Source organism: Xyrauchen texanus, chromosome 9 (assembly GCF_025860055.1).
Source record: "Xyrauchen texanus isolate HMW12.3.18 chromosome 9, RBS_HiC_50CHRs, whole genome shotgun sequence".
Classification (NCBI taxonomy): domain Eukaryota; kingdom Metazoa; phylum Chordata; class Actinopteri; order Cypriniformes; family Catostomidae; genus Xyrauchen; species Xyrauchen texanus.
In genome coordinates, this window is record NC_068284.1 from 48,069,145 (window position 1) to 48,186,798 (window position 117,654).

Here is a 117,654-nt window from a genome sequence, read left to right on the forward strand (position 1 = left end):
TGTTTACTCACCCTGGTGTTGTTATAATTCTGTATTACTTTCTTTATATTTCTTAACACAAAAGGAGAAATTGTTAAAAAAAAAATATTGTGCTCAGTGATGTCATACAATGGCAGTGTATGGTGACCACCTCTTAAAGCTTCAAAAGAACACAAAAGTATCATTCAGAAGTCTAATTAGTTATGGTATGCGACTCGTGTCTTGTTATAAGGAATACCATAAAGTTAGGTGAGAAACAAACCCAAATCTAACGTATAATTAAGCAAAACACTTGACTGACGGTTGATCTCCTGTGCGATTTCATGAGTCTGCACACAATCTTTGAAACTCTTTGCACGAGAGCAACATGGTTAACGCTACCGCTCACAAGGTGGGGCGTTCAAGTGAAAATTAGTTTTGTTTCGCTTAAACAGGACCGCCAGCGATATTAACAACAGAAAATGCAAACAGCAGGATTAACAAAACATGTATGAAGAGTTTGTAGTCGGAAAAATAGATGCATTTCTATGCCCAGCCTTATTTGTCCTGAATAACAAATGCTTTCGTCCAAATTTTCCATTTGAATCCAAACTGTATCATTTAGCTCGGTGGTTCTCAACCTTTTACTAGTGAACACCCCCCCTACTTCATTTCCCCATATATAGTTTGTATAAAAAATTAATTATATTCCCTCTCTCCCTTAATGTAGCCTATTACAAATTTAACAGCGCTAAAATAGTGATATGATAATATTTATTATCAATCTATTTCTGCAAGTACAGTTAGTACTTGCTTCATTTTAATTTTTTACTATAAATCTTCAGTTTCACATCTAAAAGTCACACGTGGCATCTGTTTAGTTTTCCTTTCAGATGTGAAAGTGCTGATTTAGAGTAAAAAATGACTTTTATATTAATCTGTTTTTCACCCACACCTATCATATGACTTCTGAACACATGGATTAAACCACTGGGTTACTTTCATGCTGCCCTTATGTGCTTTTTGGAGCTTCAAAGTTCTGGTCACCATTCATTTACAACAGACGAGATATTCTGAACAAAAACAAATAATTTTAGAAGCAGAAGAAAGTCACACGTCTGGGATGAGGGCGAGTAAATGAGAGATTTGTTATTTTTGGGTGAACTATCCTTTTAATAATGCGATGGATGTTAATACATTCATGTGTTGAATGCCTAGTGTATTTAACATTAATTATAAATGTTACTTTACTTTTATCACTACATGCTGTTTATTCAAACATTTGCATAATGAGTTTAAATGTGCATGTATTATTTTCATCCAAAATGTTTACACATTTGTTTATGGTGTGGTTTACTTTACAATATTTTTTTAAGGATAAAACAATCTGAAAATATGAACCACTTAAGAGATCAAATTGCCCCAGCAGCCCTGGGTTTGGGTTGAATAAATACCCCATTTGCTGGGTTAAAATGAACAACCCATCCTGCTGTGTTAGTTTAGCCCAGTGTGTGTTTTGTCCCATTTGTAAACAGCGGGAGAGCCCTCAAAATCACCTCTCAACAGCATAATCTGATAAAGGTTTAGTGTTGTGCAACCATGTGACAGAAGCGGTGACGTTGCCAAAGGATTGCACTATAGTGATAGAGAGAGAGGGGCAAAATGTGTCAACTTGTCAACTTAAACAAAAAATGTGTCAACTTAAGCAAACAACTTGTCAACTTAAACAAAAAATATGTCAACTTAAGCAAAAAATTTGTCAACTTAAACAAAAAATGTGTCAACTTAAACAAAAAATGTGTCAACTTAAACAAAAAATGTGTCAACTTAAGCAAAAAAATTGTCAACTTAAACAAAAAATGTGTCAACTTAAACAAACAACTTGTCAACTTAAACAAAAAATATGTCAACTTAAGCAAAACATTTGTCAACTTAAACAAAAAATGTGTCAACTTAAACAAAAAATGTGTCAACTTAAACAAAAATGTGTCAACTTAAACAAAAAATGTGTCAACTTAAACAAACAACTTGTCAACTTAAACAAAAAATGTGTCAACTTAAACAAACAACTTGTCAACTTAAACAAAAAATGTGTCAACTTAAACAAACAACTTGTCAACTTAAACAAAAAATGTGTCAACTTAAACAAACAACTTGTCAACTTAAACAAAAAATATGTCAACTTAAGCAAAACATTTGTCAACTTAAACAAAAAATGTGTCAACTTAAACAAAAAATGTGTCAACTTAAACAAAAATGTGTCAACTTAAACAAAAAATGTGTCAACTTAAACAAACAACTTGTCAACTTAAACAAAAAATGTGTCAACTTAAACAAAAATGTGTCAACTTAAACAAAAAATGTGTCAACTTAAACAAACAACTTGTCAACTTAAACAAAAAATGTGTCAACTTAAACAAACAACTTGTCAACTTAAGCAAAAAATGTGTCAACTTAAACAAAAAATGTGTCAACTTAAACAAACAACTTGTCAACTTAAACAAAAAATGTGTCAACTTAAACAAAAAATGTGTCAATTTAAACAAAAAATGTGTCAACTTAAACAACTTGTCAACTTAAACAAAAAATGTGTTAACTTAAGCAAACAACTTGTCAACTTAAGCAAAAAATGTGTCAACTTAAACAAAAAATGTGTCAACTTAAACAAACAACTTGTCAACTTAAACAAAAAATGTGTCAACTTAAACAAAAAATGTGTCAATTTAAACAAAAAATGTGTCAACTTAAACAACTTGTCAACTTAAACAAAAAATGTGTTAACTTAAGCAAACAACTTGTCAACTTAAGCAAAAAATGTGTCAACTTAAACAAAAAATGTGTCAACTTAAACAAACAACTTGTCAACTTAAACAAAAAATGTGTCAACTTAAACAAAAAATGTGTCAATTTAAACAAAAAATGTGTCAACTTAAACAACTTGTCAACTTAAACAAAAAATGTGTTAACTTAAACAAAAAATGTGTCAACTTAAACAAACAACTTGTCAACAAAAAATGTGTTAACTTAAACAAAAAATGTGTCAACTTAAACAACTTGTCAACTTAAACAAAAAATGTGTTAACTTAAGCAAAAAAAATGTGTCAACTTAAACAAAAAATGTGTCAACTTAAACAAACAACTTGTCAACAAAAAATGTGTTAACTTAAACAAAAAATGTGTCAACTTAAACAACTTGTCAACTTAAACAAAAAATGTGTCAACTTAAACAAAAAATGTGTCAACTTAAACAACTTGTCAACTTAAACAAAAAATGTGTCAACTTAAACAAAAAATGTGTCAACTTAAACAAACAACTTGTCAACTTAAGCAAAAAATGTCAACTTAAACAAAAAATGTGTCAACTTAAACAAACAACTTACTTAAACAAAAAATGTGTCAACTTAAACAAAAAATGTGTCAACTTAAACAAAAAATGTGTCAACTTAAACAAACAACTTGTCAACTTAAACAAAAAAATGTGTCAACTTAAACAAACAACTTGTCAACTTAAACAAAAAATGTGTCAACTTAAACAAAAAATGTGTCAACTTAAACAAACAACTTGTCAACTTAAGCAAAAAATGTCAACTTAAACAAAAAATGTGTCAACTTAAACAAACAACTTGTCAACTTAAACAAAAAATGTCAACTTAAACAAAAAATGTGTCAACTTAAACAAAAAATGTGTCAACTTAAACAAACAACTTGTCAACTTAAACAAAAAATGTGTCAACTTAAGCAAAAAATGTGTCAACTTAAACAAAAAATGTGTCAATTTAAACAAAAAATGTGTCAACTTAAACAAACAACTTGTCAACTTAAACAAAAAATGTGTCAACTTAAACAAAAAATGTGTCAATTTAAACAAAAAATGTGTCAATTTAAACAAACAACTTGTCAACTTAAACAAAAAATGTGTCAACTTAAACAAAAAATGTGTCAATTTAAACAAACAACTTGTCAACTTAAACAAAAAATGTGTCAATTTAAACAAAAAATGTGTCAACTTAAACAAACAACTTGTCAACTTAAACAAAAAATGTGTCAACTTAAACAAAAAATGTGTCAATTTAAACAAAAAATGTGTCAATTTAAACAAACAACTTGTCAACTTAAACAAAAAATGTGTCAACTTAAACAAAAAATGTGTCAATTTAAACAAAAAATGTGTCAATTTAAACAAAAAATGTGTCAACTTAAACAAACAACTTGTCAACTTAAACAAAAAATGTCAACTTAAGCAAAAAATGTGTCAACTTAAACAAAAAATGTGTCAATTTAAACAAAAAATGTGTCAACTTAAACAAACAACTTGTCAACTTAAACAAAAAATGTGTCAACTTAAACAAAAAATGTGTCAACTTAAACAAACAACTTGTCAACTTAAACAAAAAATGTGTCAACTTAAACAAAAAATGAGTCAATTTAAACAAAAAATGTGTCAACTTAAACAAAAAATGTGTCAACTTAAACAAAAAATTTGTCAACTTAAACAAAAAATGTGTCAACTTAAACAAACAACTTGTCAACTTAAACAAAAAATGTGTCAACTTAAACAAACAACTTGTCAACTTAAACAAACAACTTGTCAACTTAAACAAAAAATGTGTCAACTTAAACAAAAAATGTGTCAACTTAAACAAACAACTTGTCAACTTAAACAAAAAATGTGTCAACTTAAGCAAAAAATGTGTCAACTTAAACAAAAAATGTGTCAATTTAAACAAAAAATGTGTCAACTTAAACAAACAACTTGTCAACTTAAACAAAAAATGTGTCAACTTAAACAAAAAATGTGTCAATTTAAACAAAAAATGTGTCAATTTAAACAAACAACTTGTCAACTTAAACAAAAAATGTGTCAACTTAAACAAAAAATGTGTCAATTTAAACAAACAACTTGTCAACTTAAACAAAAAATGTGTCAATTTAAACAAAAAATGTGTCAACTTAAACAAACAACTTGTCAACTTAAACAAAAAATGTGTCAACTTAAACAAAAAATGTGTCAATTTAAACAAAAAATGTGTCAATTTAAACAAACAACTTGTCAACTTAAACAAAAAATGTGTCAACTTAAACAAAAAATGTGTCAATTTAAACAAAAAATGTGTCAATTTAAACAAAAAATGTGTCAACTTAAACAAACAACTTGTCAACTTAAACAAAAAATGTGTCAACTTAAGCAAAAAATGTGTCAACTTAAACAAAAAATGTGTCAATTTAAACAAAAAATGTGTCAACTTAAACAAACAACTTGTCAACTTAAACAAAAAATGTGTCAACTTAAACAAAAAATGTGTCAACTTAAACAAACAACTTGTCAACTTAAACAAAAAATGTGTCAACTTAAACAAACAACTTGTCAACTTAAACAAAAAATGAGTCAATTTAAACAAAAAATTTGTCAACTTAAACAAAAAATGTGTCAACTTAAACAAAAAATGTGTCAACTTAAACAAAAAATGTGTCAACTTAAACAAAAAATGTGTCAACTTAAACAAAAAATTTGTCAACTTAAACAAAAAATGTGTCAACTTAAACAAAAAATGTGTTAACTTAAGCAAAAAATGTGTCAACTTAAACAAAAAATGTGTCAACTTAAACAAAAAATGTGTTAACTTAAGCAAAAAATTTGTCAACTTAAACAAAAAATGTCAATTTAAACAAAAAATTTGTCAACTTAAACAAACAACTTGTCAACTTAAACAAAAAATGTGTCAACTTGAACAAAAAATGTGGCAACAAGATAATTTTTTGAGAAATGCTCATTTGAATGAAGCACTTCAGAAAAGGGTGCACATGTTTATTTGGTTAATTTAAATGAAAGAGTAAATTTAAATTTAATAGTAAAATCTACTTAATTTCATGACATGTGCCTCATATTGACTGAAGTGAGCGAGTAAATTTAACTTAAACATTTCAGTAACGTTTACTTATAAATCACAACATTAAAATAAACGTTTTAAAATCTAAATCTCCTTGTTATGCCGACAATACCCAACTTTATATTTCTTTGAAACCCAACGAAAATTCAGTGAAATCAATGAAATCCAAGATTGGATGGCCAGAAATGTCCTTCAGCTCAATTCCGACAAAAACAGAGGAAATAATTATTGGACCAAAAACCTCTAAAAATTAGACGTTAAATATAATTTGACTCTTGATGGATGTACGGTTACATGACCTCAAGACACACTGTCAAAAATGTCTGTAATTATGTAATTTTAACGGTAAAAGACTGTAATTAAATTAACGAGTATTAACTGTAAAATATACAGGATAAGCGGTTGACGATGGATGGATGGATGGAACTGTAAAATATACGGTAAAAATGTTAATATATTTTAAAAGACAATAAAGTTGATTTTACAATAAAATGTTGTAAAATATATATTTTTTAGATGTAAAAATTCAGATTTTCGGAATAATTAATAGTAAAAATTGACATTGTTTAACAAGAGCGTACATGTAAATTTTACAGTAAATTATTGTTAAAATTACAGTAATAAAACAATAATCAGCGTTCCCAGAATTCCCTGCGAGAATCACATTTCATTATATTTTATGGGAATAGTTACGTTTCTCATTTGTAACATCAGTTACGTACATCGGTGTTACATTTAATGTAGTTTGGTCGACGTTTACTGTATTATTTAATGTCACACGTGTTACTCTGATGGTGTCTCTACATGTTTATTGATCATTACTCCAGGATGGGTCACTAGTGATGAGCTTCTGTCATCATGTGCTCTTCTGTAATTAAATATAGTGAAATGTCTTGTAACGTGTTCACCCATGTCGCCGATTCCTCGTGTAGTTTGAAAACGCTACGACTTCCGTGACGACTGACAGTTGTGTAATATGAACGGTACCACGATCCGACGTCTATGAAAGTCGTGTAGTGTGTAGGAGGCATTACAGAACATTTCACTATTGACGAATCCCCGACATATGTTGTGCATTTCAGCTGACATCAGTGACGCCTCGGCGCTTCTCTCAACTCGCGTCTTTGATAGTTCATACATTGCGAGCTCCGATTTGCCGATGATTTCTGGCTTTTGTCGGCGATCTCCACAAAACTGTTGGCGAGCGAAAATCAGCTTAAAATCGTGTCGTGTAAACTCAGCTATTATTGGACAGTTATTGAAAAAGTTTTGATTAAATCAGCATGAACAACAAGACTCAAAATAAATAATTATGGGGATCTTCATTAGCTACATAAATTTGAAACATTTTAAAGGGGACCTATTATGCAAAATTCACTTGTACGTGGTGTTTGTGCATAAATGTGAGTCGGCCGTGTGTACACAAACACCCTACAATGATAAAAGTCTTTCTTATATTTCTATTCATCATAAACAGTGTGTCAAAACGAACGCTTTTCATTTCTGCTCTAAAGTGACGTCACGTTAGATCAGGCCACGCCCACGACTGGTGCCGGACTCCACCCTATTATCATAGCTCCTCCCCTGAGTGATGTACACACAGTCCTGGAGCAGATACAGTGAGAAGAATAATGAACAGAAGTGTCTGTTGTTGCTGTAAAAGTGAACATAAGAGTCTTCATGAACTCCCGCACCAGAGCCACTGGAGACGCAGTGGACAAGCTGGACTGGTAATCTGGCATACCGGCCATTTTCCCGGTGGGCCGACGCACTTTGGGGGCGATCAGAGATGGACTGGACATCGGGAGAACCGAGCAGGCCGGTGGGTCAGCCGCAAAACAGGCAGAATGTGCCGCGATGAGCTCAAATTAGCCGCTGCGTTATGCAGAACGGACCACAAAACGGCGGTGCGATATGCCGAAAAGGACAGTGAACAACCCCCGCTCAACTTTTGGGCCAGTTGCTGTGTAAAGGACGATTTCTCTTCCCAGTACTGCCTGAACTCCGGTATTTGCGCTGTCAGTCATATCGGTTCTGATTTGTTGTTGCTGTAGTAACCGAAGCACGAGCTGTAAAGGCACAGCCGTCTTCCGGAAAGGGGGCGGGGAGCAGCAGCTCATTTGCATTTAAAGAGACACACACGAAATCAGCGTGTTTTTGATTCTACCCAAATAGAGGTGTTTATTTCATGATATAATAAATGATCCGTGGGGTATTATGAGCTGAAACCTCAGACACATTCTGGAGACACCTGAGACTTATATTACATCTTGTAACAAGGGGCATAATTGGCCTCCTTTAAAAGTTACATAAATCATAGATAATATTGCCTCAAAATCAATCGTTATACATTACACGCGATGACATCATGGATCGCTGTATAGTGACATACGTGTGTTTGGAAAGTGCTGTGGTCGCTTTTGTTGCTATTGAAGTGCCTTTAACCCACCCCACTGTACTCTCTGGTCGTTATTTGTTTATGTATTATTTATCAGTTACATATAGGCTGATTTTGGCCATTCTGAGATTGTAAACATTGACCAATAACTGCCTGTGCTTGCCCAATAAACACACAAATAAAAGTACTCACCCCACATCTGCCAACAGCCTACGGATGCACAGATTGCACACCTGAAATTATTTTTACAAAAGTTGTCTTGCCGGAGAGTCATTCTATAATCTGTGTGCTGTGTAAACACATAAATGCACCTACATTGAAATATAAATGTAAACACTTATAGTATATAATAATAACAGAAATGAAAACAAAGAACACTCTAATTTATTGAATAGAAATGTTTGCAACAACAGAGGCTTTCTTAAAAATATGACATTTCAATATACAGTATAACACAGATTCCCTGAGTTGCTCTTTGTATGTGCCTTTGAATGCATTAAAGGAATAATACGAGTTCAGATCAATCGACAGCATTTGGGGCATAAAGTTGATTAAACAAAAATGTATTTCGACTCGTCCCTCCTTTAATAAAGCACAAATGTGTGTTCCAGTGAGACACTTCCAATGCAAGTCAATGGGGTTTAATCTGTAAACATTAAAATACTCACTGTTTTAATAGTATAGACACAAGACGTAAACAATACGTGTGTTAACATGATTCAAATGTTATATCCAGTTTTATTAAACGACCGCTAACATTCACATTTCTGGCTTTAAACCCTCTAGAAATAAATGTTTGTGGTTATCAAAATTACATCACAAATGCTGTCGACTGAGCTGAACAGGAATATTCCTTTAATATTTATTACAAACACTACAATGATCACAACATTAAACTGCTACAACCTTAATTGATAAGCTGGCTGAATATGGACAGCTTTGATTTAATAGTTAATACTTATACTTAAAATGAATATTTAAAGGTGCTGTAAGCGATTCACTTCGTTTAGCCACGACCCCTCTTTCCAAAAAGATGTACCCGATACTGTTGAAACCAAGTAGCTCTAAAATACCGGTTGAAACCGCTACAAAGCATGTTCCCACTGTTGTCAAATGCAACAGTAGTGAAATGGCGCCCTCAACTACAAATATAATTATAAATCAGAATATGGCAATGACAACACTATTGGGGCTTTTCCACTGTACGGTACGGCTCGACTCGACTGCTCGCTTTTTGGGGGTTCTCCATTGTGGATAGTACCTGGTACTGTTTTTAGTACCACCTCGGTCCAGCCAAATCAAAACCCTGCTGATCACTGATTGGCCAGCGAGAATCGTCTCTACCAGCATCACTGGATTTGCAACAAGCGATATCAACCCGCTAGTTTTAAAGTTAGCAACAGCGATAGCAGTGTCATTTGTTCACGCGACTTTCGAATTGTGAAAAAAGTACGCCGTGGTCAATAAACGAGGTGCAGACGGGCCTCTCGTTAACGACGAACGAAATGAAAATGTCTTTCAGGAAGTATCTCAGCTGTTGGCTGCACACGGCTACCACCGGACTGACCAACAGTGAAGGGAAAAGTTAAATAAACTTAAGTGACGACAGAACCATCAAGGAAAAGTGGAAGTGGTTCGACCAAATGGACGTTATCTAGACCGGCGAGCAATGGGACGGAGAGTGCCTTGAACTCGGCCACGGCGTTGTTGGGGTCCACGATGGAGGATGGGACGTTTGGTTACGTTAACTCTATATTCTGCTCTATATAAGCTTCACTTTATTTAGTTTAGGGCCAATTTAACTGTTACACTTGTGTAAAATCATCATCAACAACTGCTTTATGCAGCACAGTGAGCTAGCAGCTAACAGCTAGCGGTCGTGCTATTGTTCATTGTTTTTTGTCACGTTTAAGATGATGTCACGGCAGTAGAGGCAGCGTTACTATGACGATCAGCCTATAATCCCACCTACGTTGAGGCGGCACTAAACTGCAGTGGAAAAGCAAGCTCAGAAAAGTAAAGCGAGTCGAGACGAACCGTAACGTGCCGTGGAAAAGTCCCATATGAGAACATGAAAAATGATTGACAGGCGGAAAGCGTTAGAGGCCGCGGCCCACGGACACATTTATATTAGCTTTTTACAAAGTCTAGAGCTGTCACAGAGACTTGTGAGATACCTCATGACTCAAGAAAACTATCCCTTACAGCACCTTTAATTCAAATGACTGTATGACAATTGCAACAGAACAAGCCTGAAAGGTCGGCTACGTTTATTTGAATAAATTTTTTTTATGGATGATAAAATTGGTATTGGTATTGAAAGAAAAGTATATGAATAGGTACATTAGCACTGGCGCCTCACAGCAAGAATGTCCCGGGTTCGAGTCCCGGCTCAACTGGGCCTTTCTGTGTGGAGTTTGTATGTTCTCGTTGGGTTTACTCCGGGTGCTCTGGTTTCCCCCACAAGTCCAAAAACATGCAAGTTAAGTGATCGTGACTGGAGGCTCTAAATTGCCCTATAGGTAAGAGTGATAGTCCCACAGCCACTGGGGGTTGCGTCAGGAAGGGCATCCGGCGTAAAACCTGTGCCAAGTCAAATATGCGGATCACGGATGGTCCGCTGTGGCGACCCCTAACGGGAGCAGCCTAATGAAGAAGTTGATTGCCATTCTTTGGACACATTTGAGCATACATGGTCCCCTAGTCAGTTTTGCTCTCGTCCTCTTTCTCTCGGTTTTTGGATCCGTCTCTTCTGTTCTCTCGTTCCCTCTGAGCTCCTGATAATCTGTCTGTGTTTTCTTTCTCTCTGCTCCTCTTCACTGTGGCTCGAGCGACGGCTTCATCGAAACACATACTGATGGTGCTGTTCCTCTTCACCTCTTTCTCGGTTTCCTTGATGACATCTTTCCCCCAATCTTTCCCACCATCCCAAGTCCCCTGTCTTTCTCTCGGATCCTCCCTTTCTTGCATTGTCCCATCTTCCCGACTCATCCCATCCACATCGGTTTCCTTCAGCTGTTTTTTAACGTTCTCTGTGGTTTCATCGGTTTCCTCCGTCTTCTCATTCTCTCTCTGCTTCTTGTTTTCTATGTGCTGTACGTCTGTTTCATCTGGTTTGGCTGTGTCCACTACCTGGGAATATCTGTGTCTGAGAGTGAACGCAGTGAGCTTGGAGTTTTGTGGTTTGGGTGGGACAATGGGTACGGCCTTCACCCGATATAGCACTTTACATGGAGAATGTTTGGGATCGCTTGTTGCCCGCTCCAGCTCTGGCACGTCAATGTGCTCAACACTATGTGGCAATTCGACGTCTGGGATCATTGCCCCCTCTTCCGTCTCCCTGTCCTCCAGAATCTCGTCTGGTTGATGGATGATTGTGGACTGTTCAAGATCATCACTATATAAAGGACCTTCTTTTACTTCAAAGATCTCTGCTGTTATTCCTTCATGAGAGATATTTCCCTCAACTATGTCTGTAGAACTTAACTCATAACAACTGTCTGTTTTATCGTTGGCGTTCTCCTCAGAACCTCCAACGTTCTTGTCATTGCTCGTCTTTTCTTCATCGTTTTCCTCTATATCGTTGTGTTCTACTTTTTCATCGCTACTTCCTTCTACAGATGCATCTTCCTCTGAGTCTTGAACCATTTCATTGATGTGTACAAACTCTTCCATCTCTTGAGCTTTTGCCTCAGGGTTCTCTTCATTTTCCCACCATTTTTCTTCATGTTCTGTCATTTTTAACTCCTTGGCCTCCAACATATTTTCCCCTTCTTCTGTGGTTTCATCACCTTTCTTCTCTTCCTCCTCTGTTTCACCATCATCCGATGTCCTCATCTCCTCAATCACGTCTCTGTCCCCGGAAAACTTTTTTTGTTCCTCCGGCGGTTGATCTGTCGTCACTTCGTCTTGAGGAGCCAAAGAAGCGGAGTCTGTGGCAGTGAGGTCATCTGCGATTATAACATCACTCACTGTGTTGTCTTGGTAACCGTCGGCATCCAGCACCTGTTGAGCCGCTCCATCTGTGAACTGTCCTGGGATGGGCTCATCTTCCAAAGTCCTCATCTCCTCAATCACGTCTCTGTCACCGGAAAACATTTTTTGTTCCTCCGGCGGTTGATCCGTCGTCACTTCGTCTGGAGGAGCCAAAGAGGCGGAGTCCGTGGCAGTGAGGTCATCTGCGATTATGACATCACTCACTGTGTTGTCTTGGTAACCGTTGGCATCCAGCACCCGTTGAGCAGCTCCATCTGTAAACTGTCCTGGGATGGGCTCATCATCCAATGTCCTCATCTCCTCAATCCCGTCTCTGTCACTGGAAAACATTTTTTGTTCCTCCAGCGGTTGATCCGTCGTCACTTCGTCTGGAGGAGCCAAATAAGCGGAGTCTGTGGCAGTGAGGTCATCTGCGATTATGACATTACTCACTGTGTTGTCTTGGTAACCGTCGGTATCCAGCACCTGTTGAGCCACTCCATCTGTGAACTGTCCTGGGATGGGCTCATCATCCAATGTCCTCATCTCCTCAATCACGTCTCTGTCACCGGAACACATTTTTTGTTCCTCCGGCGATTGATCCGTCGTCACGTCGTCTTGAGGAGCCAAAGAGGCGGAGTCCGTGGCAGTGAGGTCATCTGCGATTATGACATCACTCACTGTGTTGTCTTGGTAACTGTCGGCATCCAGCACCCGTTGAGCCACTCCATCTGTGAACTGTCCTGGGATGGGCTCATCATGGATGCTGATGTTCGAGGCAATCTTGGGCTGGTTGGACACTGGCGAAGACGGTATCGAGTCTGGTCCAAAATATGTGTCTTCTTCACTGGCTTCACTTTCTGGGTTGTCTTCTACCCTGTAGCAATATAAAGGTAAAATATATGACACAAATAATGGACAAAACAGAACAAATTTAAAGGAATATTCTGTGTTCAATAGGGGTTCGATCAATATCAATTGTGGCAAAATGTTGGTTACCACAGAGAATAATTTCGACTCGACAGTGAGACATTTGGAAGTGAATGGGGTCAATCTTTGGAGAGTTTAAAAGGCAGAAATGTGACTTAACTATTTGAGCTGTAAAGTTGTTTAAACCGTTGTTTTTATGGTCGTTAAAAGCCCTTGGTATACTTCCATTTTGACGCGAATGCTCAACGTCTGTGTACAGTCCGACACATGACTGTCAAAGTATATTTCATATAACTCTGTGCATATACACAGGTGTTTGGCGTATACGTGCTACAAATTCTATGAGACACCATACTTTCTCTTCAGGAGTTTAGACACATAACGATGTCTTTACAAATATGTACAAATGCAGGTATCTCCAGACCTCCTGACACACGTGCTTTTGTGGTGAATACATCTTCTAGCGCTTCTTCTGTGAACGCAACAGCTCAAATGTGAGTGTTGCCACCTTGTGGACCAACTAATTAGTGCAAATAACTCCAGGCGCATGCGCATTCTGTGCGTTCAAAGATGTGTACTTTGTTTTTGCGCGTTCTGGATTGGCTCGCGCCTGGTCGACCGCGTTGCCTTAGCGAGTATACTCTTCTGACCGCGAGCGAATACGAACGTGTTTGACGCATGTCCACTTCAACATCTTTGTGATAGGGCGCCTACACACTAGAGTTAACGTTGCGTTAGGGAACGCTGCCAATGCATCGGAAGGTTAGACAAGGAAAACGCAAGTGAAGCCCCCTCATGCGACCAAAAGTTGAGAGCATTTCAACTTTTGCTGTAACGCACTCTGGCGTAGGCCTCCTTTGACCAATGAGAATCTTGGAGAGGCGGGACTAGCTGCGCTGTGAAATTCGAAACAAACAAGCAGTGTACTCATTCCCTGTCCTCTATTATCTTTCTCTTTTAGGCTAAAAAGATAGTAATTAAGGAGAGAGAGCCTGGATAAGAGTTTCAATGTTTACTGGTACATTGTCAAACAGATATATTTTAAATAGCCATCTCTATACGTGACCGCCTCTACCCTCTGTGGTACACGCCTTCCAAACGGACCTTTCGCAGTCCCATGCGTCCAATGCTCCATTGGAGCTCTCACTAGTGTGTAAACAAACTCTTTTAGTACAATGAGTAGCAATACATGCGTCAGTGATGTGCACAGCCGCGGCTCAAGAAAATCTAGGCGGTATTTGGTCAAGCCGCATGGCTGTGCTGATGATGCAATTTGCGTCAGACATACTGTGCGCAGAGCGATCCACTATGCGGACACTGAAGTACACTTATGAGTCATGCTCAATACGTTTATGATAGTTTTATGGTGCTTTTTTTGTAATTCTTAGAGCGTGACTGCCCCAGTTTCATTATATGGAAAAGAGCAGCTTGGACATTGTGCCTAACTACGGAGCCCTTTAGAGGAAAGGGAGGGATTTATGCATTCCCTCACGATAAATTAACCATGGTTTTACTACAGCAACCATATTTTAACCATGATAACCAGCGTGATAATACAGGAAAGCCAAAACTATAGTAATAAAAATCATAATTTTGTGGTTGCTATGGTTTTACTACAAACATTTACATTTATGAATTTGGCAGACGCTTTTATCCAAAGTGACTTACAGTGCCCTTATTACAGGGACAATCCCCCCGGAGCAACCTGGAGTTAAGTGTGTTACTCAAGGACACAATGGTGGTGACTGTGGGGTCGAACCAGCAACCTCCTGATTACCAGATTACCAGTTATGTGCTTTAGACCACGTAGCCTATAGGTAAGTGCACTTTCACAACGGCAATGTCCAATTTTTTATTAACATGAGAACGAGAATAAAAATTATTGGGTGGTTTATAATAATTGGCCGATAAATATCGGCGGCCGATACATCGGTGGATACCTAGTGTTTGTATTAACAACAAGGGGTTACTACGGTCATGTGTACTACAATAATACTACAGAAAAACATGATTTACACCAAAACTCTCCGGTACTTACGTTACAGTGTCTATACCATTCTCCACGTCCTCTGATTCTCTCTCTTCATTCTTCTTTCCATCCATATGAAGATCGTTGATCTTTAAATCATCTGAACTGAGATGCTCTTCGCGGTTATCGATCATTGTGCTAGCTGCAAGAATCACGTCTTCTGATTGGATAATGGATTGCACATCTTCGATGTACTCTGGAAGATATATTCTGTGTTCCTCATCTAAGCATTCTGATTGGTTGCTGGAGCGAACATCTGTCACATTGTTCGTTGAAGCAGATGTTTGTGGACATGACCAGGATAGACCGTGAAAATCACGACTGGATGGCAGACTTTGACAAAACATGACCTCATATTCAGAGCCTTTATCGGAATCGTCATCTTCATCGTCGTCGCCAGGGCTGTATTCGTCATCCGAGGATAATGACAGGGTGGGCATGAAGGGGCGGGACTTATAAGGTAAACTGTGTGATTTGCCAGATAGAGGCCTGTGTTTGATTGTCGGACTGATGCTTTTAGCTGCGGCCACTTCAAAGGCAATACTGTGGTTTTGTGTTGCGCAGGAGAGAGCTTGATTGTCCTTGTTTTCATCCTCCACTTCCTCATCTTCCTCTTCAAAACAGGGTGGCTCTACGGAAAACTCTGGAAAAATCTGGAAAGCAGTAAAAAAAGAAATGAGAGAGTAGCGGATACAGAGTGTACCGAGTTGTCTACCTAGACAGCATTTTTAGACACTATAGGTGCACACTCAACACAAAACCTGTTGTAAACACAGCCTGAGCTCATGAAAATTATGTAGCCATGGCGACATATGTGTAAAACGATATTACGTGTTTCATTACACGTATCGCGGTAGTCCAGAGGTGAAATGTCCACTGTGTGGCGCTAAAAGAGGGTTGTATTTTCTCCCAAAACAGATGAAGAGAAGAGAACTTGTACCCCAACCCTTTACGGGGTATGAGGGGGTCTGTGGTTCAGGTGGTAGAGCGGGTCGGCCATTAATCACAGCATTGGTGGTTTGATTCCCGGCCCACATGACTCCACATGCGAAGTGTCCTTGGGCAAGACACTGAACCCCAAGTTGCTCCCAATGGCAGACTAGTGCCTTGCATGGCAGCTCTGCCGTCATCTCTCTGCACCTCTTGTCCAACCAAAGTGAGACGCTCCAGAAGTGTCCATCTGATGCATGTGTACATAGATGCTTCCTTTGAAAAGTCCTCATAATAGGTTAAATCTACCTTGGACAGATTAACGGGTTGAACTGCAAATGGGTTGCCGTGGACTGTAGGCCAGTGATGCTTCTGTTCATTGATATAAAAATAAACCTTTAAATGCATTCCGAAGCCCCTTTTGCATTGCCTAATCAATGCTTTACTCGTCTGCCACAATTATTAAAACATGCAATATATTTTAATTATTATATTTTTTTATATGTTATATTTAAAAAAAAAAAAATGTCATAATTACAAAATAATTATAATTTTATATTTAGAATTATTTAAATATTTTTTTTTGCTATTTATTTAATTATTTTTATTTGGGGGGCCTTTCTCAGCAAATATTGATATATGCAACTAATTGCAATTAATTCAATTACATCATGTAATTAATTTGATACAAATTTTAATCAATTAACAGCTCCCTACTTAAAAGATGTCTCGTTTTGACCAAATTCTAAGGCAGATTGCATGTACCCTTTGCAGATGAGCCCAGGGACGGATTATGACTTGCAAAGGCCCTGGGGCCAATTATCTCCAAGGGCCCCCCCTCTACCCAAAAGTTGTTGAGCGAGAGGGGGGGAGGGGGATTCGTTGTTCATGCCCAAAAGTTCTTGAGCGGGTGGGGGTTCGTTGTTCATGCTCAAGGGCACCCCCAGGCCCTCAAGGTCCCCTGGGCCCTGGCCCCATTGGCCCGGTCGGAAATCCATCCCTGGATGAGCCAAGAATGCATTTCGAATTGCACAAATTATTTTTAGATAACTTCTGCCAGACCTAAAAAGGTGAAAATTTGCATTTAGTATGAAAAGGCCTTTAGCCACTGAATTGCACCACCTTAATAGACATATTTCAGTAACATTTACGTATTGTATTCCATAAATGACTTCAGCATTGAAAAGGTTATAGAAAAAAGTTATTTATATACATTATTTAATCCAATTTATGTGTATGATATGCTTTTTTTGTTTATTATGTTTGTATTAGGTTAATAGCTTAGCAACATGCTAACACCAGACCGCCTTTCAGAGCGATATACTGTTTGTTTGCCACATGGGTGAGCGTTGTTTCCTATGTATATTGTTTCAAATCAGACACTTATATTGTTCCTTTTGGATTAGGATGCCGACCTATTGAAACAGTATTTCTTCAACTCGTTCACACACAGGTATAAACACACCTGGTTTGATGCACTGCTGTCCATCAAATCGAGGAACCCGAAAGCTTCGTGGAAATCCAGTGGAAAATCCTGTTCACGAAACTCCACATACACGGGGGACAGTTTACAGTCAGTCTCCCACTGAGCTTCTGATGATTCTTGATTCAGGTTTCCTCTCATGTCTGTGTGAAACACATTCAGATTTGAATTCACTCTCTTTTTCATACTATAGAGTGCAACAGTGTTGAAAACCCCTTAAACTCTATATCGCAAAATATTTTTACATTAAAAACGTTAAAGTCCCCGTATACATGAGTCAGGCATATGAGGTGTCATTTGAAAGCTTAGAAACTGAACTTTTCAGTGATAAACATCACTTCTGCATTTATGTAATTTAAAATGACAAAATAAGGCCTCAAATCATTCACGTTGAAAATTAGCGCCCCCTAGAGGTAACGGGGTAGAAATACTTATATGGAAATAAAAGTCTTTCACATAGCACCTAAATGGACAAGTCATATATCAAATGAAAGCTCTCACTATCAGGAATATAACTGTATAGTTAATTTTGTTGCCCTCATACCACAGTTCAAAAGAATCACAAAGAAAAATATGATTTCTGAAAGTCATCAAATACAAATGTTTCTTTTATGCTCCAATAACTGCTGCTGTAAACCTTGAATAGCTAAAAACTTTATATCTACTTTTACCTTAAACAGTTCTCTATATAATGAGTCTTTGTTTACTTGTCTGTGAGATTGCTTGTGTGAATAATCCAATTTTATATTTTAGATGTCAAGAACAAAATATTCAATCCCACAGGACAAGCATGCAAAACAAATCGTCACAAAAAGATGTGACTAGTGATGATAAAATGTTATTTATTGTTGCAAATGAGTGTGTGTGTGTGTGTGTGTGTGGGGGGGTTCCTGTGACAACATTGTAGCCTACAGGGTCTATTGTAGGGGTCTATAGATCTCAGCTTTCTAATGACACCTAGATTGAGCTTGTAGTCCACTCAGAGGCCGAGATATTCAATGAAATAATGAGGGTGTTGCTTGAACTGAACATTAGACTGAATATCTATGGACGAGCACATCTGTGAGGGGTAAAATGTGTTACAGCGCCCCCTACAGTTCACATCTGTGAGGGGTATAATGTGTTAGTGCGCCCCCTACAGTTCACATCTGTGAGGGGTATAATGTGTTAGAGCGCCCCCTACAGTTCACATCTGTGAGGGGTAAAATGTGTTAGAGCGCCCCCTACAGTTCACATCTGTGAGGGGTATAATGTGTTAGTGCGCCCCCTACAGTTCACATCTGTGAGGGGTATAATGTGTTAGAGCCCCCTACAGTTCACATCTGTGAGGGGTAAAATGTGTTAGTGCGCCCCTACAGTTCACATCTGTGAGGGGTATAATGTGTTAGTCGCTCCCTACAGTACACATCTGTGAGGGGTATAATGTGTTAGAGCCCCCTACAGTTCACATCTGTGAGGGGTAAAATGTGTTAGAGCCCCCTACAGTTCACATCTGTGAGGGGTAAAATGTGTTAGAGCGCCACCTACAGTTCACATCTGTGAGGGGTAAAATGTGTTAGAGCCCCCTACAGTTCACATCTGTGAGGGGTAAAATGTGTTAGAGCCCCCTACAGTTCACATCTGTGAGGGGTAAAATGTGTTAGAGCCACCTACAGTTCACATCTGTGAGGGGTATAATGTGTTAGAGCGCCACCTACAGTTCACATCTGTGAGGGTATAATGTGTTAGAGCCCCCTACAGTTCACATCTGTGAGGGGTATAATGTGTTAGTCGCTCCCTACAGTTCACATCTGTGAGGGGTAAAATGTGTTAGAGCCCCCTACAGTTCACATCTGTGAGGGGTATAATGTGTTAGTCGCTCCCTACAGTTCACATCTGTGAGGGGTAAAATGTGTTAGAGCCCCCTACAGTTCACATCTGTGAGGGGTAAAATGTGTTAGAGCCCCCTACAGTTCACATCTGTGAGGGGTAAAATGTGTTACAGCGCCCCTACAGTTCACATCTGTGAGGGGTAAAATGTGTTAGAGCGCCCCTACAGTTCACATCTGTGAGGGGTAAATGTGTTAGAGCCCCCTACAGTTCACATCTGTGAGGGGTAAAATGTGTTAGTGCTCCCCTACAGTTCACATCTGTGAGGGGTATAATGTGTTAGAGCCCCTACAGTTCACATCTGTGAGGGGTATAATGTGTTAGAGCCACCTACAGTTCACATCTGTGAGGGGTAAAATGTGTTAGAGCCCCCTACAGTTCACATCTGTGAGGGGTAAATGTGTTAGAGCCCCCTACAGTTCACATCTGTGAGGGGTATAATGTGTTAGAGCCACCTACAGTTCACATCTGTGAGGGGTATAATGTGTTAGTGCTCCCTACAGTTCACATCTGTGAGGGGTAAAATGTGTTAGAGCGCCACCTACAGTTCACATCTGTGAGGGGTATAATGTGTTAGTGCTCCCCTACAGTTCACATCTGTGAGGGGTATAATGTGTTAGAGCCCCCTACAGTTCACATCTGTGAGGGGTATAATGTGTTAGAGCGCCCCCTACAGTTCACATCTGTGAGGGGTATAATGTGTTAGAGCTCCCCCTACAGTTCACATCTGTGAGGGGTATAATATGTTAGAGCGCCACCTACAGTTCACATCTGTGAGGGGTATAATGTGTTAGAGCTCCCCCTACAGTTCACATCTGTGAGGGGTATAATGTGTTAGTGCGCCCCCTACAGTTCACATCTGTGAGGGGTATAATGTGTTAGAGCTCCCCCTACAGTTCACATCTGTGAGGGGTATAATGTGTTAGAGCTCCCCCTACAGTTCACATCTGTGAGGGGTATAATGTGTTAGTGCGCCCCCTACAGTTCACATCTGTATATTGTGATGGAATGTGCAACCTCAGAGCTCATGGTTTGTCTGACTTAAAATGTTTCTATGTTACAGTTAAAAATCAATTTCTTTATAGAGAAAATGTATGGCATGTTTACTTCTGGAACTACTGCTGTGCTGTATTCCTATAGCTGTAATCACAATATTTCTCAGCATAATTCAGATAATCTTACCCATGTAATCCCCCTCAATGGTTTCATTTTGGTCCTGTGGCTCTGTATCTTCTACATTTGCTAGATTCGTTGTCAGATCTTCTTTCTCTGCTCCTCTGGATGTGTCTTGCTTCTCTGGCGTAACGTTTTCCTTTCCTGTAATCATTGTTAATTCCTTCCCACAATCCACCTGACTGTCCGAGTTGATTTCTAGAACATCATTATTTTTTCTCTCTGTTTGCGAATTCCCATCTGTGGACATCCTCTCGTCCTCTTTCTGCCCTGTGTCATTGCCGTCTTCTGTTTCTGGATGATCTTCCTCATCATCTTCTTCCTTCTCGTTCCAGCCCCCCTGTAGAACACCCAAAGCCAAACCTGACGTAATGTGAAGGGGAACAGTCACTGAGAAGGGTCCTGATATGTGGATACCAGCACGGCGGTCCGCTTTGTTTGTCATGCCCGGGGACCTGGACACGCCTTGCGATGACCCTTCCGTGCCAGTAGCTCCGCCCCCTGCATCCAGACGATTGTAAGTACCTGCAGTCCCTCCACTCACCATGCTCACCTGTGCCCCGCCCGTACGCCGGTACGTCACCGCATAACCACTAGACATGCCCCCACCGACAGTAGACATGCCCTCTGAGCTTCCCGAGGCCACGGACAGGACCAGAGGAGGAAGAATTTGAGGATGCTTCGAATCTGAGAGATGCAAAAACAACCTTTATGTTTTACAGCAGAGAACACAAGCAAGATTCTGGGACCTCATTTATAAAATACAAGTGCAATAACGGTACACTATATGCAGCATGCAAAGCAAGGTTTAATGAGATGATTGTAACAAAGAAAAGATGTGCATGTCAGTGTGGTCAATGAATGAATCTAACATTGATTATCCTTCAAATTAAACCAAATGAATGAATCAGCCGCTCAATAAGTCTTTATTCTTTCATGAGCAGATGATGAAATATTTCTCATACCTTCCACCCCATAAGGCCCTGAGCTCAGAGAGTCCATACTTTTCGCTGGCCGCAGAGACATCTCCTCTTTATCTGTGTTTTTAGAAAATATAAAGAGTGAAAATTGAAACTTTAAACTAGAGAAGAAGACAAACGACAAACTAAGAAACTAAGAAGGAACTAAAATGCTTCATTGGATGTGAGAGGGCAAGTGTTCTTGGCATGGAAATCTCAGATTTTCATACCTTTAGGACAATATTTGTGTTTCTTGCGTGGATCATGCAGTCTCGCACCCAAATTAAAGATAGATCTCCACTTTCTGCCTTTGAGGGAACCCTTCCTCCTAAACAGAATACAGATGTTCATTTCATAGATTCCACATGATCAGTAGAAGAAATCATTGTTTAGAGAGGGATTATGGAAGGTTAGGGCTAAATTCTGAAATGCATACTTCCATACTACTCTTTTACTCTTTTACTCCCCAATTTTGGAATGCCCAATTCCCAATGCGCTCTAAGTCCTCGTGGTGGCGTAGTGACTCGCCTCAATCCGGGTGGCGGAGGACGAATCTCAGTTGCCTCCAAGTCTGAGACCGTCAGTCCGCACGTCTTATCACGTGGCTTGTTGAGCGCGTTACCGTGGAGACGTAGCGTGTGTGGAGGCTTCACGCTATTCTCTGCGGCATCCACGCACAACTCGCCACACACCCCACCGAAAGTGAGAACCACATTATAGCGACCACGAGGACTCCTCCCTCCCTAGCAACCGGACCAACTGGTTGCTTAGGTAGCCTGACTGGACTCACTCAGCACTCTTCCATACTACTCTTACTATTACTTAGTAGCATGGTAGTACGCTAATCCAAACAAAGCATAAGGCTTCTCATACTTCTGAAATACACTTAACCTTCATATAATCTTCGGTTATTATACAATACTATATAGTACGGATAATGTATGAATCGAGACACAGCCAATGAATTGTCAGTCTCACTTGTCAGTGCCGTCGATGATTGCGTGGTATGGTCGCATGAGTGGCGGTCCATCACCAGGACTGAGGTTTCCTGAACAATGCAAAGGCAAAGACTTGAAGAAATGGTCATCCTGACCGGACAGTATCGAGGGTGAGGGAAGGGACTTCCTGCGCTCCACAGCCAAACCTGTGTTGATGGTGAAGGAGACGTGTTACAACAACTGTATGCATTGGTAAACGTTTCAAATAATAGTAGGCTACAATGTTGTCACAGGAACTTAAGAGAATGTTTCAATAAATATTCCGGGTTCAATCCAAGTTAAGCTCCGGCCTTGTCCACACTAAAATGTTTTAGTTTGAAAATGCATTTTTGTCTCCATTTTGGCCTTCCGTCCACACTGAGATGGCGTTTTTGTGTTGTAGTGTGAACTGTGAAAACGGATATATCTGAAAATGATGATGTATTTGTTGTCATGTGACGCAGTCATGTGACATATCCAACCAAAACAATCAAGATGGCGGCACGTGTTATAGCAAAGTACTTGATACTCACATTGATAGCGTTGTTAAAAAATAAATGTTACTTTGTACAACCATCACATTGCATTCCTTCAAAGTGGAACGTTCAAAACGGCGGGATTTCACGCATGTGCAGAAACACGATTTAAGCGTTTTCATACGTTTCAGTATGGACGAGCAACTTTTGGAAAACGCTAGAAAACGCTAGTGTGGACGGAGAGCGTTTTTAAACGAAAACGCCGTTTTCAAATGTATCCGGATTAATGGAGACGTAGCCTCAATCGACTGAATTTGTGGCATAATGTTGATTACCACAAGAGTTTATTTCGACTTGTTTCTCCTGTTCTTTATCTGGGTTACAGTGGGGCACCTACGATAACTAAACAACATTGACAATTTAATGTTGATAATGAAAGGCAAGGAAAGATCCAATACCTGATCCAGGGAAGAGCTCGGCCACATGAGTGAGAATAAACTCCACCACGATGGACTGAACTCGCACCTCCATGAATGCTGCTGTGCCGTTAAAACCGGTTGACTCGATGTCCTTCGATCTGCAAAATAGGACATGCCGATTTCATAATAACTGGTAAAAGGGATGATTGAAGAACATCCAAACAACAAAAAGGATTCATACAGGACACACACCTGAGGAGGTTTGGGGCCCACACGATGGCAAGGTTTCTGGCATGCATGTTGGTCTCCGACGCGTATGTGGACATCTTGACCAGATGTCGCATCAAATATTCCAGAGTCCTAGAAGGAATAGTTCATGCCAAAATCAACACTGTCCATTCCATACCACAGCAGTTCAAAGTGACCACAATTGTCAAGATGTAAAAAATGACCAAAAAACACCATGAAGGTATCACTAAATATCCCATAGGACTCATGCGCTATAATCCAAATCGTAGTTCTAACATGTGTCCTAACCGAATGTGACAAAAACATATGTCACTATAAGCTGTTGTGGGGGGGGGGTCATGCCTAAAAGTAGTTGGTGTGGTGGGGGAGGGGGCTTGTTTTCATAGCTAAAAGTTGTTGGTGGGGGGGGGGTCATGCATAAAAGTTGTTGGTGTGGTGGGGGAGGGGGGGTTGTTTTCATAGCTAAAAGTTGTTGGTGGGGGGTCATGCCTAAAAGTAGTTGGTGTGGTGGGGGGGTGTTTTCATAGCTAAAAGTTGTTGGCGGTGGTGGGGGGGGCATGCCTAAAAGTTGTTGGTGCAGGGGGGCTTCATATCACCTGAGCATGTGTTGATATGTTTACCTGTAATGAGGGACCGGTAGATCCTTCAACACCTCTTTAATCTTCACCAGTCTCTCATCTTCCAGTTGAACAGCCACGGCATCCTGCAGAGAAAAGAGAGGAATAATATATATAACAATACCCTCGCAATAAATTTACCATGTTTTATTATTGTAACAACATTTTACCTTGATATTCGTATTAAAACCATATTAATAATGCAGGAAAACAAAAACTATGGTAATAAAAATCATAGTGTTGTGCTTATTTTAATGTTACTAAAAATACCATGTTTTTTTAAAGTAAAACTATAGTAACCACTACATTAACCATGGCTAATCTATAGTAATCCCATGGTTTCCACCAAAAAATACATGGGTACTTAACTTACACCTCCATTCCACCATTAACTAAAGAGATGCATGACATGCGTGATACATGTCTTTTTAAAGATGTCGCTCCTCAAGTGTTTGCTCTGCGAACGGCATATCCCGCCACCTGATGAGCCTGAGAGCACTGTTCACTGCGTCGGCATGAATCTCTGGATATTTTGATCTAGGATCGACCTTGTTCTGAGGGAAGATCCAGCCTCTCGTGCCCTCCCATCCACCTCTTCTGTGTTAAGTCCAGAGGGACGGCATGAGGAGGCACGGCAGCACAGTGAGGTCGAGCTGGAAGAATTAGAGGAGGGTCTCATGCCAGCTTAAGCACTGCGAGCCCCCCGAACTTCCAATCTAACGTCCTCACCTGTGCAATATGCGTGTGATGAGCATTCTCTATTGGAGCACACGGCCTCATTACGTTTGGCTGCTCTGATGATGGGGATGATGCTGGATCACTCGCAGCTACATGCGAGTGGTCCACGGAGGACATTGCCGCCCCTTCCCCCAGCGAGGGTGAAGAACTTGTGCACGTCAAGGAAAAAGGAGCTTCTTCGTTTCCTTGTGAGAGCGGTTGAAGATCTCGGTCTTGAGTTTTCACCAATCCAGGGGTGGCTGTGGCTCAGGTGGTAGAGTGGGTCGCCCACTAATCGTAGGGTTGGCGGTTCGATTCCTGGCCCAAATGACTCCACATACCGAAGTGTCCTTGGGCAAGACACTGAACCCCAAGTTGCTCCCAATGGCAGGCTAGCACCTTGCATGCAGCTCTGCCATCATTGGTGTGTGAATGAGTCACAGTGTAAAGCGCTTTGAAAACTGCTAAGGTTAAAAAGGCGCTATATAAGTGCAGACCATTTACCATTATGAGTGGTCCCCTCCAGAATAGCCAGAAAAGTCTCGTCTGGATGAATGTTTATTTACAAACTGGCCGCCACCAACAGACCGCAGTCCGGAGGAGCGCACCATTGTTCCCTGATGTCCATGCGGAGCTCACAAAGACCTGCCGTGTGCCTTACTTTTCACGCATTCAGGTTGGTGGTGCTGCCGCCATCACTAAAGTGGACCACGCAGAGGAAAAATGCTACTCAAAGCATCCCCCGGTGGAACAGGTGGTCGCTGCTCACCTCTACCATAATACTGCCATGTGATGGAAATCTCGCCCCGCCCACCTCTCCAAGCCATGCTGACTGATGTCCGCACTGGTTGGAAAAGCTTATACAGCAGCGGGCCAAGCTGGTTCAGCACTCCAGCACGCTGCCTGGCTGTTCTAGCACCATGGACAGCTCTGGCCTTCTTCCAACAGGGTGTTATGCTGGGTACAATCTGGTGCTGAAGGTACTCCCCATTTGAGCTGTTGGAATCTGTTGAGCTGCATGCGCTTTCCTTAAAGACCCCTATTGACTTTGGCCTCATTTAAGGTGGGTGACATGCCGGCACTGTCGACTGACAGCTCATATCTGGAATTTGGTCCAGATCTTTCAAAAGCCACCTTTAAACCTAGAAAAGTCTATATAAGGTTTGATGCGATAGCCCTCGCTTACGCAAATTGCTCTATTGGTGTCAAAGCTCATGCAACAAGAGGCATGTCCTCTTCATGGGTGTGGACAAACGGTGTGTCCTTACAGGACATATGTTTGACGGCAGGATGCGTTAAATGTTCTCTCAAACAGATCGAGTTTTAAATGAACAAAACCGACTTCCCTACCCTAAACCTTTAACCTAAACCTAACCGATAGTGTCAGAAAAAGCAAATATGAGATAAAAAAATCAATCACGTCATTTTGTGGTTGTGGCAGGGTGGAGGGCGGGACCGGGTCCTGATTATACACACCCGGTCCCTTATCAGGCTAATCAAGCCTCTGAGTGGGATAAAGGCTGATTGCGGGCAGTGGTGCGGGAGAGAGAGATCGTTTACGGACATGTCCGTCATGTGTGTGTTGTTGTCTTTTGTTTAAGTTAATCATTAAAATATTATTTATATTGACAAGCCGTTTCTCGCCTCCTCCTTTCCATTGAAGTGCTTTACACTGGTGCTGAATCCCGGGAAGGAGGAGGGATACCCATTGCAGAGTCCTCGACACTGCTGTCCACCCGGGGGAGCGCCGCTGCCATCCGCCGGGGGGAGGGAGTAGCCCGACCGCCCGGACGTGGTGAACGGCCGCCGTCCGCAAGGCGAGTGGGGACTTGACTCCCCGACCGCCTGGAATGATGGAGCCGCTGCCAGGGGTGGAGGAGAGCCCTGCCATCCCCCAGAAACGCGGAGTAGTCAACAGAAGACCGCCGTCCACGAGGGGAGGAGGTAAGTGACCCCCCCCGGAGCGGTAGGGCCACTGCTAGGGGCGGAGGAGTGTCCCCAGGAGTCGCCGTGAACGCGGAGGGGTGTTCTTTCCGCCGGGGGTCGTGGGTCTGACTTCGGTCCGCCCAGTTATTGACAAGCCGGTTCTCGCCGCCTCCTTTCCATTGAACTGCTTTACAGTGGTGCTTCTATGACACTTTGGGATCACGCATGTACTCGCATGCTCGTCAGGACTCGTATCCCGCTCCTTTACATCACAAGTGCAGCGCTCTAACAGTCGAGCTACCACACAATTCGATCACACTCGAACAAGCTTGTAAATGTAGTTGAACATTATAATGAGTCATGTGCTATAGTGAAAGATGTCATAAGATAGCATTGTGTGAGGACCAGGGCGAAAACTCACAGCAAAGCGATCGTAGAGTTCATATGTGAGCAGAGGGTTGGGCAGTTCTCTGAAGTACGCTTTACATACAGAACTGACACAGTGAATATCCTGCAGATAAACATCCTTACTGAGGTCAGGAGTTCCTTCAGAATCAAACTCAGATCTGCAGAGACATTAATAATGTTCATTATTATACACATACAGCGGCCTAATAAAGTACACTTAAATATGTCTGAATGTCATTGCATTAGATTACAACGCAAAGTGTCATTGTGCTTTGACATGTTGTTATCTTGCAAATACCTTAATTTCTGTGTATTGGACGAAACTCCCGACAGTCTGTAAATCCCGTCAACGATTCCATGTTCCTCAATAAATTCACCACAGCTGCGTAATACTAGAGGAACTGCTCATGAGAGCAAGAAAAAGAGTATTATATGCGGCGGACTTTTCCTCTACTAGCCATCTAAACACACACACACATACAAAACTCCGGACTTGATTCGATAATTCTAGTGGTGTGTTCACATACAACGCGAATAGAGCGTTTCGCTCGGTGCGATTACATACAATGTCAATGCAAAGATGCGAACAGACACAAAGTCGCACGGGCCAGCTCGAACGAAGCGAATGATGCAACTCGAAAACACGAAATCGCTTCATTCGCGTATTCGCGCAAGTTTACATTTTTCAACTTGAGCGAAAAATTAGCATGAAATGTTGTCGCGAATGCCTATCAGCATTGAGATTGTCCGGATGTCACTGACGTACTGACGTAGTAGCAGAAGAAATCTGGAAAAATGGATGAAAGAATTGTTGTAGCGGCGTGTGGGAACCCGGAATTGTACGACACAACGTCATACATGTACAGAGACCGGACGAATAAAAGACATCGCTTGGAGGAAAGTGAGCGAGGAAGTTGGACGACCTGGTAAGTTTGGTAAATATGCACGACTACTTGATTCCAGCTATTGGTTGAATGTTACTATGAACCAAGTCGTAGAAGCCCCGCCTCCTGTCCTTTTCCGGAAGAGAAGCGGGAATACTTGCGGATTCGCGTTACTCGCAAACTCGAGTTTAAACACACATTTATAATCCAGCGGTCAAACTCGCGCAAGCAATACGAGGCGAAAATGTTCTTTGCGTTCGTATGTGAACGCACCACAAGGGGTCATAAAATAAAAAGCGACTCTTATGATGTTCCGAGTCATTTTTGACCCGCTATAGGAAATGAACTGGAAATACTAAAATACAGAGATTTTTTTGTTTTTGTCAAATAAAAATCAATAAATCAGACACAATGCAGAAAAAACACCCTGTCATTAATTTGTAGCACAATCAGATTTGACTGTAACAGCATTGCAAAATCTGACACTTCAACACAAGTTGTTTAGAAAAAATGCTACAATTTGACAAATAGTAGTTTTTATAATGTCTAAAAATATAGCCAATGCACAACTTGTGACAATATCTAAAAATGAAGTTGTGATGAAACATGAGCTTAAAGAGATCATCCAATGCATGGAGCGCTGGAGCCATCTACTGGCCATACTTGTTATTTAATGTAACGGTTTTTTATTTTTATTCCAGCAGAGGTCACCAGAGACGCATGACAAATTGTGATGTTTTTGACAATTTGAAATGAAGGTTTTTTTATTGAAGTGAAGATAACATTAAATGTTCTTATTTTATATGAACATGAACCATAAATATCATAAAATCAAAAAAAAAATTTTTAAGTAAACCCTACAAATTCTTACGTAATTACATCTCTAAACTGATTACTTTAATTTTACAGTCAGTAACTGTAATTTGATTACAAGACTTTTAAAAAAGTAATTAGATTACAGTAACTAATTCCTTTTGTAAATTAAATTACATCCAATGTGGTAAGAACAATGTGAACATATTTTGTGTTTCACAGAAAATTTTAAGGAATTCATACAGGTTTGTAACAACATGAGGGTGAGTAAATGATGACACAATGTTCTCTTTTTTTGGTGGGGGGGCGGGGGTTGCACTCACTCTCTTGTGCGGTGGAGGTCAGATGTTCAAGCAGGTCGCATCCGAACACCTTCTCCCGACTTCCTCCTTTTTTGCGTCCTCTCCTCATCTCGCTTCCTGTCACCACCTCTCTAGCTCCAGTCCTGTGGATTTCTGCGCCAGCTGCTTTAATGAACAATCATGTGTGAAGTACCAAACTGAAACCGCACATGATGGCAATCCAGTACATACAGTGTTGCTCCAAGAACCGAACTTGTACAGAGATTTCAGTGATGGACTACATTGTGATTTGATGAATGATTATTGTCCAGAATAGCAGAGAAATTAAATATATCTGTAAAAGAAGAAGAAATAAAAGTATTTATAAGCCGTATTGTCTAAAGAACATGGTGGTATAATGGTGTAAATTATAAATAGTAATACAACTTTCACGGTTACGAAGAATGGTTCCTCTATGGTTTTTGAAAGACCACAGGGTCAACCATCTTCTTATCAAGCACTATTTTTGGTTGGTAAGGGTTACTGAGCAGGTTATGATGTAGCAGGTTATGTAGGAGTATGATTCTTTAGAGATTAATACACATGATGTTTCATTATCAGATCTTCAAATGAGTATATTTTATTTTTTGAGGTCTTTACAACTACAGTTTTGACTAACACACAATAGGAGTCGTATGAAAGTTTAGAAGCTCTACTTTATCAATGCATGTAGATATTATAACCAAAACTGAACAAGTGCTTTGAAATTTGCAGACAAATCAGAAGTGTTACATTTGATAATAAAAATAATTGAAAGATTGCACTGTACGTATTATTGAAATCAGTAAAAACATCAAACTCATCTAATATTCATGTGTCATATGTTGTTGGAAAGATCTCCAAGAGTAAAATACAACCAGACTATTTGTTTTACTCACAGACAGAAATATAGTGAGTAACAGCAAAATATATGTCTTTAACTATTATGTTTGTGTTGCTTGTATGCCACGTTTTTGCTTATAAATTCACGACATATAAACAGAACAAAATATCAGTATTTAGAGTCTGTGATTATCTTTCAATCGAGTCCACACACAAGATAATCAGATGTATAGATCATTAGATATTCCACATGAAGCACAATGTTACATATGACCACCAGGAGATGGCGCCAAATACACGACACAGACTCAATGATGACTCAAATGACACAGAATGAAACTCAATGTACATATTATTGCAGTCAGTAAAAACATCAAACTCATCTAATATTCATGTGTCATATGTTGTTGGAAAGATCTCCAAGAGTAAAATACAATTAGACTATTTGTTTTACTTGCAGATAAAAATACAGCGAGTAACAGCTAAATATATGTCTTTGACAATTATGTTGATGTTGCTTATATGCCGCGTTTTCACTTATAACTTCACGAAACATAAACGGAATAGAAAATATCATGTATCATTATTTAGAGTCTGTGATTATCTTTCAAATGAGTCCACACACAAGATAATCAGATGTATAGATCATTAGATAATCCACATGAAGCACAATGTTACATATGATCACCAGGAGATGGCGCCAAATACACGACACAGACTTAATGATGACTCAAATGACACAGAATGAAACTCACTCTGTGAAATCTCTTGACTAAAATCATGTCTGCATGCTATGCAAACCTTTAGTCATTGTTGTGTTTGCATGTGTAATTAGTTCTTATGTACAATTATTATCTTTTATTTGTTTGGAGATGTTTTTGGACACTATGATCAATTATATTTGTAATGTTGGAACTTTTGATCGCTTTCTCGTATCAACACAAATGTTTTCTCAGATACAGTCGACATGATTGAGAACAAAACAAAAGCTTTTTTCAGAGCCACCTTATTTACACCCAGAGATATATAATGTTAAATTTAAAAAAATCAGCATTTTCTTATACTGAGAGTCTTTGAATGTGTCATAATCTATACCATTAAAAAACAGAAAAGTTTTCTTAACAGTGATACCAAACTCTTGACCCTCCTTGAGTTTTTCTCGAGTTATAAGTCTTTATTTTGGGTGTGCCACTAAAACAGGAAATCATTAATAACACCTTCAGAGCTTAAAGGGTTAAAGCAGATGTTTTCTAAAGAAATTAGAATAAAAGTTTCTTTGTGGAACTTAAATGTTCTCCCATGACCTCTTATTTCCAAGATGTTAAGATAGGGAAGACAAAACCTGAATGAGATCATTTAAATATCTTAATTGTTTCTCCTCGTCAGTGATGAGAATAGATGGAGAGCAAATGAAGAGTTTGCTGAAGTATCCAGATGTTTCTCCAGAGAAAAAGACTCACATGTGTCTCCACTATCGCTTCAGAAGAGATCTAGTCAATGTCTCAAACGTCTGCTATCAAAAGACAAAGACCTCAATATGAACTCGTGATTTAAACAATCCGAGCTATGCTATATACTCTTAAAGGATGTCAACAACGGACTCATTTGTGTCCATTTATAAGTGCCACAATTGTGAGAATTAAATGTTAAGAAGCAACTTTGAGCAATTCAATTCTCCTCAAGGTTCACAAACACAGGAAATGCAAACCATAGCTACAGTATATGCAAAAGAGAAATGCTAATATAAACAGATAGTACACCGGTTTATAAATAAAAAGCACATTTTGTTCAAACTGAATCAAAAATAAAAATATAATCTTAAAAATCGATGAGTGCATTCACCATCTTCATGTGCATCAAAGTTGAAACACAAATGTTGTGGTTTTTCCACGACATGTGTATTCAGTGTGTTAGATTCTGTATAATATACTTCATAAAAGCTCTGCAGACACTTCACAACACTGGCATCAGTGCCAGCGCTCGGGTTGGTCACGTGCCACCCTGACACGATTTCCTCCTCTAGGTTTGTGAGTTTTGCACCAATTCAAGGCCACACCCTCAAACCTTTCTTGATATCTGACTCTAAGTAACACAACAGATTATAATTCAAATTCTGCGGATCATTTGAATCTCTCAAACCCCTCTGGAAGGTTTTGCATCATTTTAACATTTGACAACATTTAACATTTCAGCACATTTGTTCCTCATCCTCTCTCCAGCACTCTTGCGGAAACGAGTGATCTGATCTGAAGGCCATGACGGTTTTACGCTCACATCATCAAATAAACTCACAAGCCATTCCTCACTACATAGGGCACGAGCTGTGGATGCTATCCAGTGGCCATCCCAAACAGTCTCTTTAGAGCCAAACTCAAATAACGGATTGAGAAACGCAGAGAATAATAAAGTTAAAATGCTGAGTGCTTACCTTTCTTTCTACACCGGCACAAGCTTCTGTGTAAAATGTCTGTGACGCAAGAAACCACAGAACTTCCCTCACGGACTTCCTGAGTCTTTTAGTTTCTTTCAGTCTTGATTCTTCTTTGCTAATTGACGCCTTCATCTCGGCAGTGTCTCGTTGTTTATGCATCTGTGCAACTGATTAGTACGAGAATCATCAGGCCATATACAACTATATTTTAGCTTATATTTTGTCTTTAATAAAGTGAAAGACAAATGGGGACAATTGGACACAAAGAAACAAAGCACAGTGGAGGTATTGATATTTCATAGTATCACACTGTAAACCCTAATGTTGACATAACTGGAGAAATCAAGTTGTCTTTATTAAACATTACTTGCAGTGTCAAGATGTGGATACAAATATCTAAATTGCTAGAACACCGTAACTTAATTAATAATAATTTAATTGTGGGAATGAGTTTACTCAATCAATTGAGTAAAGTCAGCTTATTTGGGGTTTTATTAGATTGTAATTCCAGTACTTTGTTATAAAACCATGGTACTGATTGATTACCATATTCATATTCATGACCATGATACTCATATGATATATCAAATAAAGAACACTGTGGTACTACTTTGGTACATGTTCAGGTAAATAAACATTGAATGACCATGGAAAAATGCCCCCAAAAACAGCAATAAGTGTGAGTTAAGGAAAATAGCATTTGGTTTTATAGGGTCATCCATGAGGAGCATATCTATGTTCCCAGGGTCCAATGTTCCCAGGGTCCAATGTTCCCAGGGTCCAATGTTCCCTGGGTCCAATGTTCCCAGGGTCCAATGTTCCCAGGGTCCAATGTTCCCTGGGTCCAATGTCCCCAGGGTTCAATGTTCCCAGGGTCCAATGCTCCCAGGCTTCTATGTTCTCAGGGTCCAATGTTCCCAGGGTTCCATGTCCCCAGGGTTCTATGTTCCCAGGGTCCAATGTTCCCAGGGTCCAATGTTCCCAGGGTTCAATGTTCCCAGGGTCCAATGTTCCCAGGGTTCTATTTTCCCAGGGTCCAATGTTCCCTGGGTCCAATGTTCCCAGGGTCCAATGTTCCCAGGGTTTAATGTTCCCAGAGTTCAATATTCCCAGGGTCCAATGTTCCCAGGGTTTTATGTTCCCAGAGTTCAATGTTCCCAGGGTCCAATGTTCCCAGGGTTTAATGTTCCCAGAGTTCAATATTCCCAGGGTCCAATGTTCCCAGGGTTTAATGTTCCCAGAGTTCAATGTTCCCAGGGTCCAATTTTCCCAGGGTTCTATGTTCCCAGGGTTCAATGTTCCCAGGGTTCAATGTTCCAAGGGTCCAATGTTCCCAGGGTTCAAGGGTCCAATGTTCCCTGGGTCCAATGTTCCCAGGGTTCAATGTTCCCAGGCTTCAGTGTTCCCAGGGTTCAATGTTCCCAGGGTCCAATGCTCCCAGGCTTCTATGTTCCCAGGGTCCAATGTTCCCAGGGTTCTATGTTCCCAGGGTCCAATGTTCCCAGGGTCCAATGTTCCCAGGGTTCTATGTTCCCAGGGTCCAATGTTCCCAGGGTTCTATGTTCCCAGGGTTCAATGTTCCCAGGGTTCTATGTTCCCAGGGTTCAATGTTCCCATGGTTCTATGTTCCCAGGGTTCAATGTTCCCAGGGTTTAATGTTCCCAGGGTTCTATGTTCCCAGGGTCCAATGTTCCCAGGGTTCTATGTTCCCAGGGTTCAATGTTCCCAGGGTTCTATGTTCCCAGGGTTCAATGTTCCCAGGGTTTAATGTTCCCAGGGTTCTATGTTCCCAGGGTTCTATGTTCCCAGGGTTCTATGTTCCCAGGGTCCAATGTTCCCAGGGTTCTATGTTCCCAGGGTCCAATGTTCCCAGGGTTCTATGTTCCCAGAGTTCTATGTTCCCAGGGTCCAATGTTCCCAGGGTTCTATGTTACCAGGGTCCAATGTTCCCAGGGTTCTATGTTCCCAGGGTTCAATGTTCCCAGGGTTCTATGTTCCCAGGGTTCAATGTTCCCAGGGTTTAATGTTACAAGAGTCCAATCTTCCCAGGGTTCTATGTTCCCAGAGTTCTATGTTCCCAGGGTCCAATGTTCCCTGGGTCCAATGTTCCCAGGGTTCAATGTTCCCAGAGTTCTATGTTCCCAGAGTTCTATGTTCCCAGGGTTCAATGTTCCCCGAGTTCTATGTTCCCAGGGTCCAATGTTCCCAGGGTTCAATGTTCCCAGGGTTCTATGTTCCCAGGGTCCAATTTTCCCAGGGTTCAATGTTCCCAGGGTTCAATGTTCCAAGGGTCCAATGTTCCCAGGGTTCTATGTTCCCAGGGTCCAATATTCCCAAGGTTCTATGTTCCCAGGTTTCTATGTTCCCAGTGTCCAATTTTCCCAGGGTACAATGTTCCCAGGGTTCTATGTTCCCAGGGTCCAATGTTCCCAGGATCCTAAGTTCCCCATTTCAATATTGTGTTTACACAAATTAACTCTCCTATTGTGTTCGGGTCAAATTTGATCTGTTTCAAGTTAAAACATTTAATACAGATGATCCATCAAATATATCTTTTGTAAAAAAAAATCTCCCCTTTTCTCCCCAATTTGTAAAGGCCAATTCCCAATGTGCTTATAAGTCCTCGTGGTGGCATAGTGACTCGCCTCAATCTGGGTGGCGGGGGACGAATCTCAGCTGTGTCCACTTCTGAGACTGTCAATCTGCGCATTTTATCATGTGACTTGTTGAGCGTGTTACCGCAGAGAGGTAGCACGTGTGCAGGCTTCACGCTATTCTCCATGGCATCCACGCACAACTCACCACATGCCCCACCAAGAGCGAGAACCACATTTTAGCAACCATGAGGAGGTTACCCCATGTGACTCTATCCTCCCTAGCAACTGAGCCAGTTTGGTTGCTTAGGATACCTGGCTCCTGGCTGGAGACACTCAACATGCCCTGGATTCAAACTCATGACTCCAGGTGTGATAGTCAGCATCAATACTTGCTCAGCTACACCTGCCACATTATATTTCATAAATATTAACACTAACGCTATAAATCTGGAGAACATGACCCCCATCCATGAATTAAGAAAGTTCTTATGTTTTCATTTTTGGTGTTTTGAGAGAGTGGTTGGCTCTTTCTGAAACATTTTTATTTGTCTGTAAACTAGTATTTTTATCATTTGTATCTTTTATTTTCCAAATATATAATTAATATACAATATTAAAATGTTAATCTGTTTCAGTAATCGCTATAAATAATGACATAAAATTCCAAAACTAGTAATCAAACAACTGTGATTGGTCGATCATCATAAACGCTGAGAAAAGTAACGGTTACTGCGTGGCAGTGCCGTCCATGTGGTCAAAACAATTCAAACATTTATGTATGAATAATGACACTGAACAAATTTAAGACATCAAAATAAAACAAATACAGTGAAAACTTATATTTATTTAATTATTTATTAAACCGGTATTTCCTGTTTCATGCTGTTGGTCATTCCATCAGCTTATTCTATTTCAATGAGGAAACATGAATTTAAAATTTTGTAAACTGACAAATCTAAAGGGCCCTGCGATGGACTGGCGACCTGTCCAGGGTGTCCCCCGCCTTTCGCCCAGTGTTAGCTGGGATGGGCTCCAGCCCCCCGCGACCCTGTACACAGGATAAGCGGTTGACGATGGATGGATGGATGGATGGATGGACAAATCTAAAGGCTGATCTAAGGGAACCCATGAGGTTGCTATATATGTCCAAGAAACATGGTATTACCACATTATATGTCCAAGAAACATGTATTATCATATGTCATGTCCAAGAAACATGTATTACCATGATATATGTCCAAGAAACATGTATTACCATGACATATGTCCAAGAAACATGTATTACCATGACATATGTCCAAGAAACATGTATAACCATGATATATGTCCAATAAACATGTATTACCATGATATATGTCCAATAAACATGTATTACCATGACATATGTCCAAGAAACATGTATTACCATGACATATGTCCAAGAAACATGTATAACCATGATATATGTCCAAGAAACATGTATAATCATGACATATGTCCAAGAAACATGTATAACCATGATATATGTACAAGAAACATGTATTACCATGACATATGTCCAAGAAACATGTATAATCATGATATATGTCCAAGAAACATGTATAATCATGATATATGTCCAAGAAACATGTATTACCATGACATATATCCAAGAAAAATGTATAATCATGATATATGTCCAAGAAACATGTATTACCATGACATATATCCAAGAAACATGTATAATCATGATATATGTCCAAGAAACATGTATAACCATGATATATGTCCAAGAAACATGTATTACCATGACATATGTCCAAGAAACATGGTATTACCATGATATATGTCCAAGAAACATGTATTACCATGACATATGTCCAAGAAACATGTATTACCATGACATATGTCCAAGAAACATGTATAACCATGATATATGTCCAAGAAACATGTATAATCATGACATATGTCCAAGAAACATGTATAACCATGATATATGTACAAGAAACATGTATTACCATGACATATGTCCAAGAAACATGTATAATCATGATATATGTCCAAGAAACATGTATTACCATGATATATGTCCAAGAAACATGTATTACCATGACATATGTCCAAGAAACATGTATTACCATGACATATATCCAAGAAAAATGTATAATCATGATATATGTCCAAGAAACATGTATTACCATGACATATATCCAAGAAACATGTATAATCATGATATATGTCCAAGAAACATGTATAACCATAATATATGTCCAAGAAACATGTATTACCATGACATATGTCCAAGAAACATGGTATTACCATGATATATGTCCAAGAAACATGTATTACCATGACATATGTCCAAGAAACATGGTATTACCATGATATATGTCCAAGAAACATGTATAACCATGATATATGTACAAGAAACATGTATAACCATGATATATGTACAAGAAACATGTATAACCATGATATATGTACAAGAAACATGGTATTACCATGACATATGTCCAAGAAACATGGCATTACCATGACATATGTCCAAGAAACATGTATTACCATGACATATGTCCAAGAAACATGGTATTACCATGATATATGTCCAAGAAACATGTATAACCATGATATATGTACAAGAAACATGTATAACCATGATATATGTCCAAGAAACATGTATTACCATGACATATGTCCAAGAAACATGGCATTACCATGACACATGTCCAAGAAACATGTATTACCATGACATATGTCCAAGAAACATGGTATTACCATGATATATGTCCAAGAAACATGTATAACCATGATATATGTACAAGAAACATGTATAACCATGATATATGTCCAAGAAACATGTATTACCATGACATATGTCCAAGAAACATGGTATTACCATGATATATGTCCAAGAAACATGTATAACCATGATATATGTACAAGAAACATGTATAACCATGATATATGTCCAAGAAACATGTATTACCATGATATATGTCCAAGAAACATGTATAACCATGATATATGTCCAAAAGCATTGTATTAACATTGTACAGTACAAGTCTAAAAAATTTGAGTTTAATGTAGTTAAAATTTTCCTTAGTTTTAGATTCAAATGATGGTATAATTTTAATTGCAGACACATTATTTTAGTTTATCAATGTCACGTGTTAATCATGCATGTTTAATGTGTTTCAGTGTGGACATGTGGGAGATCAGACTGGTTTACCACACCGCAGAAGACAATGTGTTCGACAGACGCTGGTGCAGATGTGATCAGAGATCCAGATGAATATTCAGAACAACTCATAACGTCAAATGGGTGCAATAAAGAGATTCAACCACGTTCACTAAAGTGTGCCTCTGATAATTGCAGAAATTTCACAGTCAGGGAAAAGCTGGAAAATCATGATATTCAGCATGCCTGGAAAATTCATCATTTTAAGTTTAATCTGGTGAGCATTGCCATGAACAACAACATAAATATATGACTTACCACATGATTGCATGCCTTGCTGGAAACAAGTGTCTGAAGAGAAGGGCCATAATGTAGGCTTTATTTTTTACAAATCTCCCCAAATACAAGAATACTAAAGTCAAATACAGAATCAATGTTGTTGTGAAGGGGAGCTGGTGTTCTACTGGTGAGTTACTTGCATGTTAGAGCATCTAAAAAAGGAAACACCTCAGCTTTATTTCCTTTTTTATCTGTAATGCATCCTTTAAAGTTCTATTAATAAGGAAGCAGATGATCTAAATAAGCACAACCTCTAAATGAGGCATTTCTCTGTGCGGTCAGATCCGCTTCTCTGAGTTGGAGGGAAATCAAGGGAACAAAAAGGTGAGAGTGTAAAGCCTATTGTACACTGCAAAGAAAGCCTTTTTAATGAGTGTTTTCCAATAAAAATATCTGCAAATAATTTAAAACAAGCACATTTACTTCAGTTACAATGCACAAAATATGACTTTGTTTTCAGAGAGATTTTTTCAATTGTTTTAATTGAAAATCAACTGGAAAAACAATCTGCCAATCTGACTTTTTATACAAGTCTAAATATCTTTTCAGGTAAATGTATTTTATTTTAACCCTCCTATGATATTGAAAAAGGGCAACTCCCTTTGGCATGATGGCATGACGTACATCACGTGGGGAGGGGCGTGCCTTCCACGCCGTCTGCCGGCAGGTCATCCCCGTCTACCTGGATGAGGGAGGGGACAAGGGGAGGGAAACACAAAAATAAAGTGTTTCCCACCGTGCTACACACCGTAACGGCGATCGTGCCAAATTAACAAAACATTTTAAAAAGAGAGGGAAACACGGGTTCGACAGTGGGAGAGAGAGAAAAAACATTTACTCGCCGGTTCTCCGATACGCCGTAGTTTGGTCCTCGGCCACTCTAATGGACGACAGCCGCGCTTTCCCAGATGGATCAGAGGCAGTTCTCCGGCCCCTGGGGGACGGAACGCGCCGCTGCATATTTGGTGGACGGTAGGGGTCTCCCCTGCCCCTTGCAGTGGTAACTGCTCCAGGCGGTTGGTTGGGAGCCCCTCCTCCCCTCGTGGTTGGCGGCCGTTCCTCCGCTTCCAGGTGGTCAGGCTCCTCCGTCCTCTGGCAGATGGCCACGGCTGCTCCTTTGGGGTGGATGGTAGTGGCGAGGACTCTACTATGGCGCATCCCTCCTCCTTCCCGGGTTTCGGCACCAGTGTAAAGGGATTAATGGAAAGTCACTTCCCTCCTCCCCTCACGAATGGCGGTCTTCTCTCGACCCCTCCACGTTTCTGGGGGATGGCAGGGTACTCCTCCACCCTTGGCAGCGCCTCCATCGCTCCAGGCGGTCAGGGAGTCCAGTCCCCACTCGCCCCATGGACGGCGGCCGTTCCCCGCATCTGGGTGGTTGGGCTACTCCGTCACCCAGCGGATGGCAGCGGCGAGGACTCTGCGACAGACGTCCCTCCTCCTTCCCGGATTTCGGCACCATTGTGAGGGGGTTTCAATGGGCAAGAAGGAGGCGAGAACCAGCTTAACAATATAAACAATATTTTATTAAATAAAAAGACACACATAAACACATACAGGGCAGCTGCCAGTAATTCTCTCTCTCGAATTGTCGTCACCGGCCGCAGAGTGATCTGAGAGTCGAAGTGAACGCTGAAGACGACAACGAGGAAGAGGAATCTGAATCCAACATAAGTCGCTTCAGTCAGTTGAAGGAGCATCTGCTGTGTCGACTATAGTCGTTTATAATTGCTTTGGCACAAAATGCATTGAGCAAACCAAAATAGTTTGCATTAATTTGCTATTGAGTGATATTACTCTCAAATGCAACTATACACATGTTCATAGTGTGAATCCCTACATGCTAAATAGAACAATCAACAATCACAATAACCTGTCACACGTATATTAAATACATAATAGTTATGTGGTATTGTTGTAGTAGTTCTCTAGATGGGGAACTAGTCAATTTCCTCAATTTAGAGCAATGAATATACAGGTATGAATTCACCATTGTACACTACACAGTGCTGTAATCTCCTTGTCTTTCAGTATTGACAAGTACAACCTGTACATGCAGAATATGTTACACAATATGTGTAACACATGTATGATTTACTGTATCTACTGACCCTGACACAGATCTATCTGTCTGTCTATCTATCTGTCTGTCTATCTATCTGTCTGTCTGTCTGTCTGTCTGTCTGTCTATCTATCTATCTATCTATCTGTCAGTCTGTCTGTCTATCTGTCTGTCTGTCTATCTATCTGTCTGTTTATCTAACTGTCTGTCTGTCTGTCTATCTATCTGTCTGTCTATCTATCTGTCTATCTATCTAACTGTCTGTCTGTCTGTCTATCTGTCTGTCTGTCTATCTAACTGTCTGTCTGTCTGTCTGTCTATCTATCTATCTATCTTTCTGTCTGTCTATCTATCTATCTTTCTGTCTGTCTGTCTATCTATCTGTCTGTCTGTCTGTCTGTCTATCTAACTGTCTGTCTGTCTATCTATCTGTCTGTCTGTCTGTCAGTCTATCTGTCTATCTATCTGTCTATCTATCTATCTGTCTATCTATCTATCTGTCTATCTATCTGTCTTCATATATATCTGTCTATCTATCTATCTGTCTGTCTATCTATCTATCTATCTATCTATCTGTCTGTCTGTCAGACAGACAGACAGACAGACAGACAGACAGACAGATAGAAAAGACAGACAGAAAAGACTGATGACAGACAGACAGATCTGTCAGTCTGTGTATGTGTGTGTCTGTTTATCTGTCTATCTATCTGATGACAGACAGACAGACAGACAGACAGAAAAGTCTGATGATAGACAGATGGATCGATCTATCTGTCTGTCTGAGTGTTTGTGTGTCTGTCTATCTGACACAGACAGACAGATAGATAGATAAAAATACAGACAGATAGATAGACATACAGATAAAAAAGACAAATTATATTCCAAAATATGACACTAGGGGGAGTCTTATTGCTTCTGTAAATATATGTAATATGATCGCGTATATACGATGAAATATCAGCAAATATAAGCCACACTGTTTATTGTTAATAGGCCTTTCTCACTTCCGGGATGCCTCTCGTAGGGTAAACGTACTCCCGTATTAACAATGCTAATTGAAATCAAAGTCTTCACACAAATGAAACGCTGTGTAAATGTTTGATCTGACTATTTGCGTTGATGTCGACAGTTCGGAGCTCTTAATTAGAAGCTTGATTTTGGTTAAAGGAGATTCTGACCACTTTGAGGAAGGCACACCGTGACTGAATCCAGCATATTCAGTGAGAAATTCCAGCTGCTACTTGCCCTAGACTACCCCGATTATAAATAACTCGCTGTGAACTTTCATTCTCTGTATCTGTTTGGGTCGGCTCTGCATTGATCGCAAGGCAAAACAGCACATTGTTACTTCCCTCCCTGCACATCATCCTTCTAAATAAATAGCGCTTCATCGTGAGAATGAAACACAGTTTTTGATTAATGTAGCTAATATTCTTCCTCTGTTAAACTGTAATGCTCTCATGTTTGCTCATCATCATCCTAATGTCTGTAAACCTGCACTTTAATATTCGATGTTGTGCTTATGCCTAGTTAAGTACACGTTGTTGTTTTAATTAGTATTAAATTAATTGTTTATTGCACAGTTCTTATTGTTATTGTGATGGCGGGGTTAACGTATGTTGTATATAATTTATGAAAATAGGTAAATAAATTTTATTCGGGACAAGATTGGTTGGCATGGGCAAGACAGACAGTCCGACTAAACCGATCCACCAATCAGAACGTTAATTTCAGACACGATATTAGCTAGCCAACCATATTTGCCATTTGAGTAAGGGGCGGGACAGTTCCAGCATCTAATGTTGATGCACAACCATCCCTGGAGTAACCATAATTTGCGGTGTAAATTCATTTCCATGCTAAATGTAATATATATATATACTTTTTTTTTTAAATGTAACATATGTAATTAAACTGCATGTTATTGCACTCGTGCTAGTTTTTGATGAATAAAAAAATATCCATGAATCATTACGTCAGCTATATATGGTAATACAAGATCATGTGTTAACATGAATGTTTCTTCACTCGTATTAGCTACAATGCTTAACAGTTTATTGCGTATTATGTATGTATTAGTATGTATTTTCATAGTAGCCTAATGAAATGAACATTAATAAGACCTATTAATTTAAATACTTATTTAACATGTATATAACATGTAGGTTTTTTGACATATCAAAACGTGATTATAAATAATAAAAAATAGCGATCCAAAATCATACAGTTAAATTGGACGATTTATGATTCTTAATATTGTATTATATATACAATTTTATAAGAATAACAAGTATTGTAATTATGATTAAAGTTCATATGTAGAAGTTGTTTTTGTATCTCCGCACCAGGTTTACGTCAGCGGCCGAATTCACTCTTGCTTTCGTGAAACTCTCGCGAGACTTCGACTGTCGCGACATTACCTGCTAGACAGCGCTCTTCCTCTAGGGGGCGCTCGGAGGCTCAAATTGAGCCGCATTCTAACCTCAGGACGATTTTTGTCTTATTGCTACAAACATTTATAATCAAAGAACCTGTGATCTTTTAATCACTTACTTTCCTAAAAGAAAACAAAATGCTAAAATGGTAATCCACAACAGTTAATTCTAAAAGTTAAATAAAAGTAATTTCCCAGTAATACATTATTTTTATTTTTTTATTGATGTTCAAAGAAGATTTACATATTTAAACATCGATTAAAATGTCCATTTTATTTGTCAGTTTTAATTAAATAAATTGATTATTCTTTCGGGGGTTTTTTTCCATTAGAAATTAGACCATGATGTCAGATCGTCAGGCTGTTTGGTTACAAAAATACTGGAATTGACTCAGAATATGACTTCCGATTTCAAGAGTTTAAGATTTTAATGTCATAAAAATGCATACTAATGTTTTCTGTGTAAAGTTATAGCCAATTTTGCAACTTTGTTGCTATGACGACGTAATGTCAACAAACCCTAAAACGACAGTAAAATATTATTTAAAGAACTTCACAGCTCAAATAATACATACGTTTTAACAGAAGAATTAATGTAAATACTTTTATAAATTTATAAGCTTTCCATTTGTGTCTTTAAAACCTCCAAAAATTACCCCCATTGACTTCCATTGTAAGTGCCTCACTGTAACCTCAAAAACCCCTTTCTTTGCATAAAGAAACAGAGGGACGAGGCTAAATAATGTTTTATGCTTAACCCTTGTGCGTCAATAAAAATAAGTTACTCGGAGGTCCTTAGAGCACAAAAATGTCACCGTCAAAAACTGCCATAATAATATTATATATTAATATTATTTAATGTATTTAATGACATTGGGATAAAATATTTCGGTTTTAATGGGTTTCAGCGGGGACATTGCCCTGAAGGTCCTTAGTGTAAATATTTTGTGTATGTGTATTATAGCATTATAGGAACTGAGGTTGAAATATAAAAATTCCCAAAATTGATGTCGTTGGCATTAACATAGCCAAACTAATTGGGGGGGGGGGATGAAAAAGTATTAACATTAATTAACTTGTATTGAACCCCGAATATTCCTTTAAAGATAGGTCCTGGGGACATGATCACAAAATGGCGCATTACTATAGTAATGGCAGAGCCCGTTTGAAGAAGCGATAGAAGGTTGGTCTAAAATAGCATTACGCGGCGGTCCCATAGACATTCTATGTGAGGTGCACTGGCCAGGAGAGCAGAGGCCGTACTTTTGAATGGATACCGAGGAGGTGCGTCCGTGTGCTGAATAAACTGCTTTTTGAGATTACAGCTCATCACTTAATGCATTGACCACCTGGCGGCTAATCTTAAACATGTTTTACACTAAATAATCCTTTTGGAGTGAACCATGTGTATAGTTTAGAACGACAAAATTGCGATGACTTTTTTTAAAGAGATGTCGCGGGCGATTTTGCGACATGTATGTATCAGTTAACGGCTCTCCCCATTCTTTTGTATGGTAGCCGCAAACTCTGACTTACTGTCGTAAAACGCTAATCGACCGTTACAATGAACATAAAAGATCTCTGGTCATATTTATAAACTACTGTGGTGGAACCATCGTACAATGATTGTATCAGATTATGGTATTTACAAAGACGAAATATACTTCAAAGAATATAAGACACATTAAAAACAAACCAACAATAATCCTGTTGGTATTTAAAATGCAGTTCCCCTGTTCTCCAGTCATTACGGCAAATAAAGCTAAACACGGAAGTAAATACAACTATCGAGACTGTCACTGAGATCTCATTTTAACTGTTTAATTAGTCGATTGATTTAAAACGAGAACATGTCCAGCATTGCTTTATTCCAAACTCGGTTAAAGTCAGTGATGGAGTGTGCTGTTTCAGACATCATTAAACTGCATGAAGATGAAGTGTTGCTGATGAGACTGCAGATCACACAGAGAGACGCAGAAATCAAGATGCTCAAGACGAAACTCACATCTGTGGAGAGAATACTGCAGTGTGTCAAAGACAGGGAGATTACTGCTGTTAGTTCAGGTAAATAAACCAGGAGAGACAAGAATAATCCGGTCAGAGGTTCTAGAGGGGCGTTTAGACGTTTTTCAAACGTCCAGTCAGGAAAAAACAAAAACAGCACAAACACCAGTAAACTAGTTAAAGTCGGTGTTTTGGGCACTTCAGTCATGCTGGTTTACCTCTAACAATAGCAGCTTCCAGCGATAGTTCACCCAAAAGTGAATATTCTGTAATTGTTTACTCACTCTCATGTAGTTCCAAACCCATACACACCCATCTTGCAGAGCACAAATGAAGATGTTTAGAAGAACATGTCCATGAGTAACCCATACGACTCCAGTGGTTTAATCCATGTCTTCACAAGAGACATGATAGTTGTGGGTGAGAAACAGATCAAAATGTAATACCTTTTTTTACTATAAATCTACACTTTCACTTTCACATACAACTCCAGTGGTTTAATCCATGTATTCACAAGAGACATGATAGGTGTGGGTGAGAAACAGAGCAATATTTTCCTCCCTGCCCAGTAAGTGGCGATATGCATGAAGAATATGAATAGTCAAAAATTAAAGAGGAGGGCTGTTTGAAAGTGGAGATTTATTGTAAAAAAAGGACTTAAATATTGATCTGTTTCTCACCCACACCTATCATATCACTTCTGAAGACATGGATTAAACCACTGGAGTCATATGTGAAAGTGAAAGTGTAGATTTATTGTAAAAAAAGGACTTAAATATGGATCCATTTCTCACCCACACCTATCATGTCACTTCTGAAGACATGGATTAAACCACTGGAGTCAAATGTGAAAGTGAAAGTGTAGATTTATTGTAAAAAAGGACTTAAATATGGATCCATTTCTCACCCACACCTATCATATCACTTCTGAAGACATGGATTAAACCACTGGAGTCTTATGGATTACTTTTATGCTGCCTTTATGTGCTTTTGGAGCTTTAAAGTTCTGGTCACCATTCACTTGCATTGTATGGACCTACAGAGCGGAGATATTCTGCTAGAAATCTTAATTTGTGTTCTGCTGAAGAAAGTAAGTCAAACACATATGGGATGGCATGATGAGTCACCATTCACTTTCATTGTATGGAAAAAAAGATGCTACAAAATGATTACCAGATTCATAATAATGAGACCAAGGTACTGCCAAAATTGAGTTATGACTTATGTGTTTCTTCGTTTATGATCTTTCCAGTGACAGACGAGTTTGGAAAGTTTCCACATTTGCACAGCTGAAAAACTCTGAAGTCAAATTTCTCAGTTTCCGTGTTGGAAACAGGACAGGAGAGTTCAATGCGTATTTACATTTGTCTTGCTTCTCCAGGTGGTCCATACTCCAGCGAAGCCGTTCAGGAGCCTGTTAAACACCTTGAACTTGATCTGAATCCAGACGACCAGACAGTCAGTGATGCAGGAAGCAGCATTCAGGACACTTCCTGTTTAGAAGCACGCACACAGACCCAGAGTGCAGACCGACCGGACGAGACCATCACTGAAGATCTCAACAGTCCTGAGAATGAAGACGACTTTGATGGACTGTTGGACTTCGAGACGAAAGCAGAGTTTGAATCAGGCATCATACATCTAGACCGTCAAGAAGACACGGAACGTGACGTCAGTGTGAGGGAAACACAGTCGTGGTCCTCTGATGATGTCAGTATAAATGCTGAGGAACCCACAGTGGATCCGCACTGCTCGTATACGCCCGCGAAAGCAACCGAAGGCGCTAGACAAACATTGAACAATCTCAACTTTGAGGCCATGAACCAGAACTCAGCCGAACCGCTGAGAACAGACAGAACAGATACAAACTTCATCCAAACGTTGTTCTCACAACCACTGGAAAACGTCGCAGTACCGCAGTGTTTACCATTTCAGAACCACAACTGCAGTAACGCAGCCACACACGCATTCACAATGCCATGTCTCAGTACAGGCCAAGAAATGTCTGCTCACAGGAGAGAGACGATACGAGAGAAATGGTTCATTTGTTCCTTCTGCGGCAAGAGTTTCGATCGATTCAGTCACCTGCAGATGCATCAGCGCATTCACACCGGCGAGAAACCCTTCAGCTGCGCAACCTGCGGCAAGAACTTCTCGCAACAGAGCAACCTGCGCACGCACCAGAAAATCCACCGAAAACCTCAGACGCAGACGAAGGCATGCTGACGAACATCCACAGGATTGTTTAAATATTTAAGATGTTCACAGACATTTATGCAACAGGAAATAATCATAGTTTTCAGAATAATACAGAGACCATGGAGGACAGGAAGGGATTTATTTTTTATTTAAATAGTTTTGGGTTTCATCACAATAGTAGTTCCCTTGCAATAATTTTGCATTCCTAACAATACGTGTCCTTGAAATGGTTTGCGTTCCCTCACAAGTTGTTTGCGTTCCCAAGCAATACTTGGCATTTCTCTGCGATAGTTTGGCGTTCCTTCCCAGTTGTTTTGCGTTCCTCCTCAATAGTTTTGCGTTCCTCCGCAATAGTTTTGCGTTCCCCTGCGATAGTTTTGCGTTCCTCCTCAATAGTTTTGCGTTCCCCTGCAATAGTTTTGCGTTCCTCCTCAATAGTTTTGCGTTCCTCCTCAATAGTTTTGCGTTCCTCCTCAATAGTTTTGTGTTCCTCCTCAATAGTTTTGTGTTCCTCCGCAATAGTTTTGCGTTCCTCCTCAATAGTTTTGCGTTCCTCCTCAATAGTTTTGCGTTCCCCTGCAATAGTTTTGCGTTCCCCTGCAATAGTTTTGCGTTCCTCCTCAATAGTTTTGTGTTCCTCCTCAATAGTTTTGTGCCTCCTCAATAGTTTTATGCTCCTCAATAGTTTTATGTTCCTCCTCAATAGTTTTATGCTCCTCCTCAATAGTTTTATGCTCCTCAGCAATAGTTTTATGCTCCCTCAATAGTTTTATGCTCCCCTCAATAGTTTTATGTTCTCCTCAATAGTTTTGTGTTCCTCCTCAATAGTTTTGCGTTCCCCTCAATAGTTTTGCGTTCCCCCTCAATAGTTTTGCGTTCCCCTCAATAGTTTTGTGTTCCTCCGCAATAGTTTTGCGTTCCCCCTCAATAGTTTTGCGTTCCCCCTCAATAGTTTTGCGTTCCCCCTCAATAGTTTTGTGTTCCTCCGCAATAGTTTTGCGTTCCCCCTCAATAGTTTTGCGTTCCTCCGCATTCCTCCTTGGCATTCCATGCAAAAGTTTGGCGTTCACCCTCAAGAGTTTGGCGTTCCTCTGCAATAGTTTGCCGTTCCTCTGCATTCCTCTTTGGCACTTCTTCACAATAGTTTGGCATTCCTTGCAAAAGTTTGGCATTCCCCCTCAATAGTTTTGTGTTGCGTCACAATAGTTTGGCGTTCCCTCTCAGCAGTTTTACATTTACATTTATGCATTTGGCAGATGCTTTTATCCAGAGTGACTTACAGTGCACTTATTACAGGGACAATCCCCCCGGAGCAACCTGGAGTTAAGTGTCTTACTCAAGGACACAATGATGGTGAATGTGGGGATTAAACCAGCAACCTTCTGATTACCAATGTATTATACAGAGCACTTATTACAGGGACAATCCCCCCCGGAGCAACCTGGAGTTAAGTGTCTTACTCAAGGACACAATGATGGTGAATGTGGGGATCAAACCAGCAACCTTCTGATTACCAGTTTTGTGCTTTAGCCCACTACACCACCACCACTCCAGTTTTATGTTTCTTCACAATAGTTTGCCGTTCCTCCGCAATAGTTTGGTATTCCCACTCAGTAGTTTTGCGTTTCTTCGTAATAGTTTTGCATTTTTCCGGTGTGCGTTCCTTCGCAATAGTTTGCCATTCCCCTGCAAAAATGTTGCATTCCTTCCCAATAGTTTTGCATTCTTCCGCAATAGTTTGCCGTTCCTTCCTTCCCAATAGTTTGGAGTTCCTTCCTTCCCAATCGTTTTGCATTTTTTCGGCGTTCCTTCCCAATAGTTTGGCTTTCGTTCCATCCCAATAGTTTGGCGTTCCTTCCTTCCCAATAGTTTGGCGTTCGTTCCATCCCAATAGTTTGGCGTTCCTTCCTTCCCAATAGTTTGGCGTTCCCCGCAATAATTTTATTTCCTTGCAAATAGTTTTGAAATAAGTATTAACAAGAATTAACCACTGTATTACAACAGTAACTATAAAAAAACAGATCCACAAAATGTACCATGGTTTTACCACAGTGACCATATTTTAACCATTATATTTGTAGTAAAACCTTAGCAATGATACAGGAAAATAAAAATTACGGTAATCGTAAAAAAATCAATCATTCCTCCAAAAACGTGGGAAAATCTTTTACTATACAAGGGATAGATAAATCGATTGCAAGGGAACCCAAAATAACTGAGAATGCAAAACTACTTCAGAAAATAAATTCCCTCCCTGTCCTCAAAGGGGCTCCGTACTAAACGTTAGCACCACACAGTCCAGTGCAACCAGCCGAAATACATTGTTACCCAATTTGCATAAATAAACAACACTATCAGTGTTTTTCAGTGTTCATTATTAGTGAATTCTCCCTCAAGAGTTTCCTCATATTTGAAATCTGACCGCTGTGCCTTTAATAAACTCTTTCGGTACTGTTTCCAAAGAAGTGCCTGTGTCTTTAATGCTCATATTTATTAAAGTTTGTCACCAATCAGTTTTCCTTTCTTTTTCTCTCCATAAACACTTTTGACAATCCTGTGTCTACAGAAAAAATACAAAATGCAAAAATGACCTTATGTACATAGAAGTATAGGGACCCAAAAAACTATTTTCTGTAAAGCCGCTTTGAAGCGGTTTCTATTGAGAAAAGCGACATACAAATACAAGTGAAAGTGAATGGTGACTGAGACTACCGTTCTGCCTACCACCTCCTTAAGTGTTTCCCAGAATAGTCCGCTCAATGACAGCGATTTGCAGCAAAAAAGTAATTGGAAGTCAACAAGAGTCGAGTAGGAACGCCCACTACTAACCGTCAATTTAACGACTTGCGCAATTTCTTCACTGTCAGTGTGAACGCACCTTGACGATGCCATCAAGCTTCTCAGATATACAAAAAAAGAGATTTCTGTAAAGTAAATAGAGCTCGGAAAACTGGAAACAGTCCAAAGTTTTAAAGCTTACTGGTAATAGGACTAGACAAACCAGTTTCGTGTTTTTAGTACTTAAAGGTTAAAGTAAACAACATTTCTCACTATTGAATGACGATTTATTTGCTCCCAAAATCTGGTTAACCGATACAAAATTTCACCTTTGTAACTATAGTTAGATACAGCCAAAATACCTTATGTTTTATACAGTAAAACTGCCGCATTTAAAAAAATAACATTTCTTACAGTAATAAATGCTACAAGGTTTGTAAGGTAATGGCCTTTTGTTGATACTATTAATACACATCTCTTTGAGAGAGGATCTCCCACACTCATTACAGCATTGCAAATACTAAATATAACCGGCAATTAATGGATTTATAACTTCAAACAAGAACATCTGACGATTGGCGTTCAACACCTGGAATGGATTTACCGCCAGCAATCTCCTCAAATCCAGGCTTTTGTCCATTATCTAAACACACCGAAGCTAGCTTGACTGGTAAAATGTGTCATTTCTGTGGCACTAGTGGCAAAAATGCTTCCTAATATATTTCTAAACTCTCCATTGGTGGGCCAAACAGCTCGTCCCGGCCCGAAATATCATCATTGGTTGAGCCAGAAGTTGATGTGCCGATCTAACAAACAACGTTTTGAAAGTCACAGAGTTTTAGTAAGTCAAACTACCGATCGATTACTTCTTACTGACTCAATGTTTGTAGTCTCGCACACTGTGTGATGAGATCTTCAGAGGTAGACGGTGTCTAGAAGAGGCACAAATTACGATCAACACTACTGTTGCACAGACTTGGTCCAGTAGATTCATTTAAAGTCAGTATGTTGGAGTCAGCAGAGATGCGCAGGTGTTCTCAGGCGTATATTTAAACCACACAGCATATACCTGCAATTATATCCACGACTCATCTATCGTCTGAGATCACCTGTTGATACTGTTGAAATCTCTTTGAAGCGGATTTGCCCGTATAATCCAGCGAATGACTTTGAAAACTCTCTTGCAATCCTCCATTTTCCCCATCACATCCGGTTACATAAGGGAGTTTGGTTTAGTTGTTCATCATTTACTCATCCTCACATTGTTCCAAACCCTTAAGACTTTCTTTCTTCTGTGGAACACAAAAGGAGATATTAGGCGGAACGTTCACGCTGCTCTTTGCCATGGAATAAATGTGAATGGGGACAGATGCTGTTGAGCTCATAAAATTGATAACTGCTTATTGCCTTAGATCCCAAATACTGTATGATGATGCCCTAGCATCAAAATATAAAGCTAGCTGGCAAGAAAAAGTATGTGAACCCTTTGGATCAGCTGGTTTTCTGCATTAATTGCTCATAACATGTGATCTCATCTTCATCAAAGTCACAAGTATAGACAAACACTATGTGCTTAAACTAACAACACATAAACACAATTATAATCTTTCATGTCTTTATTGAACACATCCCATTAAACATTCACAATGCTGTGGAAAAAGTAAGTGTACCCTTGGGTTTAATAACTGGTTGAAACGCCTTTGGCAGCAATAACCTCAATCAAGCCTCTCCGGTAGAGGCTTCAGAAGGATTTCTGGATCATTCTTCCTTACAGAACTGCTTCAGCTCAGTCGTATTATCAGGATCTCTGGTGTGAACGTCTCAAACGTGGCCCTTTGATTCATCACGGCTGGACGGCCACTTCTAGAGAGAGTACCTATAGTACCAAATCATCTCCATTTATAGAAAATGTGTCTAACTGTGGACAGATGGATATCTAACGGCCACTTCTAGTGAGAGTACCTATAGTACTAAATCATCTCCATTTATAGAAAATGTGTCTAACTGTGGACAGATGGATATCTAAACTCTTTGAGATAATGTTGTAATCAACATCAGCAGATGCTTCTTGTGAATAGTGTGCTTTTTATAAGTCAAAGTAGCTCTAACCCACACCTCCAATCTTGTGTTGCTTGTGTTGACGTCATTAGATTAAGGGTTCACTTACATTTTCCACAGCACTGTGAATGTTTAAAGGGATGTGTTCAATAAAGACATGAAAGATTATAATTGCGTGCGTGTTGTTAGCTTAAGCACGTTGTGTTTGTCTATAGTTCTGACTTTGATGAAGATGAGATCAGATTTTATGAGCAATTAATGCAGAAAACCAGCTAATCCCAAAGGGTTCACATACTTTTTCTTGCCATTGTAGATATTTTAAATGTACAATGAACCGTTTTAACCATGTGTGAAATAGTTAGCATGATATTTAGACAGCGTATTATTACCAAAATTCAATAATTGGCCTTTATTTGTCACTGTACGAAAGCCACAACTCATTAAAATATCCTCTGAAATATATTTACATTATATTAAGTTAACAGGCTGTATTTTTCTACACAATATTAGCGATTACTAGCGGTTAATACGGTCATACAGCCTGTAGACTTCATTGTTGGCTCGTATGACTCAGGCCAGCAAGCAGCCTTGTTAACATCACTCTGGAAACTGCCTAGCAACCAAGTGAGCTCACCCTAGCAACAAAGTAGAGCTTTTAAGCTACATGCACCAAAAACAGCACAAATCTTCAGACTAATCCCAAACAGTGTGCTGTATCTTTTCTAACTGATCGGAATTACGGTATTCCAGTATCGGACTTCCGAAAATGCCTCACTTTGACGTCCATTCAAGGTATGAAAACTTTTTCCTGTAAGAACTCCTTTAGAGGATTCAAACTACATCCTATCACTCCACCACTTTCTTTTTCCATCTTTACATCATGCTTCTTATTCTTTCTTTCACTCTATCACTTCAACACCCTAGCAACTGCATACAACCTAGCAACCATTTAGGAATATAGCGCACGAGTTGTATGGACGACATTCCTGAATATTTTGTATTCACGATCATTAAGGATGTTCTTGTCTTCTTTCTTAAACCAGAAACGTTTATAAATGTTCTTAAAATTTTTGTGAATCCGACCCCTGGTCACTGTATGCCTTCATTGAAAGGAAAAGAGCAGCATGAACATTCTGCTAAATATCTGCTTTTGTGTTCCACAGAAGAACGAGCATCCTGCTGTTGTGGACAAACATGAGAGAGACTAAATGATGACATTATTTTCATTTTTTGGGGATAAATGATCCATTTAACAGCCCGTGTAGTGATCATAGAGACGATAAAACGAAATATTCCGAAGATGAACGCAAAACACTTTATTTACATCTTCACTCCTGGAGTTCATTTGTAGTTCACTAGATCATTTGTCCTCGTGGGTGTAGTATGATAGCATTCGGATTTGCCTTTGGAGTGAGTCCACCGTTACTGCACTGGAAGTAGTTCGATACGGCTTCGGATAACTGATAAGAGTTTCCTTCTTCTCCTTCAGGAATTCGGTCTTCTCCGTCTCTCTGGTCACGTTCCTCTCGGTGAATCTCTCTTCGAGAACCTTGTCTCCACCTTTCTCCACCCGTCTCTTTGTCTCCAGCAGGACCAGAGCTCATGGACGGAGGAGGAGAGCTTTGATCTCGGTGAAGCCCAGAATCCTGAAAGAAAAGCTGCTATGAGTACACGACTGATCGTACACACGGCGTTTTTCTATCACATGCATATATCGCCTCACCAGAGACATGTTGCTGGACCTCACGTAAGATTCGACTCTGCATTGGCGTTCCTTTCTCTCTTCCTCTCTCAGCCGTACACTGGCTCGCTCCGCCCGGGACGACAAGTATATCGCAGGACGCCCGAGACTGTCGAACTCTCCGTCAGCGTATCTTCCTCTCGGGTCACTCAGTGTGGAGTGATCCTGACGAGAGACGGACAGGTTGAGCAACAGGGTTTCCTCTGGTGATGACATCACTTACACATGTGCCGGCAGTCAGTAACTCACCTCAATTGATAAAACACTGTTTTTCATGACACTGTCCACTCGATTCAACGAGCTCTCTTCAGGCTACAAACAACAACAAGGAAGACATGAAAAGGTTAAAAATATACATATTTATTTGTTACATATTATTGAATGTCTTTCATTCAAAATAAGTCAAACTTGATTAAATGAGGTTTATTTAATTAATTTTCTTATGTTGGACCAACTTCATATATCTTAATAATCATTAGTATACGGGTTATTTGACAAATAAGGTTGGCAAAGGTGATTAAAAATGTGAAATATAAAAAAAAAAAAAATCTAGATTAAAACGTGTTTTATGTTTGTACATTTTTACAAAGGTAAAAAAAAAAAAAATGTATAAAATCTTCTAAAATAAGTTATTGTTGGAAAGATCTTAAAGAGTAAAATACAACCAGACTATTTGTTTTATTCACAGCCTAACATATAGCGAGTAACAGCTAAATATATGACTTTGACATGGTGCATTTTCGCTTATAACTTTACGAAAAATATACTTAACATAAAACTTCACGTATGATTATTTAGAGTCTGTGATTATCTTTCAATCGAGTCCACACACAAGATAATCAGATGTATAGATCATTAGATAATCCACATGAAGCACAATGTTACATATGACCACCAGGAGATGGCGCCAAATACACGACACAGACTCAATGATGACTCAAATGACACAGAATGAAACTCATTCTGTGAAATCTCATGACTAAAATCATGTCTGCATGCTATGCAAACCTTTAGTCATTGTTGTGTTTGCATGTGTAATTAGTTCTTATGTACAATTATTATCTTTTATTTGTTTGGAGATGTTTTTGGATGCTACGATCAATTATATTTGTAATATTGGAACTTTACATGTCGTATCAACACAAAATTAGTCACAGATACAGTCGACATGATTGAGAACAAAACAGAAACAGTTTTTCAGAGCCACCTTATTTACATCCAGAGATATATAATGTCAAATCAGAAAAATAAGAAAAAAGTATTATACCTTTTTTTTTTTGTGATTTTTCTGCCGTTTCTTAGTCTGAGAGTCTCTAAATTTATCATAAACTACATCAATAAAAAACATGAAAAGTTTTCTTTACAATGACACCAAACACTCGACCCTCCTTGTTTTTTTTTTATCAAGTTATAAGCCTTATAATTTTGGATATTTGGAATTAATTTAGGAAAACATTAGGGGAATAAATGTAACATTTCTATAAAAAACTGTCTTGGCTAACCAAAAGAGAACGTTTTTGTGTTTGTAATGTTGTACCTGTATTCTGGGATCCGAGTTGATGGAGTTGAGTCTTCTCATGGATGCCTGTCGTGAGAGGCTGATCATTTCCTCTCTGAAATGAAAGAAAACATTTTATCATCATATTGAACATGCTGAATGTTTATAAAACTAGATTATTCAGCTGTTTCTCGGTAGGCGTTTCTAAGATCACAAACTCACGTTCTCACGCTGAGTGCCCTTTTCAACTTCCTGTTCTTTCGTCTAAGGTGACAGTTCAAGAAAATGATGATGATCACGATGACAACCACCAAACCCCCGGTGACAGATGCCCCCAAAACGATGAGGAGCGTCTCTGGTTGACTCCTGATAGCATTTGTGAATCCACCCGTCTGTCCTATTAAAAATGACAAAACTAATATAGTAAATAGTGAATCTATGTACTGATGATCAATGTCAAACATGTTAAGTGATCCAAACATCATCTGCAGCCTGAAACTGCACTTAACTGCATAGAAAGCTATAGGATGCTCCCTCGCTCCCTATTTAGTGCATGATTAACCTCCAGTGTGCTGTCTGTCTGCACTGGTCTCAGAACAGTTATAGAGAGCTATAGGATGCTCCCTTGCTCCCTATTTAGTGCATGACTTAACCTCCAGTGTGCTGTCTGTCTGCACTGGTCTCAGAACAGTTATAGAGAGATATAGGATGCTCCCTTGCTCCCTATTTAGTGCATGACTTAACCTCCAGTGTGCTGTCTGTCTGCACTGGTCTCAGAACAGTTATAGAGAGATATAGGATGCTCCCTTGCTCCCTATTTAGTGCATGACTTAACCTCCAGTGTGCTGTCTGTCTGCACTGGTCTCAGAACAGTTATAGGAGAGCTATAGGATGCTCCCTTGCTCCCTATTTAGTGCATGACTTAACCACCAGTGGGCTGTCTGTCTGCACTGGTCTCAGAACAGTTATAGAGAGATATAGGATGCTCCCTTGCTCCCTATTTAGTGCATGACTTAACCTCCAGTGTGCTGTCTGTCTGCACTGGTCTCAGAACAGTTATAGAGAGATATAGGATGCTCCCTTGCTCCCTATTTAGTGCATGACTTAACCTCCAGTGTGCTGTCTGTCTGCACTGGTCTCAGAACAGTTATAGGAGAGCTATAGGATGCTCCCTTGCTCCCTATTTAGTGCATGACTTAACCTCCAGTGGGCTGTCTGTCTGCACTGATCTCAGAACAGTTATAGGAGATCTATAGGATGCTCCCTTGCTCCCTATTTAGTGCATGACTTAACCTCCAGTGTGCTGTCTGTCTGCACTGGTCTCAGAACAGTTATAGAGAGCTATAGGATGCTCCCTTGCTCCCTATTTAGTGCATTACTTAACCTCCAGTGTGCTGTCTTTCTGCACTGGTCTCAGAACAGTTTGAAATGCATCTTATTTTCATCATAACTCCATATAAAGCCTCTGAGAGACACATTTATCAGCTTTTGCTTGAATATATTTATTCTCACTGTGATAATGACAGTAAATATAGGAATGTGTTTAATAATGGTAATGAACAGAACTGTATTGAACAGTGATAACAGAAAATATAACAAAATTGATTTTAAAATGAAGCGAAATGACCCACAGATGTGTTAATGTTATTCAAAATAACCAACACGTTTTTTCTACATTTGAAATGCGGTACGATCTTCCACGTATGTGGACATCATGTTTATCAGCGCGCTGAAGTGGCATATAAAACAAAACTAGAGATGCCACTCTTTACACTCAAACAAGTTCAAATTAAGAAACTTAGAGATTTCTTATTAGAGGCACTTTTGTTGGCGCTGCACCCGTAGGAGCGCTTTGCAGAAATCAACGTCATGTTGTTGTGTCACGTGACTCGATGAGGCAGAAGTTTAACCCTTAAATGACAGTCTAGAGCCTTTTGAAAAGTATTCAGTCGTTTTTTTTCTTCATTTAAATTATGTGTTGCATATGGCGAAGTCAAAATACAATGTCCATGCATGAGGTTATATTTCACCTCTAAAATTTTCAGTTGTTCAAATTTGGTTTAAAATTCAACCTTGATCGTCCTGTCATTGCTGGAAGGTTGAATTCCCAACTGAATTTAAACCACTGAAATGTAAGAGGCAATTTTGTAAAATAAAATTGCATCCCTCAAAAATGAGAGCATTCAATGTATGAATATTTCAATTTGTGCATTCACACATTTATCATTAATATACTTCTATACAATAATACCAGAAATGTGTGTTAACCCTTTAAGCTCAGATGGACACCCTTGGTGTTGCTTGTATGCCGTGTTTTACGGAACATATTACGGATCACATATGATTATTTAGAGTCTGTGATTATCTTTCAATCGAGTCCACACACAAGATAATCAGATGTATAGATCATTAGATAATCTACATGAAGCACAATGTTACATATGACCACCAGGAGATGGCGCCAAATACACGACACAGACTCAATGATGACTCAAATGACACAGAATGAAACTCATTCTGTGAAATCTCATGACTAAAATCATGTCTGCATGCTATGCAAACCTTTAGTCATTGTTGTGTTTGCATGTGTAATTAGTTCTTATGTACAATTATTATCTTTTATTTGTTTGGAGATGTTTTTGGACACTATGATACATTATATTTGTAATGTTGGAACTTTTGATTAAACTAAAGCAGTTGTTTGTAGCCACCTTATTTTATACCCAGAGATATATAATGCCAATTAAGCAAAAATAAGAAAGTAATTTGTTTTTGTGATTTTTCAGCTTAGTCTCCGAATGCATCATAATGTAGATCAATAAAAAATATGAAAAGTTTTCTTTACAATGATACCAAACACTTGAACCCCCCCCCCCCTTTTACTTTTGGGTATGCCACTGAAACAGGAAATCTTAAAAACACCTTCAGAGCATAAAGGGATAAAGTACATTTTTATTTTATTTTATGACTTTAATAACCACCACAGAATAATCATTGACTAAAACAAATAAATGATAAGGCAGTGATAGCGTTACTCATGACTGAAGTCTTTTGATCTATGTAAACGTTAAACACTTACTTTCAACCTCCACTTTGAACTCCGCTTTAACCATCCCAACACTGTTTGCAGTCTGACAGACGTACACACCCTCATCTGACACATTCAGAGGTCGCCTGAAGACCAGCTTATCACCCTGAACCAAAACTCCATCCGGCAAACGTCCTTCCTTCCTAAATCACGAAATTAAAAGTTAGTAAAACGATAAAATAAATAAAAGCAAAAACCATCAGAGAAAACGTTGGATAAAATATTGTCTAACATCAAATTAACTTGGAACGGAGATTAATCATTTTAAATAATAATAATTTTTTGTTAACCCCTTAAACTCTGGTGCATTTTTGGGCTGCCACCCACAATTTCTCACACTCAAGTTTAAAAGCTCACCATTCACACATACTGTGAACTAATTGCAAAAAATTTGTCACATATTTCAGAGAACCGCCCCCCCCAAAAAAGAAAATTATTCATAAATAGTATTGTATGTGGTCATAATCCTATGATAAACCGATTTAAAAATAAATAAATAATAATAATAACTTTTGTTGTGTTAACTTTGTAAACATGTAATTCTGGTTCTGTTCACTCTACCTCACTTTGAAAAATAATTTGCCCTCTATCACATTCCATCACAATACACAGATGTGAACTGTAGGGGGCACTCTAACACATTTTACCCCTCGCAGATGTGAACTGTAGGGGGCGCTCTAACACATTTTACCCCTCACAGATGTGAACTGTAGGGGCGCTCTAACACATTATACCCCTCACAGATGTGAACTGTAGGGGGAGCTCTAACACATTATACCCCTCACAGATGTGAACTGTAGGTGGCGCTCTAACACATTTTACCCCTCACAGATGTGAACTGTAGGGGGCGCTCTAACACATTATACCCCTCACAGATGTGAACTGTAGGGGGCGCTCTAACTAGGTGTCATTAGAAAGCTGAGATCCTCCCCTTTGTGATGGTGTTTAACATTTTATCATCAATAGTTGAAAATGTTCTGATGATTTGCATACTTTGTTCTGGACATCTAAGATATAACGTTGGAATACTTACACAAGCAAGCTCACAGACAAGTAAACAATGGCTCATGTTTTAGAGAACTTCCGAAGGTAAAAGTAGATACATTTGTATCTATTTGTGGCGGACAGCAGCAGTTATCAGAGCATAAAAGTGACGTTTGTATTTACATTTATGCATTTGGCAGACGCTTTTATCCAAAGTGACTTACAGTGCACTTATTACAGGGACAATCCCCCCGGAGCAACCTGGAGTGAAGTGTCTTACTCAAGGACACAATGGTGGTGGCTGTGACCAGCAACCTTCTGATTACCAGTTATGTGCTTTAGCCCACTACGCCACCACCACTCCGCTATTTGAGGAGTCACCACTCCGCTATCTTCTAACCATACAGTCACATTTCTGATAGTGAGAGCTTTCATTTGATATATGACTTGCGCATGTATGTGCTATGTGAAGGACTTTTATTAGTATATAAATATTTCTACCCCATTTCCTCTAGGGGGCGCCAATTTGTGACGCGAATGATTTGATGCCTTATTTTGTCCTTTTAAGTAACAATAAATGATTGTTATCTCTGAAAAGTTCAGACTCTAAGCTTTCAAACGATACCTCATATGCCCAACTTACGTATATGTCGACTTTAACTATATTGCGAGAAGTTTTCGCTAAAAACGTTAATGTAGTCATCCATAATACGCGTGATGTGCTTATCTTATTTTAATGATAAAATAAACAATAGATCAGAACAAGACATGGATATATAGATTGATTGACGTACAGCAGGGTTGTAGAAAGTAATTGAAGAATTGTTATTCGACAATTAATATAATTTAAAAGACAATGTTTGACATTGAATTTATTTTAATTCCCAAAAATTACATATTAAGCTGTATGTATAACCCTGATATGATGTCCTCAATGTAAAGTTCACATTTGGACTCTTTTTACAGCATGGCAGGAAGACAATTACACAATCTTGTACATTTTCACACAAATTGCATTGCTGATGGTATTGGTCACCCATTTAGACCTGTTACTCAAGGTATTGTAATAAAATGATTTTCTTTCACTCATGGGACATATATGTTTATCATTAACTATACAAACCAGCACCTGGTCCCACACCGAGTGATTTTATTTGCTACCCTACATCCTCAAAGTCCATCTACAAACAGACTTTAGAAGTACCTGTGATTAATCTGTTGTAGGTGAGAACTGATTTAAACCCGTAAAACATCAAACCCTCCTCAGACAGATGCGATCTCGGGACACACCCCGATACCAACACACACACATTCCACAGAAAAACAGCCCACAACTCCACTGTTTCAATGACAAATGACACATTAAACTCTCAAGTTTCAGACCCTCGTTCTCTTCGTGTCTGTAATTATCATTATACATCATGTTAACATTACATGTAACTCTATCAGAGAGAGAGCACCTCAAACCAACTCATCAACTGTATGCCAAATTATTTACTTGACCATCCTAATCTCAGATGAGTTTATTTCTCAACTCAAAACATACAAACTAGCAACAACAACAACTATAAATGCAGTGTTTTCAAATTAAAATATTTATAAAATTAAATAATATCTTTGCATTACCGCAAACATATTTTCTCAATATTACACCTAAATAAAATAGAACAATAAATAAGAACATACACATTTTCACGAAAATAAGATTGTCCAAACACACAGGGACATTTAAGCAGGATGTAACATGAACTTTCTATAAACTCTTTTGAAAAGGAAACTGGATATAAAAGTGTGCTTCACTCAAACCACTAAAACTGTTGTTGTTGTGTGTGTGTGTGTGTGTGTGTGTGTGTGTGTGTCTAATATATATATATATATATATATATATATATATATATATATATATATATATATATATATATACACACACACATACATACATACATACATACACTCACACATAAAAGATCCCCATTTAGCCTTAACAGACTGTAGGGGCAAGTGCTGTTAGCGAGCACCTATGAAGGCCGGAACGGTACACGAGGGGATGGGTGGCCAGAACCACTCTCAACCGACCTTTGTCTCCCGAGTGGTGAAGTTTTACACACCGCACCAGGTACTCATTTTAGGCTGAGTCGACCTAGGGGAGGCCCAGGACCAGTTCAGGGAATCGAACTCAGGTCGCCAGGTTTGTAGCGCAGCGCGCTAACCGCTCCACCACCGCTCCATCACCCTGAGCTGCAGACAGCGGGGGTGAGAGACGAGCATCTCCATGTTAGCGTGCACATCAGCCGGCGGAACATTACATCTCTCCCGGTCTCGACTCCCGCTCAGATTGTGTCTCTTCCGCGACTGGTTGAAGCGGCTCTGACCGCACAGAGAATGACAGTTTTGGAGTTTGTGCTTATTTACATGGTAAGCTCCCGTATTATATTAACTTTAATTATTGATGAAATAAAGACATATCACAAGCTGTGATCTGGGTTTCTGTTATTTTTTCTGAACATCAGTTCAGTGTTGGTCTGCTCAGCATCCATCTTCACCTGATTTCCACGCTGAACACCAGAAACTCACACGTCATGACCACAGGTGCCACTCCCTAAACCAAGACTGACTGGTCATCTTTATATTAGCGGTGTAGAAAATGGGCAAACAGCTCTCAGAGAAAATGGACTGTCACGTCCACATATGCACTTATTTAATAAAATCGCAGCATTTGCCGTCATATAATCGCACAGGCTGACATCGCGATTGCGATATGATTAATCGTGCAGCACTACTTTTGACATTATCTAATTTGATGGTACGCGTTTTATAAATTAGACCCTCTTAGTAAAGTAACAACACGCATCTCCCCTCTTAAACTCTAAATATCGCAAAATAAATTTACGTTTAAAACGTTAAATCCTCGGATCCACAGGTCAGGCTTATGAGGTCTCATATGAAAGCTTAGAATATGAAACTATCATAGAACACCATCACTTCTGCATTTGTTACATAAAATAGAAAAATAAGGCCTGAAAAAAATCAATGTCGCAAAAAAAGCGCCACCTAGTGGTAATTTGGCAGGAATATTAATATGAATCTAAAAGCCTTTCATTTGATATAGGCAAGTCATATATCAAATGAAAGCTCTCAATCTCAGGAATGTGACTGTATAGTTTATTCTGTTGCACTAATAACACAGTTCAAAAGAATCACAAAGTGAAATATGATTTCTGCAAGACATCAAATACAAATGTCTCATTTATGCACCTATAACTGCTGCGGTCAGCTCTAAATAGCTAAAAACTTTATATATGCTCTTACCTTTAGGCAGTTTCTACAAAATTAGCCATTTTACACTTGTCTGTGAGCTCGCTTGTGTGAATAATCCAATGTTATATCTTAGATGTCCAGAACAAAATATGCAGCAGGACAACAATGCTAACAAATCATTGGAAAAATAAGCTAACGAATGGGTGTGTGATATACATCGTCTAGCAATTGTTGTTTTAATGATATGCAAAATCACATTATCAAGTATGTCACTCATTTTCAAAAAACAATTAAAAAGCCGAGCTAGATTTAATTGCTAGACGTGGGTCGTCATCAATAGCATGGAGGTGGTTTGGAAAGGTCAGATGCTAGTCAAGACGCCAATCTGTCAAAAGCAGCTCGATGACAAACCTGTTTCACCATCTTCAAACTACCCACCGCACTGAATATGAGGAATATGAAACGCTTCGCAAGTTGAACACAACACGTCTGCAGCTGACAGGGTACTAGCAAGAGGACACACTCAACAAACTTTGGATGAATCATTTAGCAAAAACATATGCTAAATGCGACATATTTAGCGACATATGGCAAGATATAACAAACGCTGTCACCAACTACATCGCTGAAGACATGGTGCCAATTCAAGCGGTTGAGAGAGATGGTTTTAAACAACTTTTGAAGACTTTTGACCGAAGATACAAACAGCCTGGGCTTTTTTTTTGCATCTTTGACTTTATGCTAAATTTTACAGAAGGGTGCAATTTGTTTGTTATCAATTATCAAAATATGACAATGTCAATGTCAAAATATGACAATGTCATATTTTTGCATCTTGCTCGTATACTGCACCGTTCACCTTTTGTTTTGTTCTTATTTTAATGCTTTAGTTGTAAATAATAAAGACCTCTTTTCCTTCAACATATTGTTTCGATTAATAATATCAACAATCAGTATTATCATGCTATGCTTTTAATATGTTGTAAGAGGGAACTAGTCTAATATAAGACTTCTACAAAATTTGCAAAAGGATGCAAAATATCGTCCGTTTATCATTTTCAGCAAAATCCCAGAAAATATCGAGATATACTTTTTTGTCAATATCACACACCCCTACCAACGACTATTGATGATAAAATATAAGATATAAAATGTTATATATCATCACAAAGGGGAGGATCTCAGCTTTCTAATGACACCTAGATTGAGCTTGTAGTCCACTCAGAGGCCGAGATATTCAATGAAATAATGAGGGTGTTGCTTGAACTGAACATTAGACTGAACGTCTATGGACGAGCACATCTGTGAGGGGTAAAATGTGTTAGAGCGCCACCTACAGTTCACATCTGTGAGGGGTAAAATGTGTTAGAGCGCCCCCTACAGTTCACATCTGTGAGGGGTATAATGTGTTAGAGCGCCCCCTACAGTTCACATCTGTGAGGGGTATAATGTGTTAGAGCGCCCCCTACAGTTCACATCTGTGTATTGTAATGGAATGTGATGAGGACATTTGTTTTGCTGCCATCTAGTGGAATAAAATAAGACGTTTTCAGGGAGATAGAGCAAACAGAACCAGAATCACATGCTTATAAAGTTAGAACAAATTTTGTTTTTACTTTGTTCATCATAAGATTGTAAAAAAAATATACAGGTGTAAAATATTAAGAACAATTTGCATTTTTTTTGCAATTTGTCGCTTTTCAATTTGAAATGGGAAAAATTTCAGGTGCTAGCCCAAAAATGCACCGGAATTTAAAGGGTTAACAAGACATGATTTGAGCTGCACGACGACTTACACACTAAACTTTAATACTTAGAATAAGAGGTTTGTTCGAAATCACTAACATTAAGTATGAGCAATAGCAATAGTGATGATTGCTTTAGGAAACAGCGCTAATAAATAGTCTAGTGGGTTGCATACATCTTTAATCCAATCCCAAGTCTGCACTTCAGTGCCAGTTAAAACAGTCATTACAGTACAGAGACGGTTATTTAGGTCTTAAGATGTGTCTCGGTATACACCCCACCCTCTTTATTCAGAATCTCTCTTGTTCTCTCTTTCTTTACCCTCTTTTTCGGTGTAAAGCACTCCTTTTGGCTCATTATTCTCAGGTTGCAACGTGACACTAAAGCCTTTATTCTCTCCTGAAAAGTGCATGTGAATATGCATCGCTGCTGCAGTTAAGAGCGTTTTGTGGTTATGAGTTAGTGTAGGGAAATGAAAGGGTTGAAAAAGGATATGCTATTTTGCTGTGTCACTATTGTCCTGTCTGCATCCACACAAATGGACCGTCCTGAGTTTGACAGACAGACTACATAGCCATTTAACCGTTCACACACAATTGCCAAATGCACACAAAAATGTCAAACGCTTGCCAAAATTGCAAGCTTTAATCTGATTGGCAGTGAGCATATGTTATGTCCAACAAAGTTGTAGTAGACTGCCAGAATGTGCATTTCTAAGGAAGAACTAGCAAGTAGAAATGCACAAGCAGATCTGTATATTTAACTTATAATCCATTGCTTTTGAATGGACAGATATGGTCACAAACATTATATTTGTGCATTTTCGGTGCTGCTCTAGTATTGTGACCAACTAATTCACCTTCACTGCGATTTGTCAGTTTACACGTCAGTCACACAGTCTCTTCCTGTCTAAGTGGGCGGTTCTTAGCTAGAAAAAATGGCAAAGTGGACCAGACTTTATGCTGATGGTCAAACGTCATGTGGTACCTGGACCAGGTGGTGTTTTGTGGCAGCGGGTTTCCTTTAACCGCACACCTGAGCGCCGCCCCCGTGTGACCAAAGCCCCAGGAACCAGAAGAATCGATCTCTGCATCTGGAGGAACTGAAATAAAAAAAAACACAAATAATGAACAGAATGTTCACGCTGCTCTTTTCCATACAACGAGAGTGGACGGGGGTGGAGGCTGTCATGCTCATGACAAAGAAAACTAATTAAGAGTCTCACAAGCTATTTTGTGAGTCTTCTGAACTCATACGCTAGAGCTGCGTGTACAACAGGTCAAAAAACGTAAGTCATTCTATGCTAACATCCTTAAATGTCATTCTTCTTCAAACTGGCACACCACGTTTGGTTGTAATAATCGTGAGAACCATTAAACAATATCAAACCAGGTGTGATCCCTCAAAGGCCCCAAGATACTTCCATAGAACTTCTTCCTTCAGAAGTAAAAATAATGTCCTTACTCAAGGACACAATGGTGGTGGCTGTGGGGATCGAACCAGCAACCTTCTGATGACCAGTTAGGTGCTTTAGCCCACTCCACAGTAATGGTGACGAGTAACTGTCATACTTCTTAAGGTGTATGTGTACTTTATACTTAAGGCCCCGCTATACTTCCGGAGAGGTTCTTCTGCGTTCTTCCTTCAGGGGTAAAAAGACGTTTTAAACAGTCGAGCGACGGTATTCTGTTCCAGAACATTCAGACACCGTTCACACCGTGTTTAACGGAGCATTTAAATACGAGGACGCTTCATGTAAAACCTAAACTAATGTGATATTAAAATGTGTATATCAATGACTTTATGCCTCATTGTATGAGCAGAATTCACACCGGATCTGTAAAAGAAGCTGTTTTAACCAATCGATGATGATTTCAAGTAATATATATGCAGTAGAAATATTTAATTTGTCTTGTTTAGATTCTGAATTCATGACATTAATGCACTAACACACTATACGTGTTCATAATAGGGGCAGCTGTGGTTCAGGTGGTAGAGCGGGTCGGCTGCTAATCGCAGGGTTGGCGATTGGTGACTCCACATGCCGAAGTGTCCTTGGGCAAGACACTGAACCCCAAGTTGGTCACAATGGCAGACTAACACCTTGCATGCAGCTTTGCCGCCATTGGTGTGTGAGTGTGAATGGGACAGTGCAAAGCGCTTTGGTAACCGCTAATGTTAATAAAAGGCGCTATATAAGTGCAGACCATTTACCATAATATACGCAAGTTACGCGCCGTTATTGTAATTTAAGATGGCACCGATACTACTGCAAAGATGGGCGTATAAAAGAGTGTAAATGGGCAACATACAGACAAAAGAATGATAAGAGAGGCAAATCTTACTTTGGGCAGATGTGTCAATGGGTTTTGCAGCAGATGGCATATTAGTGAATGGGCACTTGAGAGGATTTGAGTAGATTTGATTCCTTTTGTAGACTAGTTAAACAAAACAAATATTGCATGCTCTTGGAAAATGTCTATGTGAACGATCATACTGATGCATGTTATTTACATGTACATTTACATGCTAATAACTCTGCACGCCAGTGTGTTCATGTTGAACACTGCGTGAAAAACGTAAACACAGAAGTAGGTGGAGCTTCAGGCCACACCTACTGATGATGTGGACAAATTGCAGCAAGCATGTTGTTAACAGCCGGTTAGAAGTTCGCCCAAGCGAGCTGTTACGAACCACCGAAACGAACGCAAAACACCTTTTTTATGGGCAGATTTAGCTCTAAACGATGTCTTGATCGTTCTTCAATTTCGTATGAAGTATATCGGGCCTTAAAAGCACCATTTTTGAAGCGCAAATGAGATCTGTGAGCCCAGATAACAACTATAGACACAAGACAAACAATATGTGAGTTATCATGATTTCAGTGTGACGATAATCACTTACTAACCACATCTATTTGAAGTTACAGCCAATTTTAATAATTCGTTACCATGGTGACTGAAATGTCAACAAACCCTAAAACCCTAGAACGACTGTAAAACAGCGATTTAAACAACTTTGCAGCTCAAATAATACATGAGTTTTAACAGAAGTCACAATTCTGCCTTTAAACTGTCCAAAAAAGTCCCCCATTGACTTCCATTGTAAGTGTCTCACTGTAATCTTGATTTTTGCTTTTTTTAAGAAAATGACAGACGAGTCGAAAATTTTTGTGGTAATCAACATTACGTCACAAACGCTGTTGATTGACCTTGTGTTGAACCCGGAATATTCCTTTACATTTCAGTTTGTTTCTCACACAAAGCTATTATATGACTTCAGACATCTTGAAATATAGCGTACCAGTCACATGGGCTATTATCATCATACTTTTATGGTCATTTTATGGTACTTTTTTGTCATCTTCGGAGCTTGACAGTCCCTGTTCACTGTATGATTTCATTGTATGGAAAAGAGCAGCATAAAAATCGTATGTGTCCTTATGTGTTTGGAACAACATGATGGTGAGTAAATAATGAGTGAACTATCCCCATAAGGAGAACTCACAGTGGACGATCAAGTTGTTTTGTAGTCTGCGCGGGCCGTCCAAAGCCGGATGCCACACAAGACAGTCTAGACGACCACCGTTCATGCTGCGCAGAGGGTGCAGGGAGAACTCGGAGGTCACGACGGAATTCTCTCCAGTCCGGTTCTGCGACTGGCCGGGAATGTCCGTGTCCCAGGAGAGGCGTGGCGGTGGGTGGCCAACCGAACGGCAGGAAGCAGCCACGCGGAACGATTGTCCTTCCTGCAGGATTACCGGCTCCAGCGAGGAGACTGGTAAAACTAGATGAGGTGAAAGACATCGGAGAAGTTTATTACGGTCTAGTGTATCACAGCAGAGAAGAGCATGACAATACATAGAATAGCACTATTAAACGGGACTTGTGACTGAAATCAGTTACTTTAAAGCCTATGTACATTATGGTGCAATTTGTTTACCACAGAAGAACATCAAGTCTTAACTATCACCAAAAGTGCAGAATGAGATGCTTTTGCCTTCAAGCGCTTTTCATGTGGAGTTAAAATGAACCCTTGATGCTGGTGTTGGTGCTCTAACAGGAATCATGAATACAGCTTTATGATTGCTGTAAGAAAAAGGATAGCCACAGTCTGCCGGCTGATAAATATTGTGGAGGATGAGAGTTTAAGAGATTTTAAGTGCATTGCAATGAATATGCAACCTATGGGTAAAAATGTAATGTCACTTTAATTGGAGCTATTTTAGTGCATTTCTATCTTTATACTGTTTGGAAATGTGTAATTAAGCATTGCATGTTTAGTTTTCTTTCCTAAGAAGGAAATAAATGCATTTTGACAGGAACATTTTCCTTTCAAAATCTGTGATTAAATCGCGGTTAACTGACAAATTTTGCGATTTATAACAAATATAAATTTTTTATCAATTGACAGCAGTAAATGGCATTTCTTTTTTCTGGTCAAAATATCGAAAAATCCTTAAAACAACACAAAATGATGGTAACACTATTTTATCAGTAGTGTTCTAGTCATAACTAGTCACTTGTATGTGACTAGTTATGGACTTGTTTGGCATTATTAAATATTTAAGCCATTAATATATTAGCTAAAACCAAAACATATCAGTAGCTAATATGATGCATATGACATCCTTTATAGGTTCTTATAACACTGTGAATGTGCAGCTTGTTGACTGTTTTTTCATCACTCCCCGGAAAAACAACTCGTAAATTACAAACAAAACAAAGCCAAAATTTGTATTTAATAACAAAGCTAATTTCCAGAGAAAAGTCCATGAGAAACATAAATTCAGTTAAGCGTGTCTTTTCATTGGAAGTGTATGTAGTAATTCAATATAATACTACTACTATACAGGAATGCTCTGACACAGAATAATATTTCAGGTTATTTTAAGGAACAGACCGGGTTAGTTTGACAGGAGAACAAAACCATGTTGAGTTTGTGCTGTACACCAGATTAACTGATTAACAGACTCTCCTTTAGTAAACAGAGGTGAAATGGAGTTGAAGAAAATCAATAGAAAACTGAAAAGAGAGCGTTCTTACTCAACACAGTGAGACTGATCTGTGTCTCGAAGTTTCCGGAGGGAAATGTTGAGATGTGACAGGTGTATGTGGCCTGATCGGCCTTCTTGGTGTTCAGAATCAACAATGTGGAATCCAGAGTCGGATCAGAACTCTCAAACTGAACACGATCCACAAAATCAGGAGACGCTGAAATAAACAAACACAATAAATCACAAAGACAGCCAGAGGTTGTGCTTTCACAGCTCACGAGACTTAATGGAGACTTGTTCATATTACTGAACTTCATTTAACAGAGTTGTTTCATAGAGAAAATCCATTTGTGTTCGGATATATTTTTGTTTGGTTAACTGATTATAAGTGTTGAGTGTTTGGGGGTCGTGTCATCCATTATAAGTGTTGAGTGTGTTGGGGGTCGGGGGGGGTGTGTCATCCATTATAAGTGTTGAGTGTTTGGGGGTCGGGGGGTGTGTCATCCATTAAAGTGTTGAGTGTTTGGGGGAGTGTCATCCATTAAAGTGTTGAGTGTTTGGGGGTGGGGTGTCATCCATTATAAGCGTTGAGTGTGTGGGGGTCAGGAGGGTGTGTCATCCATTATAAGTGTTGAGTGTGTGGGGGTCAGGAGGGTGTGTCAACCATTATAAGTGTTGAGTGTGTGGGGGTCAGGAGGGTGTGTCATCCATTATAAGCGTTGAGTGTGTGGGGGTCAGGAGGGTGTGTCATCCATTATAAGTGTTGAGTGTTTGGGGGAGTGTCATCCATTATAAGCGTTGAGTGTGTGGGGGTCAGGAGGGTGTGTCATCCATTAAAGTGTTGAGTGTTTGGGGGAGTGTCATCCATTATAAGCGTTGAGTGTGTGGGGGTCAGGGGGTGTGTCATCCATTATAAGTGTTGAGTGTTTGGGGGTCAGGGGGTGTCATCCATTATAAGTGTTGAGTGTTTGGGGGTCAGGGGTGTGTCATCCATTATAAGCGTTGAGTGTGTGGGGGTCAGGAGGGTGTGTCATCCATTATAAGTGTTGAGTGTTTGGGGGAGTGTCATCCATTATAAACGTTGAGTGTGTGGGGGTCAGGGGGTGTGTCATCCATTATAAGCGTTGAGTGTTTGGGGGTTGGGGGTGTCATCCATTATAAGCGTTGAGTGTTTGGGGGTCAGGGGGGTGTGTCATCCATTATAAGTGTTGAGTGTTTGGGGGAGTGTCATCCATTATAAGCGTTGAGTGTGTGGGGGTCAGGAGGGTGTGTCATCCATTATAAGTGTTGAGTGTTTGGGGGAGTGTCATCCATTATAAGTGTTGAGTGTTTGGGGGTCAGGAGGGTGTGTCATCCATTATAAGTGTTGAGTGTTTGGGGGTTGGGGGTGTCATCCATTATAAGTGTTGAGTGTTTGGGGAGTGTCATCCATCCATTATAAGCGTTGAGTGTTTGGGGTCAGGGGTGTGTCATCCATTATAAGCGTTGAGTGTTTGGAGGTCAGGGGGTGTCATCCATTATAAGCGTTGAGTGTTTGGGGGTCAGGGGTGTGTCATCCATTATAAGCGTTGAGTGTTTGGGGGTCAGGAGGGTGTGTCATCCATTATAAGTGTTGAGTGTTTGGGGGTGTGTCATCCATTATAAGTGTTGAGTGTTTGGGGGAGTGTCATCCATCCATTATAAACGTTGAGTGTTTGGGGGTCAGGGGGGTGTGTCATCCATTATAAGCGTTGAGTGTTTGGGGGAGTGTCATCCATCCATTATAAACGTTGAGTGTGTGGGGGTCAGGGGGGTGTGTCATCCATTATAAGCGTTGAGTGTGTGGGGGTCAGGAGGGTGTGTCATCCATTATAAGCGTTGAGTGTGTGGGGGTCAGGAGGGTGTGTCATCCATTATAAGTGTTGAGTGTTTGGAGGTTGGAGTGTCATCCATTATAAACGTTGAGTGTGTGGGGGTCAGGGGGTGTGTCATCCATTATAAGCGTTGAGTGTTTGGAGGTTGGGGGGGGTGTCATCCATTAGAAGCGTTGAATGTTTGGGGGTCAGGGGGGTGTGTCATCCATTATAAGCGTTGAGTGTTTGGGGGTCAGGGGGGTGTGTCATCCATTATAAGCGTTGAGTGTTTGGGGGTCAGGGGGGTGTGTCATCCATTATAAGCGTTGAGTGTTTGGGGGTCAGGGGGGTGTGTCATCCATTATAAGCGTTGAGTGTTTGGGTGTCGGGGTGTGTCATCCATTATAAGCGTTGAGTGTTTGGGTGTCGGGGTGTGTCATCCATTAGAAGCGTTGCATGTTTGGGGGTCAGGGGGGTGTGTCATCCATTATAAGGGTTGAGTGTTGAGTGTGTGGGGGAGGGATCGAGGAGGACCCTAAGCATTGCATACCTTGCATATGTGGTTTTTGCGCCTCTTCATGCAAACCTTAAACAAAAGAATTACTAAAATCCACGTTGAACATTGTGCCTCAAAAAACATGAAAATTGTGTCATGATTTACTCACTTCAATATCTTTCTATACAGCACAAAAGATGTTTTGAACAAATGTTTCAGCTCTTTTCCAAATGGTGAAAGTGCATGAGCTGTCAAGATCAATTTAGGCAAAGTGTTCGTATGGCTTCTGAAGACTTGGAAACTTTTTTTTTAATTGTAAGGAGAAGAGCATTATAAACATTCTCTAAAACATTTGGATTTTTTGTCCCACCAAAAGTGGGTTTGGAACACCATAAGGGTGAGTAAATGATGACAGAACTTTTTATTTGGGCTGAACTATTCCTTTTTGTTCCTTCAGTTAGAGCAGCACAAGATGAAATATAACGTCAACACAATGCACTATTGAAAATCCATCTTGACAGACCTCTTCAGCCTGTCAGAACAATTCATGAGTGCATTCATGAGAGTTGTTTACATAAGAAAGTATTTTCATCAGGCTTCTGTGGTGAAACCGTATTTAATGCTTTTATTCTTTTTTGTTTCTTTGAGTGTCAACATGAGTGATGACAACTGAAACTAGATGAATATCTCTAAAACAGGTCAAGGCCACATTTCACTCCAAAATAAAAATATAAAAACTTTAAGAACTTTTTTTTTTTTTAAAGAACCATTAACCAACCAACCAACCAACCAACCAACCACACACACACACACACACACACACACACACACACACACACACACACACACACACACACACACACACACACACACACACACACACACACCATTCAGACCCTTTAATTTTTTTGTGTTGCAGATTTATGCCAAAATGCTTTAAATAATTTTTTCACATCAATCTACACTCTATACCCCATAATGACAAAGCAAAACCCAGATTTTTGTTAACTTCACAAATTCATTATTATTAAGTAAAAACTGAAATATCACATTGACATAAGTATTCAGACCCTTTGCTATGACACTTGAAATGTATCCCAGGTGCATCCCAATATCTCTGGATCATCTTTGAGATGTTTCTACACTTTGATTGGACATGACTTGGAAAGGCACACACCTGTCTATATAAGGTCTTATAGCTGTAAATGCATATCAGAGTACAAACCAAGCCATGAGGTCAAAGGAACGGCCTGCAGAGCTCAGAGACAGGATTGTGTCCATGCACAGATCTAGGAAAGGCTACACGGTTTTTTTCCAGCTCCCAAGAGCACAGTGGCCTCCATAATTCTTAAAATGGAAGTTTGGAACAGCCAGGACTCTTCCTAGAGCTGTCCGCCCAGCCAAACTGAGCAATCGGTGGAGAAGGGCGTTGGTAAGAGTGGTGAACAAGACACCGATGGTCCAACTGGTTGAGCTCCAGAGATCATGTGTGGAGATGGGAGAAACTTGCAGAAGGACGACCATCACTGCAACACTCCACCGATCTGGGCTTTATGGCAGAGTGGCCAGACGGACGCCTCTCCTCAGTGCAAGACACATAATAAAGCACCTAAAGGAGACTCAGACTGTGAGAAACAAGATTCTCTGGTCTGATGAAATGACGATTGAACTGTTTGGCCTCAATTCCAAGCGTCATGTCTGGAGGAAACCAGGCTCCGCTCATCACCTGCGCAATACCATCCCAACGGTGAAGGGTGTTGGTGGTAGCATCATGCTGTGGGGTGTTTTTCAGCAGCAGGGATTGGGGACTGGTCAGGGATGAGGGAAAGCTGAACGTAGCAGAATACAGAGATATCCTTAATGGTCCAGAGAGCTCAGGACATCTGGGCCGAAGGTTCAGCTTCCAACAGGACAGTGACCCCAAGCACACAGCCAAGACAACACAAGAGTGGCTTCGGGACATCTCTGAGAACACCCTCGAGTGTCCCAGCCAGAGTCCGGACTTAACCCAATCAAACATCTCTGGAGAGACCTGAAAATGGCTGTGCACCGACGCTCCCCATCCAACCAGCAGTGCATACAATCATGCAGATACAAGTCAGGAGCTTCAGTTAATGTTCACATCAACCATCAGAATGGGGAAAAAATTTGATCTCAGTGATTTGGACCGTGTCGTATATATAAAGAAACATTATACACTGTATGAAATGTGTGTATGGAACGTGCGTGGAAATAAATTGACATCGAAATAATCGTATTGGTCCTTAAAACAGGCTTCATTGCCTGTATGCAAAGCATAGTTTCAAGTGTAAAAAGTAAACGCACACCTTTGGGTCCCTCGGTAAAGTGTCCAATGATGATTTGTTCTCTCTCTCCTCCAGGTTTCTGTCTCGACCAGGTCACTTGCACGACTCGCTCGTCCCCATCCACCGCAAACCGACACGGCAGCCGCGTTTGTGTGTCAGAGAAAGAGCGCAGCGACACTGAAGGAGGCGGCTCGATGAACTCGCCACAAACACACACTAAAAACAAAGAGACAGAAATGGTGTGAACAGGCTTCATTTTGTTTATGCAAAATATTATAGTTTTTTCCTTTGATTTTGGGGTGAAATACCACCCAAACCAGTTCTTTGCTAGATTCTCCCATAACATGCTTTTAAAGGCCGAGGTCAACTGGGTTCATGTGTTTGTGTGAGACCTTCAGTTAATAATAAACCTACAGTATCACGATCGATTTCTCTTGCCCTACAAACACGTCACACTTCAAGTACAAGGTCGTTCCCATGCAGCACATTGAGTTTCAAATATGAGCCCTTGATCAGACTTTTGCAGTTCATAGTATTATTAACAAATGTCAATGTTTGACTTTTTTGACATTTTGTTTTTTACATCTGCAGTAGTGCGTCAGATCCAGTTGAGAAGCACTGACCTACAGACTTCATAAACACCCTCGACTTTCCATCTGATAAGAGAAGAATGAAAAGTGAGTGAGAGACAGAGAATGTCGTCTGGCAGTTTTGTTATTGTTTGAACCTGCTCGCCTCACCTGACAAACACACCTGATAATCCACAGTTCACCGGTTTACTAAAGCATACACACACACATTTCCTCTATGGAAGTCATAAACTAGTTAGTCGTTTTTTGTGTGTGGTTTCAGGCTTTAATGTCACATGTTAAATGTTCATAAAGAATGTGACTCTACCGCATTACACAACAAAACACTCACACACACACACAAACACTCACAAACACGCACAAACACTCACACACACGCACAAACACTCACACACACGCACTTTCATTTCTTTCAGTTTATATATCTCTATTACACTTACACACACACACACACACACACACACACAAGTATATGGATAAACATTGTGTGTGTGCGTGTGCATATATATATATATATATATATATTCACATATACACATTCAATTTGGGTAAATATCCCATTATAATGTATTAAATGTAAATCCATCTCACCTTTATTGTATCTGTTAGTCCATTGCGATAAATCTGAGAGCTAATATGAAAATAACAAGTTTAAGAAATTAGGCAACTAAACTTAATATCTACAGTATATATTTAAACGCCGACACTGGCCAATATTTCGGCTTTACAAACGAATTGATTTAACTCCTAAAACCATTTAAAGGCACTTAAGTTTGTCATTTAAGAGTTTTTCAGGATAAAATAAAAACTTACTGTAAATATTTTTAATCTCTATTCTCTTGTTTTAAATATATATATATATATATATATATATATTCACCTGGTATCAGGGCTGGCACTATGATGCGATCTTTGGTGGGGGCACAACAATCATAATTTCGCTGTCAGGGCAGGGGCAATAGAAGTTTCTGGGGCCAATAGAACTTTTCAGCCTCAGCCATGCCTTTATTATATACTTTTATTTGATGCACTAAATAACATCCCTGTTGTACTAAAGTTGCACCACACAAAGACATTTTGGTTAGAATTCTTGAATTACCATGCACTACTAGTAAATGAATCCTCATGGAACAGCAGGTTTTACCCTGTTCCCCTCTACAATTGAGGTCACGTGGGGACCAATTAGACAACTATGTGATCTGGAAGGTGATTGGTTGCACCTGAGCAAGTCGGTAATGGTCACTCATAGGGTACAGCTATCTAAAGCAGGTGTTTTACTCATTCATCTTTAATAATTGTTCAGATTAATTCAGAAATGTCCAGATCGACAGACAGACAGATGATAGAACAGACAGACAGAAAGATGATAGAACAGACAATGAATGATGACAGACAGACAGACGGATGATAGAACAGACAGACAGATGATAGAACAGACAGACAGATGATAGAACAGACAGACAGACAGAAATTAATGATGATAGAACAGACAGACAATGAATGATGACAGACAGACAGACAGATGACAAACAGACAGACGGATGATAGAACAGACAGACAGATGATAGAACAGACAGACAGATGATAGAACAGACAGACAGACAGATAGATAGAAATGAATGACAGACAGACAGACAGATAGATAGAAATGAATGACAGACAGACAGACAGACAGACAGACGATAGAACAGACAGACAATGAATGATGACAGACAGACAGATGATAGAAATGAATGACAGACAGACAGATGATAGAACAGACAGACAATGAATGATGACAGACAGACAGATGACAGACAGACAGAGATTGATGATAGATAGAAAAGACAGACAGACAGATAGGCAGATAAATAAAATGACAAACAGACAGACAGAAATGAATGACAGGCAGATAAGGCAGATAGATAGAAAAGACAGACAGATAGATGATAAGATAGAAAAGACAGACAGATGATAGAAAAGACTGATGACAGACAGAACAGATAGATGATAGAACATACAGACTCACCCATTGTTGTGTAAAATAATAAACTGGTGCAGGTCAGTAGTTTAGTCATATTGTTTGATTTATAAGTCAGTTTATATTCGCTTCACATCTCATAATGTTTCTCATCCGGTTCCTCTTTCACTCCGGTATAATAATAATAATCCAGATCACCGTTAATGATATTCGTTTTCATCAAGATCCACCGCGTGCCAACACCTTAAAGAAATGCAAACTTAAGAAAAATAAAACATAAAAGTAAGTGTGCAGTTCTGTCACGAAACATATCCTGAACTTTTACAGAAATATTCCGAGTTTGATAAACAAATGTCTGAACTCATGTTAGCAGTTATTTGATCATATGAAGATGAGAGAGATTTCGCGGTCATTCGTTCTGCTGATGTGATGAGTGTTTAATACACCTGCGCTCGAGCGTCGAGCTCCCCCACCACACGCGCATGCGCACACATATTGTTTTCCCACTATTCCAAAAAGTCTTATTGATTATTTATTTATTGTATTTATTTCTTGCTAAGGCTAGTAATACTCACTTACGAACTAACACAATGTTTATGTTTTTTTAAAGCGGACGTGTATTTATTTATTTTTGTTCAGTGTTAGTGTGATCGGTAGACGTGAGAACAAGACAAACCAGATCTTCACAGATTCTTATGAACAGCCAATAGAGAGAGAGACCTCATTATAAATGCAGGAACATGATTACCATATTCAAGTAGCTGTAGCATGATACAGTACTTCATGGAACATTATAGTTCTACCATGTCTAAAAAAACATAGTGTTATCTTAATGGTAATTATACAATATTATACATACTATTATACGTTTTAAAGGTGATCAATAAAGCAACCTGCAAATGAACTATAATTTACTTTTATTGTATTTTTTTTTATAATATTAAAGTATCACTGTTTATAAATTAACACGTTTACTTTTAAGAATACATTTATTAATGTAATGAGTTAATTTTATGATATAATTGATTATGTTTATTTCCTAGGTAACTAGAATATTAAAAGTTTAAACTATGTATAGCGCCATCTAATGGGGAAACCCGTACAGCTATCTGACGTATGGCATGACGTGCGCATGTGCAAAAGAAAATGTCATTCATATATATTTATATTTGAACATATATGTACATATTCAAATTCCACTAGTATTTGGGAAAATACCTCTTACATATATGAAAACGGTAATTTTGTGTAGTATTTTAAAATATATGTTCATATATTTCATATATTTAATTTACGCTCTTGACATATATCATCAGATTTTGTGTTTTGGAAGCGTCGCAAATTATATATATTTTTTATTATTATTTTTTTTTAATAAAACTTGAAATATCTGGGGGGGTTTTCTGTTTATATATTTTATTACACTACCACAAAATGATATCCAGTTAGAGTTACAGAAAATGCGTTTATTAACTATAAATAGTTAATATTAATATTAATTAATAATTAATATAACCAATATTTAGGCATTTCAGTGTCATAACTTATTTACATTAAATTAGTTAAGTAGTCTTTAAAAATAAATACATTAAAAAACGTTTAATTTCGTTAAAGATTACACAATTAAATTTTACTAATGTGTTAGTAAATAAAATATAAGCTTAGATATTTTTTTAAAGTGGGATTTTGGTCTTTAGAGTTAAAATTAGCCAATTTTATGAGTATTTAAAGTCCATAACTATAACCTGTAGACTTGTTTGTTATTAAATATATCACTAAAATTATAATAAATAATACATAATAATTTGAGTGATATTATTGTACATATACTGTTATTTTAGTAGTTTTGCTATGTTTCTAATAACTGTATGTTGCTGTATTTATGTTTATTTATATTTTGACTTCCTCCTCCATTTATAGGAAACCACAAATGTGTCACAAACTAAAAACGGTCTGCGTTAAAAGTCATGTTTATAATTAGAGTTAAAAGCCTTTATTTTTTACACATTTATAGTGTCATCTAATGGGGAAAAACATTGAAAAACATTGTCCTTATTGTTTGTGAACACCTTAAAAAAATGCATTTATTTTTATTTGATTACTTTTATGGTCCTTTCCTTTGTTTGTCAGTATAGAGTTACAGTCGCTTATATTTTATAAAGTTTACAGCTAATGTTATTTGATATAGTTCCCATTAAAAGTATTACCAGTGTGATTAGCATTACTTTTAAGTGATAAAGTTGTACAAACATCCTTATTATATTAGTATTATTGTAATTGTATTTGTTTTACTTTTAGGAAACAGTAATAGTGACACATGCCGTGTTAGTAAAATAACTTTATTATGTATAATTATGAGTTAAAAGCTTTAGTTACACAAGCATCCTATACATTGACTGTGTATTGATTTGTTTAATAGAAACGTGCTAACAGCTACAGAACAGAAACGTTTGTGTATTTATTATAAACACGATTATATTCAAATGCCATAAAGCAACATGTAAAGCTTGAGAGACGATCATGCCAATGGTTTCTTCTTCATGCCATGAATGGTGTCGTAGGTGTCTTGATGTGGACGCTGGAGACCCTGATAAACCACAGACACATGAGGTCATCATCTTACTGCGGTTATTAATCAATCAGACAATGAGAAGATCATTATAAACCATACCTCGTAGATTCCTCCCCCTTGTTTCTGAAAAAGGTTAAAGAACAGTGAATAATCAGGGCAGAAAAACACATTTGCTAAGAAGGCAGTTGCTCAAGACTGTGGCGTTATCCTTCAGCGTTGGTTAACGGGACTAATTCCTCTTTCTCTTCTGCTTTCCACTCGTCTGGATTACTTTTCTTACATTTGGTTCATTCGTTCTGCTTTAATGGATGCAAGAATACACACAGGGGAACCCAAAACTATACGGAGTGCTTTTAGTGCATGTCTGAATCGTGCTGGTGACATTGTGTATCTAATGCACAGACGTTCAGATTTAAATGTGACGTAAGTGTCAAAATAATTTGGGGTCTCTTTATGAAACATGAACACGGCACGGTTACCTTCTTATTACATCTTCAACTGTGACTTGTTGCCTAATATTGTGTTTAATGATAATAGTGTGAATTAACATGTGTGAGAGATGAGAGGAAACTGTGTCCCTCTGTGTGTGTGTGTGTGTGTGTGTGTGTGTATATATTTGTGTGTGGTGTGTGTGTATATTTGTGTGTGGGTGTGTGTGTATATTTGTGTGTGGGTGTGTGTGTATATTTGTGTGTATGTGTGTGTATATATTTGTGTGTGTGTGAGTGTGTGTGTGTGAGTGTATATTTGTGTGTGTATGTGTGTGCGTGCGTGCGCGTGTGTGTGTGTGTGTGTATATTTGTGTGTATGTGTGTGTGTGTGTGTATATTTGTGTTTGTGTGTGTATATTTGTATGTGTGTGTGTGTATATTTGTGTGTGTATGTGTGCGTGCGTGCATGTGTGTGTTTGTGTGTGTGTGTGTGTGTATGTATATTTGTATGTGTGTGTGTGTGTGAGAGTGTATATTTGTGTGTGTGTGTGTGTGTGAGAGTGTATATTTGTGTGTGTGTGTGTGTATGTGTGTGCGTGTGTGTGTGTGTGTTTAAAATAGCTTTTTTTGTGGTCAGCCAATGCACAAGAAACAAAACTGTGAGAGAACAGCACAAACACCACAGACATGTTTGTTTCACTATATAAGTGCGGACATTCGTAGATACTTTCAAAGCGTAACTGTCAAACAACCCTATTAAAATCAGTAGATTTAAAGCCAAGCATGATTTGGCTAATTTATGAGCCTTTTTAACCACCTGATGACCGCTGAAAAAGCCGTTCCCGTCACCATGTGGATGAGAAAATGTTCAAAAAGATTTGTCCAGAAATATACTCACCTCTGTGGTACTGTCATTACTCGACTGTATCTGTCAATAAATGGACACAAATGAATCCGTTTAAACATAACGTCCTTTATATTCAAACTTCAGTGAACAAGTTCAACAACAATAAAATACCATATATATCAAATCAAATTAAATATATCTTAATATATATCTGAGCTAAAAGACACATCAAGAACAGTTTGATTTGAGGGTGGTTGTCAGGGTGTTGCTAGGTAGCTAAGATGTTCCGAGTGATTCGATTTCGTTTGAAGGTTAGGTGGTTGCTAGGGTGTTCTAGATGGTTGCTAGGGTGTTCTAGATGGTTGTTAGGTGGTTCTAGATGGTTGTTAGGTGGTTCTAGATGGTTGTTAGGTGGTTCTAGATGGTTGTTAGGTGGATGCATTGTCAAATATATTCAATATTTATTTAAATGCTAAATTGCTATTTGCGTTCTGCACAATGACAGTGTTATTATTTTATAATAAAGAAATATAAAAGTAATGCTTAGTGTTCAGGCATTGAGTGAATTTTAGTTGCATTTTCACACTAAAACTGATTAAATGAGGATATATCACACTGATTACTATATGTTGGCTGAATATCGATAATGGTGATTTAAGAGTGTTTATTTGCAGTCTAATTGTATTTTCGGTTATTTCTGAACATTAATGTATTCACATTAACACCGCACTTCATCTGACTACTTAGAAGAGGTGTTAAGCCAATGCAATTTCATATTAGTTTAATGTTAAGGTGGATAATGTCCCTAAATGTCTTCTTCGTATTACAGAATATAATGTAAAGTTACTAAATGATGTCTTACCCTTAATCTGCAGTACAGGATGGTCAACACGATGCCGTAAACGATCAGAATGCCGTCAAGAATGTAACACACCGTTTCAGCTTGTGCGGCGGCTAAGACAAAAAGTTACGTTATATTCAGTTCCTAACAAAAATATAATAAAATATCGTGTTTAAAGCAAAATATAATATATAACAAACGTAGCAAGTTAGAATGACGTTCACTGATTCGCTTTATGATGAAAAAGTCTCCGTTACTTTGTATTGTGGTGAACAGAAAAGAGAGCTGGCAAAGTTTTCATGAAATATACGTAATAATCTTACCAACACATCCAGCGTTCAGTAAAAGAATCAGACAGATTCCAGATGTCCACATCTTTCCTTTCAGATGGCAAACAGAGGGAGAGTCGAGCTGATGTTTAAAGAGGAAGAGTGAGCGAAGAAAGAGTGACTAAAGTGTAATTTAACATTTAACAGGAAACTGTGGGCTGAGATAGTGTCCGTTCACACACACACACACACACACCACACAAGCGCATCCTTTTTTTACCTTTCATACACACATGCCACAAAAACCAGCATAGCCCCTTCCTCTTTCAGTACTGACCATTTCAGACGAGCAACAGGAAAAGAGTTGCTTCAGTAATGAAATCATGTGTGAGTCACCCCAGCAACTCAGAGCAGCTAGATCTCATCCTTACACGTAATTGTATCTCCAATATTCCCCTTGTTACTCGTCTTCGTATCTCTGTCCATCCTGTTTTCTCTCACTCTCCTGTCTTCTTTACCTCTGACACCACCGCTGCAACCTTTGCTCTCTCTCACCATCTCGCTTCTCTTCCATAGTCTCTGCATCCCTTCCCTCCACTAACCATTTCTCTTCACTTGATTTAAATGAAGCAACAAATGGTCTTTGCTCAACATTAACTTGTTTTCTTGAAAGTGTCTGCCCTCTTACCTCCAGGCCAGCACGTGCCACACCATCCACTTCGTGATCACCGAAATGAGAGAAAGTGCCGCAAGTCAAAAGAACCCTGCTGACCTGTGTAAGTATCTGTGGCAGGGCGGAGGGCGGGGCCGGGTCGTGGTTATACACACCCGGTCCCTTATCAGGCTAATTAAGCCTCCGAGAGGGATAAAGGCCGATTGCGGATGGTGGTACGACAAGAGAGAGATTGTTTACAGACATGTCCGTCATGTGTGTGTGTGTGTGTTTGTCTTTTGTTTAAGTTTCTCATTAAAATATTATTTATATTGTCAAGCCAGTTCTCGCCTCCTCCTTTCCATTGAACTGCGTTACACTGGTGCCGAAACCCGGGAAGGAGGAGGGATTACGCCGTAGTAGAGTTCTCGCCACAACCATCCACCCCAATGGAGCAACCGCGGAATCGGAAGAACGGCCGCCATCCACGAGGGGAGAAGGGGCTCCTACACGACCGCCTGGAGTGGTCAGGGTCGTTTCCAGGGGCGGAGGAGTCCCCTACCGGCCGCTGAAACGTGGCGGGGTCTGAGACCGCTGACCGCGAGCGGAGAGGGTCTCGCTGCCAACCGCCTGAAGCGGTAGAATCGCTGCCAGGGGCGGGGGAGACCCCTTCTGTTCCCCGAGAACGCGGCGGGGCGTTCCATCCGCCAGGGGCTGGAGGACTGCCTCCGATCCGCCCGGAGAGGCGAACCTGTCATACATTAGAGGGAGGAGGCCGAGGAACAAGCTGCGGCTTATCGGAGAACTGGCGAGTAAGAGTTGTTTTTCATCTCTCTCTCACTGCCACTCTGCGTTGGCCTTTATCCCTCTTGGAGGCTTAATTAGCCTGATAAGGGACAACATTTCTGCTGCTAAAATGGATTATTATTATGGATATTATGGATTCAGTTCTCTACACCTAACACCCACAGCTACTCTCTTCCAACATCCCATCCTCTGTTCTCCTCTTTCTCCAAAAGTGCTTCTTTCTATCCGTCCTACCACCTGTCAACTTTACCCTATCCCTCCCATCTTATGCAAGCTTCCTCTCCATCGATCTTACCCACACTCTCACACATTATCAACACATCTCTCACAACAGGAAACTTTCCCAATACATTCAAGCAGGCTTGAGTAACCCCACTGCTCAAAAAAACAACACATAACCCAACAGTAGTCGAAAACTACAGACCAGTCTCTCTCTTACCTTTCCTGTCTAAAACTATTGAGAGGGTCATATTCAGCCAGTTGTCTCCTTTTCTCTCACAGAACAACCTACTCGACAGACATCAGTCTGGCTTCAAAAAGGACACTCGGCAGAGACTACCCTCTTGTCAGTAGATGAAACCCTGTGACCTGTGGGAGCTAACTCCAAATCATCTGTACTCATGTCCTCGACTTGTCTGCTGCCTCTAACAACATCAACCACAAGATCCTCCTGTCCACCCTCTCTGACCAGGGTATCAAAGGAATTGTGCTTGGATGGGCTGAGTCATATCTCACTGGCAGATCATTCAAGGTCTCCTGAAGAGCAGAGGTGTCCAAGACACACCAGGTGATCACTTGGTTCCTCAAGGATCAGTCCTTGGACCCCTTCTCTTCTCGATGTACACAACATCACTCGGACCGGTCATTGAGGCACATGCCTTTTCTTACCACTGCTTTGCATATGATACACAGCTCTACCTGTCATTCCAGCCTGTCGACTCTACTGTCTCAGCTTCTATCTCTGCCTGCCTCTCGGACATATCGGCCTGGATGAAGAAACGACTCCTTCAGCTCGAGCCTGCCAAGATAGAACTCATCGTGATCTCAGCCAGCCCATCTGTTGACCACAGCCTCACTATTCATCTTGGTTCAACTACACTAACACCAGCCAGAACAGCCCAGAACAACGTCAGGAAAACCTGATGTTGACCTTTCATTCATACCTTTCCTGTCTGAATATGCTACACAGCTCCTGGTCCAAGCGCTGGCCATTTCAAGACTGGACTACTGCAATGCTCTGTTGGCTGGCCTTCCAGATAACACAATTAAGCCACTGCAGATGATCCAGAATGCAGCAGTGCATCTGGTCTTCAATCAGACAAAAAGGGCTCATGTCACCCCACTCTTGATTTCAATCCACTGGCTACCTGTAGCTGCCCGCATCTAATTCAAGGCTTTGACTCTGGCTTTCAGGACAGCCAGTGAAACTGCACCCTCTTACATCAATTCACTTTTTAAGGTCTATGCTCCAATTAGCTCTCTGCAGTCTTCCATTTCAAGAGAGTAGTCCATCAATAGACAAAGTTGATGCAGGCAGAGATCAACAAGGTGCATTTCAGTTCAACAGGTCATTTCGGTGGGGTCCATCCCAAGTCCAAGGTTCAGGCAATGGCATATGAAGTATCGATGTCTTACAGTTGGAGATGGCATCAGTTCATCCTCTATGAATCCCGAGGTTATATTATATATTAATAAATAATATTAGCTAAATAATATTACCGTATATGCCATTCAATGTATTGCAGTTACAGATTATGAGAAAAGTTTCTGGTTCTGGCAGACCTAACTAAAGCAGCCTAATTGTGAGCTGAAGGATAAATTAGGTGTATGACTGGCTAAATATCATCTCAACATTCAAGAACCAGCTGAAAACCCATCTGTTCTGCGAGCACTTAACCAACCCAAATTGTATGTGTGTGTACACATAACACATTCCAGCATTTTGTTCCAACAAACCAAACTAAAAGACACATCAAGAACAATTTGACTTCAGGGTGGTTGTAAGGGTGTTGCTAGGTAGCTAATATGTTCTGAGTGATTCGATTTTGGTTGAAGGTTAGGTGGTTGCTAGGGTGTTCTAGACAGTTGTTAGATGGTTGTTAGAATGTTATGGCTGGTGGTATGTGGTTGCTATGTTGTTCTGGATAGTTGCCACGTGGTTGCTAGGCTTTCTGGCTTGTTACTAGGTGGTTGCTAGTGTTTTCTAGATGTTTGTTTGGTGGTTGCTTGCTAGGGCATCCTGGGTTGTTATCGGGTGTTATGGAAGGCTATTAGGTGGTTGCTAGTGTGTTATGGATGGTTATTAGGTGGTTGCTAGGGTTTTATGTCTGGTTCCTATGAGTTTGCAAGGGTGTTGTGGCTGGTTGTCAGGTGGTTGCTAGGTTGTTCTGGTTGGTTGCTAGGTGGTTGCTATGGTGTTCTGGATATTTGATAGGTGGTTGCTAGGTTGTTCTGGTTGGTTGCTATGGTGTTCTGGATATTTGATAGGTGTTGCTAGGTGGTTCTGGCTGGTTACTAGATGGCTGCTAGGGTGTTATGGATGGTTATTAGGTGTTGCTAGGGTTTCCTGGCTGGTTGATAAGTGGTTGCAAGGGTGTTGTGGCTGGTTGGTCAGGGGGTTGCTAGGTTTTCTGGCTGGTTGATTGAATGTTCTGGAGGTTAGGTGTTTGCTGGGGTGTTCTAGATGGTTATTAGGTGGTTGGTTGCTCAGGTTTGTTAGGTAGTTGCTAGGGTGTTATAAAAGGTTATTTGATGGTTGCTAGGGTATTAGGGCTGGTTGCTATGTTGTTACAAGATTGTTGTTGCTGGTTGTTAGGTGGTTACTAGGTTGTTCTGGCTGGTTGCTAGGTGATTGCTAGGTTGTTCTGGATGGTTGTCAGGTTGTTGCTTAGTTATTCTAGATGGTTGTTAAGTGGTTAATTTCTAGGGTGTACTGGGTGGTTACTCGGGTGGTTTCAATGTTGTTCTGGTTGGTTGTTAGGGTGTTCTAGATGGTTGTTTGCTAGGGTGTTCTTGGAGATTAGGTAGTTGCTAGGGTGTTACGAAAGGTTATAAGTGGTTGATAGGGTTTTATGGCTGGTTGCTATGTGGTTGCAAGTGTCTTGTGACTGGTTGTCAGGTGGTTGCTAGGGTGTTATAGATGGTTGTTAGGTGGTTGCTCGCTAGGGTGTTCTAGGTGAATGCTCAGATGTGTTAGATAGTTGCTTGGGTGTCATGGATGGTTATTATATGGTTGCAAGGTTGTTCTGGGTAGTTGCTAGGTGGTTGTCAGGGTGTTCTAGATGGTTGTTTGCTAGGGTGTTCTTGTAGATTGGGCCGGTTCCCGCCTCCTCCTTGCCCATCCTTTACTTGTTACAGTGTACTTACAAATTAAACAAATTATAATTAGATACAAGTGGAAATAAATGAATGAGGAAATAAATAAATACAATAATACATAAATAAGGAAATAAAATACTCACTCAAATGTATTTATATCTACACTTTATTAATTTCTTTAAAAATATTAATTTTTAATATGGTCACATTTGGTCCTCCATAAACCTGTTTCTAAACCAGACAGAGATTTCAGATGTGAAATTATTGTACTGCCCTCTGCTGACAATGATCATGCATGACAGTTTTTACCTTAAAGTTGTGCCACTATGAACATAAATGTTTGTTTTGAGGGACCCGTCCACACCAGAGTAAAGGGACTTTGACTCAGCCAATGGTGTGAATTTGTCCAAAATCTCATTTTCTTTTGCATTTCTGTTTAGTGAACACTCTTCAGCTTTAACCCTCATACTCTGGTGCATTTTTGGGCTGCTTCAGTACCTTATGCCCATGCAGTCTATCTGGCACAGTTTTCCAAGTTGCTGGATTGCATTAAATAAACTCTAGATGTTGAGAAAATACCGTCGGATGAATCATAATAAAACAGAAGTGCTAGTCATTGGACCAAAGGCTTCTAGAAGTCACATGCTGCTTTCACACGGTCAGTTCATGAATCATTCAATTTACATATTTATTTATTTTTAAATGGCTCCAATTCAAGCCAACAGGTAAAAATATAATAATAATAATAATAATTAAAAAAACTAATTATTGACGTATGGGGACAAGACAATGGAGTTTTAACTACCAATAATATTTGATATTATTGTCATGAATATTATGCACACATTAACTCAATTTAGATTTTAGTGCAAAAAAAAAAAAAAAAAATCCACAAATATCTCAAACTTATTACTGTATTGTGAAATTACATATTTAATATTACATTATATTCATATTGTACATATTATAAATGAAAAATCATTTAGATTATAAAGTATATTTGTTCCTGAATTTAATTTAAGCAGATTTCAAATCAAAATAATTAAATAAATACAATAAAAAAAAAAAAAAAAAAAAAAAAAAAATGAAATTCCACAAATATTTTAGGCTTGTTACTGTATGGTGAAAGTACCTAAAATATATAAAAAAAATTATATTAATTAAATAAATATTATAAATTATAAATTAAGATTATACAGTTATATTGTTGTCCTGAAATCAATTTAAGCTGATTTTAATACCAAAAAAATAAAATAAATAAAATTCTACAAATATTTCAACTTATTGTGAAAGTACCTAAAATATTCTACATTTTAATATTATAATTACATTATTTAGATCATACAGTATATTTGCTTATATGAAGCGGATTTTAATAAAAAAAAACATTAAATAAAATTAAATAAATCACTGCACGTGGACAAAAGTGTTTTCATCAGTATATTAAAGTAATTTAATGTGTTTAATTGTCATGAGAATAATGTCTCAATGAAGATAAACTTTAACAGTCTGAAACGTCGGCTTAACGTTTTGCAAAATATAATATTTGATTTTGGGTTGAAATGTGACATTACTCATGAGATAAACGGTCTTACTGTAAACAAAACAGAACTTTGTAAAAGATGTTTATTCAGTTCACAAGACATCAATTTCCTCAAGAAAAATAATGACATCATTGATCAAACATCTTTCATTCAACTCGCTGCATATCATGAATCATTTGTTTTTTAAAGCTCTTGAGCGATTCAGAGCGGTCAGTCTGTGTTTGGGGACTTCTTGTGTAGACACGGTCGTAAACGTATAGACTCGTACACTGCTGCTCAACTCCAACAGAACAGACAGCGTTACATTCGCAAACAAACCAAAAAGCGACAACAAAATCAGTTTTAAACGAACACTCGGTAAGCGATCGCATATACTCGCTGCATACATCAAACACACAACTTACATTCAATCACTCATTAACCACATTTAAACCATTAAAATCAGCTTGTCAGTTTTGTGCCACACTCATGTTTTAGTCAGAAAAAAAAAATCTGAAATCATAAAAGCGATGACACATATAATATGAACACCTTTCCAAGAGACCAGACCAGTTCAGACCAGTCCGGCTAAAACTAGTGCGGTAAAACAAACAAAGTTTTGTTTGATCTGTGAGGTTTGAATAAATTATTCTTTAACTCAAGAGTGTATTTGCAAGTGTTTTTGGTTTATCGGGGAATGGATGCTCGTAGAATCTGGACTCCGGTTCTGTTCAGTAGGTCGTTGTGGGAGTTTCGTGGGCGGAGCTAAACAAAAGATCCGCCTTTGAACTGATGAAGTATGTCACCAATAGAGACAAGAGCAGCACAGCCACGCCCACCCCCAGCGTCAACATCTGTTAGAGACAGACACACAAAACATTTATTCATTTTATGAAGCTGTAGTTTGTTGGATTGTTTTAACATGGCACATGGTTATCATCTTGGAAATAAAACCAAAATACTTTCCTTTATCTTTATTTGTTCATTTTGTGGAAAAATGTCTTTACAAGGATAGTTCACCAAAACATTAAAATTGTCATTGACGGCTTTAGAAGAGTTGTATGAACTAGCTTCATGATACTTTGCTGGTGCTTTTTTGTACAGAGCCCCTTAGAGGACAGGGCGGGAATGTTTTTCTGAAATAGTTTTGCTTGCCCTCGCAAAAACTTTTACCATGATTTACTAAAATAACCATCTTTTAAGCATGATATTTGTAGTGAAACCATGAAACGCCAAACTACTGCGAGGGAACGGCAAACTACTGCGAGGGAACGGCAAACTACTGCGAGGGAACGGCAAACTATTGCGAGGGAACGGCAAACTACTGCGAGGGAACGGTAAACTACTGCGAGGGAACGGCAAAGTATTGCGAGGGAACGCAAACTACTGCGAGGGAACGGTAAACTACTGCGAGGGAACGCAAACTACTGCGAGGGAACGGTAAACTACTGCGAGGGAACGGCAAAGTATTGCGAGGGAACGGCAAACTATTGCGAGGGAACGGCAAACTACTGCGAGGGAACGGCAAACTACTGCGAGGGAACGCAAACTACTGCGAGGGAACGCAAACTACTGCGAGGGAACGGCAAACTACTGCGAGGGAACGGTAAACTACTGCGAGGGAACGCAAACTACTGCGAGGGAACGCAAACTACTGCGAGGGAACGGTAAACTACTGCGAGGGAACGGTAAACTACTGCGAGGGAACGGTAAACTACTGCGAGGGAACGGTAAACTACTGCGAGGGAACGGCAAAGTATTGCGAGGGAACGCAAACTACTGCGAGGGAACGGCAAACTACTGCGAGGGAACGCAAACTACTGCGAGGGAACGGTAAACTACTGCGAGGGAACGCAAACTACTGCGAGGGAACGCAAACTACTGCGAGGGAACGGCAAACTACTGCGAGGGAACGGCAAACTACTGCGAGGGAACGGTAAACTACTGCGAGGGAACGGCAAACTACTGCGAGGGAACGGCAAACTACTGCGAGGGAACGGTAAACTACTGCGAGGGAACGGTAAACTACTGCGAGGGAACGCCAAACTACTGCGAGGGAACGGCAAACTATTTCAGAAAAATATTCCCACCCTGTCCTTTAAGGGTAATTTTTCAATGTAATGAGGGTCAACAAGAGTGTAATTAAATGACAACTCTTAAGGGAATATTCCGGGTTCATACGAGTAAAGCTCAATCGACAGCATTTGTGGCATAATGTTGATCACCACAAAAAATTATTGACCTTTTCTTTAAAAAAATACAAAAATAAATAAAAACATTGAGGTTATAGTGACACACTTACAATGGAAGTGAATGGGGTCAATTTCTGGAGGGTTAAAAGTCAGAAATGTGAAGCTTATAATTTAATAACGCACTAACATTCATACTTCCATTGTAAGTGTGTCACTGGAACGCACATGTGATCAATGCTGTCGATTGATCATAACTTATATTGAACACAGATTCGTTTACAGTTTGGCTGTCTGATCTAATAAACAAAATGCTCTTGTGTGTCCTACAAATTTTGACAATTGTAGTATGTTTTTCCTAATATAGCCAACTATTTCTTCCCCAAACATCCAGCAAAAATAAACTGAACTGTGACTGAGTTACCTCCAGTTCTCGGCTGGCCACGAGAAAGACCCGCGCTCGGATGCTCTTCCAGCGAGACTCGGTCCATGTGGAATAATCTCTGGATCCGTATTCCAGCAGTTCAAACGCAGGCGAGATGGCTTTAGAGAGACGCACAGACGCTCGCACACAGAACGGGTCTCCAGAGCTGTTCGCCGAGACGGAGCCCGAAACCCAGAAGTACGAAAACAACTGAGGAAAAAACAAAAGAGATGAAATCAAACATTAGAGGGTTATTCTAGGAAACACCGACTCTTTCAACTGCAACCTCATAAGTGAAATTAATATTGAATAAAACATGGATATTTTGATACACTGATACAAAAACACACAACATAAGGTAAATTGCTATATGGTGTTTTTTTAATGATTTCGTATTCAACGGTTTAATTAAACTGTGGTGTTGTCAATACCACAGAAGTGTGTTATTATGACGTGCTATTGAACGCTCCTTTAGCCCATTTAAAGTTACATTTCAATGTAAATAATATATCAAATATATGCATGTGTCCTTCAAGAGTTTAACACTTGTATGTTTTTAAGCAGGGCAATCGGTTTTATTTGTTCCACAAACAAACAAACAAACAAACAAAACAAACACGCACACACCAAACAAACACAAACAAAAACAAAAGGCACAAAAACACAAACTCAAAGGCATAATCACACACCCACACAAACCTCTAACAAACAAACAAACACACACATAAACAATAACACACACACAAACAAACAAAAAAAGGCACACTAACAAACAAGCGCACACAAAACAAACAAACAAACACGCACACACCAAACAAACACGCACACACACACACACAAACAAACCACCAAAAAAAAGGCACACTAACAAACAAACAAGCGCACACAAAACAAACAAACAAACACGCACACACCAAACAAACACGCACACACACAAACAAACACAAACAAACAAAAACAAAGGCATAATCACACACCCACACAAACCTCTAACAAACACACGTACGTACACAAAACAAACACACACACACACACACACAAAATCAAACACACACACACACGCACCAAACAAACAAACAAAAAAGGCACACTAACAAACAAACACACACCAAACAAAACACACAAACAAAACAAACAAACACACAAAACAAACACACAAAACAAACACACAATATTACAATTCAGCCGTTTCCCGCCTCCTCTCCCACTTTAACCCCGTTACAGAAATACACTCACGTCTTTGCTCTCAGTACTGATGTCGTTGGGGTTCTGACACTGAGTCTCCGTGAGGTTGGTAACACTTCCCGTCAGGTTAGCCAGAATATACTGCACAAACCGTGTCACGCTGTTGACCGGACCGTGGATCTGTGGGGCCAGACCGATGTAGAACTGCGGAGGACCGGGACCTGTTGACCACACAGGGCAGAGTCAGACATGTGGGACGAGCGCAAGTGTCCGATTGTGCGTTCCTGAACACTTTATGTAGTACGCATTTAAGTCATCGTATGGCCGTCAGGTCTGTGAGTTTGGAGACGTGGAAACACTGGACATCTCACCTAACATGACATTGTCTCCTTTTTTAGTCACTTCTGGAGGCAACAAAGATCTGAACCAACTGTTGTTCTTCTGAACGAGGAAACCATACAGCAACTGAGCGACCTGAGAGAGGGAGAGAGTGTGAGTCACATGTAATCATGTGACACTTATGTGTGTGGTCATGTGACTCACGGTCTTCGGGTCAGCGGTGATGTTGTTCAGTGCTTTCTCGTCGCCTCCTGCCTGCCTGTAAAGTGATCGAGCAACTAGTGTGGCCACTTCAGCAAGAGACTGAGAGAGCAAGAAAGAGAAAGCAGACATGAAATTACAACGTTAATATGACGGTGAACGCTGTCGGTTTCATGTTGACACACTGGCCAGGCGTTACTGTACCTTTGCCATTTCGGTCTCGTGCACGAGCTGTTCGTCTGGACTCATATTCGGCGGGTACGTCACATTCAGGTTTGCTGCGGTGTCGTACAAACTCTCGTAGTATCTGTTTCAGGTGCGGATGACAGAAAACAAGATCTTTCGTAAAACGGCAAGCTGCAATCTGATTGGTTGGCTCTAATGGAACTTTTCCACGGTTCTGAGTTTGCATTTCCACTGCAGTTTAGTGCCGCCTCAACGTGGGTGGGATTATAGGCTGATCGTCATAGTTACGCCGCCTCTACTGACGTGACATCATCTTAAACGTGACACAAAACAAACAATAACGCGACCGCTAGCTGTTAGCGACTAGCTCATTGTGCTGCATAAAGCAGTTGTTGATGGTGATTTTACACAAGTGTAGCAGTTCAATTGTTGTGGTTGTTTTAGAAGCTTCCAGCAGCTGCTCAACTAAATAAAGTGAAACTGATATAGAGCAGAATATAGAGTTAACGTAACCAAACGTCCCATCCTCCATCATGGACCCAAACAACGCCATGGCCGAGTTCAAGGCACTCTCCGTCCCATTGCTCGCCGGTCTAGATAACATCCATTTGGTCGAACCACTTCCCTACACTGTTGGAAGGTCCGATGGTAGCCGTGTGCGGCTAACAGCTGAGACACTTCCTGAAAGACTTTGTTGTTTTGTTCGTCGCTAATGAGAGGAACGTCTGCAACGCATTTATTGACCACGGTGTGGTTTTGCGATCACTGTTGCTATCTTTAAAACTAGCGGGTTGATGTCGCATGTCGGAAATCCAGTGACGCTGCTATTGACGATTCTCTCTGGCCAATCAGTGATCTGCAGAATTTTGACGTCACATTTAGTATCGGCTCTGCTTGCTTGGAACCTCGACCGAGGTGGTACTAAAAAAAGGGGATAACCCCCAAAAAAGCGAGCAGAGCAGAGTCGAGTTGTCCCGTGCAGTGGAAAAGCCCTATAAGTAATTTCCAGGAGTCAGTCGTATTTGAGTAATAGAGCGCAACAGTGCCCGCCCACTTTTTTTAGCCGTCTCCGTTCCGGAAGTATTTTTTCCATTAATTTCTTCCATATATATATATATATATACAGTGAGGAAAATAAGTATTTGAACACCCTGCTATTTTGCAAGTTCTCCCACTTAGAAATCATGGAGGGGTCTGAAATTGTCATCGTAGGTGCATGTCCACTGTGAGAGACATGATCTAAAAAAAAAATCCAGAAATCACAATGTATGATTTTGTAACCATTTATTTGTATGATACAGCTGCAAATAAGTATTTGAACACCTGAGAAAATCAATGTTAATATTTGGTACAGTAGCCTTTGTTTGCAATTACAGAGGTCAAACGTTTCCTGTAGTTTTTCACCAGGTTTGCACACACTGCAGGAGGGATTTTGGCCCACTCCTCCACACAGATCTTCTCTAGATCAGTCAGGTTTCTGGGCTGTCGCTGAGAAACACGGAGTTTGAGCTCCCTCCAAAGATTCTCTATTGGGTTTAGGTCTGGAGACTGGCTAGGCCACGCCAGAACCTTGATATGCTTCTTACAGAGCCACTCCTTGGTTATCCTGGCTGTGTGCTTCGGGTCATTGTCATGTTGGAAGACCCAGCCTCGACCCATCTTCAATGCTCTAACTGAGGGAAGGAGGTTGTTCCCCAAAATCTCGCAATACATGGCCCCGGTCATCCTCTCCTTAATACAGTGCAGTCAGCCCTGTCCCATGTGCAGAAAAACACCCCCAAAGCATGATGCTACCACCCCCATGCTTCACAGTAGGGATGGTGTTCTTGGGATGGTACTCATCATTCTTCTTCCTCCAAACACGGTTAGTGGAATTATGACCAAAAAGTTCTATTTTGGTCTCATCTGACCACATGACTTTCTCCCATGACTCCTCTGGATCATCCAAATGGTCATTGGCAAACTTAAGACGGGCCTTGACATGTGCTGGTTTAAGCAGGGGAACCTTCCGTGCCATGCATGATTTCAAACCATGACGTCTTAGTGTATTACCAACAGTAACCTTGGAAACGGTGGTCCCAGCTCTTTTCAGGTCATTGACCAGCTCCTCCCGTGTAGTTCTGGGCTGATTTCTCACCTTTCTTAGGATCATTGAGACCCCACGAGGTGAGATCTTGCATGGAGCCCCAGTCCAAGGGAGATTGACAGTCATGTTTAGCTTCTTCCATTTTCTAATGATTGCTCCAACAGTGGACCTTTTTTCACCAAGCTGCTTGGCAATTTCCCCGTAGCCCTTTCCAGCCTTGTGGAGGTGTACAATTTTGTCTCTAGTGTCTTTGGACAGCTCTTTGGTCTTGGCCATGTTAGTAGTTGGATTCTTACTGATTGTATGGGGTAGACAGGTGTCTTTATGCAGCTAACAACCTCAAACAGGTGCATCTAATTTAGGATAATAAATGGAGTGGAGGTGGACATTTTAAAGGCAGACTAACAGGTCTTTGAGGGTCAGAATTCTAGCTGATGGACAGGGGTTCAAATACTTATTTGCAGCTGTATCATACAAATAAATAGTTAAAAAATCATACATTGTGATTTCTGGATTTTTTTTTTTAGATTATGTCTCTCACAGTGGACATGCACCTACGATGACAATTTCAGACCCCTCCATGATTTCTAAGTGGGAGAACTTGCAAAATAGCAGGGTGTTCAAATACTTATTTTCCTCACTGTGTACACACACACACACACACACACACACACACACACACACACACACACACACACACACACACACACACACACACACACACACACAGGTCCTTCTCAAAAAATTAGCATATTGTGATAAAGTTCATTATTTTCCATAATGTAATGATAAAAATTAAACTTTCATATATTTTAGATTCATTGCACACCAACTGAAATATTTCAGGTCTTTTATTGTTTTAATACTGATGATTTTGGCATACAGCTCATGAAAACCCAAAATTCCTATCTCAAAAAATTAGCATATCATGAAAAGGGTCTCTAAACGAGCTATTAACCTAATCATCTGAATCAACTAATTAACTCTAAACACCTGCAAAAGATTCCTGAGGCTTTTAAAAACTCCCAGCCTGTTTCATTACTCAAAACCGCAATCATGGGTAAGACTGCCGACCTGACTGCTGTCCAGAGGGCCATCATTGACACCCTCAAGCAAGAGGGTAAGACACAGAAAGAAATTTCTGAACAAATAGGCTGTTCCCAGAGTGCTGTATCAAGGCACCTCAGTGGGAAGTCTGTGGGAAGGAAAAAGGGTGGCAAAAACGCTGCACAACGAGAAGAGGTGACCGGACCCTGAGGAAGATTGTGGAGAAGGACCGATTCCAGACCTTGGGGGACCTGCAGGAAGCAGTGGACTGAGTCTGGAGTAGAAACATCCAGAGCCACTGTGCACAGGCACCAGAAACAGCGGCAGAAGCGCCTGACCTGGGCTACAGAGAAGCAGCACTGGACTGTTGCTCAGTGGTCCAAAGTACTTTTTTCGGATGAAAGCAAATTTTGCATGTCATTCGAAATCAAGGTGCCAGAGTCTGGAGGAAGACTGGGGAGAAGGAAATGCCAAAATGCCTGAAGTCCAGTGTCAAGTACCCACAGTCAGTGATGGTCTGGGGTGCCATGTCAGCTGCTGGTGTTGGTCCACTGTGTTTTATCAAGGGCAGGGTCAATGCAGCTAGCTATCAGGAGATTTTGGAGCACTTCATGCTTCCATCTGCTGAAAAGCTTTATGGAGATGAAGATTTCATTTTTCAGCACGACCTGGCACCTGCTCACAGTGCCAAAACCACTGGTAAATGGTTTACTGACCATGGTATTACTGTGCTCAATTGGCCTGCCAACTCTCCTGACCTGAACCCCATAGAGAATCTGTGGGATATTGTGAAGAGAAAGTTGAGAGACGTAAGACCCAACACTCTGGATGAGCTTAAGGCCGCTATCGAAGCATTCTGGGCCTCCATAACACCTCAGCAGTGCCACAGGCTGATTGCCTCCATGCCACGCCACATTGAAGCAGTCATTTCTGCAAAAGGATTCCCGACCAAGTATTGAGTGCATAACTGAACATAATTATTTGAAGGTTGACTTTTTTTTGTATTAAAAACACTTCTTTTATTGGTCGGATGAAATATGCTAATTTTTTGAGATAGGAATTTTGGGTTTTCATGAGCTGTATGCCAAAATCATCAGTATTAAAACAATAAAAGACCTGAAATATTTCAGTTGGTGTGCAATGAATCTAAAATATATGACAGTTTTTATCATTACATTATGGAAAATAATGAACTATCACAATATGCTAATTTTTTGAGAAGGACCTGTATATATTAAATCTTTAATTGAAGAGTTGTAAAGCATGAACCGAACCAACCAGCTCTGAGGGTGAATCGCAACATTACACTCTTTGTTTTATGGCAAGTATAGAAACCATATAGTTTACGTTTATTGCTAAACTTTTGAATAAGTAGTTTGAAAGCACTTGGAGATCGACTCGTTTGCATCATTCCGAGTGCGTCATGGGAGTGGGCGGTCGCTTCCGGTCTAATTTCACGGGCTTTGTTAACCGCGGTTCTCTGATTGGACCATGGGTAATGTAGTCGTTTAACAGGCATCCCGCTATTAAAGACTATTAAACATTGAGGCTCATAGTAGGACTATCTTAAAGGTTTACAAGTTGTCTTTGAATGATGAGTCAGTCCACTGTCGGCCCTCTTTGGAACCTTCTCGGGATACTATGTCCAGTCATGCCAGAGCAGCTTCTATCTACCCAAGTGGGAAAAGACTGAAATCTCCTAAACGGTTGGTCAAAATTTAGATCAAAGAACATATTTCAAATCAGCAATAAAATCTGACGACAATGGTCTCATTAATTGTGCTTCTTTACCTCAGATTACACTAAAAACTACATTGTATAGGCTTTTAGCTAATGAGCATGTGCGTTGTCGAGTTGATTGACAGGCGATGTCTGTATCTAAAAGGTGATTGGCTCTTTAACCTGTAAGGCGGGACTTCTTTTCTCTTTAGACCATTGTCTGCCGTTGAGCATTACAATTTCTCCCATTAATTTTAATAGAAGTGGCCCGTCTCTGCTTAATAATCTCTGGTTTTACTCTGTTAAAGTGGCTTGACAAAGTTAACAGAGTTATTCTATAGACTTTAAGGGTTTTTCTCAAATCCCTAAACCAAGATCAAAAGGATCAAATGCAACTCTTAGAGCTTTCAAGTTGCATTCACCAAACTTGGCACAGACCTGCAGACTGTTCTGACTCTGACTCTTTTTTTTTTTTTTTTTTAAAAAGTGATCGGAATTATGGCTGACCCTGCACTCTGACCCCAGCTAAGCTGGGATATGTGAAAACAAATACATTTCACTGTATATATGCAAAAATTTAAGTATAATGTGTGACCAAAATAAAGGTTTCTAAAAAAGGGTTCTGTTTAACACCAAAAAAGGTTCTTTATAGCACTTTCAAAAGGAAGGTTCTTTATGCTTCTATTTAACACCAAAACATTTTCTTTACAGCACTGTTGAGGTTCTATATAGCACCTTCAAAAGGAAGGTTCTTTATGGAACCTTTAAATAAAGGGTTCTATTTAACACAAAAAAAAATCCTATATAGCACTATTGAGGTTGTCACATTTATGTGTTTTGTTCTTGTTTTCATGTCTTTTATTTTGGAAGTTTAGTTCCTGTTTTATAGTCATGTGTTTCCTGGTCATGTGATATCCTGTTTCCCTCCATGTTCATGTGTCTTGTTTTCATTGGTTTATTGTCTTCATCTCATTATCAGTTCTAGTTTGTCATTGGTTCTTGGTTTATTAGTCTTGTTATATAGTTTATAGTTCTGTCTGTTCATTGGTTTTTTTGTTACCCTTGTCCATGTATTTATACCCTCATGTTTGCCATGGTCAAGTATTGTTCATGTAACGTTGTTTGTTTGCCAAGTCTTGTCAAGACCATGTTTATGTTTTTGTTTACAGTTTTTGGATTTCACGTTTATAAATAAACTGCACATGGGTTCTTCACATCATCATTGTCTTCATCTGCCTGTCATTGCATACATTACAGTTCTATATAGCATTTTCAAAGGAAGGTTCTTTATGGAACCTTTACAAAAGGGTTCTATTTAACACCAAAAAAGGTTCTATATAGCACTATTGAGGTCCTGTATCAGACCTGTTGTTGAAAGCCGATTGGTGGTCTGCCAGGACGATGCCGGGGATCGGTCTCGCCCGCAGGAAACGCTGGAAGGAGGAGGGCGGTAAAGGCTGACTGACAAGTGGCTCATCCAATGAGATACTCAAACTAGCAGCCACAGATTTCATGTTGTTCACCAAAGCCATGATCTGAGAGAGAGACAGACAGCGACAAACAGTGCGATTGAGATTATGGGTAAAAAAACTAAAAAGAAAAACAAACGTTCTTTCCACTTCACTCACTTCCTTTTCAATGCTTTGGTTGCTGCGGGATATGGGGTCAGAGTGCAGCCACAGATGACGCCCACTGCCCAGCCCAACCTCCAAACAAACAGAAAATAGCCTGTAAATCTCAGTGAGTGCAAAGATTACATGCAATGCTGCTTATATTATGGCAAAAGTAATATTTATTATTATTATTATTATTATTATTATTATTATTGTCTTAAAAAGTCAATTCAAGTCAAGTCCATGTTTATGTTTTTGTTTACCGTTTTGGGATTTCACGTTTATCGTCTTCGTTTGCCTGTCATTGCACACATTTAAAGTGCTATATAGAACCTGCAAAGGAAGGTTCTTTATGGAACTTTTAAAAAAGGGTTCTATTTAACACCAAAAAAGGTTCTTTATAGCACTATTGAGGTTCTATATAGCACTTTCAAAGGAAGGTTCTTTATGGAACCTTTAAAAAAGGGTTCTATTTAACACCAAAAAAGGTTCTTTATAGCACTATTGATGTTGTTTATAGCACTTTCAAAAGGAAGGTTCTTTATGGAACTTTTAAAAAAAGGGTTCTATTTAACACCAAAAAAGGTTCTTTATAGCACTATTGAGGTTCTATATAGCACTTTCAAAGGAAGGTTCTTTATGGAACCTTTAAAAAAGGGTTCTATTTAACACCAAAAAAGGTTCTTTATAGCACTATTGATGTTGTTTATAGCACTTTCAAAAGGAAGGTTCTTTATGGAACTTTTAAAAAAAGGGTTCTATTTAACACCAAAAAAGGTTCTTTATAGCACTATTGAGGTTCTATATAGCACTTTCAAAGGAAGGTTCTTTATGGAACCTTTGTCTAGGTAGGCAGCTAACTAGGGTTTAGAATAGAGCTTGGGAGTGTGTGTTTGGTCACTCACCTGTCCAATTTCCAGCATGGAGTGTACATTATTCAAGTCGATAACAAACTCCTGTTTTTCCATATCGTACACCATCTTTGAGCTGCCGATGTAATCGAACGCTTCCTGTGAGAGAGAGACGGAGTGAGCTATCAGAAATACAGTAATGCACTAATGTAAGGTCATGATGATGTGACCCACTGACCCCTTGAAAAAAGGTGAAAAATATATTGCGTGGGGGCGGAGTTTCCTTAGTGACAGGATAGAGTGCTTGAACCGCAGCCAACAGAGTGACGATCCCAGACACTGTTCCCTCAGCTGCTGGGGCCTTGTCCCAGAAAAACGACCGGCCGTCAAGCTACGACAGGAATAAAGAGAGAATCAAAAACAGGTTCATGTTGTATACACATGGATATCTTGAGCTTTTCGTTGTTGTTGTTGTGATTAACATGTGATGGATGTTAAGATAAGGACAGGTACACAAGTGACATGTCTTTTGCTCACCCTTGTCGCGGCGATGACAACGCTCTCGTTCGTAACGTGGCCCTTTGCGCTGTTGTTGAGGGAGCGTGTGGATGCCCAGACGTTAAAATCATTCAAGGGGTCACACAGAACTTCTGGGAGAATGTAGAGATAAAAGCACATAGTCATTTAGCAGACCCTTCTCTACGGTTTCTTAAGACTCGTTTAAACCAGCTCAGCTAGGGTTGAGAAAAGGGAACCCGTTCTTATGCGGAACCAGAAACATTTTTATTAAATATACTGGAACGGTTTGATTTTCATGACTCTTGGTTCTTGAGTGTGCATTTGTTCGCCCAAGCGGACGTAACATCGTACTAAAATTATTAAGATGCACGCTTCCCTGCTACTTACCAGAATACATTAAGAAACCAAAATCGTTAAGGCTTTGAAATCATTTAACAGATTCGGAACCAGAATCGTTAAATTCCTTACAATTCCTATAAAGAACGATGTGTCCAAACTAACGATGTGCACAAGCAATTGACTAATCGAGTACTCGTTCATCACCAGCTAATCGACTATTAAAATAGTACTCATAAAATAAATAAATATATCGCAAATTGATTTTCTTTTGCATATTTTTTTTTAGGGCTGTCAATTCACTGCAATAAATAATATAAAATATAACGAGTTAAAAAAATTAACACATTTAATCATGTCCGGCAACCGTAATTCAAGCTTGTAGTACCACCTGTTTCCTCCAGGTGGCAGTAAGTGAAACTCGCTGTATAGGCAACGAGCAGCTTATACAGAGAACAAACCGCACTTACTGACAGCACAACATAAGGACGGATGCATTATTGCGTTTAAACAGCTTGATGGAGAGCAACTCTGAACGCAGGGATCTCAAGATGTGTTTTTCTACATTTCAAACCTTTTAAACTTTGACACAGCGACCTAAAAACTGTATGTTTATGATGCCCGACCGAGACGCTCCGGAAGCGTCTGTCTGACACAGGCGCATCCTTAAACAAGCCCTCATAATAAATCTATTTCAGATTGACAAATTTAATGCCAGATGGTTTGCTTTGAACTACAGGCCAATGATAGTCTTATGTTCAATTATACGCAAATAAACAATATATTGGATTCTAAAACCACTTTTTATATTGTCTTAATAAGGTGCCATTCGTTAATATTAGTTAATGCATTAAGTATCATGAATAAACAATTAACAATATATTGTTTACAGCATTTATTCATCTTTGTTAATGTTAGTTAATAAAAATAAAATTGTAAATTTTTAGTTCATACTTCATTAACTAATGTTAACACATACATCTTTCAATTTTAAAAATGTGCGGTATTAGTATGTTGAAATTAACATGAATGAAGATTAAAACATGCTATAAAAAAAGCAAAAAATATGCTAAAGTGTTATTTTCTTTTTTAATACTTTACTCATGTGCCGCAATACTGTAATGCATTTTAATAATCTGAATTATTTTTTAGATATATTTTATTTATAACTGTTAAAGTAGAACTATTTATAATTATAGTTATTTGAGGGGCTTTCTCAGCAAATATTTCTATGTGATTAATCGCGATTAATCGTGTAGATGATTCGATTAAAAAGTAACCGAATATTTGAAGTTAGCTCATTTACAAACCGTTCTTCATAACGCTTGTGAATAAACTAAATATAAATTGAATGTTCTGTAATTGTCAGACCTGTTATTTTTAACTTACAAGTAATCGATTAATCATTTTTTTTGTGGGTTAGAGTACTCGACTACTAAAATAATAATAATAATAATAATAATAATAATAATTCACATCCCTAGTCCAAACCACCAATTATTGGCCCGGTTGCTAGGGAGGGTAGAGTCACATGGGGTAACCTCCTCGTGGTCGCTATAATGTGGTTCTCGCTCTCGGTGGGGCGTCTGGTGAGTTGTGCGTGGATGCCGCGGAGAATAGCGTGAAGCCTCCACACGTGCTACGTCTCCGCGGTAACGCGCTCAACGGGTTATGTGATAAGATGCGCGGATTGACGGTCTCAGACGCGGAGGCAACTGAGATGCGTCCTCCGCCACCTGGATTGAGGCGGGTCACTACGCCACCACGAGGACCTAGAGCACATTGGGAATTGGCCGTTAAAAATTTGGGGAGAAAAAATAAATAACAAACAAACATAAAAGTATCATAACAAACATATCAACGCTCTTCGACGAGCCAAAGATTTTAGGGGCGTGCACCAAAAGGGAAAATATCACCAAACAAACACCATAAGAGAACAAAAACATCAATGCATTGTCATACGTTAAGTATGACTATAAAGGCTCATTTATATTTAATATTTAGACTTAATTTATAGGCAATTAAGTCTAAATATTAAATATAAATGAGCCTTTATAGAATGCTTATTAAGTAATAGTAATGTGTGCCTGGCTCAAGAGTGATTATACTTGCATTTTATTAAGTGCAAACATGATGTTTAGAGCAGAATTCAGTTATTTAAGTGGCGTACCTGTATTAACTGAGTTTCAGATATTATGGGTGGCTGTGGCGCAGTTGGTAGAACGGGTCGGACACTAATCGCACGGTTGGCGGTTTGATTCTCGGCCCACATGCCGAAGTGTCCGTGGGCAAGACTCTGAACCCCAAGTTGCTCCCAATGGCAGGTTGAGTCGCAGTGTAAAGCGCTTTAAATACCGCTAAGCTTAAAAAGGCGCTATATAAGTGCAGACCCCATTAATTGGCTCGGGGTGGTTGGCTTTGGATGTGTGTGTACCTGGGTTGATGCTGAACCGGTTCTGCAGGTCAGTGCGTCTCATACACGTCACGGTGTCCGTCGCTGCATGCATGTGAGAGAAGAGCTGCATCGCACACAGAGGGTACTCGGGACCGCTGCCGTTCACACGCTTGTTATGAAGCTCATAACACTATACATATAAACACATATATATGACAGTTCAGAGACGATATTACATTCGTCACTTAAGACACACTTAAAAATGTCCGGATGTCTTTGTATTAAACAACTGCCTTCACTGAGCCATTTTAGTGAGACTTCCGTCTCCAAATAGTTCATGTGGTCGCTGTAAAGCTCTGTAATGTAAGAGAAGTCATGCAGGTGTACGAGACACTAACACACACACACACACACACACACACACACCTGGCGGATGACCTCAGTTTCATTCTCGTCGTTCAGAGCGAACACGGGGAAAGCAAAGTCCTCGTAGGACAGTCCGTTTCCGAGCGGGTTCCACACGGTGGCGTTGCAGTTGGCAAGTTCAGGGCCGTAACTTCCAGAATACACACCTGAAAGACGAGAAAAACAACAAAAACACACTTAATTTCACAAGGACATGCATCAATCATTACATCTGTGTGTTTTACTAAATGATAATAATGGCAAAAAATGACAAAAAGTGCTAAAACCGGCGTACAGATTCTCTTAATTATTCTCAAATGTGACATTTAGAGTTATTTTAGTGCAGTACCTGTAACTGAGCTTCTAATGTTCATGCTGCTCATATCCGTGTCCTTATTGTATGTTCATGCATTCACCATTTCAAATTTTACGATCGTACACTTATTCCCATAAAATCTGCACACAACCAGCGAAAATCCGTCCGTTACAGCTGCCTTTATCGTCGCCCCTATTGAAACGGATCGCCCAAAATGCCTCTTAAAATGAAGATAACTAAATTAACTCACAAACTTGTGCAGTTTATTCTTGATAACACGTTAACAAACATGATAGAGAAATTCTCTTTCATTTACCAATTCTTTTAACACTCAACATTACTTTAGGGTCCGTGTATCTCCGCGAGTATTGACGCTGACTCCAGTCTGGTCTCCTTAGCAACCAAATTGGCCCGGTTGCTAGGGAGGGTAGAGTCACATGGGGTAACCTCCTCGTGGTCACTATAATGTGGTTCTCGCTCTCGGTGGGGCGTGTGGTGAGTTGTGCGTGGATGCCGCGGAGAATAGCGTGAAGCCTCCACACGCACTAGGTCTCCATGGTAACGCACTCAACGAGTCACGTGATAAGATGCGCGGATTGACGGTCTCAGACGCGGAGGCAACTGAGATTCGTCCTCCACCACCCAGATTGAGGCGAGTCACTACGCCACCACAAGGCCTTAGAGCACATTGGGAATTGGCTGTTAAAAATTTGGGGAGAAAAAATAAATAAATAAAAACAAACATAAAAGAACGCTATTTATCGTCTCCTGTCTAGACATCAAGCGACTTTGAAATCTGTCGTAGCGTCTGGGACTCATCTCGACCTGTCGCGGGAGTGCGCACACAACAAGACCGTTCGTCGTGAGATCCGAGACTCCTCGATGAGGACCAATCGCCGACTCAAAACATCAAAGGAGACGAGCTCATGAGGTGCACACTACGCTTTATATAGCACATCAACATGAACGGCAACAATCACACAGACCTACTAGAGAGGCTACTTGCTATTACACACACCTGTGTTCTGGTTGGGGCAGGAGGTGTGGGGTGAGAATCCGTCAGCAGGACCCGTGTTGGACACAATCACAGCAACTCCAGCGATCCTGGACGAGTTCTTCATCATCAACATCACCGATCTACACGAGAAACACAACACACATCAGAAACACAGACAAACGGACAGATGAACCGACAGACAGACAGACGGACGGATGGAAGGACAGACTGACAGACGGACAGTCAGACAGATGGTCAGACAGACGGATAGACAGACGGACAGTCAGACAGATGGTCAGACAGACGGATAGACAGACGGACGGTCAGACAGATGGTCAGACAGACGGATAGACAGACGGACGGTCAGACAGATGGTCAGACAGACGGATAGACAGACGGACGGTCAGACAGATGGTCGGACGGACAGACAGACAGTCAGACAGACAGACAGTTAGTCAGATGGACAGACAGACGGACGGTCGGACAGACAGACGGACGGACGGACAGACAGACAGATGGACAGACAGACGGACGGTCGGACAGACGGACGGTCGGACAGACGGACGGACAGTCAGACAGACGGACGGATGGACAGACAGACTGTCAGACAAGACTGACGGACAGACAGACGGACAGACAGACAGACGAACGGACAGACTGACAGACAGACAGTCAGACAAGCTGATGTTTTAGTACCTGTTGAAGAAGGCCGTCTCCATGACGACCATGTAAGGAGGATGTGGTCCCGTGTGGAGTATCCAGTCCAGATCTGATTCGGTCTCCAACACATGGAGGACACCAGTGTCTCCTGATATAGACGCTGAGAGAGACAGAGAGGTGTGAAGTATTAAAGTATCTTTATCCTAATTCTGTACCGTACTCATTTATGTTTTGGGCCATTTGTCTTTCACTTTCACTATTCACACCTGTTGGCAGTTTTGAGGATATAAGTTTCAGTGTAACGTCTGGCGTGTGATGGAGAAATTACTGTGATATAGGGCTGAAACTAATGATAACTTTGATAATCGACTATTCTGCGATTGCATCGATTAATCGTTAACTTTTAACCGATTATTCATGAGTCTCGACTTCAAAGGTTGTATTAAATGTGCTTACTAACAATAAAGAGGACAAAATCATCTTTTATAAAAACTTCTAAATGACATTCACTGAATTAAAGGGAAAAATACATTTTATTAAGTTTAATTTATTAAAAATTCACTGCAAAAAATCCTATTATCAAGAGTTTTTGCCTTGTTTTCCACAAGTGTAAATATCTTATATGTTGCTTCGCAGGTAAATGTATCTTGTTTTAAGTAATCTGTTTTAAATATTTTAAAATATTAAATATTATATTCAACATTCTCCAATATCAAGAGTTTCTTCAGCAGTATAGCTGGTAATGTAAATGCACCTTGATTTAAATTAGTTTTAGAGATTATTTTTTGGAAAACAAGCCAAAAAAATACCAAAAACGTCATCAAAGACTTCTTCACTTCGATCCATCTTTAACTCGCATCTTCTTATTAGAGCTGCGTATCGCCCATTTACTTCACCATAAGAAACACATGTGACACATAGGCTACAGTTTATCATGATTCAATACGTCGCAATCCATCACGTTACTAATCTACAGCAATCACGCATGAGGGACGGGCGTCCCGTGCCAGAGGGTGCTTCAGTCGGGCGCTCACGTTCACGCGACTCATAGACGTGACCGCACAGAGAAATGACAGTTTCCTACTTTGTTTATGATGCACTTCCTTATTATTTGAACTTGAATAAAAGATGCATTAAAGATATAACAGCGGGTTGTTTGTGTTTTAGCTGCTCTGACGGCTCATAAATGGCTTTATTTCACGATGACGGCGCTTCTGTATTTCCTTCCCTTATATTTATGTTATATTTTGTAACGTACATCAGCTGAAGCGGTTTGGAGAGCTCAAGAGTGCATCTGGACACGTCGATAACAGCGACTGATCGTGATAAAACACGCTCGTTTAAAAGTCTGTTTATTAAAGTCACTTTAATTCAAACGTTTTCATCTTGATGTCATCGGTATATTTCTAAAGGCAAGAAAAGCATTTAAATACACACAACTAATCTCTTTTAATGACTATTTTTTTTTAATTAAATGTATGTTTTTTTCCCTGCTAAATTCCCGTCATTTTTATTTACATGATTTAATTGCATTTATTTATGTATATATGGCTTTTAATCGAGAACTAAATTGAGAATTTGTGCCCAGAACTCCAAAAACATTTTTATTGAAGTCTAATTTGTCTGTATATGATTCCCTCACACAGAATAATAAAGTGTCGATTAATATCAGTATTGAGACTCACACTGGCAGCCGATCTGATGTGTGGCGTTCAACAGTCGAACACACGGAATCGTTTCGTTCACTTCAACATAAATCTTCTTTTCCACTGAACTGCAGCTCACACCTGCAACACAAACACACTTTTACATCCACATATACATTAACAACAGCCTAAACATTTCAGTCCCATGTTTTTATCCCACATCCACCAAGAAAACAAATAATAAGTTAATATCACTCAAAAAGTCAAGTGATACTTCACTCAAATGTAACATCAGGTATTTTGCTTCTTCTATGATACAGATCTAGTATTTTACTGGGCATTTAATATTCAAAAGGGGGTTAAAGTGAGTTTATTTACATAAAGTATCAATAAATACTTCAGTACTTAAAACTAAAGTATTACGTGTTACTCTGTTACAGTTTTATAGGGTCTTAAAATGAGACTCATTAACTCTGATTCAGCATTAGATTAATATTATATATCATCTATAGCGTTCTTAATGTACACATATTAATAATATATGATAATAATATATACATATTCCTGTTTCCGGCCTGAACGCCTCGCATCAACATTTAAACATGAAACTTGAACTTTTATACTCACAGGTGTAAAATAAAGCGCTGATAATCAGTTTAATGCAGTTTATTGATTTAAAAACTTCCATCTTCCTGTTTTAAAGATCTTCAGTAACTGCAGCAGCGCGTGTTTTCTTCCTGTTCCGCTTTTCCTTTTTTGGCATTCTTCATCAGTCCCCACAGCGACCTCCAACGTTTCACTTTCAACGTTTCAACGTTTTCAAGCGGTGCTGTATGGAGTCAAATTTGTGCCATAAACGATGTTCTGCGTGCAAGAGGACATTTTGAGCACGCAAAAAAAGTATTTGTCACTCAGAGTGGGAAGGAGGAGAAAGCACATTAAAATACATTTTGCCAAATTTATTTGCATTTGCTCAAAATTTATTTATCTTTGCAAGAAGATACACAGCTTTACCAAACTGAGTTCAAGCGCATGTAAAATAACTTTTTGTGCCTTTACAATATCCTCTTGCACATGCAGAAAGTTTTTTGTGACCTCAAAATATCATCTTGGGCATGCAGAATTGTTTTTGTGCCCTCAAAATATCATCTTGGGCATGCAGAATTTTTTTTGTGGACTCAAAATATCATCTTGGGCATGCAGAATTTTTTTTTGTGCCCTCAAAATATCCTCTTGGGCATGCAGAATTTTTTTTGTGCCCTCAAAATATCCTCTTGGGCATGCAGAATTGTTTTTGTGCCCTCAAAATATCATCTTGGGAATGCAGAATTTTTTTGTGGACTCAAAATATCATCTTGGGCATGCAGAATTTTTTTTGTGCCCTCAAAATATCCTCTTGGACATGCAGAATGTTTTTTGTGACCTCAAAATATCCTCTTGGGCATGCAGAATGTTTTTTGTGACCTCAAAATATCCTCTTGGGCATGCAGAATATTTTTTGTGACCTCAAAATATCCTCTTGGGCATGCAGAATTGTTTTTGTGACCTCAAAATATCCTCTTGGGCATGCAGAATGTTTTTTGTGCCCTCAAAATATCCTCTTGGACATGCAGAATTTTTTTTGTGCCCTCAAAATATCATCTTGGGCATGCAGATTTTTTTTTGTGCCCTCAAAATAGCATCTTGGGCATGCAGAATATTTTTTGTGACCTCAAAATATCATCTTGGGCATGCAGAATTTTTTTTGTGACCTCAAAATATCATCTTGGGCATGCAGAATGTTTTTTGTGGACTCAAAATATCATCTTGGACATGCAGAATTTTTTTTGTGCCCTCAAAATATCATCTTGGGAATGCAGAATTGTTTTTGTGCCCTCAAAATATCATCTTGGGCATGCAGAATATTTTTTATGTGGACTCAAAATATCCTCTTGGGCATGCAGAATTTTTTTTGTGGACTCAAAATATCATCTTGGGCATGCAGAATTTTTTTTGTGCCCTCAAAATATCATCTTGGGCGTGCAGAATTTTTTTGTGCCCTCAAAATATCATCTTGGGCGTGCAGAATTTTTTTGTGCCCTCAAAATATCATCTTGGGAATGCAGAATTGTTTTTGTGCCCTCAAAATATCATCTTGGGAATGCAGAATTGTTTTTGTGCCCTCAAAATATCCTCTTGGGCATGCAGAATTGTTTTTGTGTGGACTCAAAATATCCTCTTGGGCATGCAGAATTTTTTTGGTGCCCTCAAAATATCATCTTGGGAATGCAGAATTGTTTTTGTGCCCTCAAAATATCATCTTGGGAATGCAGAATTGTTTTTGTGCCCTCAAAATATCCTCTTGGGCATGCAGAATTGTTTTTGTGTGGACTCAAAATATCCTCTTGGGCATGCAGAATTTTTTTGGTGCCCTCAAAATATCATCTTGGGCATGCAGAATTTTTTTTGTGCCCTCAAAATATCCTCTTGGACATGCAGAATGTTTTTTGTGACCTCAAAATATCCTCTTGGGCATGCAGAATGTTTTTTGTGCCCTCAAAATATCCTCTTGGGCATGCAGAATTTTTTTTGTGCCCTCAAAATATCCTCTTGGACATGCAGAATTTTTTTTGTGCCCTCAAAATATCATCTTGGGCATGCAGATTTTTTTTTGTGCCCTCAAAATATCATCTTGGGCATGCAGAATATTTTTTGTGACCTCAAAATATCATCTTGGGCATGCAGAATTTTTTTTGTGACCTCAAAATATCATCTTGGGCATGCAGAATGTTTTTTGTGGACTCAAAATATCATCTTGGACATGCAGAATTTTTTTTGTGCCCTCAAAATATCATCTTGGGAATGCAGAATTGTTTTTGTGCCCTCAAAATATCATCTTGGGCATGCAGAATGTTTTTGTGTGGACTCAAAATATCCTCTTGGGCATGCAGAATGTTTTTTGTGACCTCAAAATATAATCTTGGGCATGCAGAATGTTTTTTGTGACCTCAAAATATCCTCTTGGGCATGCAGAATTTATTTTGTTCCCTCAAAATATCATCTTGGGCATGCAGAATTTTTTTGTGCCCTCAAAATATCATCTTGGACATGCAGAATTTATTTTGTGCCCTCAAAATATCATCTTGGGAATGCAGAATTGTTTTTGTGTCCTCAAAATATCATCTTGGACATGCAGAATTTTTTTTGTGCCCTCAAAATATCATCTTGGGAATGCAGAATTGTTTTTGTACCCTCAAAATATCATCTTGGGCATGCAGAATTTTTTTTGTGCCCTCAAAATATCATCTTGGGCATGCAGAACTTTTTTGGTGCCCTCAAAATATCATCTTGCGCATGCAGAATTGTTTTGGTGCCCTCAAAATATCATCTTGGTCATGCAGAATTTTTTTTGTGACCTCAAAATATCATCTTGGGCATGCAGAATATTTTTGGTGCCCTCACAATATCCTCTTGGGAATGCAGAATTGTTTTTGTGCCCTCAAAATATCATCTTGGACATGCAGAATTATTTTTGTAACCTCAAAATATCATCTTGGGAATGCAGAATTGTTTTTGTGCCCTCAAAATATCATCTTGGACATGCAGAATTTTTTTTTGTGTGGACTCAAAATATCATCTTGGGCATGCAGAATTTTTTTTGTGCCCTCAAAATATCATCTTGCGCATGCAGAATTTATTTTGTGCCCTCAAAATATCATCTTGGGCATGCAGAATGTTTTTTGTGCCCTCAAAATATCATCTTGGACATGCAGAATTTATTTTGTGCCCTCAAAATATCATCTTGGGAATGCAGAATTGTTTTTGTGCCCTCGAAATATCCTCTTGGGAATGCAGAATTGTTTTTGTGCCCTCAAAATATCATCTTGGGCATGCAGAATGTTTTTGTGTGGACTCAAAATATCCTCTTGGGCATGCAGAATTTTTTTGGTGCCCTCAAAATATCCTCTTGGACATGCAGAATGTTTTTTGTGACCTCAAAATATAATCTTGGGCATGCAGAATGTTTTTTGTGGACTCAAAATATCATCTTGGACATGCAGAATTTTTTTTGTGACCTCAAAATATAATCTTGGACATGCAGAATTTTTTTTGTGCCCTCAAAATATCATCTTGGGAATGCAGAATTGTTTTTGTGCCCTCAAAATATCATCTTGCGCATGCAGTATGTTTTTGGTGCCCTCAAAATATCATCTTGCGCATGCAGAATTGTTTTTGTGCCCTCAAAATATCATCTTGGGCATGCAGAATTTTTTTGGTGCCCTCAAAATATCCTCTTGGGCATGCAGAATTTTTTTGGTGCCCTCAAAATATCCTCTTGGGCATACAGAATTTTTTTGGTGCCCTCAAAATATCATCTTGAGCATGCAGAATGTTTTTTGTGCCCTCAAAATATCATCTTGGGCATGCAGAATTTTTTTGTGCCCTCAAAATATCATCTTGCACATGCAGAATTTATTTTGTTCCCTCAAAATATCATCTTGGGCATGCAGAATTTTTTTGTGCCCTCAAAATATCATCTTGGACATGCAGAATTTATTTTGTGCCCTCAAAATATCATCTTGGGAATGCAGAATTGTTTTTGTGCCCTCAAAATATCATCTTGGGAATGCAGAATTGTTTTTGTGTCCTCAAAATATCATCTTGGACATGCAGAATTTTTTTTGTGCCCTCAAAATATCATCTTGGGAATGCAGAATTGTTTTTGTACCCTCAAAATATCATCTTGGGCATGCAGAATTTTTTTGTGCCCTCAAAATATCATCTTGGGCATGCAGAACTTTTTGGTGCCCTCAAAATATCATCTTATGCATGCAGAATTGTTTTGGTGCCCTCAAAATATCATCTTGGTCATGCAGAATTTTTTTGTGACCTCAAAATATCATCTTGGGCATGCAGAATATTTTTGGTGCCCTCACAATATCCTCTTGGGAATGCAGAATTGTTTTTGTGCCCTCAAAATATCATCTTGGACATGCAGAATTATTTTTGTAACCTCAAAATATCATCTTGGGAATGCAGAATTGTTTTTGTGCCCTCAAAATATCATCTTGGACATGCAGAATTTTTTTTTGTGTGGACTCAAAATATCATCTTGGGCATGCAGAATTTTTTTTGTGCCCTCAAAATATCATCTTGCGCATGCAGAATTTATTTTGTGCCCTCAAAATATCATCTTGGGCATGCAGAACTTTTTTGGTGCCCTCAAAATATCATTTTGCGCATGCAGAATTGTTTTGGTGCCCTCAAAATATCATCTTGGTCATGCAGAATTTTTTTTGTGACCTCAAAATATCATCTTGGGCATGCAGAATATTTTTGGTGCCCTCACAATATCCTCTTGGGAATGCAGAATTGTTTTTGTGCCCTCAAAATATCATCTTGGACATGCAGAATTATTTTTGTAACCTCAAAATATCATCTTGGGAATGCAGAATTGTTTTTGTGCCCTCAAAATATCATCTTGGACATGCAGAATTTTTTTTTGTGTGGACTCAAAATATCATCTTGGGCATGCAGAATTTTTTTTGTGCCCTCAAAATATCATCTTGCGCATGCAGAATTTATTTTGTGCCCTCAAAATATCATCTTGGGCATGCAGAATTTTTTTTGTGCCCTCAAAATATCATCTTGGACATGCAGAATTTATTTTGTGCCCTCAAAATATCATCTTGGGAATGCAGAATTGTTTTTGTGCCCTCAAAATATCCTCTTGGGAATGCAGAATTGTTTTTGTGCCCTCAAAATATCCTCTTGGACATGCAGAATGTTTTTTGTGACCTCAAAATATCCTCTTGGGCATGCAGAATGTTTTTTGTGACCTCAAAATATCATCTTGGGCATGCAGAATATTTTTTGTGCCCTCAAAATATCCTCTTGGACATGCAGAATGTTTTTTGTGGACTCAAAATATCATCTTGGACATGCAAAAATTTTTTTGTGCCCTCAAAATATCATCTTGGGAATGCAGAATTGTTTTTGTGCCCTCAAAATATCATCTTGCGCATGCAGAATTGTTTTTGGTGCCCTCAAAATATCATCTTGCGCATGCAGAATTGTTTTTGTGCCCTCAAAATATCATCTTGGGCATGCAGAATTTTTTTTGTGCCCTCAAAATATCCTCTTGGGCATGCAGAATTTTTTTGGTGCCCTCAAAATATCCTCTTGGGCATACAGAATTTTTTTGGTGCCCTCAAAATATCATCTTGGGCATGCAGAATGTTTTTTGTGCCCTCAAAATATCATCTTGGGCATGCAGAATTTTTTTTTGTGCCCTCAAAATATCATCTTGCACATGCAGAATTTATTTTGTTCCCTCAAAATATCATCTTGGACATGCAGAATTTTTTTTGTGCCCTCAAAATATCATCTTGGGCATGCAGAATTTATTTTGTTCCCTCAAAATATCATCTTGGACATGCAGAATTTTTTTTGTGCCCTCAAAATATCATCTTGGACATGCAGAATTTTTTTTGTGCCCTCAAAATATCATCTTGGACATGCAGAATTTTTTTTGTGCCCTCAAAATATCATCTTGGGAATGCAGAATTGTTTTTGTGCCCTCAAAATATCATCTTGGGCATGCAGAATTTTTTTGGTGCCCTCAAAATATCATCTTGCGCATGCAGACTTGTTTTGGTGCCCTCAAAATATCATCTTGGTCATGCAGAATTTTTTTTGTGACCTCAAAATATCATCTTGGGCATGCAGAATATTTTTGGTGCCCTCACAATATCCTCTTGGGAATGCAGAATTGTTTTTGTGCCCTCAAAATATCATCTTGGGAATGCAGAATTGTTTTTGTGCCCTCAAAATATCATCTTGGACATGCAGAATTTTTTTTTTGTGTGGACTCAAAATATCATCTTGCGCATGCAGGATTTATTTTGTGCCCTCAAAATATCATCTTGGGAATGCAGAATTTATTTTGTGCCCTCAAAATATCATCTTGGGAATGCAGAATTGTTTTTGTGCCCTCAAAATATCATCTTGGGCATGCAGAATTTATTTTGGTGCCCTCAAAATATCATCTTGGGAATGCAGAATTGTTTTTGTGCCCTCAAAATATCATCTTGGACATGCAGAATTTTTTTTTGTGTGGACTCAAAATATCATCTTGGACATGCAGAATTGTTTTTGTGCCCTCAAAATATCATCTTGGACATGCAGAATTTTTTTTGTGTGGACTCAAAATATCATCTTGGACATGCAGAATTGTTTTTGTGCCCTCAAAATATCATCTTGGACATGCAGAATTTTTTTTTTGTTCCCTCAAAATATCATCTTGGACATGCAGAATTGTTTTTGTGCCCTCAAAATATCATCTTGCGCAAGCAGAATTTTTTTTTGTGTGGACTCAAAATATCATCTTGGACATGCAGATTTTTTTTTTTTGTTCCCTCAAAATATCATCTTGGGCATGCAGAATATTTTTGGTGCCCTCACAATATCCTCTTGGGAATGCAGAATTGTTTTTGTGCCCTCAAAATATCATCTTGGACATGCAGAATTTTTTTTGTGCCCTCAAAATATCATCTTGGACATGCAGAATTTTTTTTGTGCCCTCAAAATATCCTCTTGGACATGCAGAATTTTTTTTTTGTTCCCTCAAAATATCATCTTGCACATGCAGAATTTTTTTTGTTCCCTCAAAATATCATCTTGCGCAAGCAGAATTTTTTTTGTGACCTCAAAATATCATCTTGGGCATGCAGAATATTTTTGGTGCCCTCACAATATCCTCTTGGGAATGCAGAATTGTTTTTGTGCCCTCAAAATATCATCTTGGACATGCAGAATTTTTTTTTTGTTCCCTCAATATATCATCTTGGGCATGCAGAATTTTTTTTGTGCCCTCAAAATATCATCTTGCGCAAGCAGAATTTTTTTTGTGCCCTCAAAATATCATCCTGGACATGCAGAATTTTTTTTGTGCCCTCAAAATATCATCTTGCGCAAGCAGAATTTTTTTTTTGTTCCCTCAAAATATCATCTTGGGCATGCAGAATTTTTTTTGTGCCCTCAAAATATCATCTTGCGCAAGCAGAATTTTTTTTGTGCCCTCAAAATATCACCCTGCGCACTGGAAATATATAATTTTGCATGTGCAGAATTGTGGCACATATAGTACTGCTCCAAAACTATTTAAACCATGTAATTTCTAATTCCTATGAACATTCTTATCTTTCTGAATTATTGAAAGCGACACCGGGCAACTAATTTTGAAGTATGACAAGATTTTTTTGGATGTCCAGTATTTTTATTCTACTGTCAAAAATAATGATGCATTTGAAAACAATTATTACACCTGAAGTGAAAAACACAATTAAACAAAAATATTAATTTGATGTGTTATTTTATTTAAGAGACAGTGTTTTACATTGTTTACATTTGTATTGCATTGTATCAGAAATGTATAAATTCACTATGGGTACACATCATTTTAGACAGTCTCTCTATTTTCGTCAATAACGACATATAACAAAAAAAAAAATCTGTAATAAATAAGAAACGACTGTTTTCTTCATTTTTGTTAATTCAACATAAATTAGTCCATTTTATTTTTTTTATTTTTTTTTGGTGGACATTTACAGTGAAAGTCAATGAGGGTCAATCTGTGTTCCAGTGAGACACTTACAGTGGAAGTCAATGGGGTCAATCTGTGTTCCAGTGAGACACTTACAGTAGAAGTCAATGGGGTCAATCTGTGTTCCAGTGAGACACTTACAGTGGAAGTCAATGGGGTCAATCTGTGTTCCAGTGAGACACTTACAGTGGAAGTCAATGGGGTCAATCTGTGTTTCAGTGAGACACTTACAGTAGAAGTCAATGGGGTCAGTCTGTGTTTCAGTGAGACACTTACAGTAGAAGTCAATGGGGTCAATCTGTGTTTCAGTGAGACACTTACAGTGGAAGTCAATGGGGTCAGTCTGTGTTCCAGTGAGACACTTACAGTAGAAGTCAATGGGGTCAGTCTGTGTTCCAGTGAGACACTTACAGTGGAAGTCAATGGGGTCAATCTGTGTTCCAGTGAGACACTTACAGTGAAAGTCAATGGGGTCAGTCTGTGTTCCAGTGAGACACTTACAGTGGAAGTCAATGGGGTCAGTCTGTGTTTCAGTGAGACACTTACAGTGGAAGTCAATGGGGTCAGTCTGTGTTTCAGTGAGACACTTACAGTAGAAGTCAATGGGGTCAATCTGTGTTTCAGTGAGACACTTACAGTGGAAGTCAATGGGGTCAGTCTGTGTTCCAGTGAGACACTTACAGTAGAAGTCAATGGGGTCAGTCTGTGTTCCAGTGAGACACTTACAGTGGAAGTCAATGGGGTCAATCTGTGTTCCAGTGAGACACTTACAGTGAAAGTCAATGGGGTCAGTCTGTGTTCCAGTGAGACACTTACAGTGGAAGTCAATGGGGTCAGTCTGTGTTCCAGTGAGACACTTACAGTGGAAGTCAATGGGGTCAATCTGTGTTCCAGTGAGACACTTACAGTGAAAGTCAATGGGGTCAGTCTGTGTTCCAGTGAGACACTTACAGTGGAAGTCAATGGGGTCAGTCTGTGTTCCAGTGAGACACTTACAGTGGAAGTCAATGGGGTCAGTCTGTGTTCCAGTGAGACACTTACAGTAGAAGTCAATGGGGTCAATCTGTGTTCCAGTGAGACACTTACAGTGGAAGTCAATGGGGTCAGTCTGTGTTCCAGTGAGACACTTACAGTAGAAGTCAATGGGGTCAATCTGTGTTCCAGTGAGACACTTACAGTAGAAGTCAATGGGGTCAATCTGTGTTCCAGTGAGACACTTACAGTGGAAGTCAATGGGGTTAATCTGTAAACGTTAACATACTCACTGTTTCAAAAGTACAGACACAAGACGTTAACATAATTTTACTGTGATAAAATCACTTACTAATCATAAAGCAAATGTACAATTGTATACCTACAATCAATATATATGAGTAAAATATTTTAATAATATAATAAATTAATTAAATATGGATAAATATGAGAATAATAATTAGTTTAGGATGCCATTTCGTCATTTGCAATGATTAATGTGATTGTAGTTCATTTTCTCACAAAAGATGTTTATAATGTTGTGATTCATCTCGGAGCTGGTTGGTTTGGTTCAAGGCTCTTTATTGAAGAATGTTTTGAAATCCCTGTTGAGAAAAATGAAAGGGAAAAATACTTTCGCAACCGACGGCGCCGAAAAACTTGGTGATCACAGCGCTTCTTGGACCTCTAAATATGGTCACCAAATACAGCTAGAGCTGTTGTGTTGTCACGGTACTAGACACCAGGCCCGGACTGGCCATCGGGAGCACCGGGACCATTCCCGCTGGCCTGGCGACTAAGTTGGTTTTTTATTTATTAATTTTTATTTTTTTTTATTTTTATTATTATTATTTTATATTACTACCTTTACCAGTGATCATTTTTGAATTTGTCATTCAATAAAATTATTATTAATATTAATAACAATAAAATAAATAAATCATGAATCT

The 117,654-nt window shown here is 39.4% G+C and overlaps 5 protein-coding genes across 9 annotated transcripts; 1 reads left to right on the plus strand and 4 right to left on the minus strand.

The window, feature by feature from the left end:
• Window positions 1-8,629: 8,629 nt before the first annotated feature.
• Window positions 8,630-32,711, minus strand: LOC127649109 (rho GTPase-activating protein 31-like). Of its 3 annotated transcripts, none has more exons than XM_052134053.1 (15): window positions 32,670-32,711; window positions 29,402-29,714; window positions 27,680-27,782; window positions 27,395-27,539; window positions 24,334-24,416; window positions 23,717-23,824; window positions 23,504-23,622; window positions 22,571-22,736; window positions 21,823-21,920; window positions 21,599-21,670; window positions 20,643-21,320; window positions 17,574-17,734; window positions 15,188-15,831; window positions 12,706-13,096; window positions 8,630-12,249 (listed from the first exon to the last, which is right to left on the minus strand). In XM_052134053.1, the coding sequence occupies exons 2-15, from the start codon at window positions 29,487-29,489 to the stop codon at window positions 10,945-10,947; spliced, it is 4,161 nt and encodes a 1,386-aa protein (XP_051990013.1). In that variant the 5' UTR covers window positions 29,490-29,714; window positions 32,670-32,711; the 3' UTR covers window positions 8,630-10,944. The 3 variants fall into 3 exon arrangements, with proteins under 3 accessions (XP_051990013.1, XP_051990011.1, XP_051990010.1); XM_052134051.1 differs by having other exon boundaries at window positions 12,478-13,096; XM_052134050.1 differs by having other exon boundaries at window positions 8,630-13,096.
• A 10,803-nt stretch (window positions 32,712-43,514) lies between these two features.
• Window positions 43,515-48,069, plus strand: LOC127649126 (zinc finger protein 134). The gene is made up of 2 exons (XM_052134085.1): window positions 43,515-45,304; window positions 46,626-48,069. Exons 1-2 carry the CDS (start codon window positions 45,091-45,093, stop codon window positions 47,468-47,470), a joined length of 1,059 nt encoding a protein of 352 aa, XP_051990045.1. The 5' UTR covers window positions 43,515-45,090; the 3' UTR covers window positions 47,471-48,069.
• A 218-nt stretch (window positions 48,070-48,287) lies between these two features.
• nectin4b (nectin cell adhesion molecule 4b) lies at window positions 48,288-77,194 on the minus strand. 2 transcript variants are annotated; one of them, XR_007971257.1, is made up of 12 exons: window positions 76,823-77,194; window positions 74,246-74,440; window positions 69,640-69,807; window positions 68,102-68,380; window positions 65,582-65,696; window positions 58,598-58,749; window positions 55,741-55,915; window positions 55,558-55,633; window positions 54,270-54,332; window positions 54,003-54,185; window positions 52,184-53,925; window positions 48,288-52,097 (listed from the first exon to the last, which is right to left on the minus strand). XR_007971257.1 is itself a non-coding variant. In XM_052134070.1 (11 exons), exons 1-11 carry the CDS (start codon window positions 76,869-76,871, stop codon window positions 53,635-53,637), a joined length of 1,746 nt encoding a protein of 581 aa, XP_051990030.1. In that variant the 5' UTR covers window positions 76,872-77,194; the 3' UTR covers window positions 48,288-53,634. The 2 variants fall into 2 exon arrangements, 1 of the variants encoding a protein (XP_051990030.1); XM_052134070.1 differs by having other exon boundaries at window positions 48,288-53,925.
• A 1,905-nt stretch (window positions 77,195-79,099) lies between these two features.
• fcer1gl (Fc receptor, IgE, high affinity I, gamma polypeptide like) lies at window positions 79,100-81,950 on the minus strand. Its single transcript, XM_052134106.1, has 5 exons — window positions 81,789-81,950; window positions 81,487-81,578; window positions 80,676-80,705; window positions 79,446-79,469; window positions 79,100-79,361 (listed from the first exon to the last, which is right to left on the minus strand). Exons 1-5 carry the CDS (start codon window positions 81,838-81,840, stop codon window positions 79,293-79,295), a joined length of 267 nt encoding a protein of 88 aa, XP_051990066.1. The 5' UTR covers window positions 81,841-81,950; the 3' UTR covers window positions 79,100-79,292.
• A 5,989-nt stretch (window positions 81,951-87,939) lies between these two features.
• Window positions 87,940-107,916, minus strand: ncstn (nicastrin). Of its 2 annotated transcripts, none has more exons than XM_052134059.1 (17): window positions 107,776-107,916; window positions 107,188-107,289; window positions 105,539-105,662; window positions 104,864-104,982; window positions 103,551-103,696; window positions 103,164-103,314; window positions 100,412-100,521; window positions 100,113-100,265; window positions 99,929-100,033; window positions 99,039-99,116; window positions 98,776-98,945; window positions 92,577-92,679; window positions 92,376-92,474; window positions 92,204-92,306; window positions 91,884-92,053; window positions 90,648-90,857; window positions 87,940-88,888 (listed from the first exon to the last, which is right to left on the minus strand). In XM_052134059.1, the coding sequence occupies exons 1-17, from the start codon at window positions 107,834-107,836 to the stop codon at window positions 88,766-88,768; spliced, it is 2,127 nt and encodes a 708-aa protein (XP_051990019.1). In that variant the 5' UTR covers window positions 107,837-107,916; the 3' UTR covers window positions 87,940-88,765. The 2 variants fall into 2 exon arrangements, with proteins under 2 accessions (XP_051990019.1, XP_051990018.1); XM_052134058.1 differs by having other exon boundaries at window positions 87,941-88,888; window positions 100,412-100,524.
• Window positions 107,917-117,654: the final 9,738 nt, after the last annotated feature.

Excerpts from the sequence above, each read along its gene's own strand:
- LOC127649109 (XM_052134050.1), bottom strand. The coding sequence starts at position 29,489 with ATGAGGAGAGGACGCAAAAAAGGAGGAAGTCGGGAGAAGGTGTTCGGA. Across the intron at positions 27,540-27,679 it reads TCCAATACACAGAAATTAAG|ATCTGAGTTTGATTCTGAAG; the intron begins GTATTTGCAAGA and ends ATGTCTCTGCAG. Across the intron at positions 17,735-20,642 it reads CATTGAGGGGGATTACATGG|ACATGAGAGGAAACCTGAAT; the intron begins GTAAGATTATCT and ends TGTTTCACACAG.
- LOC127649126 (XM_052134085.1), top strand. The coding sequence starts at position 45,091 with ATGTCCAGCATTGCTTTATTCCAAACTCGGTTAAAGTCAGTGATGGAG. Across the intron at positions 45,305-46,625 it reads GATTACTGCTGTTAGTTCAG|GTGGTCCATACTCCAGCGAA; the intron begins GTAAATAAACCA and ends TTGCTTCTCCAG.
- nectin4b (XM_052134070.1), bottom strand. The coding sequence starts at position 76,871 with ATGACTAAACTACTGACCTGCACCAGTTTATTATTTTACACAACAATG. Across the intron at positions 58,750-65,581 it reads CAAAACACCACCTGGTCCAG|GAAGGAAGGACGTTTGCCGG; the intron begins GTACCACATGAC and ends TTCGTGATTTAG. Across the intron at positions 54,186-54,269 it reads ACAGTGTTTTATCAATTGAG|GATCACTCCACACTGAGTGA; the intron begins GTGAGTTACTGA and ends GTCTCTCGTCAG.
- ncstn (XM_052134058.1), bottom strand. The coding sequence starts at position 107,836 with ATGGAAGTTTTTAAATCAATAAACTGCATTAAACTGATTATCAGCGCT. Across the intron at positions 107,290-107,775 it reads CAGCGCTTTATTTTACACCT|GTGTGAGCTGCAGTTCAGTG; the intron begins GTGAGTATAAAA and ends TTTGTGTTGCAG. Across the intron at positions 92,054-92,203 it reads AGGAGACAATGTCATGTTAG|GTCCCGGTCCTCCGCAGTTC; the intron begins GTGAGATGTCCA and ends TGTGGTCAACAG.
- fcer1gl (XM_052134106.1), bottom strand. The coding sequence starts at position 81,840 with ATGTGGACATCTGGAATCTGTCTGATTCTTTTACTGAACGCTGGATGT. Across the intron at positions 80,706-81,486 it reads TCCTGTACTGCAGATTAAGG|ATACAGTCGAGTAATGACAG; the intron begins GTAAGACATCAT and ends ATTTATTGACAG. Across the intron at positions 79,470-80,675 it reads GTAATGACAGTACCACAGAG|AAACAAGGGGGAGGAATCTA; the intron begins GTGAGTATATTT and ends AACCTTTTTCAG.